This window comes from Puma concolor, chromosome B1, assembly GCF_028749965.1.
Source record: "Puma concolor isolate L17-30 chromosome B1, mPumCon1.1.hap2, whole genome shotgun sequence".
NCBI classification, from domain to species: Eukaryota; Metazoa; Chordata; class Mammalia; order Carnivora; family Felidae; genus Puma; species Puma concolor.
This window is the reverse complement of record NC_141670.1, coordinates 36109277-36241503: the sequence shown is the minus strand read 5'-3', so window position 1 is coordinate 36241503 and position 132227 is coordinate 36109277. Positions and strand designations below refer to the sequence as shown.

General features: G+C 53.0%; 9 protein-coding genes, 1 long non-coding RNA gene and 1 pseudogene across 21 annotated transcripts; 4 read left to right on the top strand and 7 right to left on the bottom strand.

Moving 5' to 3' along the window:
* The first annotated feature begins 7220 nt into the window (after positions 1-7220).
* On the top strand, positions 7221-21937 carry NPM2 (nucleophosmin/nucleoplasmin 2). 2 transcript variants are annotated; one of them, XM_025933133.2, is made up of 9 exons: positions 7221-7566; positions 7913-8002; positions 8104-8189; positions 8340-8465; positions 19414-19504; positions 20295-20479; positions 20652-20686; positions 21532-21565; positions 21647-21937. In XM_025933133.2, the coding sequence occupies exons 2-9, from the start codon at positions 7945-7947 to the stop codon at positions 21689-21691; spliced, it is 660 nt and encodes a 219-aa protein (XP_025788918.2). In that variant the 5' UTR covers positions 7221-7566; positions 7913-7944; the 3' UTR covers positions 21692-21937. The 2 variants fall into 2 exon arrangements, with proteins under 2 accessions (XP_025788918.2, XP_086559630.1); XM_086703504.1 differs by lacking the exon at positions 20652-20686 and having other exon boundaries at positions 7230-7566.
* A 4775-nt stretch (positions 21938-26712) lies between these two features.
* FGF17 (fibroblast growth factor 17) lies at positions 26713-32862 on the top strand. 3 transcript variants are annotated; one of them, XM_025933047.2, is made up of 5 exons: positions 26713-27232; positions 27407-27443; positions 30459-30636; positions 30877-30983; positions 32015-32862. In XM_025933047.2, the coding sequence occupies exons 1-5, from the start codon at positions 27198-27200 to the stop codon at positions 32306-32308; spliced, it is 651 nt and encodes a 216-aa protein (XP_025788832.2). In that variant the 5' UTR covers positions 26713-27197; the 3' UTR covers positions 32309-32862. The 3 variants fall into 3 exon arrangements, with proteins under 3 accessions (XP_025788832.2, XP_086559628.1, XP_086559627.1); XM_086703502.1 differs by lacking the exons at positions 26713-27232; positions 27407-27443 and adding an exon at positions 29674-29894 and having other exon boundaries at positions 30492-30636; XM_086703501.1 differs by lacking the exons at positions 26713-27232; positions 27407-27443 and adding an exon at positions 29674-29894.
* A 247-nt stretch (positions 32863-33109) lies between these two features.
* On the top strand, positions 33110-60425 carry DMTN (dematin actin binding protein). Its single transcript, XM_086703499.1, is given in 16 exon segments — positions 33110-33316; positions 49592-49797; positions 50089-50163; positions 50533-50688; positions 51611-51655; positions 51986-52085; positions 52446-52502; positions 52733-52885; positions 53393-53517; positions 54133-54238; positions 57954-58018; positions 58187-58235; positions 58422-58521; positions 58523-58673; positions 58947-59027; positions 59192-60425. Coding segments are annotated over 15 exon segments (1395 nt in total). The 5' UTR covers positions 33110-33316; positions 49592-49779; the 3' UTR covers positions 59306-60425.
* A 2725-nt stretch (positions 60426-63150) lies between these two features.
* On the bottom strand, positions 63151-64911 carry LOC147581576 (uncharacterized). Its single transcript, XR_015250047.1, has 2 exons — positions 64557-64911; positions 63151-64274 (listed from the first exon to the last, which is right to left on the bottom strand). It is a non-coding gene; the product is annotated as an uncharacterized LOC147581576 (long non-coding RNA).
* FHIP2B (FHF complex subunit HOOK interacting protein 2B) lies at positions 64834-82714 on the top strand. 7 transcript variants are annotated; one of them, XM_086703493.1, is made up of 17 exons: positions 64834-64993; positions 69058-69136; positions 72050-72222; positions 74975-75079; positions 75175-75297; positions 75525-75752; positions 75856-76052; positions 76342-76450; positions 76669-76745; positions 77300-77489; positions 77970-78115; positions 78233-78361; positions 78536-78626; positions 78831-79013; positions 79354-79494; positions 79711-79811; positions 80035-82714. In XM_086703493.1, exons 1-17 carry the CDS (start codon positions 64949-64951, stop codon positions 80171-80173), a joined length of 2256 nt encoding a protein of 751 aa, XP_086559619.1. In that variant the 5' UTR covers positions 64834-64948; the 3' UTR covers positions 80174-82714. The 7 variants fall into 7 exon arrangements, with proteins under 7 accessions (XP_086559619.1, XP_086559622.1, XP_086559618.1 ...); XM_086703496.1 differs by having other exon boundaries at positions 78521-78626; positions 79711-79773; XM_086703492.1 differs by having other exon boundaries at positions 78521-78626.
* Positions 82715-83188: 474 nt separating this feature from the next.
* NUDT18 (nudix hydrolase 18) lies at positions 83189-85989 on the bottom strand. Its single transcript, XM_025933118.2, has 3 exons — positions 85581-85989; positions 84508-84721; positions 83189-84244 (listed from the first exon to the last, which is right to left on the bottom strand). The coding sequence occupies exons 1-3, from the start codon at positions 85740-85742 to the stop codon at positions 83649-83651; spliced, it is 972 nt and encodes a 323-aa protein (XP_025788903.1). The 5' UTR covers positions 85743-85989; the 3' UTR covers positions 83189-83648.
* Positions 85990-90123: 4134 nt separating this feature from the next.
* HR (HR lysine demethylase and nuclear receptor corepressor) lies at positions 90124-105940 on the bottom strand. Of its 2 annotated transcripts, none has more exons than XM_086703491.1 (19): positions 105825-105940; positions 103868-104518; positions 102346-103135; positions 100514-100667; positions 100250-100434; positions 98659-98826; positions 97791-97880; positions 97499-97614; positions 96609-96690; positions 96106-96269; positions 95752-95988; positions 95374-95539; positions 95113-95182; positions 94794-94924; positions 94555-94674; positions 94340-94455; positions 92175-92339; positions 91614-91742; positions 90124-91459 (listed from the first exon to the last, which is right to left on the bottom strand). In XM_086703491.1, the coding sequence occupies exons 2-19, from the start codon at positions 104477-104479 to the stop codon at positions 91397-91399; spliced, it is 3558 nt and encodes a 1185-aa protein (XP_086559617.1). In that variant the 5' UTR covers positions 104480-104518; positions 105825-105940; the 3' UTR covers positions 90124-91396. The 2 variants fall into 2 exon arrangements, with proteins under 2 accessions (XP_086559617.1, XP_025788734.1); XM_025932949.2 differs by having other exon boundaries at positions 98659-98823.
* Positions 105941-106001: 61 nt separating this feature from the next.
* On the bottom strand, positions 106002-106106 carry HRURF (HR upstream open reading frame). The gene has a single exon (XM_086703503.1). The coding sequence runs from the start codon at positions 106104-106106 to the stop codon at positions 106002-106004; it is 105 nt and encodes a 34-aa protein (XP_086559629.1).
* Positions 106107-113556: 7450 nt separating this feature from the next.
* On the bottom strand, positions 113557-117308 carry REEP4 (receptor accessory protein 4). 2 transcript variants are annotated; one of them, XM_025932956.2, is made up of 8 exons: positions 116777-117308; positions 115926-115998; positions 115466-115542; positions 115251-115371; positions 114710-114823; positions 114169-114304; positions 113854-114008; positions 113557-113767 (listed from the first exon to the last, which is right to left on the bottom strand). In XM_025932956.2, exons 1-8 carry the CDS (start codon positions 116806-116808, stop codon positions 113702-113704), a joined length of 774 nt encoding a protein of 257 aa, XP_025788741.1. In that variant the 5' UTR covers positions 116809-117308; the 3' UTR covers positions 113557-113701. The 2 variants fall into 2 exon arrangements, with proteins under 2 accessions (XP_025788741.1, XP_086559616.1); XM_086703490.1 differs by lacking the exon at positions 116777-117308 and adding an exon at positions 116104-116763.
* Positions 117309-120569: 3261 nt separating this feature from the next.
* LOC147581574 (uncharacterized) lies at positions 120570-121934 on the bottom strand (annotated as a pseudogene).
* Positions 120570-129072, bottom strand: LGI3 (leucine rich repeat LGI family member 3). The gene is made up of 8 exons (XM_086703488.1): positions 128660-129072; positions 127680-127751; positions 126757-126828; positions 126341-126412; positions 126166-126237; positions 125234-125403; positions 124921-125085; positions 120570-122755 (listed from the first exon to the last, which is right to left on the bottom strand). The coding sequence occupies exons 1-8, from the start codon at positions 128863-128865 to the stop codon at positions 121938-121940; spliced, it is 1647 nt and encodes a 548-aa protein (XP_086559614.1). The 5' UTR covers positions 128866-129072; the 3' UTR covers positions 120570-121937.
* Positions 129073-132227: the final 3155 nt, after the last annotated feature.

Sequence of the window (132227 nt, the reverse complement as noted above, 5' to 3'; positions counted from 1 at the left end):
CAGCCACTTTGGTGTATTTCAGGAGCAGTGGGTCAACTAAATGAATCAGCTGCCAGACCGTGAGACATCAGATGATCAGAATGGAGGACGGGATCAAGCTTAGAATATTAATCCCTCTTCCTCAGAAAACCCTTAACAGTTTTCAGGGTAGCCTGACTGTTGCTACCTGTTCATTTACCAAATACTTAGCATCCACTTCAGGACAAATACCTTTTTGACGGTCAGCAACAGAAAAGGAAACTCCAAAGCAAACAACATCATGTGCAAGGCAAATTCACTTCCCACTCTTTCGCATAAGATCCCTCAAGAGTACAAACTAACTACAAAGCATAGTGAACAGTACTTACATTGTTACACAGGCATCACACACAATTATATTTTTAATTCTGTTTGATAACCATGAAGACAATTTATAATAGATCTAAGCATACAGGATTACCTATATGGGCCAAACCACCCCATTATCCGTTACAAAGGAATGAAGAGGGACAAGTGGGCAATCTCCTAACTTCCGCTACTAGATAACAAATTCAGTCCATTCAAGGTCTGGAGGACAACCAAACTCGAGACAAAAACTAACTGGAAAATAGATTTGGCCTCGAGAAGCTCACGCCACTATACAGTCTGATAAAGTAAAAGGGTGGATGAATTTAAGAACAGTATTCTCAAAGTCAAAAAACTCAGCTCTTACAGACTGATTATATTGTGCAATGAAGGTAAAGCAACCTCTAGAGGCTGAATTAATTCAACTGAAAAATCAAAAATGAAACCACTTTTTTAAGAGAGCAGATTATCGTTTCTATTTATCAGTAAGCCCAGGGCCTACCCTTTAACACCTTGCCGTGTGGGACAGGGGCCACAAAGCAAAACCAAGTTATAACTTTACCAACCAGGCTACAAACGCTGCAGTAGAACCCTTCCCTTCAACCAGGCATCTGCCTCCACATCCTATCTCGTGCATCCTACCTCCTTTTCCCCGTCTGCAGAACCCTCTCTTCTCAGTCTAAATTTCCATGCCCTTTGCCGACCTGCCGTTTTCAAGACCCCAAGTAGAACCCCACTTCCTCTCTGGAGTCGCTCCCCACTGTCCCTGTCTCCACGTCTTACGGCCTACTCAGGTTTGAGATATTCCTAGCCCCCCTTTCTCCCCTCAGCAGCTAAAATGTGCTCCTTACGAGTCGGGACCAGATGGCAGGTGAACAGTGGAGAGTAGCTGGGACTAATCTGGGTGAAGCCCCGGCAGCATGGTACGGGCGGGTTACTCTCCATCGCTGCCACAGTCAATACCGAAAGAAAACGAGTAGAAGCCGCTAACATCAACCCCTCGACCTCACGAAGAAGAAAAGTAGAGTTCACCCCGACCCCGTACCCCCGCCCCGACAAACCGCCGCGCCCCGGAAGAGCTTCCACGCGTTCCTTCCGTCCCCGTCGCGTCTGCGCACATAGGCCCTGTCTTCCGGCATCTCCTCGGCGCCGTCGCTTGCCCCGCCTCTGCTGCCCTGCGCAAGCGCAGTCGTTACTCCTAAGTGTTCTCGGCGGCTCTTGGTTGCGATTGGAGGAGGGTTTGGCAGCTGGGTGGTCCTGGGACGTTCTTGGGGAAGGCGGAGCTGGGCTACTAAGGCGCCCGGACCTCTGCCCAACCTTGTGCCTTGTAGGGGTTCGAGTTCACGAGCACCGTGGCTTCACACCTAGTATCTGCGGTAATAATCATAGAGTTACTGTTCAAGGACTTGGTTCATGGCTGGGAAGGACTCAATGAAGTGGGCAAACGGGCTAAAAAGGGTGATCGTTGGAGGCTCAGTATGCTCTGGGAGTACCAAGGAGCCCACCCCCTGCCCCCAAGTCGAGCCCTAGCAGAATAAGCCGTTTGGAAGAAGGCAGGGGGAAATATTCAGGCAGTGCAAAAAGCCGCTGCATTGTACACCTTGTACCTTTCTCGAGGGTGCAAAAATTGCACGGCTGAAAGGAAAGTGCACATGTCAATGAGGGGTTGGGCACAAGAGATTGGGATTTAGGGGCTCCTGGGTGGCTCAGTCCGTTAAGCGTCGGACTTGGGCTCAGGTCATGATCTCACGCCTCCGGGCTCTGTGCTGACAGCTCAGAGCCTGGAGCCTGTTTAGGATTCTATGACCCGGTCTTGGGGCGCCTGGGTGGCTCAGTAGGTTAAGCGTCCGACTTCAGCTCAGGTCACGATCTCACGGTCCGTGAGTTCGAGCCCCGCGTCGGGCCCTGGGCTGATGGCTCAGAGCCTGGAGCCTGCTTCCGATTCTGTGCCTCCCTCTCTCTCTGCCCCTCCCCCGTTCATGCTCTGTCTCTCTCTGTCTCAAAAATAGACAAAAAAATCCTAAAAAAAAAATTTTAGGATTCTATGACCTGGTCTCTCTCTTCCCCTCCCCCGCTCAGGTTGCCATTCATTCATTCATTCATTCTCTCTCTGTGTCTCTCAAAAAGAGAGAGAGAGAGAAAGAGGTTAGTATTTGATCCTAAAAGCCTCAAGTTTCAAGAGGCTACTTTGCAAAGCAAGCTAGTGATCATTCTTTGTTTAACCCATCAGCTAGTGGGTAATAAGGATTTGAACCAAGACAAGGACTGTGGAGGGAGAGCTAAGAAAGATTGGGGAGGTAGGGGGTGGAGGTTGGAATCAACACACTTTGTGACCAATTGGATGTGAAGAGTAAAGAATAGAGGATTCTAATAGAATTCTCAGGTTCTAGAATGGGGCAGCAACTGAGTCAAGGCAGAGGAAGCATGAGACAATGCAGGGATGAGTGCAGAGCTCTTGGTGAGCCTGAATTGAACTCTGATCCAAGGACACTTCTCTACTCTTGCACAAAACATAAGAAAACAGAAGAGGGAACACTTGCCAGTCATTTTATGAAACAAACATCTCCCTGATACCAAAACCAGACAAAGATGTTAAAAGAAAAAAAAAAAAAAAACCTTTAGAATGATATCCCTCGTAAATGCAAACATTTTTAATATAAGCAAACTTAATCCAAGAATACATGAAAAAGATAATACATCATGACCAAGTGGGATTGATCCTAGAAATACAAGGTCAGTTTAAAACGTTCAGAAAACCTGAGGCATCTGAGTTGAATGCTTGATCTCAACTCAGGTCTTTATCTCAGGGTCATGGGATCAAGCCCTGTGTCAGGTTCTGTGCTGAGCGTGGAGACTGCTTAAGATTGTTTCTCTCTCTGCCCCTCTCCCCCACTTGTGTGCTTGCTCTCTCTAAAAACAGAAAACCAAATATTTCTAAAACAATTTTTTGATTCAGAAAACCAATAAATAATTCACTGTATCAACAAAATGAAAGACAAAAAGTCGATCATCTCAGTAGATAAAGAAAAAGCACATGACAAAATTCAATACTCATGATAAAAAGTCTCAACAAACTAGGAATAAAAAGAAACATCCTTTACCTATTAAAAGACATCTACGACAACCTACCACCAACAGAATGTGATGGTGAAAGAGTGAATGTTTTCCCTAAGATTAAGAACAAGGAAAGGGCCACCCTCTCTTACTACCTCTATTTAACATTGTACCTCAGGTCTTAACCAGAGCACATAGGCACTTAATTAATTAATTAGTTAATTAATTAATAGTGCACAGTACAAAAAGGAAGAAGTGAAACACTATTCATAAATGTCATGATTTGGGGTTCAGAAAGCTACTGGAACTAATAAGTGAATTTAGTAAAATCACAGAATACAAGGTCAGTAGACGAAAACCAAATAGTATATTTCTATACACTAAAACTATTAGGGGCACCTGGGTGGCTTAGTTGGTTAAGAGTCTGACCCGTGGTTTTGGTTCAGGTCATGATCTCACAGTTTGGGAGTTTGAGCCCCAAGTCCAGTTCCACCCTGACAGCATGGAGCCTGCTTGGGATTCTCTCTCTCTCCCTCTCTCTCTGCCCCTCCCTCTCTCTCTGCCCCTCACCTGCTCATATTCCCTCTCTCTCTCTCTCCCTCTCTCAATAAATAAATAAACTTAAAAAATAAACTATTAGATGAAATTTTAAAATATATACTGCTTGTGGGGCTTCTGGTGGCTCAGTTGGTTAAGCATCCAACTTTTGATTTCGGTTCGGGTCATGATCTCAGGGTTCATGAAATTGAGCCCCAAATTGGGCTCTACACTGGCAGCTCGGAACCTGCTTGGGATTCTCTCTCTCTCTCCCTCTCTCTCTGCCCCTCCCCTGCTCTCTCTCCCTTTCTCTCTCAAAATAAATAAGACTTTAAAATGAAATAAGATATATATTATTTGCTATAGCATCCAAATACATGAAATACATAGGAATAAATTTAACAAGATATATAACAAGCATATATACACTAAAATCTGTAAAACACTGCAGAGGAAAATCTTTAAACAAATGCAGAGATCATAACATATTCATGGGTTGGATGACTCAAAACCGTGATGTCCTTTCTCCCCAAATTGAACTATGCATTCAAAGGAACCCCAATAAAAATCCCAGAAAGTTTTTTTGTAGAAAACGGCAAGCTGATTCTAAAATTTATATGAAAATCCAGGCACTTAGGTGGCTCAGTCAGTTGAGTGTCCAATGATTTCTTCAGCTCAGGTCATGATCCCAGGGTTATGGGATCAAGCCCCGCTGCAGGTTCTCTTTCTGAACCTGCGTGGGATTCTCTTTCTCTTTCTTTCTTTCTCTCTCTCTCTCCACCTCTCTCCGACTTGTGTGCTCTCTCTCTCTTCAAATTAAAAGTAAAATAAAATTTATGTGAAAATGCAAAACATCTAGAACATCCAAAACATTTTTGAAATAGAAGAACAGATTTGGAGAGCTCAACTACCTGATTTCAAGATTTGTTCTAATGTTACAGTAATCAAGACTGTAGTGTTGGCACTATGGCAGACAGATCAATAGAACAGAATAAAGTCTAGAAATAGACCAACATGTACATGGTTAAATGATTTTCAGCAAAATGTACCAAGGTATTTCAATAGAGAAAGGCTAGTCTTTTCCAAAAATAGTGCTAGATGAACTGGGTGGAGATCCACTTGAGGGGTAAAAGAAATGAACCTGACCTTTAGCTAACACCACACACAAAAATTAACTTCAAATCAATCACAAACGTAAAAGTACAAGCTCACACCACAAGACTTCTAGAAGAAAACTTAGGAGAAAACTTTTACAACCTTGGGTTAAACAAGATTCCTTCAAATACCAAAGCCATGAGCCATTGGACTTCGTCAAATTTAAATTTATCTGCTCTTCAAAAGATACCGTTTTAAAATATGAAAAGACAAGTTATAGGCAGGAGTAAAAAAATCTTTGTAATACATATACATGACACAACACAGGTATCCAATATATATATAAAATCCCTGCAACTCAGTAAGAATAATCTGAAATAGCCCAATTTAAAAATGGACAAAGTATTTAAACAGGTATTTTGCCAAAGAAGATACACGAATGATCAGTAAACACCTGAAAAGATACTCAACCTCACTTGTCATCAAACAGAAACAAATAAACACAAGAGATGTCACTATATACATCCACTAGAATGGCTAAAATTAAGAAGACTGACAATACCAAGTGTTGATGAAGATGTATGGCAACTGGAATTCTCATACATTGCTGGTAGAAATGCAAAATGACTTCAGAAAGTAGTTTTACAGTTTCACGTAGTTTAATACATGCTTACAAAATGATCCAGCAATTCCACTCCTAGGTATTTATCAAACAAAAACTAAAACATATGTCCATGCAAAGACTTGTTCATGTTATTTTTATTCATAATATATGTCTAAAACTGAAAACTACCCAAATATGCATCAACGGGTATATCAGTCAGGGACATATCACAAGGAATTGGCTTATGCGGCTCTGGGGGCTAGCAACAAGTCTGAAATCCACAGGGCAGGTCATCAGAAAAAGCAAACTGGAAGCTCTCTGGTAGGAGCTGAAGCCGCAGTCCACAGGCAGAACTTTTTCAGGGAAACCTCCCACCCACATTACTGACACTAATCTTTATATAAAGGCAGCTGATTATAGGTGTTAATCACCTCTACAAAATGCCTTCACAGCCACACCATTAGCGTTTGACTGAACAAGTAGGTATGATAGCCTAGCCAAGTTGACACATAAAACTGACCAGCACATGCGTGAGTATACAAATCATGGATAAACAATAAACAGAAACAAACTACTGATACAAACAATATGGGTAAGTAACTCTCAAAACACATTTTGTTCAACAAAAGGACTGGTGAAAAGACCCTGTAGGATTCTACTTATATGAAATTCTAGAACAGTCAATAATGATCCACAGTGTCAGAAAGCAGGTAAATGCCTAATGCCAATTAGGCATTGATGTGAGGATACTGACCGCAAAGGGAAACCAGAAAATTTGGGAGAGTGATGGATATTGTAACTGGACTGTGGTGGTGGCTACCCAGGTATATACATTTGTCAAAATTCATCAAATTATACACTTTAAATGAGTGCCTTTTAAGAAATAAATTATTTCTCAATAAAGTGGACATGTTAAAAAGGAAAAACTAAAAGCTGATTCCTGCACAGCACAAGCTCCAATCAAGGTTCCAGAGAGATATATCCAGTTCCTCTAGCACTATTTTTGGAAAAGACTAACCTTTCCTTATTGAATTACCTTGGCACTTTTGTTGAAAAGCACTGAACTTTAAGCACTGAACTTTATGTGTAGGTGAGAAGTTTCCAGAATGGAAAGGAAGGATAAAAATGCAATCTGATCAACTATACTTCATTTTTAAAAAGGGGTTGGGGGAGGAAGGAAAGAAAAGGAATTCAAAGAGAGAGATCCCTGGTTATTTCTGACTCCCAGAGATGATGCATGTGCAGAGTAGGCCAAAGGGGGATGTGGCCGGCTGAAAGGCAGCGTCCTCTCCACCACCCCCAACCACAGTACCCTGTGAGCTGCTGTTTGTTAGATGACTGGCCCTGCTAAAGTCACTCACTGGGCCCTATGGTGTATTCCTCACCAGCTGCCACAGCTGGTGACCTCTGGTGTCCTAACTCATCCTCACCCCCTTCCTGTCCGTGGGACAAATTATCCTTCTGGAAACAGGGCTCTTCTTCTCTGGGGCCCAAAACCCTGGGGGACGGGCCCTCCTGGCCTTGGAAAAGGCCCACACCGAGAGGGTATGAAAAAAGGAAGGCGTTGAGCAGGAAAAAGCCTTAATGCTGCTTCCCACTGGGTGGCAACGCAAGTCCAAGCTAGGCGATCTCACCCAGTAGGCCTCGGTGAATCCCCAGGGGCCATGAAGGTGGTGCTCACAGGGCGGTCCTCGACCAGCAGCAGCAACTTCACCTGGAAACCCGTTAGAATGCAAATTACCTCGGCCCCACCCAGCCCTCCACGACCGGAAACTGTGGCGCTGGCACTTAGCTCGGTGCTTTAACGAGCCCTCCAGGTGCGCCGGGCACGAAGAGCAACGAATGGAGGAGCGGATTGGGGAAAGAAGGGCCTCTCCTTTAAGACGGAGCGGACGCCCCCCGCCCCCCCTTCCCGGGCCTCCTAACAGCCTGCAGCGGCCGGCGGCTCTCAGGTGCGGCTGCGAGGAGGCCGGAGTGAGGGAGCCCGAGACGCCCAGCGCGCAGGGCCGGTGAGGCGGAGGCGGGCTGGCGAGCGGGTCCGGCGCCAGGGGAAGTACAGCCGGGACCGCGACGGCGCCGACGGGGCCCCCGGGCGCAGCGGGCCGGCGCCCAGCACCTTTCCAGCCCGGGCAACCTCAGCGTCGCCCCCACTCCCACCCCACCCCGCACCGCTGGCCCCGGGCTGCGGGGTTGGACGGCTGCGCCCGCCAGGGGCTCGGAATCCGGGGCGGCCGGCCGGGATGCGGGCGGGAGCGGGGAACCGGGCCTCGCCTCACGGCGGGCGCCCCTTCCTCACAGCCGCCGGGACCCCGGCGCCCGCGCCCAGAGTCATGAACCGCAGCAGCACGAGCAGCGCGGCCGAGAAGGCGCCCACACCCATGCTCTGGGGTGAGTGAGGGTCCGGCGGGTGGAGGGTGGGGAGGGAGGCGGAGGAGAAACGGGGAGCCTCCCTGAGCCGGCCCGGCCCCCTCGCTGCCCTTCTTCCGCAGGCTGTGAGCTAAACCAGGAGAAGCGGACCTGGACCGTCAAACCCCAGAAGGAAGGAAAGCAGTACTGTAAGCTGTTGCTCAGTACGGTGGGTGTCCCGGCCCCCAGGAGGGGATGGTAGGATGGACTCGGGAGGGACGTGGCCAGCTGCGGGGGAGCAGGTGGGGCTCTCTGGTCTCTGCAGGTGGAACAGGGGTTCCCTCCGGTGTTGAGGTGGCCTGTCTTCAAACGCTCTCAGATTTGCTTGGGGGAGAAAGCCAAAGAAGAGATGAACCTCGTGGAAATCCTGCCCCCAGCCAGCCAGGAAGACAAGAAGGCCAAGCCCATCACCATCGCCTCTCTTCAGGCCTCGGTGCTCCCCATGGTGAGCCTCCCTACCCCATCCCCCCCCCGCCCCCGCAGGCTTCGGGAGGCTGCCTGCCCCGGGCACTCACCGCCTGAGCGGGTGTGGACGGACAAAGGTGGGATACAGTCGTTCTGCAGGAATGCAGTCCCGCCAGGGGGCCGTATAGCCAATGACTTTGAGCCTTGGACTTAGGCAGGGAGCCCCGTTTCCATCCCAGCTCACTTTTTCCCAGCTTGGGCAAGTTAACCTCTCTACAAAATCACGTTTTTAAACTTTTTGATGCTGGTGACAGGACACTGTTGATGACTTCCACATTGATTGTGTATCCAGAAGTTCTCTTATCTCTAGTAATTTATCTTGAGTTCTCTATGCAAATCATCATTGTTAATGGCAGTTTTTGTATCTTTTTTTTTTTTTTTAATTATACTACATGGTCTAGGACCTCCAGTGTACTATTGAGGAAGATTGTAATGGTAGATGTCCTTGTTCCTTTCTTAATACATGTATGTATATTTTTAAAGGAGTGCTTCTAACGTTTCTCCATTAAGTGTGGCACATCTGATAAGACGATAACTTCCTTTTTCAAGTTAAGGAGTCCCCATCTAGTCCTGCTCTGCGTTTCAAAATTGAGATTTCTTCTTTTTAATCAAAAATGGTTATCAAGTGCTTTTTTAGATTTAGATGATCATAGGTTCTTTCTTCTTTAACCTGTTAAGGTGGTGAGTTATATTAATAGAATACTCTTCAGCCAACTTTGCATTCCTAAGATAAACACTAATAGATCATACTGTGAATTTCTAGATTTGCTTTGCTATTATATTTTTTAAAAATTTAAATCTTACATACTCGTGAGGTTGGCCTATCTTATTTGGGTGTCAAGGCACACTAGCCTCATGAACTGGGGGATGGAGTGTTCTCTCCTTCTATATGGTGGAACAGTGAATGTAAGACCGGTATCATCTGTCCCTGAAGATCTGGGAGTCCCATCTGTAAAACTGCCCCAAAACTCCCCCCCACTACCCCCATCTATGAGCTCTCCCTAGATCTCCTTCATTCCCAGGGTTTTATTTTTAAAGACCATCTATACAAATCAAAACTTTGATATTTATTTCTATAGACCCAATCCCTCTCTTGTGCTCCAGATCCTGTGTCCAACTCAGTGTATTTAATAGATATCTAAGAGATAACCCAAACTTAACAAATCCAAATCCAGATTCTTGATTTTTGTCTATAATCTCTTCTCCCACCCCCAAACCTGAGCCTCTCCCAGAATATAATTGCTCTCCCAGTTATTCAAGACAAAAACTTCTTTCTCTAACACCATATATCACCAGCAAATCCTGTTGCCTCTGCCTTCACAATGTACCCCCATCTGACCACCTGTCACCACCCCCTGCCATGTCCTGGCCCAGGTGCTCAGTTTTATTGCAGAGTCTCCTAACTGGTCCACCAACCCCCACCCTTGGTTCCTTATAGTCTATTCCAGGGTTCCACAACCTACAGGATTAAATCCAGCCTACTGCATGTTTTTGTAAATGAAGTATTATTGAAACACAGCCACGCTCCTTCATTTTGTATATTATCCATACCTGTTTTCCCTTGGTAACAGCAGAACTGAGTAGTCTCCACAGAGACCATAAGGTTCACAAGCCTAAAATACTGGAAATCTACAGAAAAAAATTCCCCAATCTCTATTCTATGTATGCACCAGGTGCCAGAAGGATCCTTTTAAACAAAAGTCAGACCATGTCGCTTCTCTGTTAGAACACTTATGTCAGTGGCTTCCCATTTCACTTAGAATGAAATCCAAGATCCTTTATGTTCTGGCCCTTAGAAACCTCTCTTAAACTCACCCTTTGCTACTCTCCCCTCCCTAATCCTGCTCAAACTACACTGGCTTTCTTGATTGTACCTTGAAAATTTCAAACATACCCCCTTCCTGGGATTCTTGCATTTACTGTTCTCCATGCTAGGAATTCACTTGCCCCTCACTTCAGCCTTTGTTCACATGTCACCTCATTCAAGAAGTCTTTCCCAGAGCACCTGGGTGGCTCAGTTGGTTGGGCTCTCAATCATGGCTAAGGTCTTGATCTCACAGTCGTGAGTTTGGTCCCTGTGTCTGACATGAATCCTGCTTTAAAAAAAAGTCTTCCCCGACCACAAACCGCATCCCCTCTTCCTACCCTTCCGTAACCACTTTTTCTCCCATGGAACCCATCACTGGCTTCAGTTTTCATCTGTGCCTGTCTTTCTCCCCAACAAGGATACAAGCTCCAAGACAGCAAAGACTTTGCCTTTTCATTTACTGCCTTAGCCATAATGCCTATATACCATATGTTATGGTATGTTGTAGAAACTGGTATATTGTAGACACTCAACATGTAATGAGTGAGTAAGGAAGTGAACAAACTATGTGCAACTGGTTTGATTTTAAACTATTGTCATTTAAGTTTTAGGTCTAGATGTTTCCATTTCTTTGAGTCAGTTTTTATATCTGCTTTATTGAGATATAATTTATATACAATAAGATCCACCAGTGTTAAGTATACCACTTGATGCATTTGATAAGTGTATATAATTTTGTAACTACCACTGCAATCAAAGTAGAGAAAATTTCCTTCACCCCCCAAAATTTCCTCATCCCTCTTTGCAGCCAGCCCTTTCCACCTATCACTGCCTCTGGCAACCATTGATCTACTTTCACTACTCTGTTGCCTTGTCTAGAATTTCATTTAAAGGGAATCATGCAATACATAGTGTCTGGTACCTGGCTTTTTTCACTTAGCATAATGCTTTGAGATTTATCTGTTGTTGGTGAAACAGTAATGTGCTCCCTTTTTATGTCTGAGTAACTTTCTATTTTACAAGTACATATATATGTCAAGATTTATTTATTCATTCACTTGTTAGCAGACATTTGGATAGTTTCTAGTTTTTTGTTTTTTTGTTTTTTTTTTTTTTTTCATTTTTGAGAAAGAGTCTAAGCAGGGGAGGGGCAGAGAGACAGAGGGGGACAGAGGATCCCAAGCAGGCTCCGCTCTGACAGCAGTGAGCCCAAGGCAGGGCTCAAACTCACAAATTGTGAGATCATGACCTGAGCCAAAATCAGACGCTCAACCAACTGAGCCCCCCAGGTGCCCTGGGTAGTTTCTGGTTTTATACTATGAATAAAGCTGCTATGAAGTTTGAGTGTATTTGTATGCACATGTTTTCATTTCTCTTGTGTAAATACCTAGGAGTAAAACTGCAGAATCATTAGTAAGCATATATTAAACTTTATTTCCCCCCTCCCATCCTCTTGCATATGTTAAACCTTACACACCACTGCCAAACTATTTTCTGGATTACTACACCATTTTGCATTCCTACCAGTTGTTCCACATCCTCCCCAACACTTTGCATTGTCAGTGTTAATTGTAGCCATTCATAAATTTAGGCCATATGTATAGTGGCATCTCATTGTGGTTATTATTTATATTTCTTTGATGACTAGTGATATTGACCATCTTGTTGTCTGGTCATTTGATATCTTCTTTTGTAAAATGCCTGTTTAGATGTTTTCCCCATTTTTAAATCAAGTTATTGAGTTGTAGAAGTTCTTTATATATTTTGGATACAAGTCTTTTATCAAAAATATTTATTTCAAATATTTTCTGCTAGTACATGACTTGCCTTTTCATTCATAATGATTTCTTCAAAGAGCACAAGTTTTTAATTTTTATGAAGTCCAATTTGGTATTTTCTCCTCTTACGGTTCTTTTTTTGGGGGGGCGGGTGTCCTGAGAAATCATTGCCTAAACTAAGGTCGCAAATGTCTTTTTCTATGCTTTCTTCTAGAAGTGCTATTGTTTAAGCTCTTACATTTGTCTGTATTCCTCCATTCCAAGATAATTTTTTTGTATGGTATAAAATAAGCGTAGAGAAACATTTTTTTCCCAAGCTGATACCCATTGCTCTAGCACTATTTTCTTTTTTTTTTTTTTTTTTTAAGACTGTCCTTTCACTATACAATTATGCTGGCATTTTGCTATAAATCAGTTGCCTGTGTATGTATGCATGTATTCCTGTATTTTGTTTCATTGATTTGTATTTGTATCTTTACTCTCATGACAGACTGATTTGATTATTATAGTTTTATAGTTAGTCTTAAAATTAGTGTGTCTTCCAACTTTGTTTTTCTTTTCCAAAATTGTGTTGGCAATTCTAGGTCCTGAACATTTCCACATAGATTTCAAAATAGGCTTTCTTTGAAAATCAGTCTGTTGGGTTGTGACTGAGATTGTAGTGAATCTATAGACTATTTTGGGGGGAATTGGCATCTTAACAATTTTTAGTCATTAATAATTGAGCATATGTTTCTCTGTTTAAGTCTGTCACTTTTTACTCTAATGTATGTCTTTAACTTTAACTTTTCCTACTAATATTTTGTAGTTTTCGGGGAACTGGTTGTGTACATACTTTGTAAGATCTACCCCAACATACTGCTATATTTGATTTTAGGTGCTATTGAAAATGGTATTAAAGTATTTAATGAAAGATAATTCACATGCCATAAGCTTCATCTATTACGTGTACAATCAGATGGTTTTTAGTAAATTAAGAGTTGTATGCCCATCACAGCCTAAGTGTAGAACATTCTCATCACCCCCAAAAGTAATTCCATACCTACTAGCAGTCACTCCCCATTTCCCACACTCACCTGCAGCACTAGGCAGCTGTTCATCTATTTTCTGCCTATTTTAGCCATTCTAGACAGTTCGTATAAATGGAATCACAAAATGTGTGGTCTTTTGTGACTACTCCTTTCACAGCATAATGTGTGGTGTGTTTTTTTTTTAATGTTTATTTTTGAGAGAGAGAGAGAGAGTGGCAGAGCGTGAGCAGAGGAGGGGCAAAGAGAGAGGGAGACACAGAATTCAAAGCAGGCTCCAGGCTCTGAGCTATCAGCCAGAGCCCCATGCAAGGCTCAAACTTGTGAACCGCGAGATTATGACCTGAGCCACCCAGTCTTAGCCACCCAGGTAGCCCCACATAGCATTATGTTTTTAAGGTTCATCCATGTTGTAGCATATAGCACTACTTTCTTTTTATTGCCAAGTAATATCCATCATATGGATATATATGAAATCATCCATTCAGCAGCTGATGGACACCTGTTTTATGTCTACCTTTTGGCTATTATGAAGGCTGTTATGAACATTCATGTACAAACTTTTGTATGAATATATGTTTTCATTGCTCTTGAGCATATCTCTGGGAGTGCAATTGCTAGGTCATTGTGGTAGCTTTATGTATGTAACATTTTGAGGAACTGCCAGATTATTTTCCAATGTAGTCACACCATTTTACAATCCCACCAACAGAATATGAGGATTCCACTTTCCCCACATCCTTGCAATACTTACTATTGTCTATAATTTTGATTAGTCATTTTAGTGGGTGTGAACTGATAGTTCAATGTGGTTTTGGTTTGCTTTACCTAATGGCTAATGATGTTGCATCTCTCTTCATGTGTTTATTGGTCATTTGTATATCTTTTTTGCAGAATTGTCTATTCAGGTCTTTCTTCATTCTTTTTTTAAATTGCATTTGAGTTTGACATTTTAATATTGGTCTTTTTACTTTAAATTGTATGAGCGCTTTATATACTCTGCATACAAGCCCCTTATCAGATGATTTGCAAATATTTTCTCCCATTTTCTGAGTTGTCTTCTCAATTTCTTGATGATATCATTTGCAGCACAAAAGTTTTGAATTTTGATGTAGTCTAATTTATATGTTTTATCTTGTTTCTTGTGCTTCTAGTATCAAATCTAAGAACTTGTCACCTAATCCAAGGTCATGAAAATTTGCTCAATGTTTTCTTCTAGGGGTTTTATAGTTTTAACTCTTCTAGTTAATTAAGTCCATGATCTATTTGGAGTTCATTTTTGTGTATAGTATAACGTATGCAAATGTATTTTTAAATTTCATTTTATCATTGTTCAGTAGTAGTATATAGTTACATAATTGTGTTGGGTTTTTTTTGCTATTATTTGACCTTGCGAAACTTGCATAGAAATCCTAGCAGCTTTTTGTTGATTCCTTATGGATTTATTCATGTCATCTGTGAATAAAGTCAGTTCAAATCTTGCATTCTTTTTTCTTGTCTTCCTTCACTGACTAGGACCTCAAATATAATGTCAAATAAAAGTGGTGACAGCATGTCTGTCCTTGCCTTTTTCTCTTCTACCAGTGTTCAGCCTTCTACCATTAAGACACATGAAGGATTTTCGTACAGATGTCCTATATGAGGATGAGGATATTCCCTTCTGGTTCTAATTTATTGAGATGCTGTTGAGTTTTGTCCAAGAATTCTTTTCTGCATCTATTGAGGGGTTTTTTTTGGCCTCCTTTATTAAGTGGCAAATTACATTTATTGATTTGTTTTCAAATTTTATTTTTATTAACTTTTAGTTTTTTTATTTTAGGTAGGCTCCACACTTAAAGTGGGGCTGACACTCATGACCCTGAGATTAAGAATGTCATGCTCTACCAACTGAGCCAGCTAGGCACCCCATCAAATTTTAAACCCATTGTACATTCTTGGGGTAAGCCCCATTTGATCATGATATATTATCCTTTTATATATTAGTGGATTCCATTTGCTAATATTTTATTAAGGATATTTGTTTTGGGGCACCTGGCTGGCTCAGTCAGGGGAGCGTGTGGCTCTTAATCTCAGGGTTGTAAATTTGAGCTCCACACTGGGTGTAGAGATTACTTAAAAATAATATATTTTTAAAAAATATTTGTGTCTATATTTATGAACAACATTGGACTGTACTTTTCTTGTCATGTTTTTATCTGGTTTTAGTATTAGGGTCATGCTGGCCTCATAAAATGAGAAGGAAAGTATTCTCTCCTTTTCTGTTTTCTGAAACAGTTTGTGTAACTTTGGTATTTTTTTCTTAAATGTTTTGATAGAATTCATGTGAAGCAATCTGGTTAACTGCAAGTTAAATTTCTTTAATAGATTTAGGACAGTTTGGGTTGTTTTTCTTAAGAGAGCTTTGTTTATGTCTTTCAAGGAGTTTTTCCATTTTGTCCACATTGTCAAATTCATTGGCATAGGGTTGTCCATAATATTTCCTTTCTTCCTCTCCTGTAAAATCTGTAGTAAACTCTGCTGTCTTATTCCTGATATTGATAATTTGTGTCTTCTTCCCCTTTTCTTTGTGCAGTCTGGTTAGAGGTTTAATATTTTTATCCATCTTTTTCAAGAACCAGCTTTTGGTCTCAACTTTTCTCTATTGTTTACCCACTTTTGTATTTTATTGACCTCTGTTCTTTATTTCCTTTCTTCTGTCTGTGTGGGTTTTAATTTGCTCTTTTTCTAGTTTTGTAAGGCAGAATCTTACATTATTGATTTAATTTTTTTTCTCACTTCTCTGTATACCTCTTAAGGTGTCTTCACACAAGCACCACCCACCAAATTCTGCTTGCAACTCACTGGTGCAGAAATTAGTATTGTGGTCACTGCCAACTGCACAGGAAACTGGGGAATACGGTCTATGGTGGGTACAATATTAGGGTGCTGATATTATGGGAAAAGGGAAGAATGGATATTGGATAAGCAATGAGAAGCCTCTGCCACATCTGGTAAATATGTCTCCATATCTTCAACATTTGTATGTGCTCACATTTTAGGCATGTATCTTATAAGCAGTAAGTAGCTAAACTTTGTTTTAATCTATCTGGCCAATAATATCTGTTTATGTTTACTGTGATGCTATCATACTTGGATTTATTTGTAATATATACTTTGTGCTTCTATGTTCATTGTTTTTTTTTTCATTTTTTCCTCTATTTCCTTTTTCCTTTTTCCTCTTTTATTACATTAAGGTTTCTTTCCCCCCTTTCCTTTCTACTGGTTTGGAACTGTAGAGTCTCACTCTACTTTTTAGCGTAGTTATCCTTAATTTTTTAACAATCATGCATGACCAGTTTAAAATTAATGCTATATTTCTCTCTCCCAGACAATCCACGGAACTTTCCTGAGCACCCTTTTCTTAACCGACCTGTTGTTATCATGTAGTGTTTTAGCTTCAACTTGTTTTAAACCCACTCAATACTAGTCATTACTAGTACTATTTTATTTTACAATAATGCTGACTTGGATTTGTCTTAGTTGACCAAGTTGCTTGCTCACCACTGCTGCTCATATCCACTTCTTCCTTCTCAATTCGATTGTCAGCTTTTTGAGACCTCATTTAATAGGTCTGGGAGGAGCGAACTTACTTCGGCTCTGCCTGGAAATGTCTTTATTTTACCCTCATTCCTTCATGGTAGTTTGGTTCTGTATAATTCTACACAGAGAGGTACTTTCCCTCAAAACGTTGAAGACGCCATTCTAGTCTTCTGGTTTCTGACGTTGCTGTTGAAACCCTCAGTCTGTCTGCCTATTGTTCCTTTTCTGGACATCTGTCTTTCCTCTCTGGTTTATTTTAAGATAGCCTCTTTGTTTTTGGTATATACCATTTCACTATGGGATGTTCAGATGTACATTTACTTTTATTTATCTATTCAGGACCTAGGTTTCCTGGACATGAGGATCTGTGTCTTTGGTTGTTTCTAGAAGCTCTTGGTTATCACTTTGCACATTGTGTTGTTTCTAGTCCCTTACTGTGATTAGATGCATCTTAGATCTCATTCTGTCCTCTGTATCTCTCAGCCTCTCTTTCATATTTCGTTCCTCTTGTCTCTGTGCTATGTACCGGGTCGTTTCTTCACAGCATGGTTCCAGTTTACTGATACTTGCTTTAGCTGGTGTATTCTTTTTAACCATTTGTTCAGTCTAGAAGCTGCATTTGGTTCTTGTTATTTCTCATAATACCTTGTTGTTATGCTTCTGATTCCTACTTCTATGTTTATTTGACTTTCATCAACCTAATGTCATAACTGCTAGACTGTTGTTCTTTTCTCTCTGGCTCTTGGCTGCATCGGTCTACAGTCGTCTCGTTTCCTTCCACTCACTCTAGCAGGACCGTGCCTTGGACATTTTGTCACTTTACACGGTGAGGTGTCTTCGTGGTTCCACTGTTTTCTCCAAGAGAATTCTGTGTGAGGAAAATTGACAGCACCCCAAGGGATTGGTTTTGTGCTTGTGCCTGCTGTTGGCCCCAGGAGTCACCAGCCTGGGATCTTATACGGGTCTGTTGGCTTCGCAGTGCCCACCAAGTGAATTCAAGCTTGGTGTGAGTGGCAGGTACAGCCATGGGTTTTTAAGTTCTCACAGGAGACTTCTTTTATCCCACATGCATTTCCTTATTCCCTTCCTTCAGTGGAGAGGAGTTCCTGGTGGGTGGGTTTAGGATTCTTCCGTCCCCCGTCCTCGCCCCTGACCCTGGAGCTTCTTCTTGAGGTGCACCCGTGGAGGACCCCAGCCCCATTCAGTGGGCCCAGTGACCGCACGCCTCTCTGGAGCCCAGGCCTGTCTCCTGTCCATGAGCACATGTTAAAACCCAAGGCCGAGGCTGTTTTCGGGCACATTTTCCCTTCAGCAGCTACAGCACCGGTGCTTGTGCGTGCTGCCCTCCTTTCTGGTGCACGGGGCCTCTTCCTTCTGTCCTGTTCAACCAAACAGTGAAAACATCGGAATACATTTTATCCAGCATTTCTAGGCATTGGTGGCTACAGAGTTTCAGTTTTTGCTTGTCTCCTTCCTGTCTGAGCCAGAAACTCTAAATTAATATCCCTAAGCCTCAGTTCCCTCCTCTGTAAAGGAACGGCCCCTCCGTTGTGGGCTTGTTGTGAGGGGTTAAAAGAGGAAAGCAGGTGAAATGCTTAGCATAGGGCCTGGCACACGGTAGGAAGTCAATAAATCTGAGTATCATCACTGATACAATAGAAAATGTGGAAAGTTTGGAAGAGTATCAAGAAAAGAAACACCGTACTGTCCACTGAAAATTAGGGTTCACACTTAATAGAATTCTAACTTTATTCATATGTATATCCACACGTGTAAGACAAAAGTAGTACTGTACATACAACTTTGCATCTGCTCTTCTCATTTGATTAGTGTCTTATTCGGGTTGGGCCACCATAACAGAGTACCAGAGAGTGAAGGACTTAATGTGCATCTATCTTGTCATAGTTGTAGAGGCTGAAAGTCTGAGACCAGGGTGCCAGTGTGGTCAGATTTGGGTAGGATCATCTTCCTAGCTTGCAGATGGCTGCCTGTTCTCTGTGTCCTCACACAGCAGAGAGACAGAGACAGAGAGAAATCTCTGGTCTCCTTTATAAGGGCACCAGTCCCATCATGAGGGCCCAGCTCTCATGACCTCATCTAACCCTAATTACCTCCCAAAGGCCTCATCTCCAGATACTATCACATTGGAGGTTAGGGCTTCACATAAGAATTCGGCAGGGGCACATGGATGGCTCAGTTAAGCATGTGACTTTCGGCTCAGGTCATGATCTCACGGCTTATGGGTTTGAGCCCCACCATTGAGCTCTGTGCTGACAACTCAAAGCCTGGAGCCTGCTTCAGAATCTGTGTTTCCATCTCTCTTCCCCATACATTTTCCCTCTCTCTCTCTCTCTCTCTCTCTCTCTCTCTCTCTCTCTCTCTCTCTCTCAAAAATAAACATTAAAAAATGTTAAAAAAAAAAAAGAATGTGGGGGACACAATTTAATCTGTAGCCATCAGACTTCTCTAACAGCTGCCCCACAGCTTAGAAGCCTGTCTGTGATCTTTAACAAGAATGGGATTATCAGATTCACAGTCTTCCGTTTGAATCCACCTCAACAGGAAGGGCCAAGGGCTTGATAACACAATGAGGTCCAGAGAACCTGTGAAGTGTGTGTAGTTGGGGTTTGGGGAATAAATTCTGAACGTTTCTATTAGACACCATCCCCCAGACAGGTGCCAGGCCTGAGTGAGCCCATCTTTTCTTCTCCTGCCCCTACATCCCTCCTTCTGCAGGTCATGATGGGATTGGAGCTTTCTCCTCCAGTCACTTTCCAGCTCCGGGCTGGCTCTGGACCCGTGTTCCTCAGTGGCCAGGAATGTTATGGTAAGTTGGAGCTTGGACCTGAGGCGGGTCTGACTATAGTGCCTAGCACAGGGCCAAGGGAATAGGTATTCAAACGCTGGATGGATTCTTGAATTACTAGAGAAAATCTCCAAAGGCAACGTGATGGCCGGTAGCCTGGAATGGAAGTTCTCCTTTACCTCCCCGCCATGTCCTCTGTGGGCTGCAGTCCTCTTGCCTGTACCATGAGGGTAGGTGTAGACTTGGTTTCATCTTCAAAGAGCCACTGTGAGGAATAAATGGGATACTCAGGGAGAAGCAGTTTGCATGATAGCTAGTACCAGCCCTCATGTAAAATGTTAGGTGCTATGAGGTATGTAGCTGGAGGAGCGATATAGGCTCTATCAAATCACTGTGCTATTGACTCTTCTCATATCCTTCTCAGCCCAGTTGTGCCTCTGTATCAGGGTACAGTTACTCAAAAACCCTGGCAGGCTCCACTTCCCTTAGGATGAGGTCTAAATTCCTTAGCTGCTGTTTCCATTTCCTCCCTTCCCTTGTGCTCTCTGCCCACCCTCACCCTCCTCTGAATCCTTCCCAGCCAGAGCCACAGCTTACCACCTCACCTGCCCTCCTCTACCACCCCAGCTTTCTGGGGTCCCGGACCCCTCACTCCATCTGAGCTTCTACTTTGTCAGGCCAGAAAGGGTCTCTAGGAAGTGGCAGGTGTTGGCTTCCCCAGGGCAGCTCTGAGAGCAAGACCGATCATGGAACAGGAGCTAGGCCGAGACCTGGAGCTCAGCATCCCTGCTCCCTTTCCATACCCTCACAGACACTTCAGACCTGTCCTGGGAGGAGGAGGAGGAGGACCTGGAGGAGGAGGAAGAGGAGGAAGATGACAGCGATGATGATGATGATGACGATGATGATGTTGATGTAGATGTGTCCCTAGAGGAGGAGACCCCTCTTAAACAAGTCAAGAGGCTAGCATCCCAGAAGCAGACAGGTGTTGCCAAGGTGAGGGAAGGGACACCCCCCCCACACACAGGCTCCTCAGAAACCTGGGCCAGGCCTCCCGAGTTGAGTGTGAGTGTACAGAGGCCTGGGGTCCTGCCAGGTGCCCAGCAGGAGTCTGCTGGCCCTGGACCCTGCCCTAACTGTCCCCATGCTGCTTGTGTTTGCTTCCCAGAAAAAAAAGGTGGAAAAAGAAGAGGAGGCAGTGAGGTAACTCTTTCCATCTGTTAACATGGCCAAAATCTTACAGCTGAAGCCTATAGGGTTAGAAAGGGTCTGGCGTGTGTGCATGTTTGTGACCACACAGATGTGCTGTCTCTGATGGCCGGCACAGCCTTTTTTGGAAGGCATCAAAGTATTCTTATCTTCTGACCTAATTCCACTCATGGTAACCCCTTCCCAAGGACCCCATCCAAAATACAGGTAAAATCATATGCACTAAGAAACTGATCCCTGCATTATTCAAGTAATAGTGAAAAATGGAAGCATTCTAAGTGTCTACCAATATAGTAGATTAAGCTGGGTCACATTTTCCCAGGAGAATGTGACATAATGCCTATGAAGAATATAGCATCCTGGAAAGTGTTTGCAGAATTTAAAAAGAACAGGGTCTTAAATCATTTTCATGTTATTTCACATGTTTTTAGAAGAAAAAGCAAAAAGTCCTGCAAGGAAACACATCAAAATGTTAATTCCGGTGGGAGGTAAAGAAACAAGTGATTTCTATTTGCTATATTTTGTGCAATGTAGTTAAATATTACTTTTATAATGTAAGAGACCTATTTGTGATAAATAAAAGAAAGCAGGTGGAAGTCTAACAAGAAAACACCTCTTGTTAAAATAAGAGAGAGTCAGAATGGTCCCAGCAGGTGACGGGTGGAGAGGTGAATTCTGCAGCCTCCCAGCTCTCCATATCACAGCCCCTGGCTTTCCTGGAAGTGGCCAGGGCCCTGCATTGCAGTGTAGGCATTAGGAGGTTCTGGGCTACTGGTGTCCTGCTGAGCTCTCTCTTTCTCACCCTCATCCCTTCTCCTGGCCTCCCCACCCTATTCCAGACCCAGCCTTAAAGACAAGAGCCCTGTGAAAAAGGTAAGTACCAGGAGAAGGGGCTGGTCCTCCTGGGGGCAGAGGGAGGGAGTGGGACTCTGGTGCCCTCCCTTCTCTCCATAGGCCAAACCCACACTCAAACCTAAAAAGCCAGGATCCAAGAAATGAGGAGCCAGGAGTGGCCTGGCTGCAGTGATGGAGAGAGAGCCAGCTAGAACACCATACAGAGTGGCCTTCCTGCGGGTGTGCTGCAACCCCATGTTCCCCCCACCCAGCCTCTCTCCCTCTGAGTCTGAATGTGACGGAGCTGTTGGGGGCAACACAAGGGGCCCACACTCCAACTATCAAGTTTCGGCAGGACCTGGAGGGAAGAACCCTGACCTCAGAGCCCCAATAAAGTTTGCTTTGCCGGGACCTTGTTTCTGCCATCTGTTCCAGAGGGCCTGTCCTTATTGCTGGCTGCAGTGAGCCCGTGTGCCCAGCAGAGGGAGGCCATGTGCCAGCACACCCCTACCTGGTGGCTGACCCGCCACCTGGACTGAGGCTGAGGCACCCAGCCAGCCAGCTGGGCTCTGTTCTGTTCTTTCATCTCCCTCTCATGTCCTCAAACTCCCACCCATTCCAACCCCCCCAGCTTTGGGACAAAAAGCCAAGGGTCTCAACCCCCTGCACAGCTTCAACTTTGTGCCCTTGTCCTGAGGGAGGGAGCTCCAGACATTGTGGGTCTTCCTGTGTCCACACTCCCTTCTGGCTGGTTTTCCAGGTAGAGAGTCAGAAGGCTAGAGCTGCCTGCCCCCCACTGGGAAGGACCTTAGTCCCTGTCAGACTAGCCTGGGGATCTTCTCTCCTGGCCCTAATCACGTGTTCATTATCAAATGCACAGACCAGGACATCTATTGGAACCTCGGAAGTTCAATGCTAATGCTGCTCTCCCAGGCTTGCCTCTCCTGTTCAGGGTGAGCTCCTGTTCATTTGTGTGAAGATCTGTGTCAAGCAGGAGCCCAGAGGCCTGGACCTTCAAGGAAGCCCTCCCAGACAGGGCAGATGAGGCAGGCTTTGCAGAAGCTATTGAGGGTCTCTTACAGGAGGTGGACAGGTAAACACTTTTAACTCTCATGCGAGGGTTCACCCAGGGCAATTCTCGGAGCCATGGGAACAGGGCTCAACAAATTGTTAGGGTAAGGCAATAGGGGATTGGCAAGGGGACGAATGACCCATTGGGTGGCTCTGGGCTCCTGCCCTCTCCCAGGCCTGCACAGCCACTTTGGAGCCTGGCTCACCCATTGTGACACACAGATAGCCTCCCACTGGGGGTTATAGTTACAGGGCCTCCACTGGGCTTCTCCCTGGCCCTCCTCTACACCCCCACTGGCCAAACCTAAAGTGGGCCAATGGGGAAATGGCCCTGTCCTCTCTCCAGGATCCCTAGGCATGGGTCCCAGAAGGTTGGAGGTCTTTGAATGCCTGCACGGGAAGGTCAGCAACCAGGCTTGCATGTTCCTGTTCAGCTTCAGTTTCTTTTAATGCCAGAAGAGACTGAGGACGGTAGCTTAGCATTCTTGCTGCTTGCTTTCTACATCCCAGGAGACAGATGTGGGCACCGTCCCACCCTCGAGCAAATGAGAATGAGCCACTGACCTCAGGTCACCCAGAGAGCGACAAGGCACATGGGTTCACATCAGGCTCCAGGTGGGCAGCGACCATTTACCATGGCCTCATGCCACAGTGACACAGGGTAAACAAGACAAATTCTTCACCTTCAAGCCACCTACAGTCTAGTGGAAACACAAAAGCCAACAGCAAAATTTCAGTTACTGTCAAGTGCTTTGGAGGAAGTGAGACAGCACTTCTCCAGCCTGGAATTAGCCTATTAGGAGATCAGAGAAAGTCCCTCAAAGGAGAAGACTGACAAGAAGAGGGTGGCAGGCTCCATGAGTAGCTGGCAGAAGGACACTCCCAGGAGCAGGAACCGAGCAAAGCAATGGGCCTCAGGCAGAGCAAGCAGAAAGAGAGAGGATTAGCAGGATTTTGGTAATAACATGCTGGAAGCTAGGTGCTGAGCGCCTTCTGGGACTCACTCCATAAAGCCCCATTTCTCAGACCTGGAAAACGAGGCACAGAGAGGTGAAACAACTTGCCCCCAAGGCCACAGAGCTAGTGGAGGAGGCAGGGTTCACCACCAGGTTGTCTGGACCCACGGCTCTTATCTTGAACCACTCTGAAATGACTGAGAGAGACGGACAGCACAGCAGCCAGAGTCCTACAAAGTCTCATAAACTGAAAATAATAGTTAAGAATAAGGTCCACGGTGTAACCCGCACCTTGGGAGGGGCAGCCCCCAGCCAGTTATAGCAAAGCACAGATGCACACAGATACTTCTTCCCTTCATCTCACCCAGGCAAGTGCCCCAGCAGCCTAGCTCAGCCATAGCTCTGTACATAAGGGCACGCAACAGCTAAGCCGTTCCTGACTTGATGTCCAAATGCTGGCAGGCAATGGGGATCAAACAGCAAGGATGGTAGGTGCTCCAAATTTTAAGAGTCCATTTGCCTTTTGCCCTGCCCCAGCCCCAGCCCCAGCCCTTCTGCTTTCCAACAGGAAAATGGTGGGCTGGGGTTTGTAGCAGGTGGTGACAAGTGGCAGGTCCGCAGGTGGGCTCAGTGTCTGCACCAGCTGGGCTGTTAGAAGGAGCAGGCGTGAGACGCCTCAGTTGGGGGGTGTTGAACTTGGCACTAGGGGGTGGGGATTAACCAACCAGCCCAGGCTACTTCTCACTTCCTTTATCACCTCCTGCCACCTCCCCCTATAAATGTTAATGAAGCCTGCTATTCTCCCTCCCTCTCCTCTAGTCAAGGGAGTCAAAGTTTAGGTCAACCGAGTCTGGACCATATAAGAAGGTCTATGCCCCTCGTTTCCATTCTTGTGGCACTTGATACTTTTCATGGAGTGTCCATCTCAGTTGATACTCATGGTGGCAATTTTGACAGCAGTGATAATAGCCATTTCCTTTTTACAAATTAGGAAGCTGAGACCAGAAAAGTGAAGGGACTTGCCATAGGTCGTAGAGGCCAGGGAACGGGGATAAAATCCATGGAACACTCTTCATGCTGCCTCCCCTCTTGGAGCCCAGCACTGGCCTTCCATGGGGATAAAAGCACAAGCTGAGTCAGAAAGGCAGGCCTGCAGGTGCACAATGGGAAGGGACAAGGAGCAGATGTCACACCATGAAACAGGCTATCCAGCCATGCCCCAGAGGCCCCTGGCACCAGCCCCTGGCTGAGCCCCAAGGCCAAGCTTGACTGCTGGCATCTGTTACCATGGAGACCCAGGCCTGGCTGGGGGGCTGGCCACTGACAACAGGCCCCTCCCCCACTGATAGGAACCAGGCACTCAGGCTCAGAGGCCTGGAGTCCAGACCTCACTAGATGGGGCTCCCGCATCTGCCTCCTTATTTCATTCCACCCCCCAGCTCACCCATCCACCCCAGAACCTCAAGCCTGAGCTATCTCCTTCATGCATCTGCTCTTACCTGTCATCCCAGGACTGAAAGTGGGAGGAGGTAGCCTTTAGTACCCCACCTGGGAGCTAGTTGTTGGTGGAGATGTGGGTGAGGTCAAAGGCCCACCAAGAATAGAGCCAGAGCCAGCACCAGTTCCAGAAGTAGATTTGGGGATTTCCGCAGAAGAGGCAGAGTTCAAATCAAGACCCCAAACAGAACAAATATGGAAGATGGAAACGATCAGGAGCATCAGCCTGAGCAAAGCAGAGCTGTGGGACGGTCTAGGGCATGCTCGGACAACGACGAGCACTGGATTGGGAGTCTGGGCACCTGGCACCTTGTCTGAGTTGTGCCACTGACTAACTAGCTGTGAGACCCTCGCTGGGCCTCATCAGTGAGTGAGGAGGCTGGACCAGATGAAGAATCTCTAAGACCCCTTCCAGTTTTGACATCCCTTCTATTTGATTCCAAGCCTGGACTCTGCCAGTTACAGGGAGCTACCCCTGCACTCTCCAGACCAGCTCAGGTTCAGCAGGGCCTTGAGTCCCAGAGGCCTGAGGGGTGGGGGGTGGGGCTAGGAGCCCAAAAGCTGGAGGTGGCCAGGAGGTAGCCTTGGGGCTTGTCTGGGGGAGGGGGGAGGGGTGGCAGACAACTTTGTGGATTGATCTAGCTCTGGAAGGTGAGGAGACTTGGAGGTGAGAGTTTCGCCCTCCTGCTCATCTCTTTAGGTAAATACCTCCACATCCAGCATTTCCCTTTCTCTTTCCATCCTGGAGGCACTGAGACCTGCAGGGAGCCCAGAGCTGAGGGAGCTCCACTCCCTACACAGAAGACTTCCCTCAGAGATCCCTCTAAGCACATGCCCCCTTCCACAGCCACCATCACCCACCTTCTGTAGGGAAGGAACCATTAGAGTCCCTGGTCACCTAGCTTCTGGGACCTTAGGTACTGCAGCCCGGAGGGCATGGACACAGTGGCAAGGCTCCAGACACGATCCATGTGGACCTTAGGAACCTAGTTCTGCCATTCACTGGCTGGGCCATTCTGAGCTAACTACCCCCCATGCCCCCCCCAACCCCTGCCCCATGTGCTTTAGTGTCCTCTGCACAGGGGTCCTAGAATGGGGTCCTACCTGCACAGTACAGAGCAGGGTGGGACCAGAGGCCATGTGAAGAGGTTGGTGGGCACAGGGAGGGAGGAGGCCCTAGGGATGGCTGCTGCCCCAGAGAGGAGGGTGAGTGAGGCCCAGAACATATGACACACTTGACGTCTGCTAAGCCCAGTTATCTCCTTTGGTCTGCCGGCATCCTGAGGCACTACTGCCCCCATCTCTCAGGCAAAACTGCCGAGGCCCAGAGGAAAGTAGCTTGTGCCAGTGCACCAGCTCCTCTGAGTCTGTCTCTTCCCGGATGTCAGGCCAGCTCTCAAGATTCCATCGCGTCCTCCTCCCACAGCTGCACCTTCCTGCCCCTCCCTGACCCCCAACCTGCAGCACCCACTATTTGCTGCCGTTGGGACAGCCCTAACACCTCCATCCCAGTGGCCAGACAGCAGAGAGGGGGAGCAAGGGGTGACAGAGGCAGGGGAAGCAACCGCTCCTAGCCAAGCCCACCGCCTGCCCCCTGGAGGGAGGCTCCTCCTTTTAAGGCTGCTTCTGGGAATTTCCACCCCCGGAGCCAGACTCAGCAACCCCTGGCCCGGAATGATACCTGCGCTCACCCTTGGGGAGGTGGGGCACCAAACCTGAGGGCAGGAGGAGCTGACCCTGGGAGAGGAGGAGGGACCCTCTAGTCCAGGTCTGAGGGTCACGAAAAACGTGGGAGACTACAGGGGCCAGCCTCCTTATCAAGAAGGCTCCACAGCTCCATCCTCTGTGCTCGGGTAGCCCAGCAAGAGGCTGGCAGACCCCGCCAGCCAGCGGCTGCTTTGCTGTCTCACTGGCCAGGAAGGTGGACACCTCACACCTCAGTCTCCCAATTACGCCCTCCTCCCCCATTCCTTCTCCCCTCCCTTCTCTCTCCTCCTCCTCCTCCCCTTTCTCTCCTCCTCTCCCCCCTGAAAACCTGTGGCTTGAAGAGACCTTGGCTTCTCTGGGACTCTACCCCTGGGGACTGCCCATATCTGCTCCTGAGTTTGGGGGCAGGAGGGCAACCGCCCCAAGAAATCTCTCCGGCGATGGGAGCCACCCGCCTGCTGCCCAACCTCACTCTGTAAGTGCACTGCCTCTCTGAACTGAAGTTTTGTTGCCATTTGCAGCCTGGGGCAGACCTAATCTTACCGGGAATCCCACACGGAGGGGCAGGGAGGGGCGGGGGGGCTCTGCCTTCTCACCCTGGGTTGGCTACTGGCACCCACACCAAGGTCTGCCTTGTCTTCTCACACAGGTGCTTGCAGCTACTGATTCTCTGCTGTCAAACTCAGGTAGGCGGGCGCCCCCCACTAGCTTTTCTCCATCTCTCCCACCCCACCCAACTCGGGGCGGGGGGGGGGGGGGGGTAGCTTCCTTTCGGTGGACAGAGGCAGGTTCTGGCCTCTCCCTGGATCCAGAAGGTTTTTGAGGGTGGGGGCTGGTGTCAGCCTCTGGAGGTGTATAGAAGGGGCTATGGCAGATTTGGGGATTGACTAAGGTCTTTATCTGTCTTCCCTCCATGACCCTCTCTACATGTCCTGAGGTCTCTGCTTTTCTCTCCATCCGGCTCCCCTCAAGTGTTCCCCTCAAGGCTAAATGCATGGGGCAACCCAGTCTTGAGGGATGGAGTCTGGAGTGGTAGGAAGAGGGCTGAGGTGATGGCTCAGGTGAGGCTTGTACTTGGAGGTACCTGAAAAGACAGGTTTTCATGCAAAACCAGTTGTGTATTCCACTTACTACCCCACTCTCACCACCATAGATGTCCTGGGGAATCACTGTCCTGGGGGATAGCCCCAGTCAGGGCGGGGTGACTCCTTACCTACAGGGCAATGAGGTCAAGCCCCAAGGGGTTTGTTTGGGACAAGATTCAGGGTTTGCATCTCCACACTCCCCCCACCCCATGTTAGCCCCCCCATGCACACCCCCACCCCAAGCCTCAGCCCCCTGTGCGAGGCTCGGTCCCTTTTTGTGATCCTCCATAAAAGTGCAGCTATTAAAATGCACTGGTCCAGAACCGCTCTGGGGAGAGATCGCTTGGCTTTCCCAGGCCAGAGGCCCGCTTCTCTTCATATCCAGTGGGGACTTTTTTTGAAGGTAAATGCCTTTTCTCTGGGAGAGGGAAAGGGGCTGCCTTTGAAGCAGTGGGGGGGTGGGAGAGAGAGAGAGACAACTCCCCCCCTTTTCCTTCCCCCTTTTGCTCTAGCCCCCGTTCCAGGCCTTTTGCTTCACACATCCAGGGAGAGCAAGAAGAAAGCCCCCAGCCTGGCCGGGAGGGGGCTGGGGGTGGGCCCAACCTGTTCTGGAAGGGGAATTAGCACAATGGTGAGGCTGGCCGGGGCGTTTATGGCCTGGCTGAGGCCCCATTCAGGACTCAGGGAAGGTGGCAAAGCTGTCCTTTCCCCCTTGAAGTGCCCCCTCGCCCCCCTTGGAGGGGGGGCCGGCAGGCCGGACCATAGCCATGCTTGAGGGGCCGTCTGACAAGCAGCTGTCTGCAGCAGTGGAAGGGGAGGTCCCCCTGCAGCGGGAACATGAAAGGGACAGGCCAGGTCCCGCGGGGAGAGCGACTTGTGGGTTGTGGGCTGTGGGGGGGGCGTGGGGCTGCTTTTGTGAAGGGCCTGAAGGGGGACAAGGAGAGGAGGGGGCTTCAGGGGGGCCTCTCTGCTCCTGACCTGGAACAGACAGCCAGAAGGAGGCTGCCCGCCAAGAGGGGCGGAGGGCCTGAACCTGGGCCAGGAGATGGGGGCTGGGGATAGGCTGGACCCCACCGAGGGTCCTGGCCCAGCCAGACCCCACCCCCTGGCAGGAAGGCAGGCCCTCACCCCAAATGCTGGCCTCAGGTTTTTCTGGGGTGGGGTGCAGGGTGCACTTGGCTGCTTTGAGTTTCCAGACCCTGCTCTCATAGGCAATGGGGGGGGGGGGGTGCTCCTGGTGGCACTCCTGGCCTGTGGCCTAGCTGGAGTCGGAAATGAGCAGTGACACACATGAAGGGTTAACCCTGAGCAGGTTACAGGGTCAGCCTGTAGCTGCTCCCTCACCGCCCCCTTCCTCAAAGCTGATCCTTCCTGCTCCTCCCTCTACCAGAGAGTGGCCCCTAACAGATGCTGATCTGGGTCGAGATCTGTCTAGGTGGTTTCTACGGGGCCTGGAATAAAGGTGGCCTTAGGGATCTGGGGTACAGAAAGTCTGTTCCAGCACAGGCCAGTAGGATATGGGTGGGGAGAGAAACATTTTAGCCTAGGGTTGAGGCTGTCACCAGCAGCTGAGAAATGTCATCTGGTTTGCACCTTCCTGGAGACAGAGGACAGGAAGGGGTCTGTTTTTCTCCCACTCAGTGTTGCAGATAGGTGAGACAGGCCAGAAGAAGGTAATCGTCCTGGCTTTGCAACATGCATGGGTAGAACCTGGTTAGCGGGCAGGCAACAGTATTGCCCCCACTGGCCACGAGCCTCTGTTACATTGTGACACAGGCAGGCGGCTCACAGGAGAGCCTGGGCCACCACTGATAGCTCCTCTCGCTGCTGCAGCCTCCATCTCCCTCGCTAAGGAGGCACCTCACCCCTAGTGGCGGGAGGAACACTGACCAAAAGGGCATGGGGTTCTCTGAGGGTCCTGAGCACCCAGAGGCAAAGGCAGGGGAGATGGGCAGGAGCTCAGGATTCCACAGTTAGCGCTGAAAAGAAATGCTTACAGGGGCATTACAGGAGCCTAAACAAAAGGTCTTAGAGCCTCCATAATGCTCTCTGGTAAGCCTAACAGACCAGCTTCTGTATGCGCATGTATGTATATGCCTGTGCATGTGTGTGTGTGCCTGGGGGTAGGATCCTTCAAGGCCAGTGGGGAGGATGAAGGAAAAATCTGGTTATCCTGGCTAATGGAGCCAAGACCCTGGCATTCTGGAGAAGGGACAAGCTCCAGTCCTAGAGGCAGGACAGCACTTCTGTCTCTAATCAGCTGGGTCACCCAGGGCACCTCTTTGACATTGGAATTGGGTACCATCACTGTGAAGGTTCTGTCTAGCAACCAGAGTCATGATTCCAGATCTGCACTGCATCACCAAGGGTCCCCCAAGCCTGTGCGGCCACCAGTTCTCTGCTCCAGGGCAGATGGGGAGCCAAGAGGTCATGACTGGCTCACCCGCTGGCCTGGAAAGACCATGGCCATATGCACCCTTCACCCTGCACCTCTGCTTCCCAGGACAAATGGCCTGGCCCCCTCACACTCACCTCCACACCCTTCTCCCTTGGATGGACCAGTGGTGGTGTCACCCAAAGCAAATTGACACTATTTTTCCCTTGGTAACCGCAAAGGGGGAGAATCACCCGTCTCCTAATTTTAACCAGTACGTGAGGGACCAGGGTGCCATGACTGACCAGCTGAGCAGGCGGCAGATCCGTGAGTACCAGCTCTACAGCCGGACCAGTGGCAAGCACGTGCAGGTCACCGGGCGTCGCATCTCTGCCACCGCGGAGGACGGCAACAAGTTTGGTGAGACCCAGCCCTCACCAGAGGCCACTCACACTGCTGGCCGGCCTAACCTGGTCCGTCCCCAGATCCTGTGCCAGGGCAGGGGCCACAGTGGGAGAACAGGGAGAAGCCTCTTGGAGTAGGGCCTCTCGGTGCCCCCCCACCCAAGTGCGGAAGTCAGGCTGGTTGGGGGGCCCCCTGCCATACCTGAGCCGGCAACCCCAATGGACGGAGGTCTTTCTCCCCCTCCCCCCATCATAGCCAAACTCATAGTGGAGACAGACACGTTTGGAAGCCGTGTGCGCATCAAGGGTGCTGAGAGCGAGAAATACATCTGTATGAACAAGAGGGGCAAGCTCATCGGAAAGGTGAGAACTGGAAGGAGGGGGAGTGGATGAAGGAATCAATGTTACTGCGTGCCCCACAGCACCCCCTACTCCCCTCTACTAGGCCCAAGCCATGACTGACTACGCACACACCCCAACACTAGGCCACTCTGGTTTCTCCATTTAAATGAGTCCCTGTGGGGTCAAGAAGCCCTCTGAGGACACTTACTGACCCATAAGGATCTTCAGCTCTGATTTATGAGGTATTTCCCCAACATCAAGGAGTCAGAATTTTAGCACTTACATGATATTGCAGTCCCTATGTTGAGGCTTAAGCGCTGATCAGGGTTGAGAGTTGACATTCATACAAGGCCACTAGTTTCCCCAAGGTCAGTGGGGTCCACAGGATCCAACTAGCAAGATGCACACTAACTGCCTGCTAGCGTAACCACCCTGCAGGGGCAGTTCCAGCACTGTTGGGTAGGAGAAGTCCACTTCCCTTAACATTTGTCAATCCTGGCTTCCAGTTCTGGCTGTTCTCACCAACTATTTGCTTACCTTGGTTAAGCCTCAGGCTTCTTGTCTATAAAAATGGGCATAGTGTCAAGGTTATCTATTGGGTCAAATGGGTGGTGGGGTGGCTCCTGACATAGTCTGGTATTCTGTAAACATTTGCCCCTTGTTTTCATCAAAGACTCCTTTTCCTCCACCCAGCAGCACCATTGGCCCAGACTGAGGAGTGTGCTCGTGTACAGAGTGCCCACTGGGTATGCGCTGAACTGCATAATAATCTTGATCTTTATGCCACATCTTGGGAAACAGGCTCTGCATGGCTAAATACCTTGCTCAAGGTGTACAACTTCCAAATGACCAGGCTGTATTTAAGTTCAGACCTGACTCCAAGCAAAACTTGCTCCTTTCTCCCACTTCTGCCTCTCACCAGGCAGAAATCCTTGGGCACACAGCTCCTGTCATTCCTTCCTCAGTCCCACAAAATAGGCCCCAAAGGCAAGTAAGGCAGAAAGTTGGGTGGACAAACTCGCCTCCTCTTGTTCCTTCCCTCCTCCCCGCAGCCCAGTGGGAAGAGCAAAGACTGCGTGTTCACAGAGATCGTGCTGGAGAACAACTACACGGCCTTCCAGAATGCCCGGCACGAGGGCTGGTTCATGGCCTTCACCAGGCAGGGTCGGCCCCGCCAGGCTTCCCGCAGCCGCCAGAACCAGCGAGAGGCTCACTTCATCAAGCGCCTCTACCAGGGCCAGTTGCCCTTCCCCAACCACGCTGAGAGGCAGAAGCAGTTCGAGTTTGTGGGCTCAGCCCCCACCCGCCGGACCAAGCGTACTCGGAGGCCACAGCCCCTGACGTAGTCAGGGACACTGGGGGCAGCTGCCCCTCACCAGCCTTCCCATCCCCTTCCCTTCCTAATCCCAAGACTGGGCTGGGGTGGAGGGAGGGGAGTCAGAGCCCCCAAGGAGGAAGGACCCTGAGGAACTACAAGCGTCAGAGCCTCAAGCCAGAAAGGGGACAGGACTGCCACATAGCAGGGCTGGGGCGTCAGGGCAGCTGCCCCAGACCCAACAATGGAATAGGCCCCCGGGGGGGAGGGGGGATGGCAGACCCCCAGGAGAGGAACTGTAGTGTTACCCTGGACTCAGGCTCCCTGAAACAGGCGAAAAGGGCAGCAGGTTCAAAGCCTTGCAGACACTGTCTGGAGCTGGCTCTCTTTAAATTCTCCCCAAATCTTCTTCAGTCTGCCCCCAGCCTCCAGTTTCCTCCTGGCCAGACTGTAGGAAAGGACTTTTGTGTTTATTTCAGGAAAAAAGAAAAAAAAAGAGGGTTGGCCATTCTTCACATTCCACTACCCAGGCCTGCACCCCCATCCCCGACTTCGAGCCCCAGAATAAAACCATTTTCCTGCAAACGGGTTATCTAAAGGCGGGGTGGAGGGATCCACTACCAAACGGCATTGGTAACAAAGTCTCTCGGAGAGGCGCCCGGGGAAGCCGTGGAAGCCAACTGCCCCGGCCCGGGCGTGGCCCAGCAGGTGGAGGGGCAGCGCGCGCGTGGGGGGCGGCGGGCAGTGCCGCCTGGAGGGAAAGTGGGGTGTGGGTGGCCCAGGAAGGCCCCGCACCTCCGCCCCACGCGAGGCCGGGACCGGCGGGCGCGCCCCTCCCTCCGCGCAGGCTCCGGTTTCCTGGCTGGCACTGCGCGTCCCGTGCTACCTGTTGGGGCGAACCAAACCCAACCCTAGGGCCGGCGAGCGGCCGGGGCCGGGGCAGAGGCCCGAGCGCCCGCGGAGGAGCGGGTAGGCGCGGCGCCCGGGCGGCCCGCGGACTCTGCAGCCTCTTCGCCGGTAGCCAGATTGCTTTTTTCCGGTGAGGAGGGGGGATGGGGGAGGAGGGCTCAGCCGAGCGGAAGGGGGAGAGAGGGCGAGAATGCGTCCCCTTGTTCCCCAGGCCCCTGCGGGGGGCGGAGGCGGGGGCCACACCTGAGGGGAAGATGCAATTAGAGGCGGCGGGCTGGGCCGCGCGGCCCCGGGGGGAGGGGTGGCCGCGGCGGGAGGGAGGGGGGAGGGCGCTCCCACCCCCAGCCGGAGCTTCTCGGGTGGGCTTTCCCAGACGCCTCCAGGTGTGCTTTAGGGGAGTGGAACTAAGAGCCATAAAACCCGCCTCTTTCCTCCTTTTCGTCGGCGTGTAATCTTGTTGAGGGGGAGGCCCTTCCAGCACGTCTCCCCGCGCAAGCCACCTCTTCCGTTGATGGACCCCCCCCCCAGCCTCAGTTTCTCCTTCCTCTTCTTTCTGGGAAATTGTTGGAGGGAAATATTACGGAGAGAGAGGGAAAAGGATGAGAGACATCCCTTCTCCCCACTTCTCCCAAAAATGGCCCAAAAATAAGGACCGAATGGGCAATTATGGAGGAGCCTGGTTTAGTCATAATGGGAGGTGAGTGAAGCAGCCGTCCAAGGCGGTGGGGGCCAGGGGTCCCCCCCGCCTCTCCTTTGGTGAGGACTAGAGAGAGGTCTGACGCCCCCAGCTCTGGGCAATTTAGAAGGCAACAGCCAAGAGGGAGGTCTCTCAGGCCCCAGGACAGACATTCTCCCTCCAGCTTGTCATAATTGCTTTGCACCAGGTTGCTTTTTTCTCTCCCCCCTTCTAATCACAAAGAGCCTTAATCCTGGTGAAGACTGCGGGAGACGTGTTGGGGGTCGTTTTCTGGGAGGGGGGCGGTGTAGGGAGGGTGGTCCGGAGCCACAGCTGATAACTGGCGAGTTCAATGGGATTTTAAACACAGAGGCAACGCCCAGCAATTACCTGAGGACAAAGGGTTGGGGCCCCCAGGTGTGGAGGTCTGGACTTGGGGGGCAGGGGCAGGGGGCTGAGAAGGAGGTGTGTTGGGGAGGGGGAGCTCTTACAATCCCTCTGATTTCCGCAGGAATTTGAGACATTCTTTAAAACTCTAGACTGCCTCCCCCCAGCCCGGCTCTCAGACCCACCCCACCCTCCCTGGCTCGGGTTAGAGACAGCTTCAAAGGTGGACTGGGCCCTTTGTCTTGCCTCTGCTTTCTTCTCTGCCTTTCTCCGGCCCCTCCCTCCCTCTCTTTGACCTCCCCAGCACAGACGGCCTCTGGGGGCCGGCTCCAGAAAGCCCTCACTGTTTCCTTTCTTGCTTTTTGAGGTGAGACCTGGTAGGGAGGGCCTGAGACAGGGAGGAGTGAGGGAGGAAGGCAGCTCTGGAGGCCTGTGCCATCCCTGAGTGCCTTGCCCTGCCCCAAGCACCAAGCCTGGCAAGTCTTGGGTCTCTGGCTTGGCTCTCTGAACCTTCTCCCCACACCTTTTAGTGCCTCTGCCAAGTCCAGGCTCCATACCTAGGGGGCCTTGTCATATCTAGTGAAATCTATTCCAGCTGATTCCATCTGGTCTGGGGGTGAGTTCAAAGATACTAAAAGGAAGAAGCCAAAGGAATAGATCTGATAATGGGGTCTCAAGGGATTTAACATGTGGAAAGGGGGGTAGGGGGAGAAGACTTCCCAGAGGACCACAGACTACCCCTGGCTGCTTCTGTGTGCCGGAAGGTTCTAAGCAAGTGTGTGGGTGGGGGTGGGCAGTGTGGGGGAAGACTTAGGGCAAGATGAGCACATCCATCTCGGGGAGGATGTGACAAAGTGGAGGGAGCAGGCGGCAGGTGCCTCAGATCCTGTGTTGGTTAGGATTACCAAGACCTCCAGCTAAGAATAGCCTGCATATTGATCTCCCCTCCTCTGTGCTGTCCTCCAACAGCCAGATGGAGCAGAGGGGGACATCCACTTACTTTCTAGTCCTCACAAGCAGGCTACTATTTAAATAACTCTGTTGAGCCCTGTCCCTCATACTTTCAGTGGCCAGTGACCTCCTTGGCTTCAGACCTGGCTGTCCTCAGCCTCATATCCCTGGACTCTTTGAAGGACCTCCCCCCCCTCCCCCCCCACACACACCTTTTTGAAGCTCTTTCCTCCTTCTTCATTCTCTCACTGGGACCCTACTCTTCCTGGCTCCTCTTTAGAGAAACATTCCCTAAGATTTCTGCCTTTCTCTTCTCTCCTTGTTCTTCCTGCTGAGTCTCTTCTAACAATGCAACATGTCAGCTGTCACCACCTTGCACACCATTGCTTTCTCTCCCACACTTGGGAACTGCACCACTGCCAGGCCTCGCTGGGGTCTGTCTCAGTTACTACAGCAGCTTTCAAAGTCATGTCTCTGCCTCCTGACACCCCCACCTCCTCCAGGACATCACACAGTTTGTTCCCTGGCCCTACCCAACCCTAAACCACAGCTCTGCCAGTGTTACCTGATCACTAGCAGACTCCTTAGCATGGTTTTCAAAACTCCTGTACAATCCTGCTCAGCCTCCCTTCCCAGCCCTGTCCATACAAGTCCCCTCTGGGGAGTTCCAGGAGCTCTGGTTTAATAGCCAACCAGCACCCTGTGCCTGGCTCTGTTCCTGAGGTTCCCACTGCCCAGCACACCTTTCTCCAGAATGCTTGCACGCTGCTGTCTCCTCTGCTCCATAGACTTTCCTCCCCTCTGGGGCTAGTGGCAGTCTCTGGTGACACAAGTGTCTCTGGCTGCTGACTTGCCCTTCCCTTATGGCCTATATCACAGTTTTCTGGAACTGTAATTATTTGTGCTTGTGTAATGGTTGTGCTACAAAGCAAGTGTCTCAGATGTAGAAGTAGTAGGTCTTTGCCTCCCTCATAGTACCCAGTGCAGTATGTTACACAGAATAAGTATTTGTTGAGGGAATTAAATCGACTAAAGGTCCAGAAAGAAGTCATTGGCTCTGAGCCCTGCAGTCCCTCAAGATGGAGGCAGAATGAGAACCAGAATCCTGCCTCCACCCTCCATCCTTAGGTGGACTTGGGTGGGGAGGGGTCCTAAGCAGTTATCCAAATACTTATTTATCCCCTACAATGTACAAGCACTGTGCTAGCCCTTCAACTGACCAAAAAGATGGACAAGATATTATGTCATCCCCGGTCAAGATCTCAAGACACTTGAAATATAGGTGGGGGGATAAACCCACTTTTGGAAATTTTGGAACTTTTGGAAATCTCTCTTATACCTAAGATAGCAAAGTGGCATTTGGTACATCCCAAAAGAGGGGAAAAGGAAACAGGAGCTATTGGAAATAAGGACACTAATGTGCACAGAACTCTGGAGATGTGCTTACATGTAACCCCTTATTCAGGGGGTATTCCCATATAATGTGTGCACAAGCTTAGACTCAGAGATATTAACTCATCTACAGTTGCAGCTAGTGAGCATTACAGTCTAGGTTCTTGCCGGTCTGCATCATCTGAGTGGGATGTTCTCTGCTTGTGGCCAAGCAGGGAGAGTTCTCCAGGGTGGGAGAGTACGTGGGGCTGGGACACTGGGAAAGGCTGGAGTTTGCATGATCTTTAAGAATGAGCAGGATTTCAGTTAGCAGAGAAGATATGTAAGGGAAAAATTTAAGAGGGAAAACAGCATGAGAAAAAAGGTTTTGAGGGGCTCCTGGGGTGGCTTAGTCGGTTAAGTGGTTAAGCGTTGGACTCTTGATTTTAGCTCAAGTCATGATCGCACGGTTCGGTTCCAGAATTTGGGCCCTGAGTCAGGCTCTGCACTGGTGGCCCAAAGTCTGCTTGGAATTCTCTTTCTCTCCCTCTCTCTCTGCCCCTCCCCTCTCAAAATAAATAAATGAATAAACATTAAAAAGAAAAGAAAAAAGGTTTTGAGATAGGAAAATGTGAGGAGTGTTCAGGGGAAGGTGAGCAGTCCCTGGGTTTGGATAAAATTGCAAAGTTTGCCTGGAGAAGTGGCAGGAAATGATTGGGTTACATGATGGAGAGTTTTGTGTGGCAGAGGCTTTGAGAAGGAGAGTGACCATGCAATTGTGGGGTTGGAGGTTGGGAGAGAGACTGGTCTGGTGGCAGCATGCTGTGAACTAAGGCTCTGGGGTCCCTGAGACAGAGTGTCCAGTGCATAGAGGTGGGGTGTGTGTGTGACTTCTAAACTCTTTGGAGAAAGTGTCATTTCCAGGCCCTCGTCTTTCCCTTTATTCCTTTGGCCCAGTTCTTCATCACCTTGCCCTTCTCCTTAGGTGCCCAGGTGCCCTCATCAGCCTTTCCAGGAGTTAATGTTTAGATAGCACAGGGGGAGAGTCCCTGGTGCTCCCAGCCCCAGCAGGCTGGTGCATGGGGCGGGGCAAGGGGCAATGGAGTGAGACAGAGAGAGTACAGAGAAGCCTGTTGCACAGGCCTTGGTGAGGGGGCTGGTGGCAGGGCCGAAGTCCAGCCGGGACATCTGGCACCAGTGATCTTGCTGCAGAAAGGAGCCAAGAACTAGTTGGGGCCTGGGACTGCCTGCCTGAGAGGGGCAGGAGCCCCAGCCCTTGTTGTGGACGAAAGGGGCCATCCTCAAGGCCTCAAGGCACTCCTGAACTTAAAGGTATGCTAGTCCCCTTAGTAGCTGGGTATGGCCAAGTGGTACCCAGGAAGCCTACCCTGGGGCCTGGACAGTAGGCACTGGTGTTCAGTGTTGCCTGGCTCTAGGGGAAAGATTTTGCCTCCCCTCTTATCCCAGCCTGAAGGGGAGAGAGGCAAGCACTGGGAGGGGGGATGGTCTACTGGTCTTGAGGAGTCTAGGGCCTTCCCAGGAGGAAGCCACTGGTGACAGAGCAAGTCTCACTGTAGGACAATAGAGGAAGTGGAGGTGCAGCAGAGGCAGGCAACAGAAGGGTCTCCTGGCCTGGCTGTGCCCTCCCTGTGAGCACCAACACACACACACACACACACACACACACACACACACACACACACACACACACACACACACACCAGGATCCCTCTCAGTAAGGAATGACCTTGACAGCTACCATGCCTCAGGTCGACAGAGGGAGCCCTAACTCTGCAGTCCCCTTGGTTCCAGGGCTGGCTGGTGGCAGACTGTTCCTGCCCAAGGTGGCTCTCCCACCCTGTGGAAGGACATTCCTGTAGAGTCGGGGGCAGTGAGAATGGGCCTTGCAGGATTGGAAGACTCTGATTCTCCTCTTGGTCAAGGGGAATGAGAGGAGGAGATGCTCAGAGATAGCCGAGGTCAGATGCGGGGCAGACTTCTGGGCCTGAAGCCCTGTGTCCACCCCAGCCTTCCTGCTGGAAGCCACCCTCTGACCCTTTAAGATAGGTCATCCCTCCCTGTTCCTATCACTGTTCCCCAGCTGCACACCAAGCTTTCTGGAATGGAGGATGCTGCCCAGTGCTGCCTCCCTTTGCAAGTTCGGCCTGCTGTATGGCCCTGAATTAGAGCTGTCCTGAGGCCATACTGGGAGCCAACCCCAGAGCCTTATGGAAATGGGGAGGGGAGACTCAGTGGGAGCCCTGGCCCCTGCAGCTACCCCACCCCCACCTCAGCACCGAGGCAGACCTCAGGCCGCCTCCCTCCATCACTGAAGAGGCAGTAGGAGTCACAGCCGCCTCCTCCCCCCTCCCTGCTGCCGCCGCGGCTGAGCCGGCAGGTTGTCTTGGCAACGGGAGGCGGAGAGGAGATGCGCCGAGGGATGGAGGTGTATGTCACCGAGGAAGCTGCCGTGCTCCTGCCCCACGCCCCAGGCCCCTGAAGGTACCGGAGAGCCCTCCCTTCCCCCTCCCCTTGCCCTTTCCCCTGGATTCCCCCACTCTATCCGAGAAGGGCCTTGTTTCACAGACGAGAATGCTCCCTTCCTCCCAGGCCATAGAGACTCCTACCCATTTCTCATGAGCTACCTCATTCCAGGCCCCTGTCCACAGCTGTCCTTCCCCGCACCAGCTCATTCCAGCCCTACCTCTGGTCACTCTTGCACTGGAAGACAAATCTCCTGGGGTGGCGTTGTCTGGTGGGGGGCAAGTGGGAGCAGGACAGGAACCGTGGTAGTGGGAAAAATCAGGGGTCCTAAAGGGCTGAGGTGGAAAAGCACCTGGTGCTTGGTCTCCTGGAGGGTTGGCAGCAGGGCCAGGGCACTAAGGGTGGGCTTGAAGGGAGGGAAGCAGAGAGGCTGTCTGAGGCTGGCAGTTTACCCAGAAAGGCCTGATTCCCCCTCCTCCGAGGCTGTAGCCCCTCCTGCCACATCAAAGGTACACCTCCTCCTGCATCATGTCCTGACCTTTTTTTTCATGGTTAGATGTTTCTTTTCTCACCCCCAGGCTTTCTCATTCCTTTCCACAGGGCCCTCTCCCTAGCCACTCCCCAGCAGCTGAATTCCTTCTACCCTTCCTCAGTCACTCAGCTGCCTGCCTTCTTCATTTTCTCCATTCTTTCTGGAGCCCATCCTTTGAAATTCATTCTTCTCTATCTTTCACTAACCCAGACATCCCTCCCTTACTGTCCCTACCTGTTCCCTCCTGTCCTCTTTTCCTTGAGCAAGAGGTCTGGAGCACACTCTCACCTGTCCCCCTCAAGACCCTCCCCCTGTGATTTTCCATTCAGATACCCCAGAGCCCCCTCCCCAGATTCTAGATTTCCCGAAGGACAGCTCATACCATCAGCTGACCGGCTGTGGGCAGTGGTTACCAGGGCAACAGCAAGGGCTGCCTAGGTAGGCAAGTCTGCTGTGAGGTGGAGAGACTGCTGGGGCCACGGCCAGGGCCAGCCGGCTGAGTTCCCTCCCCTGCCCCCCAGGGGTCAAAGATGAACCATGCTCTGCTCTGTGCCCACAGAGAACCAACAGGCCAATGACAGGGTCCTGGACTTGTGAAGGTTTTCCCAGACAGGGAGGGCACATCCTGTAGTTCTGTGCTGGGACCTGGGCATCACCTGGCCGGAAATTCCCTTTTGATGAAGCTGCCCCAGTGAGAGATGGAGTCCTTCTCACAGTTGCCAGGGGATTCTGGTAATCTAAGGGCCAACCCAGTCTCTTGTGCTGAGGACCTGGTTTTTCAGATCTTCCCATTTGTCCCTCACCAGGAGGGGGTTAAGCCTTCCTTGAGTGACCAATTCCGGCATCTTTGCCCTCTCCCTACCACTGAGAATCTATGCCCTTTAGCACCCCAGGGAGGCAGGACCCCAGAGGCCTCCGTTGCTGCTCTTAGGCAAGGAGTAGGAGATACAGGTGCTGGGAGAAAAAGGTGTTGTCATCTCTCAGTTATCAGTAGAGCCCCCTCTGCCCCCACCCCAACTCAAATTCTGTTTATGAGGAGGCTTGAGGGGCTGTGTGTGTGTGTGTGTGTGTGTGTGTGTGTGTGAAAGTGTGTGAGCATGGAATGTTGCAGGGTTGGGGGTGTGGGAAAGGGAAAAAGGCCAACAGCTCGCGAGTCTGCTTCCGATTCTGCTTCGTCATGATGCCGGGTTAATGCTCCTCTTGTTTGAAACGGATTGAACTGCAGCTTTGAGCTAGGTGGAAGCGCAGACACATACAAACACACACCCTCAGGCCGGCCACACGCTATCAGCTGGAGGTGGGGAGGGTGCTGAGGGGGAGCCAGAGGCCCGCCCGCCAGACCGCCAGACGCAGGCTCCAGGCGCAAGCCTGTGGAGAAGCAGGGTGGGGACGAGGGGGTGGGGGCTCAGAGGGTAGGTCCCCTCCTGTGCCAGCTCCCCCCACCCGCCCACCTACCCCAAGCCGGGTTTTTCCTGCTATTTGTGCTCTGGGAAAGCACGGCTGGGTTCCTGGAAGAGACGCCTATTACCTTGGCTCTGGAGAAAAAGCGACAGCGCTGGGATCTGGGCCTGTGCCTGCCCAGCCCAGTCTTGGGGCCTCAGAGCATCTGGGCGACACTGTCTGGGAAGAGGTAGGTGGCAGGGTCTCCCATCTCTCTTCACCTCTCTGGGCACTTTGGGCCACAACCCCTGCCTGGGAGTGAGGCTCTGGGTGGTGGCACGGATCCCCTTAGGAGGGGTCGGCTATGGCCGCTGTTCAGGGGGAGAAACCCTGGGACTAGCTGGGTTTGATTTCATCAAGCCTGATTTGAGGAAGAGGGCTGAGGGTTCATGCTGTCACCCCAGTGCCCCCTTCACCTAGCTGTGCTGGGCAGAAGTGCAAGTGATGGAATTGGGGGGGCACTGGGGTGGGCAGGGGAGCTGTTCTTTCTTTGCTGAATAACGGGGAGTGGAAGGGGTTGCCCCCCTCACTCCCAATGTGCTGCAGGTTTTGAGGGGGAAGCACTACACACAGACACCTGAATGCTGTTGGTGAGGGTTGTGTTCCTTGGGAGGAGGTACCTGGTGAGCCCCTTTCTAGCCCTTGGCTGGCCAGGCTGGGGTGAGAACCAAATGCAGAATGATGTTGGGTGGTAGGGCGTGGCTGCAGGCCTGACCCCTGCTCACTCCTGGCCACTGCTGAAGTGCTTGAAGAGGCTGGGGGCTGAGCAGACATTCAGGCCTGTGAGGATCCAGAGGCAACCCCTTGCCAGCCTAGCAGGCCAAGCCCCCTCCCTGGGCAGATGCACCTAGTGTTTCCCTCCCAGGGGACTGTGTTGCCAGGGTTTGAGAGTCAGGGGAGCAGGGGCAGGTGTAGGAGAAGGAAGGCAGTCATGCTTTGGGAATGGGGAGCAGGGAAGCCACCAGGGAGTGGGTAAATGGGGGGCATACATGTGCACAGCTCAGGGAGGGGGTGTCAGCACGTGATGCGAGTGGTTGTGAGCATGGAGAACGGGTGCCAAGAGAGGATCAGTGGGTGGGTGGGAGTGGGTGTCAGTAGCACTGTGTGTCACTGTGTGTGGGCCTTGCTGGGAGAGTGGGGGCATGATCTTGCAAGCAGGGTGCATGGGTTCTGCAACTGTGTTTCAGTGTGGGCTCTTGCCTGTGTGGGCAAAGTGCTATGTCCACATGTGTCTTGCCTCAGTGCTGCTGGCCTCTCCTTATGTTCAACACCTGAGTCAGGCAGTTCACCTGGGAATGCAGGTCTATAGGAATTCCTCTTTTGGGGCTCGCGCGCGCGCGCACGTGTGTGTGTGTGTGTGTGTGTGTGTGTGTAAACATCAGAGTAAGGATACTCTCAGAATTCAGAAAGCTGAACTTGGGACTCAAGATCCTTGCATCTCCCTGCAGCTCTATCAATCTACTTTGTACCAGTGGCACCACAATGTACCAACAGAACCAGCTATAAGTAGAGACCAGAGCAAAAGCATGCTGAGGACCAAGTAAGCCTGAGGAGTTGGGGGGACACAGAAACAGGGGCCTCTTCAGAAGGAAGGTATAGAGAAAGGGTACATCAACACAAGAGAAGTCTAGGAGAAACTGAATGAAAAGATGCATATTTGTATGAAGTGGGGGGAGTGGAAGGGGCTGCCTGGGCCCAGTCCTGCTGTCATCAGGACCAAAGATGGGGCAGGGCCTTGAGCAGGTGGGTTCTCAGGCTGGGGCCCAGATTTTGGGCCCACCTGCCCTGCCTGATGCTTCAGCAGAGTATGAGAGGGTGATATATATATAGTGTTGGTATTAGAGGAACACCAACCCTAGTCCTAGCATATTGAGCAGGCCTTAAAAAATGGGGATGAGGAGAGAAGGGAAGAAGGGCAGGCACAGGCCTGATGGATGCTCCATGAACTGCTGGCCCAGAGCTGGGAGCCCTCTCCTGGCCTTCCTGCACGTCCTTTTGGAGCAAGCATGGGTGCCCCCTGCGCATGCGTGCACACAACCACCCACACCCACCCACCCACACGTACACCCTCAGGCCTCCCTGGCTACTGCTGGTCTGCTCCTGCCCACTCTTCCCCTCTCCACCCCAGGATGGGATGCTGTTTTGGGAACCAGTGACCTAGCTGGATCCTTCCTTTATTTCTGGCACTGAATTGTTGCCACAGTAACTGTGGGGGTGGGGCTGGGAGCAGGACAGTGTGAAAGGGAAACAGAGCCAAGGGAGGAAAGATGAAGAAAGAGAAGAAAAAGGGAATGGAAAGCAGAGAGTGGAGAAGGAGCAGGGAAGGGGCAAGGCAGGCAGTCACACTGTGAGTGAAACTGGAGAAAAGGGAGAGGGGCAAAGTTCCTGCCCACACTGACCCCAGCCCACTTGGACAGCTCATTTGCCTCATTTCACAACTCACTTACTCTCTGCACTACCTGCGCCCAGGCTGGCTTGACCCTGCCCAGGGGCACAAAGCCCCAGTCCCCCAGTCTCCCTGTTCCTTGTCCACAAGTCAGGCCAGCGGGCAGGAATCTGGGTGGCTCCACCATGTAGGGTTAGCACTATATAAGGTTAGCCCCAAGACCCAAGTTCAGATTGAAGTAGGATCTTCAGAGACCCACTGAGAAGACTGTCCATTGGCTTTAGCCTGAGACAGGCCTGGGTAGCAATTCCAGCTTGCCTTCTATTTGTGTGGCTTTGGCAAGTCAGCCTCTCAGCCACAGTTTCCTCATCTCTAAGTGGGGAAGGCTTGTGTGGAGGGTAAAGAGGATGTTATGAAAGTCCACGGCACAGCAACTGGCACAGAGCCAGCGGGGGTTGGCTTAGGATATGAGCAGAGGCTAGACTGGAGGTCCCCAGCTGTGGTTCTGCCCGCTGAGCCTTCATTTCTACAAGTCCAGGGAGGCACAGCCAGGCTAGTCCTATTTGCAGGAGGAGCCGGCTGGGATGGGTGCAGAGGTCTTATCACCCCCAGCCCAAAGCTGAGAGGTTCTAGTTGCCATGGAGATGCGCAGGTGGGCAATGTGAGGTGGGGCTGGGCTGGTGGCTTAGATAAGGCAGTGCTGCGGGGCTGGGGGAGGGTGGGGTGGAGAAGGAGGGATGAGGAGCCCCAGTGTGTGATGGGAGTGAGCATCTGGGAAGTCCTCTCCACCACCTGGGCTTGCCTGCCTCCACCGCCTTTTTTTCTTTCCCTGTCCTTCCATCCTGCCCTCCCTTCCTGCTGCAGCCTGCCCTTTTGGTCTGGTTCATAGGAGGTTTCTGGGACTGAGGAGGTGCATGTGCATGTGCATGTGCAGACACAAGGGGTGTGTACGGTCGGGGAGAGAGGGTCAGGACTGGAGGAGGGGAGAGTGGGTGTTGACTTGGGAGGAAATTAGCTTTGGGGGAGGGGGCCTCTTGTGGGTGGAGTAAGCAATTGCCTGCATAATGTGATTTGAGAGAAGCCAAGAAATCCCTCCTTTCCTCCCTCTCACCCTCTCCCTCACTCTCTCTCTCCTGAGAGAGAGAGAGAGAGAGAGAGAGAGAGAAACTCCATCCCAAAGCATTTTTCCTTAAAATTTCACCAGAAAGAACTTCACTTCTTTTTTTTTTATTTTAAAAAAAAAATTTTTTTTCAACGTTTATTTATTTTTGAGACAGAGAGAGACAGAGCATGAACGGGGGAGGGGCAGAGAGAGAGGGAGACACAGAATCGGAAGCAGGCTCCAGGCTCTGAGCCATCAGCCCAGAGCCTGACGCGGGGCTCGAACTCACAGACCGTGAGATCGTGACCTGGCTGAAGTCGGACGCTTAACCGACTGCGCCACCCAGGCGCCCCACAACATCACTTCTTAAGGCTAGCCCTAAATTAAAATGTAGTGCCCTGGAAGAGTAAGAGATCAGTTTGTCAGCGTGTTTCCTAACACACTGGGCACTGCCAAGCAGGCTCAAAGGAATGTGGCTCAGAGTAAGGGAGAGGAGACTCTGAGGCTAAGGGGATGAGACCCAGCACAGGGGACTGCCACAGGGTTGTGGACAGCTCTGGAAAGGCCCGGGCAACAGAGCAGACACATCATTATTTTGAATCCTGTTTCTGAGTGGCTATGCCTGAAGGCCAGTGTTTGTGCACATGTGAGTGTGGGTTCAGGGCGATTGTGCACTGCAGTGACATGGCTGGTCTGGTACCCTTCCCCTCACTTCTTGCCTGAGCAGTTACCACTCTGATACACAGTCATTGCCTCATCCTGTACCTCCCTGCCACACATGCACACACACACACACACACACACACACACACACACACACACACACACACACTGGTGCTCGAGGGGAAGGTGCCAGGGCCACCACCAGGCTCAGCCTGAGGCTCAGAACACATGGAAACTCTCAGTTCTCCCTGGCAGCTCAGCCATCCACACTCCCCACCAGACCTTTTCTACTGCCTTTAGCTTCTGCTCACCAACCTGTCAGATCTGCGTATGGCCTTATCTGTCACTTTTCCTGGGAAAATAATGGCCTCCCAATGGGACTGGCCCAGGCTACATGCTTCTGTGTTGTGGATACCCAACTTTCCCTTTCCTCTCCTTCCAGGGAAGCCTAGAGTTTTCTTTCCAAAGCCAGCCCTCCACTTGGGCCTGAACCACATGCCTCTCCCCTGCTGGGATCCCTCTTCCCTCTTCAATGCCTACAAGCCTGTTCAGGTCTTCCCTTTCTTTAAACACCTTCAGCCAATCGGCCTCCTCCAGAGCCACTCTCCAACCCTCTCCCACCCTCTGTCACACTCTTCTTGCCTGTGTGCTATCTAGGCCAGCCCTGACAAGGGAGCCTCACTACTCCTCTGGAAATGCTCTCACAGGCCACCAAACCAGAGAGCCTTCACTCCCTGCAACACTTCCCGCCTTCTCTGGGCCAGGGACTCTTGGCTCCATGACCTTCTTTTCTCAGCCCCACTTGCCTACCATTTTTCTCCATATTTATTGCACTCTTACTGTGCACTAGATACACTCCGTGCCCCCAAGGAGCTGGCCATTCCGTTTCACCTCTCCCTTTCATGCCATCTGTGACTATTCTGGTCCCCTTGGTATTTCCCAGGATGCTGGTTTTAAACTTCTTTTCTCCTTTGACAACCTCATGTGCAAAGTACCGTCTGTAGTCAGATGGCTTCCAAATCTCTATTTCCAGCCTGCCCCTCCCTCAACCTCCTGTTCCTCCTGGATGTTCCCATGGGCTCATCGACTGCACCCACCTCAACCTCAAAAAGTGAACTCCATGCTTCCCCTTCTGTCTCTGAGGGCAGCCACCTCCCCATCCCCCAGGGGTTCTCCAGATCAAGTCTGTTTTGCACATTGTGCCTCTAGGATCTCTCCCTTTTGCCTCCTTTCCATCATGGGCCTCATACCCAAGTCAAGGCCCTCACAAGCCCCTGCCTGACTGCTGCCGTAGCTTCCAGGCTGGTCTTTGTCCACACTGCCCCTTCCTGTCCAGTTCGTCTTCCAGGCTGAAGCCACATTCAAAGCACTGCTTGGGACTGTCACTTCTTTGTTTGAAAAAAGTTTCTAAGCATTCTATGGCTCCTCTTGCCCACAAAATACAGTCTGAATCCCCTAGTCTGGGTTGGAGGCCTCCATAATCTGACCCCTGACCTCCTGCATCAAACATATTTCAACCTTATGAGCTCTATAATTTAGCCATATGTGCTGTTCCCAGCCAGACCCAGTGCTGCTCCCCATATCTCTACTTTTGCTCATGCTGCTTTATCTCTCAAGAATCCATTTCTTCGGTTTTTACATGAACTCAAACTGGGCATTCAAGGCCTACCTCGAATACCTCCTCTAAGGGATCTTTTTTATCATTCCTTTCTCAACACCCCAGCAGGAGTGATCCCTCCTCCTGTGACTTCTCATGGCTCCTTATATTATCTTATCTAGCACGTGTAATTTTCTGCTTTGCGCGCAAGTTATCTACATACATGCCTCATTTCTGGAGGGGCAGCTCGGCTCCCCTGACTCATCTTTCTGTTCTCCATAAGGCTTATCACTGAGTGTTGTCTGTGGTTACTGAAGAATTAGGTACTCAGGAAGTATTTGATGAATGGATAAAGCAATATATGCCTGGGTAGGTGGGTGGATGGATGGATGGATGGATGGATGGATGGATGGATGGAAGGATGGGTAGATACATGGATGAATGAGTGTTTGGCTCTAAGGCTAAACCAAGTATATAGTTAGTTTGACAATGGCTGCTAACACAGTAAAGATCAGAGAGGAGTGAAAAAGAACTAACAGCTCTTGAATATGTATTAGAGTTTACTCTGATCCTCAGACACCTAGTTAAAAGCATTACAAAGTGAGAGCTAAGAAGGCAAGAGAAGGATAAAGCTCTGGAATGGAGTCTTTCCATGGGAACCAAATACCTAGTGTGACTCTGATGGCCAGAGTCCTGTCTTAGACAAGCCTTGACTCTAGAATTTGAAAAAGAGTTGAGAAATGTGGCAGATTTTAGTCTATCCCCACAATGCACCTGACACGGCACTAGGCAGGCACTTTGAATCATGCCAATGCTGAAGAACAGTCATTTTCAGCTCACAACTCTGGACAACTTTTTAACCTGAGCCTCAGTTTTCTCATCTGTAAAATGGGTCTACCTTTGTTGTTGAGGGGGGATGAAACAAAATCATTCTTTTAAAGTCCTTGTCAGAGGCACCTGGCTGGCTCAGTTGGTGGAGCATGCGACTCGACTCTTGATCTCAGGGTTGTAGGTTCCAGCCGCACACTGGGCATAGAGATTACTTAAAAATAAAATCTTTAAAAAAAAGTGCTTATCAAAGTACCTAACATGACCATTCAAAAAATGGTATCTATTGTTATTGTTTTGTCCTCCAGAAGTTAGCACTCATTCTGGTTAGTGAAAAAACATTTTCTGGCATTAGGCAACATATAATCAAGGGCAAAGTTATGCAGGTTTCTTTTTCAGTCCCACTGGAATTCTGAGAAGCGTTATAAGAAGGCCTAGAATAGTAGAGGAGGCCTCCCAGAGGAGCAGAGCTTAGGATGGCCCCTGAAGGACTAGTGGGTTCTGGGAGACATGGAAGGGGACAGAGAATAGTGGAAAGGGCATGCGCAAAAGCAGGGACATGGGAGTGAGGGCTGCTTTTGCAGCAAGCAGGTGGTTTTGGTGGGGGAAAGAGGGTGAGCAGAAGAATGGCCTGATACAAAGTAACAGGTGATAAGATTGGGAGCACCAATGACCTCAGTCTTTCATTACCCCCTGTGGTAAAGAACAGCTACAGAAAAGACACAAAAGTTCATTAGCCCTTGGGGAAATAGAAATAATAATAGTTAATACTCCACATAGTAGAATTTATAATGTTTTAAGCATTTCACATTTTATAACTTATCTAATACGCAGAGCCACCCCATGACATAGATACTATGACTGTCTTCCATTTTACAGATGAGAAATGTAAGTACAGAGAGAGTAAGTAACTTGCCCAAGGTCACACAGCTGCTGAGTAGCAGAGTCTACTCACTCCCAGGTACTCTGGTCCAGAGTTCATGCTGCCTCTTCCCTGTACCTTCTGTAGCCATCAACTCTGCACTCAAAGGCCCATGGCCACCATGGCTGGAAAGTCAGCCAGGCATTCACTGAGTGGTTATTATGTGTCTAGTACAGGCAGTGGGGGGATGGGAAGATTGCTAAGGGAATCAGGGATGAAGGGGAATACATGGACTGTGGCCCCAGAGAACTCATAATCTACTGCAGCAGACAAGACCCAACTCCCCAGGAACAAAGAGGCAGCAGTGCCAGCTGGGATGCCTTCCTGCTGAAGCTAGGGGCCCTGCCTTGTAGAGAAGTAGCAATTCAGAGGACAGCCTCAGCACAGGCATTCTGAGAAGGCTGTGCAGAGCTGGGATGTGGCCTCGACCCCGAAGGGGACTCTATCAAATGCCTGCAAGTGAGACTGCCTGCTGGACAGGGACAGGGACACCGAATGTGGTCTCCCTCCACACTCCCCTCCCTTTTTCCAGGAGGCCTCCCCCAGCCCATGACAGGGGCACTTCATGCCAAGTCAGTTTCACTGCATCTCCACCCAGTCTGTTCACCTGATAGGTTCAGTAGGTCCCTCTGTGTTAAACCTGCCTGGGATTTGAGACACAGGGGGCACAATGGACAATGGATTGAGTAGGGAGAAGGACAGGCGCCAGCACAGAGCCAGGGAGAGAGGCCACGGCCTTGGCCGAGAGGAGTGAGAACCAGGGCTTGAAACCGGACTGCAGCCCCAGGGCAGGGCAGGTGTGACAGAGCCGGAATGTGAGGCTGCACCGGAACGGGTGACCCCTGCAGTCATTTCCTTTCCGGCCAGAGAACAATGGCTCAAAAACAAGTGCAGTCCCTCCGCTTTTCCCGCTTTGCCGTCCACACGCGCGCTCGCTTGCTTACCCGGGGCTGAGCGAATGGAAAGCCTGAACCCTGAAGGGCGCTGGCTCCCTTCCGCCCTGCTCTCCGGAGCTCCCAGAGATCCGGGGCCCCACCGCCCTCCCTGGCACGTTCTTCCCTCCCAGGCCCGGCACTCGGTCCCCAGCCGGGAGAGTCACTGAGGGATGAGGACGCCACAGCCCGGTGGAACGCACTTTCTGCTCTCGTGGCCCGGAGCGCGCAGCGCCCAGGAGCCGGGCAGAGCCTGACGCCCTGTCGTCAACCCTCGCGCACGGGGCTCTGCGGGTGACCGGACAGGCCAGCTTCCTGCTGCATGGAACGGCTGCAGAAGGTGCGCGGGAGGTGCCCCCCCCCCCCCCCCCCCCCCGCCCCCACGTCCCGGCAGTGCGCGGCCTGGGCACCGGGTGGGGCCAGGCTTCCCCGCCGAGGGTCAGGTCGGGAGTCGACGGTGCCACCTGCTGGTTGCCTGCAGAACCGCACCTCGGGGCCCCAGAGGCCTAAGGAAGCCCTCCCCTGCCCCAGCCCCACCCTCCTTCCCTCCCTCCGCCCGGAGGAGAGCCAGCCCTCACCCGGCCCTGGCACGCACGCTCATTCCCACCCGCCCGCCTTTCACTCTCCCCAGCAACCACTTACCTCCCCTGGGAGCGTCAGCTCCTCCCGAGGCTCCAGTGTTCCTGGCTCTCCCTCCAGCATCGTGGTGAGTACTTCTCGGCCACCAGCACCCCCAACCTGGGACAGGGATGGGGTGGGGACACTGCTGGGCCACTTCACCCAGAGCCTCCCTGACGATGGTCCTGCCAGAGCTGATGGGCAGAGAGAACCCAGAAATCCAGAGAAGGTTCTCCACATCCCCCTTCTCTGGTCTGGTCCTGCCTCATTGTACCCAAAATGCTAGGCAAAGGATTATCATTTTGTAAGGTAACTCTCTAAACTCTTAAAATTAAAATAATAGAATTATTAACTTTGAAGAGCTGACATCTCAGATGGCTGCCCATTTTCTTCCTAAGGCCAGTATTCTAGGTGAGGCTTTTGGCACATCTGTTCCATTCACACCATTTCCCTTCAGGCCAAGATGGACAATCAGGTGCTGGGCTACAAGGACTTGGCTGCCATCCCCAAGGACAAGGCCATCCTGGACATCGAGCGGCCTGACCTCATGATCTACGAGCCCCACTTTACCTATTCTCTCCTGGAACATGTGGAGCTTCCCAGAAGCCGGGAGGTGAGGGGTGGGAGGCTCCTCTTGGACAGGACTTGGGGGAAAGGGCTCCCCCAGCCACACCGGGTAGGAGGTGGAATCCCTCTGACGCTTTCCTGGTGGCCAGACTCCAAAACAAGAAAAGGAACTGTGGGCAGAAATCAACCAATGGTCAACCCAGTGTTTGTGGAGAGCAGGCAGAGACAGGCCGGAGGCTGGAGGATAAGCTCCATGCAGAGAGTTCGGAGGCCATGTTTGAATGGCAGCCTCACAGAGCCGGTGGTGGGGGCGGTGGGGGGGGGTTATGGAGGAAAAGGGTGTGAGTGGACAGAAAAAGCAAATTTGCCAAAAGCCCTCAGGAGCACTGGACGAGAAGGCTGGAATTCCTAGCTGAGTGACCTGCGTGAAAGTATGGTTTCAGTTTCCCCTCCTGTAAATCGAGGCAATACATCTGCCCTCCCACCTCACCAGCTATTTAAGTGTGAGAGAGAACTTGTGGCAGCTACTTTGTAAGCCGTGTTCCAGAAAGGGGTAGTGTCATAGCTGAACTGTGGGCTGGGGGCAGGCTGGGGGCTACCCTGCTGGGAGCCCAGACTCCATCCTGGCTGCTTGTGGGTCTTGTCCCTTCCCCTGGGCGCTAGGCTCGGAGGACAGGGTCAGAGCCACCTTCAATTGGCCCTCAGAGCACAAGCACACTGCTCCAAGATCCATGGCTTCTTCGTACGTCCAGAGAAAGAGAGGGCTCTGCCCAGGAGAGCACTAGGATGAAGAAGGATGGAGGGCCAGTTCTTGGAACTGGCAAGGACTGAGAGAGAAGAGGTGGCTCAGAAATTGGCCGGGCAAGGGTGCAGAGTTGGGCGGGGGATGAAGTGGCCCTTCCGGGGCTCTAGGGATGAGGATTTACCCCTACCCTTGTGGCTCTGACCAGCCTCCTCTCCATCCGCAGCGCTCACTGTCACCCAAATCCACATCCCCCCCACCATCCCCAGAGGTGAGTCTGCCCCACACCTGACACTTGCCCGGCTCCCCTCCCCCACACATATGCAGAGCCCATGGGATGACCTCATCCTGTTGCTGACCAGCTCTGTGTCCATCTGTCTGTCTGACCCAGGACCTCATTTAACCCTTTCTCCCTGGGTCAGACATCATCAGTAGGTCGAGTCCTTGGATACCCTTCCTCTGCCCTGGGGTTGGGGGCTTGTGGGCTGTCAGGGTGGGGGGGACAGAGATGGTGGAGTCAGGTGAAGCAGTGTCTCTCTGGGTTGGAGAGGGTAGGGTGGGAGACCTGGGAGCTTCAGTGAACCACACTTCTGTTCTGCAGGTGTGGGCAGAGAGCCGGTCCCCTGGAACCATCTCTCAGGTTTCAGCCCCAAGAGCCACTGGGACCCCACGGACCAGCCTACCCCATTTCCACCATCCTGGTAGGCTTTACTGTCATTGTGGCTGCACCCTTTCCCTGGGACCTCTTTTTCCTGCAGGAACCCAAGCTTTTTACTGTCTGTCCCCCACTCTCTGGGGTATATGCTCACTATGGAATTGGCTGGAACCCCTGATGGCAGGACCACAGGCGGATGGTGCCTTCCCTCCCACCCAACTAGAAAAGTGGGAAAAGTCCCAATCCCCTGAGGGACAGCTCTAGGAACTCCAGTTCTGTCTTGGCTCTTGGCAGGAGCCCATGAATTTCCTGCCTTCTTCCATTCCATTTGTGCCTCCTCATTGGCCTGGTCTCGCCCACCATCAGCATATCCTCCTTCTCATCTGCTCTTGCTCCCTGTCCACAGAGACAACCCGCCCAGATTCCAACATCTACAAGAAGCCACCTATCTACAAGCAGAGAGGTGAGGGTTCCCCTCACTGACCTGGGCCGCTTTGCGCCACCGGCTAGGGGACCGTGGGAGAATAGCTGTTCATAACAGCATATAACCTCTGCTCTGTATTCTTTGCTGTGTGTTGTGTTTACACCCATGGTCTCACAGGTGTGAAAGAGGACAGGAGAGGGAGTTAGGGGCTGGGCTAGGCCGAGGTGGCCTGGCAGGGGGTATGGGCTGACCCTGACCTTCATCTGCAGAGTCCATGGGAGGGAGCCCTCAGAGCAAGCACCTCATCGAGGACCTCATCATCGAGTCCTCCAAGTTCCCTGCAGCCCAGCCGCCTGACCCCAACCAGCCAGCCAAGATTGAAACCGACTATTGGCCATGCCCCCCGTCGCTGGCCGTCGTGGGTAGGACACTGTGTTGGAGAGGGGAAAGGGAGGCCTGGGATACTGCCTCCCGAGAGATGCTGTTGAAGCTCCATGAACCCACCCTCTCCCCATGCCCACCCCACGTCCTTCATGGCCCTCTCAGCTCATCGCCCTTCCCTGTGTTACAATGGCTCTTGGTGTGTGTGGCCCTGCTTGTTAGTCTTTCATTCACTTTCCTTTCATTTGGCCACTCAGACATTTACCAGAAGTCTGCCTCCCAAGCTCTGTGACAGGAGCTCTGGGAAAGAGAAAGAGGAGCAAGACAAGGGTTTAGTCCCCTGTAAATTTAAGTCATGTGCGTGTGCATTGCCTACTCAGCTTTACCACAAGGCTAGAAAACGTTACCTTTATTTTATTTTTTTACAAAATAATTTGTAGTGTTCTCTTCGAGGTGCAGCCCAGTTGCCACGCACAAAGCCAGCACCTGACAAATGCTTGTTGAGCGAATGGCTGATTGACGAGCCTGCTTTTGCCTGTGTTCCCCAGAGACAGAATGGAGGAAGCGGAAGGCATCGAGGAGGGGCGCAGAGGAAGAGGAAGAGGAGGAAGATGACGATTCTGGGGAAGAGATGAAGGCTCTCAGGGAGCGTCAGAGAGAGGAACTCAGTAAGGTAGCATCTCACTACCCCCCAGACACCCTGCCTATATCTTCTTGGGGACAAAAGTTCTGGTTCACTAGCTGTTCTGTTCTGAATGGTGTCATGCCTGAAGAACATCCTTGTAGGAACACGAGGAACCCCCCTTCTTCCCAGGACTTCAGCTTGCTGCTACTGAATGGACACCAGGACCTCGTGCTGCTTTTGGGAAACACTAGTTAATTTAGGGTCAAAAGGAAAGAAAAGGTGCCCCCTCACAGTGCTAGGCTTCAGTAGACTAAGTTCACGGGAAGAGGAGCAAGGAGAGAGCAGGCCACTGGTCTCCAGAGCAGGAGAAAGGGTGTTGGGGGTCCTGGAAAGGTCACTGACAGTGGCACGGACTTGTGCTCTGGGATGCAGAAGCCACTAGGATACAGTTATACTGAGCTGCGCTGATTCCTTGCTCTCCAGGGTGGCCAAACCCAGTGTGGCAGTGCATCAGACAGTGACAGGCCCCACAGGCTCCAGGGCACCACCGAGCCACTCGGAAACCAGTCCCCAGTCCTGCCTGCAGATACCCAGCTCTGAACCTTTTGGAGATGAGAAATGCGGGTAGAAGTCTTGGACCCATCTTCCTTTCTCCTTCTCCAGGTTACTTCCAACTTGGGAAAGATGATCTTGAAAGAAGAGATGGAAAAGTCATTGCCTATCCGGAGGAAAACTCGCTCTCTGCCTGACCGGACACCCTTTCATACCTGTGAGTGCCATGGGGTGGGGGGGCTCCGAATCACCTGGCCAGACCTTGAGGCCAGAATCGGAGTCTGAGTTTATCATATGCCCAGCTCTGTGCTCCTGCGGTGTAAGGGACAAAAGATCGTGTCACTGGCTCAAGGCACTCGTGTTCTCCTTAGGGCAAGAATACCAGTCATGGAATAAGACTAAAGCAGAATTAGCAAATTTTGTTTAACTTATCAAACACTTACTGTGTGTTCAACATATGCTAGACATTGGGGATTATAAAGAGTCGAAAATATATCCTGTCCTTCAGTAGCTCCCGGTCCATGGGGAAGCTGACATGAGAATTACGGTCAGTGCAGTTTGGGGCGGTGTTATGGTGACATGAGAGGCACACAGTGAGTGCTTCGAGAGGATGGTGACTGGGCCTGGGGCTGGAGGGTCGGGGAGGAGGGTAACTAGGTCTTGAAGCAAAAGAGTGAGTGGGGGAGAAGGGCATTGTGGACACAGGACAGTGTGCGAGCAAAGGCAAGGAACAGGAAACATCCTGGCCACCTTACAGGGCCTGCAGGAGCCTGCAGTTACAGAGCCCAGAGTGTGCCTTGGGGTGGCAGGGATTAGCCAGAGAGACGGGGGGGGGGGGGGTGTCCTGGGCTTTGGGTACTAAGCCCTCTAAATCACTGGAGTTTAGCCTTGACTTCCCTAGAGCAGGGCGGCTGCAGCAGAGGGAGGGAGAGCAGAAAGCCCAAGCTGCAGCAATGAGGCCTCTAAAAGCCTAGCCTCAGGAGCCACCCAGCATCACTCCTCTGCATCCTATTGGTCAGAGCAGCTCATGGGGCAGCCTAGACTCAAGGGAGGGGAGAGGCATTCCACTGCCTGATGAAGGCAGTGGTACAGAGGCTCACGGGCTGGAAGAAAATGTGCAAGCCATCTTTGGAGACACTCTACACATTTCCCAATAGTCTGGATAAGGACTAAAACTGTACATAGGTTCAGAGGAGAGGCGTTGGGTTTGAGAAATATATAGGAGGTGGAATCAACTGGACCAAGTGGTTGACTGGCTGTGGGAAAGGAGAGCCGAGTCAGGGTCTTGGCTTGGGTGCTAGGTGGGGACATACCTGGAACTGATGTGATAAGGGAGGAAGGGGTTGGATGAAAGATGAAGGGACTGGTTTAGAACATGTTGGGCTTGAAGTACATGTAGGTGAAAGCTGGGTCTTACTGAGTTGGAAGCTTGAAGGGCAAGTTGAGTCTTCAGCTTGTATGTAGTGGTAAGAGCCCCAGCAATGTCCAGCTGGAGGTCCCAGGAGGAGGCCCAGCCTCCGGATGTGGGAGGTGAGCCTTAAAAGGCCCCTTTCTCTGAGGGCTGGGGACTCGGGTCTGGGAGCAGGCCACATGGGAAGTTGAGGTTGTCTGCTGAGCGGAAAGAGGGTGAGGCTGGGTGAGGTTGGAAAGGTTAGGACCAGACGCTGCAGGGGAGGGGAACCGTTGCCAGTCTTTCAGACTGTAGTGATGATCATCCACGCAGTGTGGGCCTTATCTCTGTGGTTTGCAGGCAAGAGTTGCTGGCTGATCCAGGGTTAGAGTTTCATAAGGTAGGTGTCGAGGGATGAGGAGCTGGGTGAACTGCTGAGTGGTGGTGAAAGTGGTTATATACCCCACCATGGGTCGAAGGTCCCAGGGGAAGCAGGGAGCAGGGGGATCAAGACACTGGAGGTCCCCATGAGACTGATGGACATTTGTGTTGGGAATGAGGATGCAAGGAAGCCGCAAACAAGAAAGGTGCTGTGGCTGCAAAGTGGGATTCCCAGGCTTCAAATGTGCAGCAGTTGGGGACAAGACCTAGGGGGTGGCCATTTGGAAGGGCTGCCTGATGGGGCTGAGGTGAAGGCCACAGAGGGGGTGGGATTCAAGGAGCCGTAAGGGTCATATGTGCTTGGACATCCACAGGGTCACTGAAGGTCCCCAGGATGATATTTCAGTAGGATTGGGAAGAGTTACAGTAAGGCCTTTTTAGAGAATGTAGAATAGTGAAGGCTGGAAGAAAGAAGCAGATAGAGATGTCCCAAACGTTGGATTCAATCTTCATGTTCTACCAGAATTTGCTATTCAGTCAAAATTAGCTCTTTAACTTCCATTTTGGCCTTGCAGAGTTGAATGGCCAAATATCTACCACACCATCATGTTTGGCATCCCTGAACTCCTATGTGACCAGTGATCACATGACTGCTTGACTGCTTACATTACTGTCATAGCTAATCAGCCTCAACAGTTTCAGAATTGTGAACAGGCATGTCATTCTGACTTGATGGTAGTGTTGAAATGGTCACTTTCAAACGTAAGTGAGCATTCTAAAAATAATTCCAAGTGAAAATCTTCTGATATGCTTTGTAGGTTGAAATTCTATCATTCATTTGAAATATAAATGTATACTTATCACAGAAATGAAATGCTTCAATAGTGAATGATCATTGTAGAAACAGATAATTTCCTATACAAAAGTAAGAAGTATTTAAAAAAATTTTTTTAACGGTTCTTTATTTTTGAGAGGCAGAGACACAGAGCGTGAGCAGGGGAGGGGCATAGAGAGAGACAGAGAGAGGGAGACAGAGTCCAAAGCAGGCTCCAGCCTCTGAGGTGTCAGCATAGAGCCTGATGGAGGCTTGAATTCACAAACTGTGAGGTCATGACCTGAGTCGAAGTCGGATGCTCAACCCACTGAGCCATCTAGGCGCCCCTTAAAAGAATGTTTTAAGAAGACAATTCCTTATAATTTTGAATCTGTCAAGGCTGAACCTTCAAACAAATTGTTTATCAGGGCACATGTCTGGCTCAGTCAGAGCAGCATGTGACTCTTAATATTGGGGTCGTGAGTTCAAGCCCCACATTGGGTGTAAAGATTACTTACATAAATAAATATACACTTTAAAAAAATGTTAATCAAAATGATTGCCATAGATTGCCAATGATTTCTAGCATTTGGACATGAAAGAGTTTTGAGATCTGGGCAAACTAAGAATCTTAGGTACAAAGTTCTCTTTAGGAAAACCTGTTACTGAAAACCAACAATATGTAGAGATAGAACGCCTAGTGATCCTATGAAATGTGTAAGTTCAAAGTGATATCTGATCTTGCACACGTGAAGTCCCTCTCTAGATATTTTTAAGTGATCTCTACACCCAGCATGGGGCTCGAACTCATGACCCTGAGGTCGAGAGTCGCATGCTCCACCCACTGAGGCGGCCAGGCGCCGCACAAACATGGTGTATACGGACTTCTGTGCTCGTATACTGCTGCCACAGTCTAGCAGCTGATGGCGCTGAGGAAATGATCGTTTCTGTATGATAACGTCATACATCTGAAATGTGATTACTAGCGTTGCTAATTGTAAATTATGATTCCGTCCGTCATTTTGACTAAATTTCAGATATATTTCTGTAGTCCAGAGTTTCATCTTATGACGGTGAGCCTCATCATCTGACTGTCACTGGCCAACTATCAGTTTTAACACTTGGGCATTTTGTCCAGATGTGTGTTTGTTTAGAGAGACAGCCCAGAGCTGCCAGCACAGTGCTGCTTGCTGAAGGTAATGGGCAAGAGCCAAAAGCCAACAGGGGCTCCCCGGGCCCCCCAGGTCTGCCCTTCACGGCCCTGCCTCTGGCAGGGGAGGCCAGGGAGGCAGCCCTCTCAGGAATGGCTGTCCAAAGGCACCGACCAGGCCTCTTGCTCTCTTCCAGCCCTGCATGCAGGAACATCAAAGTCATCTTCTCTCCCCGCCTATGGCAGGACCACTCTGAGCCGGGTAAGGTCCCAGACCAGAGATCAGCGCCTGCCAGGGAAGAGTGTGTCTTTGGGCACCTCTGAGGGACTGAGCTACTTGGGCATCCTGAGGGCACAGGAGACCCTTAAAGTGAGGGGGAACAGTGTGGAATCCTCTAGCTTCCTTCTGATCCCTTCATGTCCTTTCTAGCTACAGTCCACAGACTTCAGCCCCTCTGGGAGTGAGACTGGAAGCCCAGGTGAGAGGCAGGGCCATCCAATACCAGGCGAGCAGGGAAAGAAAGGGGCCTCAGCAGGCCCCAGGGCAGCCCTGCGTCTGTGATGTGGGCTGGGCTGTGGCTGGAGGTTGGGGAGGCTGAGCTGGCAGGCTTGGAGGCCTGCTGACCTTTCAGCTACCTCCAGACAATGACTCTTCTCTCCCACAGGCCTGCAGGTGAGTGCCTCCTGGAGGGGAACACATGGAGCAGCAGAAGCCATGGATGAGTGACAGGCAGCATTGGGGGAGGGGGGTGTGGGGCCACAGAGGCCTGGTAAGGACTCGAGAAGCCCAGGGTAAGGCTGGGGAGGTCTCCCTGCCCCACTCTGGCTCACTGCGGCTTTGGTCTCCCCAGAACGGAGAGGGCCAGAGGGGGAGGATGGACCGGGGGAACTCCCTGCCCTGTGTGCTGGAGCAGAAGGTGAGGGGCAGGGGCAGAGTCAGGGGTGGTGGGCCGGGGACAGAACCATCTACAGTGGGGGTGGGCCAGCCAGCCGGGGGGAGAAGCCAGGGAAGTGAATGCACTAAGGGGTCGATGATGGGAGGGGCAGCAGGGAAGTTGGGGGACATGGCTGGCAAAAATGGCATGAGCCCTGAGGGCCCCTACAGGCTGATAAGGGGCCCAGGGAATTGAAGGGTTACACTGACAGGAAACTCTATGAGCCTAAGACTGCCCCTTCCCCTCCCTGCCCAGATCTATCCCTACGAAATGCTGGTGGTGACCAATAAGGGGAGAACCAAACTGCCTCCAGGTGTGGATCGGATGAGGCTTGAGGTATGCGGAGGAAATGTGTGGGGTGGGCTTAGGTGCCACTGATGGGGTGCCTTCCCCTGCCTGATGGGGAGAACCGGGGGCCTCTTTGAGTGCTCCCTTAGTCATTTGGCCAGCCCCACCCTGCACCCCTGTTCCTAAGCTGCCCCTGCGTGTCCCCTCTACAGAGGCATCTGTCTGCGGAGGACTTCTCAAGAGTATTTTCCATGTCTCCTGAAGAGTTTAGCAAGCTGGCCCTGTGGAAGAGGAATGAACTCAAGAAAAAGGCCTCTCTCTTCTGACCACCCCTCCCACTCCTTGACTGACCCTGTCCCCTGCTGCTTCAGGGCTCTGGAGCTGGGTCACTAGACCCCAAAGCATCATCCCTTGGGGGAGCAGGGAGGTGGGGTGGAGGTAGGGTTGGCTCCATTCCCCAGGTGAGGAGGAACCAAGACCTCTGCAGTGCTGGGGTTGTAGGACATGAACTTGCTTCCCCATAATGAGCTAGGGGGGGCCTCCTTCCCTCATCCCTGGTCCTCACTGCACAGGGCAAACCCAGTCTGGACTCCAGCACACACAGAGTTAATGTTTGCACCCTCTCCCCACCCCAACCCCACATGAAGGTCCCCACAAGAGAGTGAGGAGAAACGAGGCAGCATTAGTGGTCAGGCATGTTGGCTGTCTTGACCAAATGGGTGGGTAGGACCCTCGGACCTGCTAGGAGGCAGGTGAGGGTGGGAAGCAGCCAGGCAGGCAGGGAGAGCCCCAGGATGCTGTGTGCACCCAAGCACGCCTCCTCACCTCACCTTGGACAGCTTCCCCTACACCTGGGCCTCTGGCTTCTCTGACTCTTAGCAGGAGCAGGCTTGAACTCAGCCTCTAACAAGGAGGCCACCCTGCCCTCCAGCTCACCTTGTCCTCTCCTTGTGACCCCTAAGCTTCAGAGCCTCTTGCTCCAGCCCTGTGGCTTCCCCAGAAGCCTTGGCTTAGAGTGGAGATGTTGCAGAACCTCAGCCCGCCGTCAGCCTGCAGGCAAAGTCCGCTAGACTTCTAGCACCCAGGTCCCGGGCAGAACCCAGGCCTTCAGGCTCCTTGGATGGGATCAAGAGGCCAGGCTGAGTGTCCTGGCTAGCAGGTCCCGTCCATTCCCACGCATCCCCCACCACGCTGTCTAAAGAATGTAATTTATTGGGGCGCCCCCCCAGCTGCTTTCTCTCCTAACTCTCTGCCCTACTTTAATCACACTCCCAGCTTTTCTTCTCTACAGAAACATATGTGTATATAATTATATATATATTTTTGCCTGGGGCTGGGTTTGGTACCTGCCCAGACTCTGGCATCCCTTTCCACTGTGTGTGTGTGTGATAATGCTGTGGGAGGGGGACTCTGCTTGGAATTAAAAGGTTGCACTGGGCCCCCAAATCTATTTGTTCTTTCTGAGTCACCAGATCTGGGAAGGAGGGAGAGGTGACACCAGGATGAGGAAATCCATGGGAGTGAGGGTTCAAATGGGGAGCACGTAGGGTCGGAAGAGGTGGGGACAGCACACACACTGCCCTCAAAAGCAGGAGCTAGCATAGCAGGGTCCCATCTGCCTCCTGTTCTGGGCTGTGTGATGGTGGTGTGGAGGAAGGGCAGAAAGTCACACTGTGGAGCCTGATATAGGAGCCAGCTGGGAGGAAAGCTTGTCTGTCCTCTGCTGAGGCCCTATATACTCACCTTGGCAGTCAAGCTCATCAACACCTGACGTGAATGCACCCTCTGGGGCCTAAGATACTCACTGTTCAATGGGGAGGCCAAACACACAGAGAAGTTCAATGGTGTAGGAGTAGGCGGGGAAAACCAATCAGTGGAGAAATGCTGGGTGAGATCTAGCGGAAGGCTGGTTAAGTGGAGGCTGAGGGAGGAGGTGGGTCACATGGTCTTGGTTGACCTAGCAAGGCCTCCGTTGGGGGGGGGGGGGGGTAGACAGGGAACCAGAGTGTGGAGGTGGGTGGAGGGGGTGAAGGTTGGAAGATCAGAAGAACTTCAGGTGTGGGTGCTTGAAGGGAGGGGCTGGGCTCACCTGGCCAGAACAGAACCCAGATGTGGGTGCATAAAGAGGCGTGCAGTCAGAAGGACTAGGTGAGCTGGAGTGTGAACCTAAGAGCTGGAACCTGATTCCAGTCTGCTACCCCTGAGACGAGTTTCTATCCCCTTTGGCTGAAACAAAAGCAAAGGGGATAAGAATCCCTCCAATGCAGACAATTATTTTAAGCTGTAGAAGCTCTGATACGTCTACAACATGGTTTTATCCTTTCAACAACCTGCGAGGTAACAGCATAGATCATTTTAATCCTTTTAGGCAATGAGAAAATTGTAGAAGAGTTCAGCCGAAGCCTGAAGGTACATGTAAGTGAATGAGTGGAGAATGGAGACAGACATCCAAGTTTCATCACTGTTAACCCAGGACTCTCCCCAACGTAGTTCCCTCTCAAGGGGTAGCAAGGAGGGCCGACTAGGAGGCGTAGAGAGAATAGTCTCCAACGCCAGTACCCAGTTTTAGGTGTTCAACCAATGTTTGGAGGGCTTACCCTGTTCCAGCATTAGAGATTCAGCGGTGACAAGGCCAGCATCCTCAGGGCCACGGAACTCCCAGGGTGTTGAGCACCAAGGGATGCTGAGGCAGTGTTTGATCACAGTTCACTGGGAAATGCTTTTGGTGGGGCAGACTGCATGCTAACACCTAAAGGATTTTAAGTTCCTGAGATTTGGAGACCTGAAGTGGAGGTGGGTCCCTAAAACAAAACCTTAGAAGAATCTCTCAGTGCCTCTTCCTGCAACACACACACACACATGCACATGCACATGAACAGGCACATGCACATGAACAGATACAAAATCTTCATGATTACTTAGCAGTTTGCAAAATTTTTTCAAAAAGTGTATCTTGGGGGCACCTGGGTGGCTTAGTCAGTTAAGCCTCTGGCTTTGGCTCAGGTCATGGTATCACGGTTCGTGGGTTTGAGCTCTGCATCATGCTCTGCTGTCAGTGCAGAGCCTGCTTCGGATCCTCTTTTCCCCTCTCTCTCTGCACCTCCCCTGCTCACACTCTCTCAAAATTAAATAAAAACATTAAAAAAGTAAAAGTTACATCTTATTATTAGTAATTGGAATACATTTATAAATTGAATTTTATAGTTAATTATAAAAATGAGTGAGAACAAAGAAGCTCTGATGAATAAAAATTTTTGAGATTTGTATATGACAGTTGCCCTTTTTTGTTGCATTTGGCTGCATAGTATCAGGAAAATCCTGATTCATACAGATAAGTAGTTACAAAATTGTGGTGGTTTAAAAATGCACACAAATCCATTCTCATTCCTCCCATCGAGTGGCAGTGTCCATGCCCCCTCTTCTTGAATCAGGGCTTAAGTGACTTGCACATTTAAAACTATTCACCCTCCAATAGCCTTCCACCCTCATTTAAACTGACAGGAGGAAAGGCTTTATTCAAAGGTCTTCTCCCCAGTGAGCTAATCTGTCAGACTTTAACTACAGTTGACCCTTGAACAGCATGCAGGTTAGGGGTGCTGACTCCTCCGTGCAGTCGAAGATCCACATACAACTTCTTACTGCCCCCAAATCTAACTGCTAATAGCCTGTTGACCAGAAGGCTTACTAACATAAAACAGTTAATGAACACATGTTTTGTATGTTATATGCACTATATACTGTATCCTTAGAGTAAAGTAAGCTAGAGAAAAGAAAATATTAAGAAAATCACAAGGGAGAGGAGTACTTGGCTGTCTTGGTCAAAAGAGCATGCAACTCTTGATCTTGGGATTGTGAGTTTTAGCCCCACATTGGGTGCAGAGATTACAAACACATACACACACACACACACACACACACACACACACACACACACACACCAAAAAAATAAGGGCACCTGGGTGGTTCAGTCAGTTAAGTGTCCGACTTCGGCTTAGGTCATGATCTCACGGTTCCTGAGTTGGAGCCCCACATTGGGTTCTGTGCTGACAGCTCAGAGCCTGGAGCCTGCTTTGGATACTGTGTCTCCCTCTCTCTCTCTTCCTTTCCCCCACGTGTGCTCTCTCTCTCTCAAAAATAATAAACATTAAAACAAAAAACAAAAACACATAAAAAACCTTTTAAAATTTTTTTAAAAAGAAAAAATCTTAAGGATGAGAAATTACAGATAGAGTGTTGCACTGTATCTAAAAAAATGCATGTATAAGCAGACCTGTACGGTTCAAACCCATGTTATTCAAGGGTCAACTGTACATCAGTGGGCTCCAACACTTTTGGCATATAACACATGTTTCCGCTAACATTTATTAGAAGTTCTAAGACAAAATTTTTAAAGTGAAGCCAAATGAAAGGTTATGAATTCCTGATGCACTTTCACTATATCCCAGAGTTTCTTGGGGAAAGCTGATTTAATCCATTCAGCTGCTTCCCTTACCTATGAGGAAGCTGGCCCAGAAAAACACAGTGCAGGACTGGACTCAGGTCTCCACCTCTCCAGGTGGCCTCTCTGTACACAACAGGCTTGTTTCTTCCCTTTGTTCTTACACATTCTGGCCTGAAAGCTTCCTCTTCTTTCCCATAGGGCTCCTCACAGGGGCCCATTTGCAGATGGACTATTTTAAAAGGTCTCTTTTTCCCAAGCAGTTGTCAGAGAACTGAGATCCAAATGCCAGCTCTGGATGGGCTGGGCAGAACCCTGCCCCCCCCCCCCCCCCCCCCCTCGTGACTTAGCCTGGACTCCAGGCTCCACTCCAGGGTACACAGCCATCTCTGGACAGGTCGTTGTCTCCTGGGCCTCAGCCTGACTGGTAAATGGAGCCCAAAAGGCAGGGCTAGTGCGGTGAAGCCCCAAGACCCCCTCCCCCCAGCTCTAGGTCCTACAGCTTTGTGATAGAGGCTACCCCTCACCCTCTCATCAGATGTCAGTGGTCAGCAGAAATACATTTTGAACAGATATCAGCCCTCTTCTCAGAAAGATCCTTCCATTTCTGAGGGTTGGAGGTGGAGGTGGTAGGGAAAATGGGCTTTAAACTGTCAAGAGTTGCTGCTCCAGACGTTCCAGGAAACCCTGCTCTTGTTGAGGGTTCTGCCTGTGTAATTCTTGGGCTCACCTTTCCCTGGTAGGGGGCGCCTCAACATGGGAGACCCATCTTCTGTTTCTTTCCTTGGTGCTGCTAGAAGGGCAACCGGGCCAGTTGTCGCTTCCTCTGCAGAACCTCTGCACCAGTGGTGTATACACTTAAAGGAACAAGCAACAAGGGAAATTAATTTTAATAATCTAGTCCGTTTAACCCAATATATCTAATATATTACGATTTCAACAGGTAATCAACATCAAACATCATCAGAGAGCTATTTTACATTTTCTTTGTGTACTAAGTCTTCAGAATCCGAGGTGTACTTGACCTTCGGCACATCTCAATCAGGCCTAGCGCGTTTGTTTCAGGGCTCCACAGCCTCATGCGGCCAGTGGCTACTGTGTTGGGCAGAGGGCGGGGGTAGGGGCATCTAGAGACTTACAGGATCCACAGACGTTCTCAAGCCTGTCTTCCTCGGGAGGAAGAAACCTCCCGGTCCCACTCGCCCTTCTCGCTGCCATCTGGCTCCCCAGGGAGCCCTGGCAGCACTTGAAGGCGCCCCTCCGCTGCGACGCCGGGCTTCAGCGTCCCCCCTGGCTCTCCACGGGCGAAATACGTCGGCGCCGGGCCGGGCCGGGCCAGGCCGGGCCGGGGCTGGGGCGGTGGGCAGCGGTTGCCCCGGCGGGCCGAGGCGGGGCGGGCCAGGCAGGGCCCCGCCTCCTCGCCGCGCCTCCCGGGCCGCGCTCCGCCTGTGAGCTCCGCCGCCGCTGCCGCTGCCGCCGCCGCCGCCCGCCGCCGCCCGGGAGCCGAGCCGAGCCGGGCCGGGCCGCCAACATGCTGAGCCGGCTCGGAGCGCTGCTGCAGGAGGCCGTGGGGGCGGTGAGGCGGGGGAGGCCGGGGCGCGCGGGGCCTAGGCCGGAAGGGCGGGCGCGGGACCGGGGGAGGATCCGGCGGGCGGGCGGGCGGAGGAAGCGGGCCCGCCTCGGGGAAGGGACCCCCACCCAGGCCGCGGCGCCCTTTCCCCGGCCTCCTCTCTCCCCCGTCGCCCCCCCACCCCCCGAACAGCACTCCTGCTTCGCGTGGCTTCTTTCCCGATCGCACCGACTTCCAGCCCCTCTCCGTATCGCCCCAGCCCCTAACCCTTCTCCCCAAATGGCTTCCTGTCTCTTTTTCCTGCTCCCCGTTCCCAGTTCGCTCCCAGTTCCCCAACTCTTCTGTGCCAGAGGGCTCCCTTGTCACCCAAGAGTTTCTTCCCCAAAGTCCCCTCCCCAGGCTGTTCGCCCTCCTCCTCGGCCCACGCTCCTCCCTTCCTGGTCACCTGGGCTTGAAAAATAGACGTCCCTTGCCCTCCTTCTGAGCCTCCAGACAACCCCAGGACCTTAGTCAGGCGCGTGTCTCTCAGCCTCCACTTGAGAAGTCCCGCCCCAGATGGCCCAAGCCCTGACCGTGTATACACAACCCAGAGGTGGGTGGGTGCCTGGCCCAGGAAACAGCAGGGCCCAGGGGCTGTATACAGAATGTTATCTCCCACCACACTAGCCGCACCACACCAGCGGAGCCAGGTTGACCTTGAGTCAGGAGAGGCCAGCCTGGTGGGGCCTTGGGGCAGCCATGTGAGGAAGAGTTTGTGTTTTTGCCATTTTCTGTTGGGAGTTGAAGGCTGGTCACAGGCGGGTTCACTTCATTCAGTGAGATAAAAGTGCAGTGTGGATAGGGTAGGCCAGAGGCCTTCTGTTTAAAGCAACCCTGCCAAGAATCTGTCTGTAGAGTTAACAGTTCTTTTGTCTCAAAGTAGAAGTCCTCCTCTAATTGATCGGTTTAGTATATTGTATCAGAGTTGCTCTGGAGAAACAGACTTGTGTTTCACCTCCTTTTTCCTCAACGCACCCCCCCGAAACAGAGCTTATTGTACATGGGAACAGGCTCAGCCTTAATGAGATTTGTGAAGAAAGTGAAAAGCTTCTCCTCCTGCCTCTCCTCCTGTCCCCAGCCCTGCCCTTCCTGATGTCCAGGTGCTTCCAGGGCAGCCCCCCTTGGGAGGGGTTCTAAAATGATCTCTTCTTCCGCTCCTCCTTGTCTCCTATCAAGACACATCATCTTAGAAAGTGATGTGACAAACTACTTCATACCTGTCAGGGAAAGCTCCATGGGCAGCGTGGGTAGGTGGGCCAGAGAGAGCCTTAGTTTTGAGAAGTGAATTTCTAATGCTTCCAATGAGGGAATTTCTGCATCAGTGGCTGGAGGGGGTACTGGTGGTCAAGGGAGATATTTTTAGGCAAGTGATCTTCTGCTCCTGAGTATACAATATATAGACAATTCTGGAGAAGTTTGGCTGACCCAGTATAGCTGTCAGGAGAGATAGGAGCCCCTCTTTTGCTCTCTACCCCCCAGATCAGGGCATAGCCCTTCCCCTGGCTGGGTCACCAGGTTAGGACCCCAGCAAGTTGCTTGACTCCTTGTTATAAGGAGGGAGAGTGCTCCTTCCTGCCCTCTTCTGACAAAACAGAATGGCAATCCTTATGGTTCTTTTAAAAAACATCTTTGGGGCGCCTGGGTGGCGCAGTCGGTTAAGCGTCCGACTTCAGCCAGGTCACGATCTCGCGGTCCATGAGTTCGAGCCCCGCGTCAGGCTCTGGGCTGATGGCTCGGAGCCTGGAGCCTGTTTCCGATTCTGTGTCTCCCTCTCTCTCTGCCCCTCCCCCGTTCATGCTCTGTCTCTCTCTGTCCCAAAAATAAATAAAAAACGTTGAAAAAAAAATTAAAAAAAAAATAAAAATAAAAAACATCTTTGTTATCATTAACGAAGATAGTAAAGATCATCATGTGGTATAGTTCCTTTGGAGTTATGATAACTAATAGTAGATTCCCTTGCTTTCTTCCAACAGTCTGTTTTGTGACAGTCCGTTACAGTTTGCTAACAGTCTGTGTTCTCTGGGTTCTCCTCTTACCCAATTGTTCTTTTCTAATGTAAGTCCAGCTCAAGGTTTTAGGAGACTATCAATGAATTTTGAGACTAGATGAGAGCCCATCACAGAAAAGTGAGATAATTATAGTGCTGGTCAAGGAGCAGGGGGCTTTCCAAGAGACAAGAAACTATGGAAAGGAGGTGTTAAGGAGTTTGCTGAGCTATTTAGTACATATGAATGAGTAGTCACTATGTGCAGAGCCCTTTAGGAGCAGGCAGAGGTAGAAAACACAGAACCCGAGCCCTCAGGGAGCTCACAGTCTGGTAGAAGAGGTGAGCACTAATCCAGCAATAATAGTATCACACAGGACGTGGTAAGATGCAGTCAATTCATGTGGAAAGTGTGTTTGGAATGACTTACTGGAGGTGCCACTCCAGTAAGAGTCATGCCCCCCACAGCTAACTTTGAAAGAAGACAAGGTTGTCTGGGAGTGTTTCAGGGCCTCTGATTCAGTGTTACTGCTTCTTTCTCCTGTCATAATGGCCTTCCAACCATTCTTCCTGCCTTCATCGCCTACACAAAACTGCCAGATGACCCTGCCTGGAACACTGCTCAGAAGATGTCGTTGACTGCCCCCCACTGCCTGCAAAAAACAATCCTGACTTGGTGGCTTGATGTACAGGGACACATACACTCATCAACCCATCCTTGTCCCAGACACTCTGTGCAGAGTTCCTTCTGCAGGAAATGTCTTTCCTTCATCTCGAACTGTTGAACTCGGACCCTGTTCTTCAAGTTTTAGTTCAAGGGTAACCTCAGTAAAGCCTTCTCTGTTCTAGTGCTCTTTTCCCAGAGATCATGTTCCATCTCTCCTGTGTCCTCATGCAACTTCCTGTAGCTGAGTTATTCAGGGTGGTTTTATATTCTCTTCTCCCTGGCACTGGGTCTTCAACATCCTTATATTGCTTATAGTGTCTAGCATAGCGTCTTGTACACAGTGGGCACTCAAAAGATACTGAATAAATAAGGAGTAGACTGTCAGTTCTATGATGTAGTAAAGTGTGAGGTTAGAGAAAGATGTGTCCAAGAACTCTGGCAAGGCCTTTCTGGAGCTGGTGGCCCTTAGCCAGACCTCACTGGTGACTGTTAGGATCTAGGCAAGCGTAGGGGGATGCAGGGCTTCCGGGGTAAAGGAGTGGCCTGAGCAGAGATGGAGAGGTAGAAATGAGCATCTGTGGTAAGGGATTATTTGTGCATTTTTCTCCTGTAGTCATTTACTCCGCAAGAAAAGGGAACAAATGCTCTTTTTTGGAGTTTTCAGAGAAAGTAGTTATCAGTTCAAAGCTACTCTCAGTGTAGAGATGGAGAGATCACTTCTGGAAAAGGGAGAGGTTTGGGGCTTGCTCACAATGGGAATAGAATTCCCTGGGGCTTCAGGCCGTGCACCCCTAACTCCTCCAGCAGTTCTCAGCCTTGAATAAAAGATGCAAGCATGTTGTAAGTAAGGCGCTTTATTAATATTATGCTAACATTACCCATCTGGTTGAACGAAGCCTTTCAGTGGCCTTAAACACAGATTTTTGCAGACTCTCAGATTGAGAGGGACCTAAAAGCTTTGTCTCTGCCATGTTTTCCACGTGTATCATTTTTATTTTGTTATTTTGGGGACGCTTCACTGTTTTCCTCTATGTCTTTCTATTGTAGTGTAACTGTCTTGAGAGGATCTGTTTCTGTGTCTGTTTCCCCCACCAACATTCTTAGCTCTTCCAGGACAGGGACTGTGGAATCATGACATGTAGCAGGAGTACAGCATTTCCAGGACAGAGGGGGTCCAGGAGAGGTGCCAAGAGATTGTCCTGGGGAAAATGTGTTATTGTTCCCTTTGAGAACCTGGATCACAGTGCTTCCTCCAGGGCCTAGCACTGACCCAACACTTGGTAAATGGTGGAACATCTGTTCTGATGGGTGATGGTGGCAGCGGAGCCCGTGATCACCCGTGGTGGCTACTTAGGCTGTGTGTCTCTGCTCTCTCCACAGCGGGAGCCCAGCATTGACCTGCTGGAGGCCTTCGTGGAGCACTGGAAGGGCATCACGCACTACTACATTGAAAGCACAGGTGGGGCCTGCTTCCCCTTGGACGGGGGACTCCTGCAGGGAGTGGGGAGGAAGGTGTAGGCAGGGTCACCACGCAAGGCAGAGATGCAGGTGTCCTGGATAAGGTGACAACTGCTGCCGAGGAGTTCAGACTGGGGGCTGGCCCCACCCTGACCTTTTGGGAGAGGAGCCGAGTGAAGTAGGAGTGGGGACTAGGAAGTTGGGCATCTCACTGGCCTGACACTGCAAGGCAGAGGTTGAGCCCCACTTGCCCCTAGCTTCCAGCTCTGCAGACGTCCAGGCCTGTAGTCCCCAGGTACCTGTTCCTCTTTTCCCTGAGCTGACTTAGAGGGCATTTCCCTTATAGAAATCTAGGGTAGGAGGAGAACTGAAGTCCAGGCATGTAACGTGCCTGTGTCCTTCTCCCCTAGCTGAGAGCCAGAGCCTCAGGTAATCTGGGCCCATCAGGATGGCTTTCTGAGGGGCGGAATCTGATTGGCTGCTCTGTAGTCAATATGTTGGTATTGGCAGATACACACTGGTGGCCAGGTAACCCTGTCCTGCATCCCTGGCTTTCTACCTCCTGGTTCAGACTAGGGTTTGATTCCAGTCTACATCTTTCCTAAAGACTTTATTTCCAGCCTGAGCCAGCCCAAGAAATTAAAAAGCAGTCTTTGGACACTCTGAGGGACCCCTAAAGGTCCTTTTAAATCACGTTTCTGAATCTTGGTACTGTTGACATTGGACTTAATCATTCTTTGTTGTGGGGGGCGAGCTTTTGGGGGTGCGTGTTTAGCAGCAGCTCTGGCCTCTACCCACTGGACACCAGTAGCACCTCCTACCCATTGTGATAACCATAAATGTCTCCAAAAATTGCCAAATGTTCCTGGGGGCAAAATTGCCCCCAGTTGAGAACAATTGCTTTAAACTGAAGATCTTTGGGGGCACCTGGGTGGCTTAGTCGGTTGAGTGTCTGACTCGTGATTTCGGATCATGTCATGATCTCATGGTTCCTGAGATTGAGCCCCACATTGGGCTCTGTGCTGACAGCGCAGAGCCTGCTTGGGATTCTCTCTTCCTCCCCCTCCCCCCCCCCACTCACTCTCACTCTCTCTCTTGCTCTCTCTCCCTCTCTTTCTCTCTGCCCCTCCCCTGCTCTCTCTCTCAAAAAAATAAACATGAAAAAAAAAAAGAATCAGAGGAGCATCTGTGTGGCTCAGTCATTTGCACATCTGACTTCGGCTCAGGTCGTGATCTTGCAGTTTGTGGGTTCAAGCCCCACATCAGGCTTGCTGCTGTCAGCCTGTCAGCACAGAGCCAGCATCAGATCCTCTGTCCCCGTCTCTGCCCCTCCCCTGCTTACGCTCTCCCCCAAAATAAATAAATATTTTTAAAAGGAATCAGAAATGTCATTAGATATTAAAAAAATTAAACTGAAGACCCTTTTTTATTGAGATATAATTGATGTAACATATCATATAACTCAGATATACAACATACTGATTCAATGTATGGATATGTTGTGAAATTATCATCACAATAAGTCTAGTTAATATCCATCACCCTGTATAGTTACCAATTTTTTTTTCTTGTGATGAGAACTTTTAAGATCTACTCTTAGCAGTTTTCAAATTTACAGTACATTAACTATAGTCACCATGCTGTACTTAACATTCCCAGGACTTACTTATTTTTTAACTGGAAGTCTGTACCTTTTATTTATTTTTTTTTTATTTTTTTTTTTAACGTTTTATTTATTTTTGAGACAGAGAGAGACAGAGCATGAACGGGGGAGGGGCAGAGAGACGGGGAGACACAGAATGGAAGCAGGCTCCAGGCTCTGAGCCATCAGCCCAGAGCCTGACGCGGGGCTCGAACTCACGGACCGCGAGATCGTGACCTGAGCTGAAGTCGGACGCTCAACTGACTGAGCCACCAGGTGCCTCAAGTCTGTACCTTTTAGACTGAACATCTCTTGACAGAGAGCCCCAATCTATCAGGACAGTGGGAAAAGATCCAGAACTGACTCAGGTCCACCTGAGGTTTCATCTGACCCCATCCATTCATTTCCTGAACAGTACCTAGACCAGAGGTGCAGATGTGGGGGAGGTGAGCCAAGTTACTCAAAAGCCAATGCTTTTGAGAAAAGCTAGGGGGTGCTCCAAGGCCAGTCCCAAAGCATCAAAACTAGTTTTACAAGAACACTCCGTCTGAGACTCTGACTACAAAAGCCCCAGCTTCTCCACCAAGACCTTCGCACAGTGAAACTGCTTTGCCTCCGAACCTGTGGTTGTGCATGGACTTTTTTCTGCCTTGTAAAAAATGGAGTACTGTCTCCTGTGAGTGTAAAGAGGACAGGAGGTTACCTCTCAGGAAGCTGCTAGAAGACAGCTTCTACATTATGTGACAGAGACCCCTAAGCCCATGGCTTGTCACTTTGGCCCAGAGCTGGCCTGCAGCCTGGGTAGTGTACCCTTCTGTATGTCCCAGAGTTTGGAGAAAAAATGATGCCACTTTTTTGTAATTTTTTTAATGTTTATTTTATTTATTTTGAGAGAGAGAGAGAGAATGAGCAAGTGAGCAGGGGAGGGGCAGAGAGAGGATCCCAAGCAGGCTCCACACTGTCAGCGCAGAGCCCGACGTGGGGCTTGAACCTATGAACTGTGAGATCATGACCTGAGCCAAAACCAAAGTCAGACCCTTAAGCAACTGAGCCACCCAGGTGTCCCTAAAAGATCTTTTGTCTTGTTAAATATAGAGGCACCAAGTGCTAACTTCCATTTCCTTTGGTCTTTGAAGCAAACTGTTAACCTGGCCTTACTCCAGGTTTACCCTCCGCCCCCCCCCAGTGTTTCTGGGGGACTGTGGGCTTGACCCCCTCAACACAGAGTGCCCCTCTTCCCCCCCCCACCTTTGTTTCCTGAATCTCTATTAGATGAAAACACCCCCGCCAAGAAAACAGATATTCCCTGGCGGCTGAGGCAGATGTTGGACATCCTGGTCTACGAGGAGAGGCAGCAGACAGCAGCTGGCGAGGCAGGGCCCTGTCTGGAATACCTGCTGCAGCACAAAATCCTGGAGACACTGTGCACGCTGGGCAAGGCTGAGGTGGGCAGGACCCTGGGGTGCCCCTGGAACCTTCCACCCAAACTGGAGCCCCTGTGTTCTAGGCTCTTCCACCTGTCCTCCCGTCACCTAGGTTGAGGAAATGCTCCCATTACTGTCAGCATTCATTCAGTGAAGATGTACTAAGAACCAGCCATGTGCCAGGCAGGGTCCTAGGTGCTGGGGACACAGCAGTGATTAAAACAGACAAAAATTCTAGTCAGAGAGTGGTGGATAATAAGAGGAGCCTGCATGCAGTATATTCAACAATGACAAAGTCATGGAGAAAAATAAAGCGGGACGGGGAATTGGCAGTGCAGGGGAGGCCAGTTTCATACAGGCGGACTTCGTTTTATTGCACTGCACTTGACTGTGCTTCACAACTACTGCATGTTTTACAAGTTGAAGGATTATGGCAGTGCTGCGTTGAGAAAGTCTATTGGCGCCATTTTTCCAACAGCATTTGTTCATTTCGTGTCTCTGTGTCACATTTTGGTAATTCTTATAATATTTGAAACTTCGTTATTATATCTGTTATGGCGATCTGGGATCAGTGATCTTTGATGTTGGTATTATAATTGGGGGCACCACAGACAGTGCCCATGTAAGACTGCTCCACCTACCAGCCACTCCCCATCTCTCTCCCTTCCCTTGGGGCTCCCTATTCCCTGAAACACAACAATGTTGAAATTCGGCCAATTAATAACCCTATAATGGCCTCTGCGTATTCAAGTGAAAGTAAGAGTTGCATGTTTCTAAATCAAAAGTTAGAAATGATTAAGCTTAGTGAAGAAGGCACGTTGAAAGCTGAGATAGACCAAAAGCTGGGCCTCTCGCACCGAGCAGTTAGCCAGGTTGTGAATGGGAAGGAAAAGTTCTTGAAGGAAATTAAAAGTGCTTTCCGGTGAACACACGAATGATAAGAAAGCGAAGCAGCCCTGTTGCTGTTACTGAGAAAATGTGGGTGGTCTGCATAGAAGATCAAAGCAGCCACAACATTCTGTTAATCCAAAGCCTAATCCAGCACGCCCTGACTCTCTTCAATTCTGTGAAGGCTGAGAAGGTGAGGAAGCTGCAGGAGAAAAGTCTGAGGCTGGCAGAGGTTGGTTGATGAGGTCTGAGGACAGAAGCTGTCTCCGTGACATCAAGGTGCAAGGCGAAGCAGCAGGAGCTGATGTGGAAGCTGCCGCAGGTTCTCCAGAAGATCCGGCTCAGATAATTCATGAGGACGGCGACACTGAACAACAGGTTTACAACGTAGTGAAGCAGCCTCTGTTGGAAGAAGATGCCACCTAGAACTTTCACAGCTACAGAAGCAAAGTCAATGCCTGGCTTCAAAGCTTCAAAGGACAGGCAGCTGGTGACTTCAAGTGAAGCCAGTGCTCATTTACTATTCTGGAAGGCCGAGGGCCCATAAGGATGATGCTAAATCCATCCACTCTGCCTGTGCTCTGTACATGGAACAACAAAGCCTGAATGACTACACTTCTGCTCACTGAGTGTTTTAAGTCCACTGCTCGCTGACAGTGCACGGGTCACCCATGAGCGCTGATGGAGATGGACGACGAGGTGAACGTGGTCTTTGTGCTTGCTCACACAGCATCCATTCTGCAGCCCATGGGTCAAGGAGTCATTTCAACTTTCAAGTCTTATTATTTAAGAAATGCATGTTGTAAGGCTATGGCTGCCGCAGACAGGGATTCCTCTGATGGATCTGGGCAAAGTAAATTGAAACCTTCTGGGAAGGAGTCACCATTCTAGGTGCCATTAAGATCATTCGTGACTCACGGGAAGAGGTCAAAATAGCAACATGAACAGAAGTTTGGAAGAATTCGATCGCAGCCCCCATGGAGGACCGTGAGGGCTTCTGGACTGTGGTGGCGGAGGTGTCTGTGAGTGTGTGTCGGGGGGAACGGTGAGAGAGCCGGGACTGGAAGAGGAGCCTGGATATAGCACTGAATTGCCACCGTCTCGTGAGCAGACTTGAACGGATGAGGAGTTACTCCTTCTGGATGAGCAAAGACTATGGTTTCTTGAGGTGGGAGCTACTCCTGGTGGAGATGCTGTGAAGATGCTTGAAATGACAACAGAGGGGTCAGAACATGACATAAACTCAATCGATAGAGCAGCGGCAGGGTTTGAGAGGCTTGACTCCAATTTTGAAAGAAGTTTTGTTGTGAGTAAAGTGCTATGAAACAGCATCGCGGGCTGCAGGGAAATCGGAAGACTCGATCAACACGGCAAATTTCATTGTATTATTTTCAGGAATTGCCGCAGCCACCCCGACCTTCAGCAACCACCGCCCTGATCAGTCGGCAGCCACCGACATAGGGACAAGACCCTCCACCGGCAAAAAGATTATGACTCGCTGGAAGTGTGGATTATGGTTAGCATTTTTTAGCAATAAAGTATTTTTAAGTTAAGATCATGTACATTGCTTTTTAGATATAAGACAATTTCACACTTGATAGACTATAGTATAGTGTAGACACAGCTTTTATGTTCACCAGGAAACCAAAAAATTAATTTGACTTGCTTTATCGTGATATTCACCTATTGCAGTACTCACTTGATTGTAGTGCTCTGGAAGCAAACCTGTAGTATCTCCAGGAAGTGAAGGAAGGAGGCTTGCAGAAAAGGCGCCCTCTGAGCAGTGACAGAAGGGAGGATTGTGCTATGGCCCATGGGGGAGGAGCACTCCAGGTGATGGTCATGGCTTCATCTGCTGATGGGCACTCTGTTCCTTGACCCCCAGTACCCCCCAGGCATGCGACAGCAGGTGTTCCAGTTCTTCAGCAAGGTTCTGGCCCAGGTGCAGCACCCCCTCCTGCATTACCTCAACGTCCACAGGCCTGTGCAGGTGAGGGACCAAGAAACTAAGGGGTGTCTGAGGGTCAAGCCCTTCTCCTCCCTGCTACCCCATTCCCTTCTGTTTCTATCTTGCCTCCCTTCTAGAAGCTTCTCCGACTTGGTGGGACAGTTCCTGGATCCCAAACAGAAAAGGAGGAGGTGCAGTTCACCACCGTTCTCTGCTCCAAGATCCAACAGGATCCAGCCCTGCTCACCTACATCCTGGAAGTGAGCACCTCTGTGGGGAACAGAAGCGGGCGGGCCCAGACCCCAGGGCAGACCCCTGTGGCCCTTCTGAGGAAGTAGAGGATGGAGCAGGTACTCAGGCACCTAGGCGGCTTCCTCTCTAGCTCCACGCCGAGGCCCTGCCAGCCAGTGTGCAGCCTGTATTCCCAAGGGGGCATCATGGGGAATGGTCTGTACCATGAGCTGGCCTCATGCAACCTTCTTTGCAGGGTAAAAAGATTGTCAGTAGGAAGAAGTCATCCAAAGAACCCATCACCCTGCCTAGAGAGGCAGCCAGCATCCAAGACAAGGACCACCCCCACAGCAAGTCTCCTGACCTGAGTCCCTGTAAGGCCCAGGCCTTGACCGCCCAGCTGCCTGCTGAGACGGAGGAGCCAGATGGAGGAGTTGGGGAAAGCAACCTGATCACCTCTCTGATCGGGTTGTGCAAGAGCAAGGTGCTAGCTGCACACAGAGTGGGCAGGGGTGGGGAGGGTGAACTGCTGGGAGGGGATCTGGGGGCTCAGATGTATGTCCCTGAAGTTGTACCCCTACCCCTAGAAAGGTCGGGTGGCTCTGAAGGCCCAGGAGAACCTGCTGCTCCTGGTAAGTGTGGCTTCACAAGCAGCTGCCACCTACCTGGTGCACAGCAGCCCTTGCTGCCCTGCCATCGTCGAACACCTCTGCCAGCTGTACCAGTCCATGCCCACCTTCCTGGACCCCGCAGACATTGCCGCTTTAGAGGGCATCAGCTGGAGGTAGGCACTTGGCCAGGGAAAGCAGGGCTACATCTTCAGTGGCTAGCAGCCCTCCCTGTCCTCTGGTAGCCACTCCTCTGATTTCCCAGGAGGGATGGGGACCCCTGCTGGCCACCCTCTTCCTGAGGGTATAGCCCAACCCAGCCCATCCCAGCTTTCCCTTGAGGAAAACACCACTTTTGCTTCTGTACCTGATCTCCCAGCAACAGTGGTTGCAGGGAGAAGGGGCCCAGATTCCAGAAGGTACCTGAGGCAGGCCTCCCAGCTCCTTTCTTGCTTCCCCCTTCAGGTTGCCCAGTGCCCCGTCTGATGAGGCTTCCTTCCCTGGCAAGGAGGCCTTGGCTGCCTTTTTGGGCTGGTTTGATTACTGCGACCATCTCATCACAGAGGCACACGTGGTGAGCAGGGGTGGACATCAACAGGGCTCTCTGTGGGGGTGCCCCGCGGTTCACCCCACTCTCTTCACTGCATCCACCTTGAGGAACAAGTAGGTCTCTCAGGAACTAGGGCCCCAGGTCTGCCTGTTATGTTAGACACTGTGCAAGGACACAGTTATTTCTCAGTGGAAAGCACTCGTGGGGTAAAATGTGTTTAATACATGCTCTTTGGCACCCAGGTGGTTGCAGACGCCTTGGCAAAGGCTGTAGCTGAGAAATTATTCATGGAGATTCTGCAGCCCCACCTCCTGCATGTGTAAGTTTATGTCCAGTCCCCTTGGGCATGGCCATGGTCTGGATCCAGCTGCCCCTCCCCACCAAACCTTTTCCTGTCCCTAAGGCCAGGGACCTCCTTGGCCAGAGTCACATGGGTCTGTGGGCTCCATGGTTAATGTTTGCCAGGTTTGGCCCCCTGACACACGTGGCTCAGAGCCACATGGGCTGACAAAGTCCTCCCGCTCCTGGACTCTAGGACCTCAGGAGGGCTAGGGAGCGAGAAATATAAGCCAAGATGTAAGGAAACCAGGAAGGGGTTCTGTCAGCACCACATTCATTCTCTCCTAGCTGCCTCTTTGGTCTTACGTCCCCTGTCTGGCTTTCAGACCCCAGGCCTGGCTCAGTGCTCTTTCCCTGTAGTTTTTTTTTTTTCAAGTTTATTTATTTATTTCTTTTGAAAGAGAGGGAGTACGAGCGAGCAGGAGAGGGACGGGGGGGGGGGAGAGAGAATCCCAAGCAGGCTCTGCACTGACAGTTGTCCAGTTGTCCAGACGCTAACTGACTAAGCCACCAGGTGCCCCTGTCTCCCTGTAGTTCTGAGCAGAGTGTGCTGACCTCCACCGCCTTGCTCACGGCCATGCTGCGCCAGCTCCGCTCCCCTGCGCTGCTGCGAGAGGCTGTGGCTTTCCTCCTGGGTGCAGACCCGCAGCCCGCAGCCCCCGAAGATGGCCCCCGCACTCTGTGCGCTCACCTCATCGGGCACTGCGATCACCTCTCTGATGAGGTGAGGTGGGGCAGGAGGGGGCTTATCCTACTGCCTCCCATCAACCCAAGGGATTTCCTGCATGCTTCTTCCCACTGTCGTTAGCTTACCTTGAGGCATTGGAACTCCTACCTGCGCCCCCAACAGTGACATGGTCATGGCGGCCAGACTGCTTTTGTCACATAGTTTTCTGTGATCGCATACTTGCCATGTGACTTGATATTTTCCAGACGTATTTCATATTCATTTGGCTTGTTTGAGGCTTACATCCACTCTGAGCTAGGTGAGGCCGATATTCCATTTTGCAAACATGGAAACTGAGACACAGAAAAGCCAGTTGGCTTACCCGATAGCACACATCAAATTAGTAACAGAACCAGCACCAGGCAGACTCCTGGCTCCTAGACCAGCACCCACCCACTCCCCCCAAACCCTGCTGTCTGATCTTTCTTATCCGAGTGAGCAATTCCTAGGTACGCCTGCTGACCCTTTCTTACCCAGATCAGCATCACCACGCTGCGGCTGTTTGAGGAGCTGCTCCAGAAGCCACACGAGCAGGTCCTCCGCAGCCTGGTCCTCTGCAACCTCGAGGGCCGCCATTATGTGGCCCGAGGCTCACCTGAGCCCGAGAGCTACGAGGACACCCTGTAAGTGAAACCTTGTTCCTCTGGGAAGCCTCAGGCTGCCCAGGACCCATTACGGCCCTCAGTACCCCCACACTTATTCATTTATTCCTTGGTACCACTCGTCTGCCCTGGCCACAGAGATCTGGAGGAAGACCCCTACTTCACGGACGGCTTCCTCAACTCCAGCTTTCAACCCTCTGCAAAGCCTCCCCCAGCCCCTGCCACCAACTCAGATGGCAAAACAGCAGTGACCGAGATCGTCAACAGGTAGGGAGCTGGTCAGGAAATCTAAGTCACTTGAGGTTTGTTTGTTCTATCTTTGGCCATAGCCCCGATGGGGGGCAGCCCAGGAGGGAGTGTTCCCTCAGGGCTGGAGAGGGGGAAGGGAAAGACAGAGCAGCCCAGCCGGAGCCCCTCCACACCTAGGGTCCTGTCTCTCAGTTTCCTCTGCCTGGTTCCCGAGGAAGCCAAGACCTCAGCTTTCCTAGAGGAGACTGGATATGACACGTACGTCCACGATGCTTATGGACTGGTAAGTGTTGAAGCTTCTGCCAACATCCACTTCTCATCCCTCAAAGCCGTGGTATTGATAAATTCCACCTTCTCCCTCTGTGATCTCTCTCTCTTCCCTGCTCCGGCCAAGAACCTCGAGTGTATCCTTCCCACATGGCTTCCTCTGCCTGTGGGTGCCTCCTGACCACTGGGCTCACCTCCTCAACTCTCACTTCTGTTTCAGTTCCAGGAGTGCAGCTCCCGAGTCTCCCCTTGGGGCTGGCCCCTCGGTCCCACACCCCTGGACCCCCATGAGCCTGAACGGCCTTTCTTTGAGGGTCACTTCCTCCGAATGCTGTTTGACCGCATGTCCCGGATTTTGGAACAGGTAGTCAACAGGACTGGGCCCTGGCTACAAGGTTACAAGGTGAGGGCCCACAGGAAAACTCGAGGCAGTTTGCCTCTGGAGTCCTTCAGGAGAGTGGCCTGGCCCTGGGGGTCGAGCCCTCTTTGGTTCTTCAGCTCCACACTCTCCTTCCCCCAACCCCTCCCCTCTCCATTCTCCAGGCAGGAAGCCCCATCTTGCCTCTGCTCCACACGCCCTAACATGTTCTGGCCCTCAGCCCCAGGGAATCCATGACACACACACATCACGTGAGACTCCCACCCCCGCACACGTTCACACTGGCCAGGCGCCTGGCTGGGGGAGTGCAAAAATGCTCACCGCCCCCTGCCAACCCTCAGCTTGTCCACTGTGTTCCCTACAGCCATACAGCCTGAACCTGCAAGTGACCTCAGTCCTGTCCCGGCTTGCCCTCTTCCCCCACCCCCTTATCCATGAGTATCTCCTGGATCCCTACATCAACCTGGCCCCTGGGTGCAGGAGTCTGTTCTCTGTGCTTGTCAGGGTAAGGATGCCGGAGCCAAAGGGCGTGTGTCGCTGGTGGTGCAGGAAGGGAGGGCAATGGGACGGGGGTGGGGGGGCTACAGGAGTGGGAACCCTGGCCAGCGCCAGGGGAAGGCACAGGCACACGGCCCCTCCCCTGCCACGGTACTGCAGAGCCAGGGGACCCTGCATGAGTGTCACCACTGCCCCCCTCAGTCCTGTCTCATTCCTGCTCTAGGTGATCGGGGACTTGATGCAGAGAATTCAGAGAGTACCTCAGTTCCCAGGCAAACTGCTCCTGGTACGCAAGCAGCTGATGGGTCAGGTCCCCGGGGAGCAGTAAGTAACCGAGGGAAGCGGTGCCCAAGGATGGACCCTGGGGTGGGAGGGCAGAGTGATCAAGGGAAGTGGGAGGAGCACAGGCCAGGGGGCAAAGAGTTGCCGAACTCCCATCTTCCCTCAGAGGTGTCTGCCATTGGGATGTACCTCATGGACACTGGGTTGTCATCCTGGGTACGCTCCTGCTGCCTCCCAGCTATGACCCCCATGCTGTCTCCCTCAGGCTGGACCACCAGACTCTCCTCCAGGGCGTGGTGGTTCTTGAGGAATTCTGCAAGGAGCTGGCTGCCATCGCTTTTGTCAAGTTCCCCCCGCACAGTCCTCACCTGCACCTGTCCCCGCCCCAGGAAGGGCACGTCTGAGCCAAGAGCAGGACCAGATGGGGGACTCCTGTCCTCACCTCTGCCCAAGAGCTGCCTCCCACCTGGCATGGCTGCCACCTCCCGCCTCCCAGGGTGGGAGCTTGGTTCCACCTCTACATCCCAGGTGCCTCTGCCTCTGAGGAGGCCTGGGCTTCCACTCCCAGGTTAACTCAAGAAGACCGTGGCCTGTCGGTCATACCAGACTGGGTTCAGGGAGTGGGTCTCCAAGGTACCAGAGGCCAAGGAGCAAAAGAGATGGCCTCCCAGACAGCATGGTGTCCTTGGGGCTTTCTCAGGAGAGCTGGGTAATTGCCAGCTGAGCACCCAGACCCAAACCCTCATGTGTTCCGTGCGTGTCACCTGTCTCTACGGACGATTTGTGGCCAGGGCCAAAACCTGTGGCTCAATTCCAGGGGCACAGGGGGAGTGAGTGATGGCTCTCAGGCTGGTCAGAACTGTAGGCCAGAGAGATGGGGGCGTGGGAGCCCTGTCTCTGTCTTGCTAGGTACCACAGATGCTGCTGAGACTTGACATTTTTTCTCCTGCCTTCTTGACTTAACCTGTGGTGAAAGGGCAGTGGATGGCAGAGAAGCCCATTCTCCCTTCCCGGCCCTTTTGGAGGCTGTTGCAAAATTCCCAACCACCTCATGGCAAATGCCCAAAGCATGCTCCGCGCCCAGGCGGGGGCAGCTGCTAATGAGAGCCTTGGTGCAACTGCAGCCAGGGCAGGAGAGGGCTTGGGAAGTGGGGGGCTGGGTGCCAGGCCCTGGCTCCAGCTGGTTTCTCTCTGGCGCCTCTGAACCCGTCTCGGCAGGTCCTCAACACCTGGGCAGAGGGGATCAGAGACCCGGGGAGGCCAGGCCTGGCCCTCCACATCTCACCCAGCCCACAGAGTTCTTGACGGAATACTCTTCCAGGGGAGCAAGGGAGCCAAGGGGAGAGATGAGGCCAGGATGCCCACCTGACCCCAAGCCCCCAAGGCCTAGCGGGGAGGTGCTGGGGCACAGGCAGCCAGTTGTAGTGTTGTTCTCCCTGCATGCCCTTCACAGCTGGGGCTGCCACCCCACCCGGCCCGAATCTGTCTCAACCTGCAGGAACACACAGGCGGCGCCAGGCATTACCTCACAGCAGGACTGCAGTGGCTGGCTTCGCTCCTGGGCAAGGAGGAGCAGGCCAGAGCCCCTTTCGCTTCCTTTTCCTGCCTATGCCGCTTCTAGAAGCCGGCCGCAGGTTGCCAGGAGGTGACATGAAAGAGGAGGAACTCAGTGACCTCTCCCTCTCCTGCATTCCTCCAAGCTGGGGAGGACTTAACTGCCGCTCTGAAGGACACCGTACATGTGCGTGCATGCGTGTGTGCGCACGTGGGTGTTGGCGTGGGACGGGAGCAGAGCTCATGGGGCAAATTGGGTCTGAACTCTTCAAGTCAGAAAACATTTGAGCATCCGGGAGTCACAGATCCTCCCCTCCTCCATCCCCCTCAGCATTCGCACTGCGTCCCCCCAGACAACACAGCAATCAATGGTTTGGTTGCGTGGGCACAGCTGCCCCGATCTCCACTGTTCGTGTCCTCCTGCGCAGGCCTCCACTGCTCATTCAGGCCCATCTTCCTCCCTGAGAATGACAAATTCCTTTTCCAGCACTAGAGCGGAGGGGGGCAGTGTGCTGGGGGGCGGGTGGTAAATAGAGACAGGCTCTGGCAGCGCAAATCTGATGTTCCTCTGCGCCTGCCAGGAACCAGGCTCTCTCTTGGCCAAGCCACACTATTTCTGCCCAGCTTACCTACAGCCGAGAGCCAGCTAGCCTTGGAGACTCCGGGAAAGAATGGGCCATCTGAAGCATCTGTATGCAAGTCTCATTTTGAGGTTTGTATGTTGGGAATTGTATGAATGCTTTAGAGGACTTCATATTTTAAAAACTTGGTCCCTAAATGTATGCGTGTGGGGGTGCGCTCAGGAGGGGTAGCTGAGAGAACTCCAGGAGAGAGCAAGTTGGAAACTTGGAGAGGGCTGCTGAGTGGCTCTCACCTCAGTGCATGTCAGAATCACTTGATTTGCTTTTTACAATACCAGTGAAAGCTGTCTCTGGGGGGCGGCCCAGCATTGTTACTAAAGCTCTCCAGGTGATTCTAATGGGCACCCAGGGTTGAAAACTACTATAGGCTAAAGTGGGAGCAAAGTTTGCCCTTCGACATGGATATAGACTGGTGGGTCCCTCAGACCCTGAGAGAAGTGAACCAGAGTGAAAGGGTTTGGTTCCATCATGTGGGAGATGTTTGTCCTCAGAGGGGACAAAAGGATTCCTACCACAGCCTAATGCTAGAAAAGATGGCAGGGGGAGGGGATGGGAAGGGGGCCTTGGAGGTTATCCTGGGTCTTCAGTGTCAGAATGGAGTTACCTCAGAAGGGAAGCCTCATCAAGTGTTTCCTTGCTCAGAACCAGAAATCTGTATTACATCCATTGAGTAGCACACGATATATTTTCTTTGTTCACTTCCTGTGGGTTTTTTCCTTAAATTTTAGTAAAGTTCTTTTAAAAAAAAAATTTTTTTTTTTTTTTAAATCAAGATTCTTCTGAACTGAAGGGAAATGAATAAAAGGTTTTGGTCTGGCTTGGTCTGGAGTTGAATGGCAGAGGCAGGAGCCTAGAGGTAGGCAGAGTGATGCAGGGAGGGGACAGGGAAGCCCAAAGAGATGAAACTGCTGAGAGGCAGGGCCAGCTTTCACAACTCCTTGCCCCCCTTGGAGTTTCTGGTGTTCTCACAGCTCAAACCTTGGAGGGGATGTGGACACCTCGCACCATGGCAGACAAGAGAAAGAGAATCCCACTGGGCCACAGACGCTACAGTGGGTGGCAGGAAGTCGGCCTGCCCCAGTCCTACAAGTGGGGGACACGGGCCTGCTGTCTGGGAAGACGTGGGGGGCGGTGGTGGGACAAGGGGAGGAGCTTCTTTTTTGATGTGCTCCCCTCTTCCTGTTCACTCCCTCTCCACAGAGACATTTAGGCAGGAAAGCAAAGTAAGTACCACGTATTTACTCAGCAAGGGGCCCACTCCCTTGGAATGACCTCCCTCAGCACCCAGTCCATGTTCTCAGCGCCTGAGAATCAGATGTAGGCCTTTCCTGAGGCAAGCATGGAAAATGACAAGTAGGTTCATGATGACGAGTAGCCATCTCACGTTCAGAAGGTTCTCACATCCATCCCCTTAGGGAGGAGGGCCCTCATCGGTACCCATGGGGCAATTAGGTCCTTGAGCTCTGGAATCCTTGTTGGGTTAAAGGCACTGTCCTTTCAGTGCGATGTAGGGACCAGCTCCATGGAGAAGGAAATTCCCCTGACAACCAGGGGACCAGACAACCTGCCTGCTCCCAACACCACCAGATCCCTGACTGCCAACCTCCTGCTTCCCCCAGAGGAAAGCAAAGCCACGGTGGGGGGAGCACCGTCACCCAGCTCCTTGCACAGAGATGGCACCTTCCTATCTGTTGACTGGGACGACAGAGGATTCCCGAAGCCTCTGTAAGAGTTGGCTTTGTAGGTCTTCCTCCATCACCTTCCACCAAAAAAAGTTCTCACCCCGAACCTTTGGGGGCTCCCTCTGCATACCTGGGTTCCGAAAAGCCACAGTCACCAGCACATTCAAGCAGATGCCATCTGCATGGTCTTTGCCCAGGTGCTGCAGTCCAAGCAACCCCTTGGTCTCTACTGCCAAGTGGTGAAGGGTCAGACACTCCTGTAGCAGCCGCAGGATGGCCATCTTGATGCCACCCCTCTGCTCCATGGGAGTGAAGCCACAGGCAGTGATGGGCAAGTGAGGCATCCCCACTGTGCCCACCAGCACCCACACTGTCTGGACGCTGGTAAAGGTGGCCACAAGCCGCTGGCAGACCAGACTGCAGGGAAGCTCCTGGGGCAGAATAAGAGGGTGCCTGGCTTGCTGGCGGTACTGGGCAGCTAACTCCACCAGGTGCAGAATGTCCTGGGCTCGCAGCGGAGTGGGCAGGGAGGTCCGAGGGTACCAGCCAGCCTGCAGGGACTCTGCATCTGCCTCCTTGGGAGTCTTGAGAATTCCACCTGCAGGGATGTCGAGGATGGGGTGGAGGAAAGGGTCTCTGTTGAGAGAAATGCTGGGCCTGGCGGAGTAAATGGCCACCCAGGCATTTTAGCCCTGACCCAGGGTCATGGGGCTGTGGGGGCTGGGGGTCAAATCTTCAGGCTGGAATCTGGAGATGCCAGGCTTGTACCAGACAGAATAAGGGGCTCATCTCACCAGAGGACAAGTTGGGGGAAAGGTGTCAACTGCCCCCTGCCAAACACTGCCACCAGGTGGGCCATACCTGTGGCTTGAGCGAGGAACACAAAGCGGATCCAGGAGGGGCCCCGCTCCTCCAAAGACAGCAACGTCAGAGGCTCACAGTGCAGCCCAGCCTCTTCCTTCACCTCCCGCTGCAGTGCCTCAACGATGGTCTCCCCAGGCTCCATTCTCCCCGCGGGTAGGTACCAGGACCCACGGCACTCTTTCTTGGCCTCCTGGATCAGTAGCACCTCATCCTGAGGGGAGAGAGAGGATCCTCACCCCCACCACAGCTGGGCTGGGAACCTTCCCTTGCCCTGGGGTTAGATCCTAGCTCAGAGTCACCCAACACCCCCTTACTGGTGGATACCTCAAATTGTTGACTGGTCCTTGTGTGCTTGGGGGCTGCAGCTGTCTCGCTGTGCAATGTATCCCTCTTTGCTTTCAGACTTCCATTTCAGAAAGGGGCTAAGATTCCTGGGAGCTGTTTCAGGGGCTGGGGATTAGGCCCCACAGTGAGGCTTGCCATGTATCCTGCGCTGACTCCTGTCTGTAGATGCATTGTAGACATCCCCCCTCCCCTCATGGAGGGGCCTCACACTGGGGCCTAGGCTTTGAAACACACTCCCAGGCCCCACCCCATAAACTCCTACCTACAGCCCTGGCCCCTTCTAGCTGTTGTTGCAGCAACTTGTACAGGGATCAGCACAAAAGAACATCACACGGTGGGGCAGAAAGTCTGAGTATAAGTGCAGGTTGTGCCATTACTGTCCATGGGACCCAGAGGTCTCTGAAGCACTGGACAGATCTGAGCCCACTCCGAGGCGGGCACTATGCTAGATTCTGGGGAAAGAAGGCAGCCCTCCTCTCAAGACAGTGAGGCCTAGCGAGAGGAAATAAACAGGCTCCTGGGCCTCAGATCCCTCTTCTGAGGGTACAGTCTCGGGGCTGGGCCGCACAAAACTCAGATGTAAGTGTGAGTGTCAGTGCTTTGCAAAACTGGGAAGCACCACGCACTAAGAAGCGGTGGCTCTTGTCGGTAGGTCCTCTGTCCCCACCGGGGCTGGCTGCGTGCTCCAGAGGGCCTGGCGCTGGGCCCGGCGGGCGGACGCTCACCTGCTCGTTGAGGAACACGGCCAGCACCACGTAGCAGACGTTCTTCCGCAGCCGCACCGGCGCCGGCGGCTCCTCGGCCGGTTCCGAGTCACAGCTGTGCACACTCAGCCCCTGGCCCCCCAACACCGCCGCCAGCGCCCCGGCCAGACCCTCCGAGGCCATCGGGTCCCCTGGGAGGCAGCGGACGGGCCCCCGCAGGTGGGTCGCACCGGGTGGGGTGGGACGCGGTTGAGATCCCAGTCAGTCGCCCTCGCCCCCTCCCCCTGCCGACTCGGACCAGGCGCGCTCGAGAACGCGGAAGCGCCCGGCGAGCCCTGTCCGCTGATAGGCTACGCGTCACCGCGGGCTGCCCGGATTGGCTGGCTCGCGTCAGAGACTGAGGGGGCGGGGCCAGTCCGTAAGGGGTCTAGGAGCCAGGTCTGAGTGGTGCGCGCAGCGCCCTGACCTCTGCCTCTCAGTTACCTCCCGCCCCCCCCCCCGCCCCGCCCCGCCCCGGCCTCTCTCCGGCATTTCTAGCTGCCAGCTTCGCTAATTCCTCCAGCAAGCACTTGTCTGGGCGAGTTCGGACGGTGACGTCATCGTGCCTGCAGGCTGCAGAGGAGCGCCACAGTGGCCAGCGACGATGACGTCACAGCAAGCCGATGACATCACTGAGGCCCGGCGCTGTGGCTTGGACCTATACTGTGCAGCTGTGGTTATACACCTACCATGGTATTGCCCAAATTGATCACTTCCCAAATAACCTTCTTTCTTCACTAAAAATGTACCTCATGTCACTGTCACAGGAGGAAGAGTAGCTCCTGCCTTGGAGGAGATTCTGACCTTAGGAAGGTGGACATAAACATATAATAAAAAGTCATCTGAGGGTTATAAGCCAAGTGCTAAATGATTGGCTTGGTCAAGAGGTGTGACAGGTGCTCAGAGGAAGGAGGAAGCAGGGCTGAGATGGTCAAGGTGTGGCTGGAGATGGGAGGAGGGGACTGGGGATAGAAAGAAGGTCTGGAATCAGCCAGTCCAGCCTTCATCGATGTCCTGGCGGCCTGCCCACTGCATTTCCCACACAGTTTTAGGGCCCTCTCCACTGCAGACTGAAAGCCCTGTGGAGGGTAGGGACCAGGTCCTGCTCCTTCATCTTTGTCCCCCCCCCCCCCCGCCCCCCCCACACACCCAGCTCACACAGCCTGGTGGCCTGGCACAATGAGAGCAGGGTGTGGGTTGTTTTGGCGAGTTCTTACTTCTCTCCCAGACTGACCTTTCCTCCTCAGAGCTTCCCTTAACCTACTCTCAGGACAGTAGGACAGGGCCAACTGGAGTGAAACTGTGAAGCCAGCCAACTTTGGGCTTCTTGTCCTCAGTTGGGTCTCCCCTTTCCCTGCCTGCTGGCTTTGTGCACTTTCCTTTTGGGAGCTTGGTGGAGCAAAGCATTGGACTTGGAAGCAGATGTCTGGCCACTGCTCACTGGCTGGCTATGTGCCCCTGGATAAATTGTGGGCCTCAGTTTCCTCATCTGAACAGTAGATTCATAGTAGCTCTTCTTTCACAGAGTTGTTGGGAAGGTGAGATGTCATGGGAGGAGCTCTATAGACTGTCCAGTGTGGGTCACCATGACCAGGCAGCATCAGGGTGGGTCCTCCTGGCCACAGCTCTTGTTGCTGCCACACAAAGGCCCACTGTCATGAAATATGCCTACCCTCAGGAATTCCAGTCACACCAGATTGGCCTCGTTAGGCCTTTCTCTCCCAGGGAACTGACTGCAGGTTCCCTGGAGACAGGGCCCTGCATGTGAAGGTGGGATGTCCCTGCCAGGCCCACAGTCTTTTGAAGTACTTGGCAAACACTGCTGCCCCCAGCCCTATCCAAGACCTCTCCACTCCCAAACAACGGAACTCACGGGACTGAGTCAGGCCCCTAGGACTGAAAAGCAACTTGTCAACGTATTTGCTGTGTGTGTGTGTGTGTGTGTGTGTGTGTGTGTGTGTGTCTGAAGGTCAGTTTTCACATCTGTGAAGTGGGGACTGCATTGGTCCCAGACTCCTTTCTGCCTCCCAGGGATGATTTGAGAGAGAATGAGGTCATGTCTGGCAGGGCTATGAGAGCCTCAGAGGCAGCCTAAGATAAACACCAGGCCGCCTGGAAGAGCAGCCTGCAAGAAACCACGGCTCCATTATCACTGGGAAAAACACTCCTCCCCTGTTAAGTGGACCTAATCACCCCTGTGGTGAGGAACACACGAGGCAACAGGAAAGCCCCTTGTAAACTGAGAAGGGCTGCGCAGGCAGAGGGCTCTCCAGGCACTGTACCCAGCCCTTCTGGGAGTGCAGAGGGGGACAACAAAGTAGACTTTCTCAAGGCATTGGGTGGAAGACAGAACACACCAGACTAAGCAGAGGCCCTAAGACTGACAAGAAAAGCTGAGGGAGGAAGGGGGGCTGAGGGAGAAGCCTCCAGAACCAGAAATAAAGAAAGTTCTTTGTTAAAGTTTGCTCTGTATCCTCCATTTCCAGAGAGAGCAGAACACTGGTGGGGGGTGGGGGGGGTGGGGGGGGCTGCCCAGCATGATGGACAAGTGTGGCCAAACTGGTAGATCACAGAGTACAGGACTCCCAGCATCCATGGGAGCAAAGCCTGAGGCAGTCATTTCAGAGCACGTGGACACACATGCGCGTGTGAGCACATGTACAGAAAGGCAGTGTAGGCAATCTTGGAAACAGGGCCAGGGATGGGCAGGCAGGGTGGGGCAAGGGTGTCTGTGATTCTGGAGGCCTTTACAGAGCAACAAATGCCGTCCCTCTGCAAAGTAGGAGTGTGAGGAGGGCAGCAGCCCAAGGTATACAGGGAGGGGGAGGTTTGGCTCAGCCTGTGCTCTGCCACTAGCTGGCTGAATGACCTTGGGAGAGCCACATCTCCCCTCTAGGCCTTCTGTATCATGCAGGCATAGGTGGATCCTGAAACAGAAAAAGGACATTAGTGGAAAACTGGTGAAATCCCAAAATTCTGTTGCTTAGTTAATAGTGTTGTATCAATAGGGGCGCCTGGGTGGCTCAGTCGGTTGAGCGTTTTTCAGCTCAGGTCATGATCTCAGGGTTTGTGGGTTCAAACCCCGTGTTGGGCTCTGTGCTGACAGCTCAGAGCCTGGAGCCTGCTTTGGACTCTGTATCTTCTCTGCCCCATCCCTACTCACACTCTGTCTCCCTCTGTCTCTCAAAAATAAATAAATATTTTTTAAAATGTTTAGTGTGTCAATAATGATTTCTTCGTTTTGATCACTGTGCCATGTTTGTGTAAGATGTTAACATGGGACAAAGCTGGATGCAGGGTAATCAGGAAATTCCTGTGCTATCTTTGTGACTTGAGTGTAAATCTAAAATCATTTCAAAATAAAAACTCTGAAAAGGTACTTTATAAGAAAAAAGAAAAAGGCAGCACTGCTTATCTACATGCTGATGTCACTTCCGGCGCTGAGGGTTGTGCTTCTGTGTTATCTGGGCGAGTGAGAGGGGCTGGAGTAGACAGTGGACAGCAGGGATGCTGGGAGAAGCAGAGACCCCAAGGGCAGTGCTGGACTGGGGTGAGCCAGCTGAGCCTCCATGAGGAACAGTGCCACCAAGTGCCCCCAGACGTCTCAGGGTCAGTACCCACCTGGACTGGCTTCATGCCCAGGGCCAGTCCTAGAACATTTGGTCCACCTGCTGTTTGCAAGAGTCAGATCCAATATGCACTCGAGGGTGCTGTGACCTGCCATGAGATGGAGGCAGCAGAGAGGTGTGCAGAAAAGAGAGGCCTGGTGACTGGGCTATCTCTGTCTTCCTGCAGGAAGGACCCCATGTTTGGGGTTCTAGGGTGACATTAGGACATAGCTATATAAGGTGAAGTGTAAGTAGGGATGGTCGTGCAGTGCCACTTGGAACATGATCAACTGTAAAGTGTGTGTGTTGGAAGGAGGACAGAACAGCAAGCTCATCTGCAAAGTCCATTAAGGGCCGAAACTAATGTAAACGAGGCTCAAGTCCGGAAGCTTGGTTCAAATCCCAATCCTGCCACTAAAATTGCTGCGTGACCTTGGGTGACTTAACCCCAGCCTGCCTCTTTCCTCTCTGTAAAATATAAATAAATAATATCTACCTCAAAACCATGATAAGGGATTAAATGAGATCAATTAAATGAAAACAGTGGCAAAGTGTAGGACTGCTTCCATTTTTTCTTCTCTCTCTATCCCATGATAGAATGAAAATAACCTTGCTTTGCAAACAATGAAGAAACCTAATTTTTTAGGTGCAGGATGGTTATGTAAACCACAGCAAAGCCACATAAGGGAATATAAGCAGCTATTTAAAATGAAGGTTGCATAGCAACACAGAAAATGACCACAACACAGTGTTGAAAGGAAAAATCAAGTACAAAACGCATCAGTTCAATCATGTATGAAACCCTTAGAGAAAATACAAGGAAATACACCAATAATGCTAACAGTGGTTGGGTCGGGGTGAGTGGAGATGAGCTTACAAGTGACTTTTTCCTATTTTCTAAATGTTCTGAAAGTATATTAAATTTATAATAAAAAATTTTATTTCATAAAAAACAAAAAAACCCACTCCCCGAACCACCGCAGGAACAATTAGGTATAACAAGAGCTGGAGTATGCTGGCGCTAAGATGTACAAGGGCAGCGGAGCGGGCTGAGCCACCCCGGAGGGCCCTGGGGGCGGGGAGGGGCCCATCAACTGTCTCTCGGGCAGCAAGCCAGTCCCCGGGTAGCGGGCCTGGGGCCAGCCGCGGGCACTGAGGGCAGACGGCTAGGCAAGGGCTCTCCTGGGCCGCACTCCCAGTGCTCCAGGTCAGGGCAGACAGGAGAGCTGGGGTAGCCTGAAGTTTGCCCGCGGGTTGGGGCTCTAGATCTCTGCAGCCAGTGTGCACAGGAAAGCTGCCATGCTGCTGCACCCCAGGGTGCCTTGCCCACCGTCTGCTGTCAGGAGCATCCTCAGGGGCAGACCCCTGGAATGTTCCATCTGCTCCTCAGTGGGAAAAGGATCCAGGCCCCAGGAAGAAGAGTAGGCAGGGGTGTTTGAGGTCCCTGTCATCACCCCCACCCCTGCCCCACTCCACTTCCTTATCTCCCCACCCCTCCCCAGTCCATGTGGCCTGCAGGAGCAGGGCCAACCACTCCAGCAGCATTCACAGAACAACAGACTTTAATGGAAATCATGAAGGAGGGAGGTGAGAAGAGGGAGCAGGAACAGGGCATCACCCATATCATTCCCTCCAGCCAAGCCTGGGCAATGTTCTGATGCCACCCTCTCCCCACACCTCACTGTTCTCTGGCGAGAGGGCAGGATTTCAGTGGCCCCTTGTCCAGCATGCCTGCAGTGTGAAGGGCCACCCGGGAGCCCAGTGAAGATGCAGGTGGTGTAAGCAGAGCACGGGCACAGGTGGGACAGCAGGGGATGAGGCAGCAGAAGAAGGTGTTGCTTAAGCCAGAATGATTCCCGAGGTGCCCCAGGGAAGGGCTGTTTGCCTCCTGGGTTCAGGGGGCAAGGGTTGAAGGGAGTCATTCACCCCCAGTGTGGGCCTGGTACCATGGCAAGAGATGCAGGGACAGCAGGTGCCAGCCTGCGAAGGGCAGGTGTGAGCTTCAACGGCACTGTGGTTGCTGGCTGTAGGGCCTAGGTTGGAGCGGGGAACAGGGTGCCCTGTCTGTGCCCAGAGTGGTGCTTGAGGGATTGACCAAAAGTCCCCAATTATCCCAGCATCATTATCTGCTGAAGCTGTGCCTGGACTGAGTATTTGCCCCCCAACCTACCCCAGACACTGGGGATACCCCTATTTAGCCTCCTGTAATGTTCCCACAGCCACCTTCACTGCTTGGAACACAGCCCAGTCCATCTAGGAGAAAAAGAGAGGACAAGGTGTTTACAGTCACATTCCTGGGCTCTTCCCACTGAGGATGCCCTTCCTAGGCCCCGGCTGGCTGCTTGCTTGGCACAGAGTAGATCTGCTATGCCACCCCAACTGCCCTCCTGGCCAGTGTCACACTCACCTGGGCATAAAGCAGGCGGTGATCAGGGGGCAGGCTGGGTCCCTGGTGGCAGAGCTGAGCAGAGAGGGCAGAGGTCTCCGGGGACAGGAAGTGCTGAGTGACACTCACTGTGCTTACTAGGCCCTGTACCTGTGCCAGACAGGAGGTAGGCAGAGGGTCAGTGGAGACTCGGGCTCACACATCCTCCCCTTGCCCCTCTTGTCCCTGAGGTCTACTTCCCATAATGACCCCCACCCAGCTCTCAGAGAGCAGAAGCCCTGGATCCAGCACCAGGCACCTCAAAGGGCAAGGCCAAAACCAAGCCCAGGGGATGCCAGAGGTGGCACAGGCAGGGTGGGGAACCGAGGACAAGAAGCTCAGTTGGGCTAGATGACTTCAAGACCACTCAGCTTCTCCTCTTCCTTACAACAGGGCATGACTTCCTGCCCTGCCTAGCTCTCAGGGCATCGGGAGGGGCAAAGACAGAGCAGGCCGGGGAACACTGTATCACTGTGGTGTCTGCTCTTGGCGCTTCGCATAGTGTGAGCTCTCTGCAGAGCCCCTGGCTTGCTGGGGAAGCACCTGGTGGGGAGCCCCCGCAGGCACCAGCACAGCCTCTCCAGGGGCCTGCAGCAGGGTCCAGCAGCTCACGCCCCATTCCTCCCGTAGGCGCCGCCGCAGGCCTGCGTCCAGGTAGCAGCTGCCCGGGGTGCCAGGCTCCAGGTTGCCTGCTCCAGCCGGGCACACCTCAAAGAAGAGAAGGCAGAATGAGGAAGGTAGGGAAACAAGGACAGGGCTGCCGGATGGGGCACAGACTTCCCAAAGGTCAGGGCGCAAAGGCCAAGAGCTGAAGGGGTCAAGTCTTGCGGGGCAAGGAGGGGAGGTCATAGGAGTGGGAGAAGGGGCTGGGTGGTGAGAAGCTAGGGCTGCTCAGGTTGGCAGAACAGAGATGTGGCTGGAAACAGCTTAGAGGAAAGGTTTAAGGCTCTGAGGCTGGGAGTCTAAACCCCCACCTTTCGTGGGGCTAGATGCCTTCAGTAGCCTCTGTGTCCCTGGTCCTGGGCCCCTTTCTCTAAAACCCAGAAACACATCCTGCATAATCCCAACTCATAAACTGTCTACATGAGGAGATCTTGACTTGGAGTCCTGTGAACGTCCTGAATTGTGTGCTAAGTTGTAGGTGACTAGATGGCTGTATATCCTTGAGATGAGATGATCTAAAGCATTTATCAGATTCTTCTAAGATCCTAGATGCAACAAAGGCCACACAGAAGTTCTGATGCCCAGTGGAAGTACAGCCTTGCCTGCTGGGCTGAGGCCTCTGGAGCAGGCATGGCTATGGGGAGGGGTGGCCTTCATCAGCCCAACCAGAGTGGGGAACTCCTTGGGCACACAGGGATTCACAGGGGACAGAGAAGTAGACGCCCAGGGAATAGCCGTAGGGGTAAATGCCAGCATCGTGCCCCAACTGGCTGCTGGACAAATCCACCCCTTCAGTAGGACCTCAGCAATTGTCCCTGGACTTAGGACTCAGGCTTCCAAGACTGGGCCATGGGGAAAAGGGAGGCTGGTGTGTTAGGCTGGACCCTAGGTAGCCCCAGGCAGGTGCCCAGGCTCTTTTGCCCTCTGAGTGCATCCTGGAGTTCGATCAGTGTTTCCCAGGCCACCCAGTGAGAATATGCCCCTCAAACCTTCTCCATGAATCATCAGGTTTGGCCATATGAGACTGCCTAGAGGAACCACACCCAGACTAGATGAGGCTGTCTATGTATGAAGGTGTGCTTCTGTCTGCTCCCTCTGTGTGTTCTAGCATCTGTGTGTACATCTACAGATCTGTGTGTGTTTATCGATGTGTCTACAGATACACATGCCTGTGGGCAGGAGGGTGGTGGTGGACAGCAAGTTTAACACCTGCATGTCTGTGTATATGTATGTGTGTGCCTTAGCAGGGGTGACACTTGGTGGACGTCTTTTTCCCAGGACAATCAGAGTTCAGCTGGCCTTTGGAACTGCTGTGCCTGTCCTAACCTTAACACTAGCCTTCCACTGCCTTCCACCCCCTGGAGCTTCCTGCCCCCTGCTCATCTTCTCCTTCCCTGCTCCTCATCCTGTCCAGTCTGTCCCTCTACCTACCATGCTGTCTCCCTCAGCCTTCAAGTGCTAGCACCCCAAAGAGCACCTCCTCATAAGGTGTAGACAATGGACAGGGGAGAAGCAGGAGGACATCTCAGATGGGCTTCCCTTTGCCCTCTGCCAGGCCCCCCCCCCTCCACCCCCAGCCTATGCAGGGGATGCTGCCTGCCCCCAGGAGGAGCAGTGTAGTGACCTGAGGTGGGAATAGCCATAAGCTCAGGTCTCCACTCTACCACTTAGCCTCAGTTTCCTCATCTGCAAAATGGGAAAGCAGCAGTGCCTGCCACACAGGGTGGTTATGACGATTAACCGAGATAATGTACCCAAGGCTCTTACACAGTGCCTAGCCTGTGACGGCTCCTGCTTTCATTTCATCATGAGGTCCCTCCTCAGCCCCTGCTCTCTCTGCGTGCCCCAGCACACAACTCATAAGGTCCCAGTCTGCCTTCTCTGTACCTGTCTGTGGGAGTCAAGGCTGTCCAGCTCACCTAAGGGGCAGGGAGAGTGAGCACATGGGACACACACAACAGGGAGGGCTTCCTGGGCTGGGAACCCCGACTCCCAGGGAGCATGAGGGCAGCGCAGGGGAAGAGGGCTCCCAGCTCCTTCCTCACCATCTGGAGAAAGCGGCGGATGCGTTGGGCATCCTGTGCCCGGAACACGTGCCACACGGTGCTGACCTGGCTGCCTGGAGACCAGAGCCCCTCCCCGTCCAGGCCTGAGAGGAAGTCTGTGGAAGAAAAACAGCTCAGGAGGGCCCAGGGTAAGCAGAAACAGCACGCTGAAATCTGCAGATTGTCCCCACTCCTGCTTCTGGCCCAGGACCCACCTTTCTGTGCCCGGTGCCAGGTAGGCAGTGGGGCCTCAGCACGTACCAGGACACTGACCAGGTCAGCCACCTCCACACAGAGGTTCTTGGTTCCCAGGTGCCCACGGTGTGGGCTCACACCTGATGGAGGCAGAAAAGGGACAGCTGGGCACGGGCTCCAGGACTTTGGCACAGACACACATGGGCCCAGAGGTAACAGGAATGGGCTCAGGGGCTGGGCAGGGTGGAGTAGCACTCACCATACGCTGCCCACAGCTGGGGCTCCAGTGGACGCAGGGCAGGACCAGGTGGGAGGTAGGAAGCCAGGTTGAGTTTCCCATGGTGGGCACAGTACTCTGGGAGTGGCAGGCTGGCAGCCAGGTTCTCCATCCTGAAGAGGGCAGGGTCATACCCAGCAGGCTCAACCCAGGCACCCAGATCCCCTCAAAGCCCACCACTAGTGGGGTCACTCCCAGAGGCAAGCAGGGAACACTGAGGTGGGGGTGAAGAAGGAGAAGTGACAGCAAGGGGCTGGGCAGAGCCTCGGCAGGTGGGGCCAGCCCTTGGTACTATACACACCTGCTGGTGTCCTCGTCCCCCAGAGCTCTGTGCAGCAGGAGGACGGAGCCCTCATCTGACTTTGGGCGAACTAGAGGAGGAGACATGCCATTTGCCGGGGGAGGAACCTCCTTGTCCAGAGGACCCCGGCCCCCTGGCAGCAAGACAGTCTAGTTTCTGCCCTGGGCTCTGCTTCCAGCTGCCCCCCAGGGTCACCATGGGACTTCGCTGCCCCCTGGCTCAGTCTCCCAACTCCCCATACCCCACATCAGGGACACTTACTTTCAGGCCTGGAGAATCCCTCCCAGAACGTTGCACTGTGGAGGCTTGTGGGCTGGGGAGGTCCAAGGGGGGTCAGTGCCTGCACTTGGCCTCCAAGTGCTCCAAGAGCTTCCGTCTCCCACAGGTTGCCTTGCAGTGTCCTCTGAATCCCTGACACCAACACGGGCTGTAGTGAGGAAAGGAAGAGGGACGCAGGGAGAATGGACAGGCACCCAACTTGGCCAGGCCAGAGCATGTTGTGAGGGACACCAGACCAGTGTGGGGACCAGCCCCGCTGCTCCTTCTGTGTGATGGACCAGGTCTGCCTGATGGCGACCCTGAGGCCCTGAGGGTGACCAAGGCCATGAGAATGGGGAGCTGGGAGGTGAGGAGCCTCACCTGGCCCTGCCTCCAGTGCTCCTGGAAGAGGTGGAAGCCTCGCTGAGGTCTGGGCTCCTGCAGCCACAGCAAAGCTCCGGGAGGAGGCAGCCGTGGCCGCACTGGCGAGAGGGGTAGGCCCAGGCCTTTGCGCAGGCCTGGCCCAGCCCGCAGCCCCGGCCCCAGGGCTTTCTCCTGGATCTTCCTTTCTACCACCTGTGCGATGATGCTGTCCAGGATGTTGGTGATGCGGTCGTCCTGTGTGAAGGGAGGGATGGAGGAGCAGAACAGCTCAGGACCTGCCTTACCCCACAGGGAGGGCCAGCCCAGCCTCTGTCCCCGGGCCCCCAGGCCTCCCTCTGTGCCCTCGCTCACGCTGGGCAGGGCAGGAGTGACTGGGGCAAAGGCCATGTGTATCCTCTCGTGCCCCAGGCAGAGTTTGACAGCAGTGGAAGCCAGCAGTTCACAGAGAGAGGGACAAGGCAGGGGCCCTCGGCTGGCACGGTCTTCTGCTGGGGTCTCCGTGGAGTCGGGGGTCTCTGGCAGGGAGGAAAATGGTGAGAGGCTTCCCCTTCCCTTCGAGGCTCCACAGCCCATAGGGTCTGCCCTCATCTCTTGGCCAAGTCTGTCTCCCGCTGCCTCTCCAAAGGAGGGGCTCACAGTGGGGTTCTGACTGGACAGGGGTGGGGAGACTTGTCCTAGATTGTATTTAGATTTATTTCATCTGGAATGACTTGAGAAGAGTGAGGAAGATTATTGGGGGCAGGGCGGGGGGGAGGGGTGCGCTGGCTAAAGCAATTCCCATCTGTCCTGGGGATGCCAGCCCTGGCCCAGCCTCCCCATGCACAATGTGAGCGAGGGCCAGGGGGGCTGCTCACCTTCCTTGATGTCCTTGGTCCTGTCAGTATCCCCGTTGCAAGAAGATTGTGGAATTGGGGGAGTTTTCTCTGTCGGCTCCTTCTGTTAAACCCATCCACCAATCCCCCCCAATCCAACCAGAGATTTAAAAATGGCAAACACAGCTCAGTCCAACCCAACCCACAAGTATTAACAACAGACTCTTATAAATCCTAAAACTGTGTTTACAAGGAGCAAAATATTATGTGATATAACATTAGGTGGGAAACAGTTGCTTACGGAATGCCACACACAGTCTGATCTAAGATACACAAAAACAGACTGAATAAATATACAGGCAAGTGCCTGGAAAGAAATATGTCACAATGATAATGGCGGCATTATAGGGCTACTGTTGTTTTCTTCCTATTACTTGCTTGTAGTTTTCACCATGGGTATGTAACACTGTCAGGCACACGAAATGCATTCAATAAGCCATTTCTTGAATGAATGATTTTTATAATAAAAGCATGAACTTTATAAAAAGTTTGTAAAATGCATACTGAGTGCCTGCTATGTGTTAAGTGCAAGGCACACAGGGAAGGTGGGTCCAAACTCCACCTTCAGGAGTCCATGCCGGCTGAGTAGAGAGACAGGACCCGCCAGCAAACGCTAAGCTGTAACGCACACAAGGTGGATAGGAGCTCTGGGCAGGAGCGAGGGAGGTGGGACAGGTGCTAGAGCTCAATCCATGGATCCCAATCCCCAGAGGAAGGTGAGAAGTAGCTTGATTTTACCCAGCTTCCATATCCTTCAGTCCCATCAAAAGATACCGGCCAAACCCTGCCAAGGTCAGTAACTTCCAAACACACTGCCCAATCCTGGGGCCAACCAGCTAGTGCTGGCACCTGTCCCATGCCCTGCTTCTTACCTGCTGGCCCCCATCCCCAGCGGCCCACACCCGGGCATCAGCTTGGCAGGGGCAGTGCCCCCGGATGTCAAACTTGACCCAAACCTGGTGCATGGCGGTGCTCAATTCTGCCAGAGCTGTGAGTGGGGAAGGGAGATAGAGTTTGGTGGTGAGTGTGGACAGGAGGCTGTCCCTGTGCTGCTTGGCCTCACCGAGCAAGAGGGCATGGGATTAGGCTGAGGCACATCCACACAGAAAGCTGCTCTCCCCAGGACCCGCCCTCTGCACACCCCATTTCTCCAAGATGGCTTACCTTGGCTGGAGATGAACTGGGTGAGCATCAGGGAACTGGCACTATGCCCAGCCTCTTGAGGACACTCCTCTGTGGACTGCTCCTGAGAGCCTGTGGGTAGGAAGAGAGAAGGTGCAGGTCAGGAAACCAAAGTAACCACAGCTTAAAGACAGGGAAGAAGGACAAGGGCATGATATCTAAATCAAGGGGCTTGACAATCCATAAAACATGGGCTTTCTAGGAAACTTGGGTTCAAGAGTGACATAGGATCCTTTGCTTGCAGAATGCAGAGCCTTTAAAATGATGATATGCATTGCCAGACTCCAAGATGATCACATAGAATACGGTGTTCTGAAACATTTCTGACCCTGCACCTCCTTTTGGCTATCTCTATTGGAACACTGGGAAATTTTAAGTGTGACTCAGGTGACTGAGTGGAGCCAAGGGAGAAAAAGCTGAGAACCATGAAAAGAGTAAGACTTGGGATTAGAAGACGTGAGTCTGCATCCTGGACCTAACACTTACTAGCTGTGTGACCTTGAACAAGTCACTTAACCTCTCTGAGTTTTTCTTATCTGGAAAATTGAGGCAATAATACCCACCTCACAATGTTGTAAGGTTTAAAAAGATGCAAGCTGAGCAAAGTGGGAGGCATAGAGTAGGCACTCGACTTCTCTTAAGGGTGGGCAAGGACACAGGCGTGGCCCTCTGATCTGGGGAGAGGGAAAAGTCTGCTCTAAGGGGCATTGAGCCATGGTGGCTGAGGCTGGGGCTGGGGAGGGAGGCTTTCTTGGGGACAGGCAGCCAAGAAATGGCCACACACCTTAGAGCAGCCCTTGGAGGCCCCCGTCTCTGCCCTCCCACCCTCAGCCCCCAGCTCCTTTCCTACCTGCTTTGTCCCTGGCCCTCCTAGCACCTGCCATGCGACCACAGGCCACACACAGCCGGTGGCTGCAGTGGGGGCATTTCCAGTGGGTGTTGAAGAGTCCACGATGGCAGCTGCTGCAGCAGAGTGGAATGCTTGGGTTGTCCTCTGTCCTGGTTGGCCCCTGGCCTGCTTACCACGGGAGAGAACAGGGTCAGAGGAGGCTCAAGCCATAGGTCCCTTTTGAGGACCTCCAGGCAGGGATGGAGAAGAGCAGGAGCAGCTTCCACTGTGGGGCCACCCTGGAAGGGAGACAGGCCCCTTGCAGACACCCCCACCTACTCGACAGCCTCTGTAAAGAAACTCCCCACAGCACGTCTCCAGAAAACCCTCCCAGGGAGAGTGCAGGCCTCACCTCCCCAATTCCTGCCCCAAGGATTTCCCCATCAGTCCTGAATTACCAATCCACACCATTTCCAACACATTCCTTCACCCACCTCCCTCCCTCCGGAGGTGGCGTTCCTGCAGGAGACTCTGTACACCAGAAGAGGAAACCTTAGGCGGCCACTCCTTCCCTCGCCTGGGGTTTCTGACTAAGCCCTCCGCAGTAGGTGGAAGGACGCCAGTGAGCACACGCTCATTTACTCATGCAACAGACACCTTGTCCTGTGTGGGGCTGAGCGCTGGGGACTCAGAGCTGGTCAGGGCTCAGAGATGCCCTCCTAGCGCTCACATTCCAAGAGGGGAGATGGGCCCATAGACGGGGCAATGACCACGGCACCACGGGGTGAGCGCTGGAGTAGGAGAAAGGGATAGAAAGACGAGGGTAGGATGGTGGGGGCAGCTTCACAAAATGCGCCCCTAGAGTGATGAGTAAGTGTTCATTCATCACGGAGAAAGGGAGGAGAAGGCCATTCCAGACAGAAGGAACAGAAAGTGCCAAGGCCTGAGGGGCTGGGCAAGCCGGGGTGAGCCGAGGAGGACAGGCTGCTGGCTGATGTGGAGTGCTGGGAATCCAGGCTGAGGGAGTGGCAGGCTAGATGGGCTGAGGAAAGGGGGAGGGAGCTGAACTTTCTGGGATAGGAGGGAGCCGGCTTGTGACCTTGCTGCAGGTGTGTGCACACATTTTCAAATGCACATGCAGTGTTGTGAGAGGGAGCAGGAGGGAGAGCCTGAAGCCAGGGGGACCCACGGAATGTCTGGCTCTCCACTGGTGTCTTCACATCAGCCCAGACCCTACTAGCTTTCTTAGGGCCCATTAGCCTCGAAACGCGGGGAGGGCCCTCACCTTCCAGAGTTCGTACATATACCTGGCTCTCAGTCTTGTTCCCCCAACAAACCCAGAAGCTCTTAGGCAGCTGGACTGGACCGGGTTTCACACCCTCCCAACATCCCTCACCCAGGCCAGAAACTTCAGAACTCATGTTAACTAGAAGCCTAAGCCAAGAATAAGGGCAAAGCAGTGCAGGAGCTCTCCTTGAGCCGTTATCAGGACAGACAGTGTTAAGGGGAGGAAGGGGCCCACACTCTGCAGACCTCCTGCTCCTTGTAAAAGCACAGTGACCGCAGGATCCAGCCCTCTCGGGCTCCTGGCTGCCCCACGGGTCCTGCTCACCTTCCCGCTGCGCCCAGGCCAGGGCTTCACGCTCCCTCCGCAGCAGACGGCATAGTCGATCCCCCAAACCACTTAGCAGATGCTTGGCAAGGCCCTTGCTGATCTGGGCCTCAGGGCCAGACCCTCCTCCCTCAGAGCTGACTGCTAAGTCTTCCTCCTGATGCTGTTCCCCTTCCGGAGGCAATCTGAAGACAGGGCACAGGAAGGTAAGGAGGGAGCCCCCACTGGGAAGATGCTGGGGGCACACCGGGGCAACAGGCTCACCTCAGCACTTGCCGGGAGTGGCAGGCCGGCCCTCCCACCTCTCCAGCTGCATGGGTACAGCTTTGGCACTGAGCCACGCATGCCAGAGGAGCCGAACAAGGTGTATCCTGAAGCCCTGGGTCCTGGAGGCTGCTGGCCCTACCATCTTGGGGTCCTGAGGAGACAATGAAGCTGGTCAGGGACTTGCTGGGCTTATGTGAACCCTGGGCTGTGCCTTAGCACTCAGCCCACCCACATACAGAGCCAGCCTAGCCCCTAGGCCCTAGTCTACTAAGCCTGATTTGGAGCTAGTGAAAGTGAACCAGGCAGCCAGAAACTTCACAAAAAAAGGCTGGGCAGGGAGTCTGAGAATGACACGGGCAGATGGCTGAGAGGAGGGGTCTACTGTGCTGGGCCCAAGGCTGGAGCAGGTGGGATGATTATCCTGCCCCAAGTTCAAGATCCAGTCAGTGTAGACTTTGTTATATCTTTTTTTTTTTTTTTTTTTTTTTTTTTTTTTAAAGTAAGCTCTGCCTTTAAAGTAAGCCTCAGTGTGGGGCTTGAACTCACAACCCTGAGATCAAGAGCCACGTGCTTTACCGACTGAGCCAGCCAGGCGTCCCTCAGTCAGTGTAGACTTTTGGATTGCTGCGCCGTGGGCTTAGCAATACCTCTGGCGTCGTGTCAGCCTGAGGAGACAATCCCGGCATGGGACGGAGGGCGCCGGAAGGTGAGAAGGCCTGAGGGTTTCAACATAGGCCACAGGTGCAGTAACCCAAGAAGGGAGAGGGGGCCAACTGCTTCCCAACCCAGGCAGAGGCCTGCAAGAGTGTGGACAGACCCACGCCAGGTGCAGGGGTGCTTAGGCAAGGCCATTGAGAGTTGGGATCCAGGTCCGGCGGTCCTGGAGGCCAAGACTGAGGTGATGGGCCATCAGTGCCGGCTCCCTCCATGAAGAGCACAGCATGACAGAGGGGTTCAGGATGTGCCCAAAGTCCTAATGCTGGCAGAGTCCAAATTGAGTTTCCATGATCCCATTGCCCAAGGGAGTAGTTGTTTATTCCTGGGGCAGGACAAGGGGTCCTTCAGGAGGGATAATCTGCCAGACAGGGTTAAGTGGCACAAGTAAGCACAAAGGCAAATGTTTAGCAGGGCGCCTGGGTGGCTCAGTCGGTTAAGCCTCCAACTTAAGCTCAGGCCATGATCTTGCGGCTCGTGAGTTCGAGCCTTGCATTGGGCTCTGTGCTGACAGCTCAGGGCCTGAAGCCTGCTTTGGATTCTGTGTCTCCCTCTCTCTCTGCCCTTCCCTGGTTCACACTCTGTCTCTCTCTCTTTTCAAAATAAACATTAAAAAAATAATTAAAAAAAAAATGAAGACGAATGTTTACTGAGTCCTTACTCAATAAAGTGCCAGGAATTCTTCAAAGCCCTTTATGTGAATGATATCATTTCATCTTTGCAGCAGTCTTTATGAGGTAGATGCCGTCTTTATCCCCACTTTATAGATGAACAAACTGAGGCCCAGAGAGGTGCAGTAACTAGCCCAAGGTCACATAGCACCAGTCAGCAAAGTCAGGACCCAGGCACTCTGACTCCAGAGCCCATGCTCTGAACCATGTTGTTATATTGCCACCAACACATCATAGCTTGGGAGTAGGCAGATGGGAAGAAGAAGCCACTTTCTAGAAGGCTCTGGCCTGTAGATGCTAATGAACTCCGAGGGAACTATCACATTTCGGTGGGAAACCAGACAACTTGTGCGATCCACTCATAAACACCTCTAATGACCCCACTTCCCCACAAAGCCCCAGTCCCAGCTGCCCCCTCCCAAGCAGGGCCCCGTGCACACTTACCTCTGTGGTCATCATGCTGTTCTGCCTCCACTTTGTTCCCAAAGGATGAGTTGAGGATCTCCTGCCAATCTCTGGCCCCCTGCCCCGCACTGCCTGGGAAAGGGTTGGGTGGGCGCTTGGCAGCTGGGCTGCCACCTGCCCCCTGGACCTCAGGGCTGCTTGCCCTCTTGAGGGCCTGCAGGTGGGCAGATGGGTTCTCCTCAGCGCCAGGGCAGCCACCTGGACACCTGAACTGCTCTGAGTGTCGTGTGAGCCATGTCTTCTTCAGCTTGGTATGATGGCTGGGTGGGCAGGCCCTGGGACCAGAGGTCTTGTTTGCTTCCTCGTTGGATTCGCTGGGCCCAATGGTGCCCCCCTCCAGGCGCTCCTGGCACTTCCCACAAGGGCCAAGATCTCTATCTCTAGCAGGTGGGTGAGATGAACAACAGCCCACCTGCGTGGTAGGAGGCCCAGGAGAGGGGCACCTCAGCGTGGCTGATGGCCCCAGCTGGCACCCAAGGCTCCCACCCCCTGGTACAGCCCAGACGTTGCCAAGAGTATGAACCAGGCCTGGGGGACAAGTGGGCCAGGGGTTCCGGGGAACAGCATCTGGATGTCCCAGGAGAAATGGGCAAAGATTCTGATGCCTGCTGACTCCTGCCTCTCCGTCTCTCTGATGGAATGAAGGACGTTCCACTTCCCCAGTTCTCTGGAGACGCCCACCAGGGGCTAAGCCCAGCAACCCAGGTTCCACAGTTGCCAATGGCTCCTTTGCCAGCCTGAGAACACTTGGATCCTTGTGGTAAAAGCCCTAAAGAGAGGAGAAGGGATGGAGCTAGTGCTGACTTTGATCCCCAGTGCTTCAAAGGACGAGCAGAACCGACAACCAGCAGGTGTGCGCCTGTGTGGCCTCAAGGGTTGTGAAAACACTGAAGAACTCAAGCCTGGTTTATAGGCACTGCTCCCTAAGTGCCTCCCCACTGCCCTGGCCACCCCAGATCCTTCCCCCAGGATTTCTCAGACCTCCGCACAAATCCAGCAACTAAAAGGTTAGTGCTTGCCACCCCCAAAGGGCCTCCAGAATCTATTGAGATTGTTTGATGACCAGTACCATACTGGTCTTAAAATATTTTAAATCTTATTCCTAGGCATGTGGGTGGGTTGCCTGGGGCAGGGGGAGGTGCCGTAGACACAGGCCATGGGGCACCCTCATGTCCCACTCCCAGACAGACAGCCTCGTCTGCCCCACAACCCCAGGATGAGACCACACATTCTGAGATCCCAGTTCCCAGGGATTTGTTCTGGGTGGACAATGGATGAGTCAATCCTGAAATGGCCCAAAGGCAAGGAAGGCTTTGTGAGATGGAATTGCTCAGAAGAAGAATTGCTTGGGGTTGACTCTGAGCTGACTACTTGGGTGCTGTCTTATCTTGTCATCAGAATGGAAGAGCAGAGTTGTGTGGCCCTGGCAGGGCTGCTCAGGGATCACTGAGCTACCTCGTGTGGTCTGAGCCTCAGGTACCTTCTCTGCTCCATCACTCACCTTGCTGCCTAAGCCAAAGGCAGAGGGCACTTTGGGCTGTCCCCCTGAGTACACCCAGGGGTGTGGGGCCAGGGGCCAGTCACATGGACGCTCTGGGGGCAGGCTGGACACTAGGTAGGGTGGCAAGCAGGTGGGCATCCAGAAGGGAGCTTGCTCCAGGATCTTGGTCTCCAGCAGGAAGGGGCAGTGCAAGGGCCGGAAGGCCACAGGGTCACTCTTGGGATGGCCACCATTATGCTCAGGAATCAGGGGGCCATAGCGGGGCGGGCACGCGGAGCCACAGAGTGCCAGTGGGTGGTTTAGCATTGCCTCCTTCCAGCGCAGACCCTCTTTGCTGCCCAGCCAGCTGGCCTTCCTCTCCCCATTGCGGGGGTCTTCTCCCTCCACCAGTGGGAGCGTGTCCTTGGGGCTCTGGGGAAAGCCAGGGGGACGCCAAGAGTCTGGGGTGCTTAGGACACCCCTCCAGAAGGGGGCAGACTCTCCCAGGCACAGTGCCCCACGACGCAGGCCATCTCGAGGCAGGGTATCCGACTCCTGTCCCACAATGCCATTCTCAGGGGTTATCTTCTCCCAGGCTGGGGCGTCCTTCAGGAAGCTGGGCGTACTCTCCATTACTCTCCTGCCCTCATGGGGCTTTCCAAGAGGGGATCCCTGGAGCATAACCAACAAAGCATGAGTTTCTCAGGCACATGCCCCAAGCACCCTACCACCTGCTACAGAGCAGGCACCGCCCTGGCAGCACCAAGGCAGCTCAAACCAGTAAGGCAAGTGCCAACCCACAGCTAGACTCCACACTGCCTGCCCACATGCGACTCGAAGGACCTGCCTGGGTGGGATGCTCAAGTGTGGGGAGGTCACCCCTTTGCCCAAATACCTGGGACTTGACAACCCACCTGGGCCAGAGCCCCTCAGCAAAGACTGCCATTTCTAGGATAACATGTCCTTGCATTGCTGAGCCTGGACCCTGGTCACAAGCCATTGGGAAGGGCAAGGGGGAAGAACCCAAAAGATGAGCTCGGTGGGAGGTGCTGCACAAGGGGACAAGAAGGCTAGATCCTGGCCCTGACTCAGCACCTGCTGCATGACCTTGGGCAAGTCATATCACTCCTCTGGATGTCAGTGTGCCCTTGTGCAAAATAGGGCTTGGAAATTGGGAGTCTCAGAGGCTTCTTCCCACATTGCAGTCTGTGGATCTGGGGGTACTGCTTGCCTACCCACCCCTCAGCCCTACTCAAGCTTATAGGGGTGGGAAGTGAAGGCAGGGCAGGCCAGAGTCACTGGGGAGAGCTGCCAGGCAGGGCTGCTGGCTGGTATCTTTCCCTACACTTGGGCAGCCCCTAGTGTGTCTCTTCCCAGCTCTGTACAGTTTCTTGGCTTCTGAAGCAGAGTCCCCGGGCAACTGCTGGGGGCTGGGATCTTCACCACTGCCCCCAAGGGAAGGAGTGAGCCAGCACTGAAGAGGGGGATTAAGAGGACTCAGCTGGGATGGGTCAAGCCGCTCCAGTCCAGCAGGCAGTGCCAGGGCCGCTGGCGGCCGCTGGTAACTGCAGCCTGGCAGGGGGAGGGAAGGAGGCGGGGAAAGCGGGCTGGGCCCCAGAGAGAGGCAAAGGAGGGAAAATTGAACGTGCATGCAAAGGACCAGGATGACAGGTGGCACCAGAGCCGCAGCGCTCTCCCAGCACGGCCCCCTCTGCCGGCTGGATGAAGCCCCAGGAGAAAGGTGAGGGAGCCCAGAGAGCCTTGGCATGAGGTCGCTCGGGTTTTCTGGGGCCACCATTCCGTCGCAGTCCAGCCCTGTCTGGCATCCTAACTTTTAGATCTGTGGCCCAGCCCGGAGAAGCACACTGGAAAAGCACAGGGAACTCACTCGCTGCGTGCAGCCCAAGCTTGCCTCAGAAATGCCCCGCTACGAGTATCCCCTGAAGGTCCGCCCCTGGCGCCCCCTCTCGGCCCTTACCTGGGCTTCGCAGGCCGGGCGCGGCGCGGGCGGCGGCGGCGGTCGTCGTGGCCGGCGCCGGGCGCCCGCTCCCCATGGGCCGGCTCCGGGGCCTCCCGGCCGGCGAGCGAGGACGCGTTCTCCCGCTCTCTGCTCAGCGCGCTCGCGTTCTCTTTCCCCCGGGGCGGCGGGGGCGCTCTAGGGCCGCAGGTTAGAGGGGTCGGATTCCGGGATTTGCAGGATGCGGCACACGGCGCGGATTGGCCGCACCAGCTTCTGGGCCGAGGCCGTGGGTTGCGCCATGGGACGCCGAGACTCCGTGCTGCGCCGCGGGGAGGGCCGGGCCGGGGCTAGGGAGCGGGTGCCCCCGGAGGGAGAGTGGGAGCCGGGCCGGGGGGAACGTGCGCCCCGGGTCGGAAACGGCCGAGTCGGGGGAAAGGCCGAAGGGCCGGGGGAGGGGGTCGTGCCTGGAAGGGGGGCCCGATCCCGGGTCCCAGGAGAGAGGCACCAGAGAGGGCGCAGCACGGCGCAGCGCGGCTAATGGAGGGAGAGCGCGGCGGACAGCGCAGCAAGACCTCTCATCGCCATCGCCAGACGCGCAACTGAGAGTGGGGAAGCTGCTCCGCCGGTTTCCTCCTCCAGCACCCTGCGGGAAACAGGAGCCCGTGATTCGGCGGCCCCGCCTGGGCCTGCCCCCTCCCGGGCCCTGGGGGCTTCCGCCAACGCCCCGGCGATGCCACCGGCTGCGCACGGGGAGAATGAGCCCTTTGTTCCCCCCTCCCCCCCGCGGCACCCGGGCGCCTGCCGAGAGAGGCTCCCCCGGGGCAGGGTGCCAGCTTCCCAGCCGCCCCACCCTCCCGTGGGCCCGGCCCCGGAGCCTGGCAGGCGGGCAGCACCCCCACTATAGGTGCCAAGCCCGGGAACTGGAGCAAAGGGCGGGAGGGGCCGGACCAAGCCATGGTGGGGCGGGGTGCCCCCCGGGGTGCTAGGGCGGGGCGGCTGGGAGGGGGCAGTGCCAGAGCTGGCAGGGGCAGTCGGGTTCTCACGGGTCAGTGATGGGCTCCTGACCCACGCCAGCCGACCCTGTGCCTGCTGGACCACTTGCTTGTGGTCCTTCAGCTCTGGCACATGGGTACACCCCCCGTGGCCCAGGTCTGCCCTACCTCATCCTCACCTGGCCAAGCTGCTCTTCACCATTCTTGACTAAAGCCCCCTTCCAAGTCCCAGTAGCAGGCCCCGTGTCCTGCCTTAGCAGTTCCGGGAGACCTAGGCTCTGGTCTGTCCCTGCTCTATGGGCCTAGGTTTCACCAAGTGTCCAGAGAGGAGGTGGGACCACATGAGCCCCAACACCTGCTCCAGCCTGGTGTTCTGGGGGTCTGCCCTATCCCAGTTCCTAGTGCTTCCAGGCCCAGCACTGGAGAGCAGCCCATGGGAGTGGCTCCTGGGAGGGAGCAGAGAGGAGGAGAGGAAATGGGAAAGCAGGGCACCCTCCACCCGAGGAAGCATCCCGGCTCCTCTGCGGGGGTGGTTCCAGAGCACAGACACAAACAGACAGATTCAAACACACACAGACAGATTCAGACACACATAGAAACCCACACGCCCAACGGGCGCTTCCCTTCCCCTCAGGCCCCCCCCCACCTCTCACCCCACAGCTCCCCTGCCACCCTATGGAAGCCGTCCTTGGCCTGCCTTCACCCGGCCTAGGACAGAGGCAGCACCACCCCACCCACCCCCATCCCAAACAAGGGATGAGCTCTCAGATGCCTCTAGCCTGGTTCGAAGTCACACTAACATCCCTGGAGAGGGGAGCCATGAAGAGCTGGGAGCAAGCCTTCCTCCCAAGAGACAAAGGCAGGAATCCTTTTCCCAGATGGGGAGAAGAGGAGGGGGCCTAAGAAGAGGAGTCCTGAAGGGGCACTGGGCAGGACTTGGGTCATGTTGGCATAGATTCACTCAGCCCCTCCACCTCCCCCCAGAGGCCGCTTCTGTGGCAGGGCAGGCTGGTAGGGGTTGTTTACATGACTAAGTTATTAACACTCCCTTCCTCCCCCAGCTCCCCTGAGGGGTGGCCTGGACCTGAGTGTGCCCAGGAATATGATCATGGAGGGTCTAATGCAGACTGCAATGCCAAGATCCCAAGCCCCAGACCCTCCCCCAGGCTGGCTCCACGGTGCAGATGGGGGGCTGGGGTGTGCCTGTGGTCCCCCATCTGTGTCCTCTGGCAGCCAAAGCTGGTTGGAGAGTCTAGGGGGGAGAAGTCTGGGCCCTTCAGCTTAGGGCCTAGAAGAGGCTGGGAAGGGCAGGGTGGGACTCTGGGTTGTCCTGGGTGCTGAGGGCCTGTCACTGTCATTCCAAAGGAGATGGGGACTGTCCCAGGGGAGTATGACAGACAACTCCCCCCACCTCACCCCCAGTTGCCTTGTCTGCCTTGTTAGGTCACAGTCTCTGGACTAGAACAGGACTCTCAGAATAGGTTCCTGAAATGCCGAGGGGGTTATAGGGAGGTGCGGGGAGAAGGCCCTTTCCACCCTCACCCAGCTCCCCATCTTGCTTCACAGCCCATGCCACCGGCCCACAGAGCCCTTATAGCTGGCTATTCTGTGCCTGAGGACGGAGAAGATCTAAGGAGACACACAAAAGACACAAACACAGAAGGAAAGCCACACACGCGGGGACACAATGCTGAATTTGTGGACAAAGGCAAGCTGACCAGCACCCCCAGATGCGTACTGGCCCACCCCAGGCTCACATAGAGCCCTCAAGAGCACACACACACACATACACACACACACTCTGATACACACATTCATGCTGACAAGCACAGCAGCACTCACGAGCCAGCTGCCCTCACGCTGTCCCCAGAGCCCCTTACCTGGGCAAGCACAGTGCCCCTCGGGTGGAACAGCCCCCTGCCCAGGGGAGGGCAGCAGGCGGGGGCGGGGGAAGGAGCCCCGGAGAGTCAGGCCAAGCTGCCACTAATCCGGGCGGGGAGGGGGGGGGCACCCACGTCAGAGCGGGGACTGCCGGGTGGAGGGCATCTGAGGACATCCCCTCCCACACACGCGGCCGTCTGGGCACCTAGCCCTACTTCCCCAGCCCCTCCATCCTTCAGACAGCTGAGGCTGGCCTCCCCCCACTCTGCCCCCCACCCTTGTGGCAAAGCCTGGACCGGGGGGGGGGGGGGGGCATGGGGGAGGGGGAATACCGGGGAGAATTCCCCCAGGACCTGGGGTGAGGGGGAGAGAGGAAGGGAAGTGTGGAAATGCTTTTGGAGCCAGGAGGAAGCTCTATAGTAGATGCCCCCTCCCCTCATGCCCACCCACCCACATCCCTGACCTAATTCCTCTTCTCAGCCCACACCTCCCCAGTGCCCCATCCTCCCTCCCCCACCCTCCCCTCCCGGCATCTAACCACCCTAGTAGAGAAAGCTACCTCATTCTGCCCCAGGCTCAAGACCTTCTGCCTAGCAACCAGGCTCTGGCCCCCAGGGTTTCCTGAGCAGCAGGCATCATCCTCCTGCCGGCGTTTCTGCCCCCTACCCAGCCATTATCCCTGATGTTTATCAGGGACATGGGGCGAGAGCCTGGGTGCTCTTGTCAACCCCCTTATGGGTGGGGCAGTGCCAGCCCAGACTCCCCAACTCAGCTTGGGCCAGGGCCGTGTTGAAACAAGAGGTTAACTATCTGCAGCCCAAGAGTGGCGGTAAGACTACAGCAGGGGGCCAAGTGCACCTGGAGGCCAGAGGCAGGAAGGGGGACCAGTACATGAAAGGGCCACAGGCTGAGAGGGGCTGAAGAGGCAGGGAGAGGGGGGAGCCGTCTAAGGTCCAAAAGAAGGTGGGGCAGTGCAGAGGCAGGAAAGAGGAGGCCAGGAACTCACGCACCTGGCAACTGGGAGGCAATGGAGGAGACCCTCGAGCAGGCAAGGTGGACTGAGAAGCCAGAGAGTAAGCCCTGGGCACAAACCGAGTGGGACTAGTACCGGGGCCAAGCAGAGGTATATTCTTGCAAGGGGGCTGGCCTAGGTTGTCTCATCTCCCTACTGGGTGCCCAGCATGGAGCCCAGCACATCTGTGCCCTAAGTCAATTGCAGCAGAAGTCCAGCCTTGATCCTACCTGGGCATACTAGTGGATAATAGGTTGAGGGCTATGGGCAGGCCAGAGTTAGGGGGCCCTAGGGCCAGGCCCCCCATGCAGAGGGAAGCAGTGTCGAAGAAGGCAGACGTCTCAGTGATTGTCAGAGGGACAGGGCAGGCTCTGAGGGAAGCCCAGCCCACACCCAAGGCTCTAGTCTCAGGATCACGTGTATGCTTGGCCAGAAATGCCCCAGAACTTGGAATTCTCCTTACTACCCCTTCCCCTCTGGCCTCAGGATGTCTTGGAACCCGTATAACTGCAGCAGCAGCGATTTGGCAAATGTGTGTGTTGTAGAGACCCTGGCATTTTCAAGGTTCTGTGATGGGCACAAAGAGGTTCAGTGCACAAAGATGAAAGCACAGGCCATCCCTGCCCTCAAGGAGCTTATACTCACCTAGTGCCTTTGTTCTTTTACCAGCAAACATTCACTGGGGCCTCTTACATGTCAGGCCCTGTGCTGGGCACTGTGGGGTGACTGTTGGAGTCGGCATATTAACAAATGAGTATGAGGTGCTCTTAGTCCCACCCTGGGGAAGTGGGGGGAAGCTTCACGGAGGAAGTGATGCTGGAGCTCACAAGTCAGAGAATAAGTGGGCCTTCACTGAGCCACACACATACGACGACATTTCACTTTGGCTAAACCACCACTTATTCCAGGCTGGATACAAAAGTGAATAAGTTGCAAGTCTGTTCTTTATGAAGCCACAATGAATTGGGGGAGAAAATAGGATGTGCTCAAGGCAAAAACAGAGAGGTTCGTGTAAGAATAGCTATGGTGTGGTCTGGATGACCAATCAACTCTAAGGAGGCAGGGGGGCGTGCTCACAGAGGGCTTCCTGGGATAGGTGGTGTCTGAGTGAGGTTCACAGGACACATAGGAGGAGGACAGAGAGTTGAGTAGAGGCGGAAGATCATGTCAGGGGGAACGGCATGGAGGTATGAGGCAGTCCGGTTGGATGAGGTGGGGATTACAAAGCAAATCAGGTTTAAGGGAGGCCAGCTGGGGACTGGCACACCCACGCAGCCCACTGTGAGCCCAAGATTGGTGAGCCAGCCAGAGATCAGGAGCTTTAGTAGCTTGAAGAGGAGTTGGCAAGTCAGGGAAGGCTTCTGGGAGAAAGCAGGTCTCAAAGGAAGGCTATGGGGGGCCAGGAAAGAAAGACTGTTCAGAGGGCAGGAGAGTCATACAGCTGGAGCAAAGGCCTGGAGGCTGATGTGGATGCACAGATGAACTTGAGCGCTCTGGAGTCAGAAAAGGCAGGAGCTGCAGAGCAGCCAGGCTAGCAAAGAGGCTGGCGGGGAGGGGGGTGGAGGTGGAGATCTTGGGCCTGAGAAAGTGTCACCATTTCAGCCTAGGGGCCCAAAAGACCCTGCTCCCCACTCAAAGCGCATTCTAGGAATGAGGGCAGGTGAAGCTCCAGCTCCCATGAAAGCTCCCTCAACACCCTTTAACTTCAGGCCTTCCCCTTCCTCTGAGTTTTTGTGTCATTTGCCCGTTCATCACACATTCCTGTTTGCTTCCCCCAGTTCGGGAGTGTGGATCCTGCCATTCCACGTCTACCGCAGCAACTTCTGGGCAAGCTTGCCTCAGGAAACAGGGACACCACCCACAGGCAGCCACGACTGGGGACAAGTTGCTTCACTTCTCCAAGTCTCTGTTTTTTCATCTGTGAAATGGGTCTAACCCCTCCCTTCAGGCTCGTCAGGAGGATTCAAGGAGATCATCCCTATAAAATGCCCAGCACAAGGACAGGCACACAACTACACACACAACTACACACACAACTGCATGTTTGCTACACACTTATCTCCTTCTTGCCTCATTTACTTTAGTCCTGCACAGTGGTTAAGTGCACTGACTCTGGAGCCAGACTGCCTGGTTCAAAGCCTAATTCTGCCACTTATTAGCTGTGTAACCTCAGGCAAATCACTTGCCCTCTCAGTGCCTTGTTTTCCTATTTGTAAAATGGATGTCATAATAATAGTACCTACCTCAGGAGATTGTCATGAAGATCAAGTGAATGTGTTAGGGGCTTAGAGCAGCACCTGCTGGGGAGTCACATTCTAGGTGCTAGCCATTCCTAGACTGCATTCTGAGTATTTGGAAACACGCCTGGTACCTGATAGATGCTCAACAGACTTTCTGAATGAAGAAATGAAGAAATGAGGCAACACCATGATGCAAGGGAATGCCTACATAGGAAGTCATTGAACACCAATACGTGAGGAGCTAAACCACCCCGACCGATTAAGTGCCTTCCCCAAATAAAACCCGGATAATCCCCACACCAAGAGTTAATCCACACTCCTCAGGTCACTCCGGGTTACCACACCATTTCCCTTCTTCCCACCCGCCTCTTTGCTTAATCAAAAGTGGGAAGGAAGAACAGGCATGGGGTGGGCAAGGGGAGCAGCCCTGGGACACTGCATTGAGACCAGCACCCAGGAGCAGGAGCAGGAGAGGGCAAAGCCAGCACTGACTGCCCCAGGGATTAGAGGAGGGGATGGAGTAGAGCGAGCTCTGGCAAAAAGCCTGGGTCTCAGGACAGGGGAGACTCCGTGAAGGGGGCAGACAGGACCAATGACCACAAACAACAGGAAGGAACAGCAGAAAGAGCCATTGGAGGCCAGGCCAGCATTCTGCATCGTCTCTCCAGCCAGCTAGCCAGCCAGCCAGCCAGCGGCCAGGCCCCTGTAGGGCAGGGCTCTGGCCATCCTCCCAACCCCGCCCTCCTTGACCTGGAAGCTAGGGGCAGCCCAGACCTTGGCAACTGCTGCCCTCTCACGGCCACTCCAAAGAGGTGCAATGCTCTCTGCATTATCCTGGGTGTTTACAGGAACTCAATGTCCCCAGAGCTGCCTAGAGACCACCTCAGGCCCATGGAGGAAGTTGGCCTCCCCAGGCCTTGTCTGTTTACAGCTCCAGCTAGTCCCCATGGGATTATTGTGCTGCCCAAGTTCCCTCCACACCTCTGTTCCCACTGGCTTCTACTTCCCATCAAGATCTAACCCCATCTCCTGATTGCAGTCTTCTTAGACTCTGACCCCTCTTAGGGCTGTTCACCTACTCCCTCTGTCCCCCATCTATGTTCTCAGAGGTCTCCAAGAATTTCCTGTGACAGTACTTGACCCATTACAACTATATGTCAATGGCTACCTCCCCCATTAGACTGGGCCCCTCTGGCAGTCTGTCTGTCCCTTGAGCCCCCATCCTAGGCCTGACTGGCCTGTAGAAGGCTGTTTAATAATATGTGCTATGAGGACCATGAGTACAAACCAGGACAAACAGACCACTTTTATGTATTTATTTACCAAAATTTGCATAAACCTGACCTCATTCACCAACATAAAACGTACAACCAGGACACACACACACACACACACACACACACACACACACACACGCCTTGGAGGAAACTGTCAAGTACTTTGAAGGACAGGAAGGAATGAACACAGCTGGGTGGACTTTTGGTTTCATTTGCAGAGGTTTGAGAAGGGCGCTGGTCCCACACACTGGGAAGGTAGAAGGATGAGAAAAACAATAAATAGAATCCTGGGCCCAGCCTGCTTTGGTACATTACAGGTATAGTCCTGTGCATGGCCTGGGCAGCACCCAGCCCTTAGCCAGCAGCAGGAGCCGAGGGGGCAGAGCCTGAGCAGCTGGTGCAGGTAGGTCAGACATGCAGCCAGAGGTCCCCTCCAAACAGTACCCGGTGCTCCACAAGGCAAGAGGTAAGACTGAGCCAGGCTCTGAAGACCCTAGCTGTTCATGTCTGAGGAAATGGTCTTTTTCCTTGTCCGAACCTTCAGTGAGCGCGAGGTGCCCTGCGGGGAGAGGGCAGGCACAACCTGAGAGGTGTAGGCTAAGTACCTGGACAGCCCACCTCCCTTGCGCCTTCCTTGCCACTGACCTCCCGCATGGGTGGCTTCCTCTTGACCACACGCAGGCTCTGGCTGCGGCTCAGAGGCTTCTCTCGGGGCCGGGCAGGTGGCTGGGAGACTGCCTCTGTATCTGACCAACACTCATCCTCAGTGTCGCTGTCCTGCAGGCCCCCTGCCCTATACCCTGTATAGAGGAGAGGGAGGCCAGGGAGGCAAAGCTGGGCATTTCCATAGTCTGAAGGCCCAGGGCCAAGACAGACCTTCTTCTAACCCTTAGGGAAGCCACAGTTTGCATGGAAGAGGCATTCCTTCCGGAACAGCTCTGGATCTCTCTGTCCACTTACCGATGGGCGGCCTGCGGCGAGGTACCTGGTCCTCCAGGTAGAGGGGATCCTGGTAGGCAGGGGCAGAGGCATCAGGGATGGAGCGCAGGTCCTGCATGGAGAAGCTCCGCAGCCTTCCGGCCAGTGCACCCTGACTCTGCAAGTGATGGGGAACCACTGTATCACCTGGAGGAATGGGGCAGGGGATCCTAGTAGGAAGGGGTCTGAGTCAGGGCAGCTACTCAGGAAAATCAAGGGCTGACTGGTGGGTAATCACTGGGGCATAGGCCTCAGAACTAAAAGCAACCCAGTGACCTTCTAGCCCTGTGCCTTTGTGGCACCAACAGGAAACAGGCCCAGAGAGCAGGAGCAATCACTCAGTCATTGTCCCAGCCAAGGAAGTCAACTTCCCGCTCCACGCTCCTGCCAACACCCCACTGTCACCTCTCATCCTGTTCCCTGGCATGGTCAGCTGCTCTCTCTCAGCTCCCTGATAGAGAGCTGGACTTGCCCAAAAGGCACGAGGCTGGGAGGACTGCTGAAGGGCTGGGGCCCAAGGTACCTTGGTGGCAGCCTGTACAGCAGCCGAAGCAGCAATGTTGAGGCCCCGTTTCCCAAAGCTGAGCATCGTCTCATAGCTGCGCTCCTTGGCCTGCACGATGCAGGTGTCAATCTCCTGTAGGGGTCGGGAAGGGGAGAGAGCTCAGGTGGACACCTGAAGACTGAAGTCACTCCTCCTCTGCAGCCCCAGAGAAGCCAGTGCGTGCCATGCCTCCCTGCCCACCCCTGCCTACAGTGCACTAGCAACCACACCAAGAGCAGACGTTCCCATGCTTCAGTGAATGACCACGCTCAGCCTCCTCCCACCATCCCCAACACAACTTCCAGCTGGTGTTTCACACCTTCAAATGCTCATTCACCTGTGCCCCCATTTGATTATCACAGAAGAGGAAGAAGGCTAGGTTCTATCAAGGTCCCACACCTGAAGGGCAGCAGGAGTCAGATTAGAACCCAGGTTTCACCCAGCGTCCTGAACCCCGAGTCCAAGGCTCTTTCCTTCACACCCACCCCTATGTTTCCCTCCCTGGCTCCCCCCGAGGTACCTTCTCATGACGGGATAAGGATGGGTGGACAAACTTTCGGTAAAGCAGGCTGGCCCCTTTGGTGTAAGGCGAGAGCAGCCATAGCACAAAGGCCATCTTGATCTCATAGTAGAAAGGGAACCTGTCAGAGCACAGCGGGAGTAAGGTCAGCCAGGGAGCTGGGCCAAGAGTGGGCCATCATCTCCCCACAGCCCACAGACCCCCTGCATGCATACCAGGAAATAAAGATGTCTGTGAAGGTTTCCACTGCCATGAACAGTGCAAAGACTATCCAGTACATCATCCACCGCACCTGGGGGTGGGGGTGGGGGTGTCAGAGGCCAACAGCTGAGCCTGCAGAGCCAACTCCCCTGTCCCAGGCTGACCCAGAGATTCCAGAGAGCCTGTCCTACTGCATTCTCCTGGCACCTGGCTGGCCCTAGAGAGGTGTCTCTGAGAAACTGCCACTCATTCCTGTACCCACCCCCAAGAAGCTTCACCCACAAGATTCTGCACAGGCACCCCCATAGCCTGCCCTCCAACCACACCCACTCTACACGCACCTGCTTATGCTCCTGGAGGAAGGGGAGGCCAGGTCAGACCGTCCCCACCTTGCCAAGGCCTACCATACCCCCCAAGGTTGACTGTCATCCCATCCAACCTGAACCAAGCTCTCCTGCCCACAGCCACACTCACATATTCACGTATGTTTTTGGTCTTCACAGCCTTGTAGGAAGCATAAGCTGGATACAGCATCCCAAACACCAGCCTAGAAAACAGAGGGGGAGTATGAGGGGCATCATGCCGTCCCCCCCCCCCCCCACACACACCAGGTGGCCACTTCCCTGAAAGATGTGAAGTAGCAAGGGCCTACCCTGTTCTTCTTGCTTGGCTTGCACAACCTGTGCCTGAGTCAGTGCCCTGGAGGCCACCTCCCCACCCTGCTGTTTACAAACAGTCCAAGCCTGCCCAAGCCTGCACCAGTGGCCTATGGGTGCATTATTGAGCGGGAGCACACACGGCAGGTAGGTGGGAAGCAGGCTTCTGAGCTGGTGAGAGGGCCAGGCTGTCCCCTCCCATGGACACGCAATCAGGGCCACCAGACCTGGCACTGCCAGGCTGCAGACAGGGATCTTGGAGCCAGGTGCTGGAGTACTGAAAGGTAGGACAGAGTGGGGAGGCTGAGGCCAGGGTGGTGAGTCATGTGACTGCTCAGACAGGAAGCAGGCACCTGAAATCTCCGCCCACAACGTGCCACAACACCTTGTTTGCCAAGGGGCTGCAGGCTGGTGTGAGGTCCTCTGTCCCACACTCCTGTCTGCAGTGTATGTGACTGCGGGGGGCGGGGGAGAGGGCGGTCGCCATGAGCCAAGAAGGCTTTGGGGGTAGAGTACAAGCACGGGTGCCCGATGCCACGCGGTAGGCCCGAAGGTCCGTTAACCCTTGCGGGCACTAAAAGCCCCTTTCCCACCAGATGTTCCCATCTTCCACCTCAAGGGCGGCCTGGCACCTGGAGGTAGAGGGGGTATGAAAGCGGCCATACTCACACTACCAGGCGACAGATCATCCAGGACACCATCCCGCAGCCTCAGGACGAAGGGAGAACCCCTACAAGATGCCTAGAGGGACGCTCACGCAGGGCTGGGATGGGGTAATCAGCGGAAGGGCGAGAACCAGAGGGGCGCTCCGGCTGCCCCTTGGCAGAGGCGGAGCCGGCCGCCCCCTAAATCTGCAGTGCGGGGAGCCTGAAGAATGGGGAGACCCGTGGGCTGAGGCGAGGAGGCCGGGGCTCGGAGAAACCGACTAGGGAGCCGGTAAGGGCGGGCGCGCTCTGCCGCCTCGCCGCGCTGCCGGGCAGTTACGGCTCCCACCCGCACTTCCTGCTGCGGAGAACCAGCTGTTCGACTCTCCCCGCGGCGCTGCTGCGTCCCAGACAGCGGGTTGCGGTCAAGGCCTTCGTTCGTTCGGGTCCCCGAGGTCTCAGAGCGCTGGGCCACCGGCTCCGGCCTCGGGGCGGAGTTTGCAACTCACTTGAAAGTTGCACGGAACTGGGTTCTGCCCAACCCCAGGTCTCCGGCGCTCGGCGCAGGCGCAGTGCGGCCCCGGAGAGGGCGGGACGAGGTCAGGGAGGCCAGGGGCCTGCCCCTTAAAGGGGCGATGCACCTCCTACTTGTGGATGGGGTCCATAGGTTGAGTAGCAGCCCTGATTGCAAAGATTAGAGGGTGGGAAACAGCGACAAAAAGGTGGGGAGGAGGAAAAGAAGGAAATTTGGATTCCAGAGTTTTCTCAGAAAACCGGCTTCCTCCTTTTGCCTTGTCTTTCCTTTCTGTAAAATGAGAAAGGGCATGGGATGGATGCAGGACCCCGCTTCCAGGTTCACGCACACTTGGAAGGAGGCTAGGCCTGGACAAATCCAGGTCTTGCACCACTGGGCCAGGAGATGCGTGAGTGCCTCAAAGACGCTGAGTTGACCTAGAGCGAAAGCGGGAGGAAGTAGGGAGAGGGGATCTGAGGGGCTCAACATCCCCATGAGATTCACCCTGAAGAGTGGGCTTCAGGAGTTGACGTCTCTCAGAGTTACCTCTCCAGAGCCCACATATCTGGGTGGGCTGACCATGATGATTTGAGAGATTCTCCGCAGAGCCCTGAGCACCCACACTCCCCATGCCTTCTTCACCAGAAATTTGAAATTCCACCTATTCCTGGGAGTCAAGAACACAAATATCCCTAAGAGCTTAATCATATCAACAATTGCCACTTTGTAGCAAGTTTTTGTATGCAGGGTCTTGACCTTTACAAAGATCCCTTTTTTACCATTTAGGAAATACATTCCCTCTGGGATGAAAAGTAACTTCACCTGGTGGTATTTATTGCTGGATGATAATGCTTGGCTTATCAAGTCTTCTGAGCTCCAGCCTGGAAGGGGACAGGGAACTCAGAAGCTCCTCTGGGGGGAGGTGCATATGGGGAAGAAGGTGGGAGTTCAAAAGAGAAGGCAAAAGTTGTTGCCTCTAGAACTTTGTATATAGGATTGCACTCCTTGTTCCTCTTTTGCGTAGCACTCCATTCCTCCCTCGGGCAATGGGGACCTTGCCTCCCCCACCTAGACCCTGTGCCACCTCCCCTCTGCTTCATAGGGCTGGTGTGAAGGAGACAGCAGAGTTCCCCAGAGCCATGGAGGTGGGCAACTTTGGCAGTTATTACTTTTTATTAGAGCTATAGTTAACACCCACCACCTATGGAAAGGATGGAACAGGTAATGACTGGGACCAGGGAAAGGAGGCTTCCTGGGAATAAATAAACTCGTGGTAATTATATTCTTTTAATTACTATCATCAATTTTATTGGTGTTGCTGGGTGTGAGAGCTAGCAGTGAAACTGACCCACAGGAGAAACTCCCCTGAGGCCTGCTCTTCCCATCTAACCACCCCCTCACCCTGGGCCTTGCTCCCACCCTATGTTGGAAGAACAAGAGACACCACAGGCTAGGATCCCACCATCTATCTCTAGGCACAGACATTGTGATCGAGGTGAAAGTTGAGGTTCATCAAGGAGACACATCCTTGTGTCCTTGGAGCAGAAGGATGTGACTGACTTAATAGGGGGCCAGCTCAGAAGGAACAAGGAGGTTGCGGAAGGGGGAGGGGACATCCATTCCTCTGGAGGAAAGGGTACTAGGCTGACTGTGTGCATGTGTGCCTTGGGTCCTTTGGTACCTGCTACAGAACCACCTCCTTCCCAGCTGCCTTCCAGAGTCACCTGCCCTGACCTCAGCATCTACCCCTACTTGCTGGCAAAGACCTCCCCTGTACCTATTTGAAGGCTACCCAGCCGGGAAGGTCTCTCACATGGAGACTCCTGGTCCTGATGACTGTGCTTAGGAAATCTAAGGGACATCAGAGGTTTGCTCCTGAGAGCAGGACTCAGCATGGAGGGGCGTGTGGCTGGCAGCTGAGGGGTATCATTCTTCTTGGCTTTGGCAGAGTGAGTGGACTCTGCCTCTCACGGCCTTTGGTCATGAGATGTTGACACAGTCACCCAGCTACACTGGGTTGCTGAGCAACTCTCTGGACACACAGTTGAACCCCCAGGGCAGGTGACCAGGCAGGCATATAGCAGAAAGCTGGGCATTTGGGGAGAGAAGTGTCTCCCACCCCTAGAAGGAGTCCTGGGGGGAAGTGACAGAATGATGTTTATCTTCCTACTGGGCAACAGAGTGCCAACGTGTCTGAGAGACTCAACCCACTTTCCCTGGCAACTTCTCCCTGGCACAATATGAGGGTCCATTGCCCATTTGAAAAAGCAGAACAGGAATTCCCAGGACAGTATGGCTGTGGGGCCTGAGGGGCACCTGCTAAGCCAAGAACACATGAATGTGGTTTGAAGAGGTGGAAACCCAGACATGTCACCTATGAGACTCCACTTTGAGGACTGGTCAGGGGCAGGCTTGGCTGGGCATCTGAGGCTACAGGTGAGACATAAGGCACAGGGGCTCTGAGACTGATGGCTAAGGAACCCTCAGCCACAGACGGCAGTTCTCCCCAAAGATCAACCTTCTCTCCCACCAAACACTCTTCTCTGAGCCACCTCTGTATCTCATATGGTCCTAAAGACCAATACAAATCATAATTCTGTGACAGACACACTATTCCAAGGGTCTTTCATATATTAATGTATTGTATATTTAATGCATTTACATTTCACACTAACCCTGTCAGGTATGTATCTCGATTATCCACCTTTCATAGATGAGAAAACTGAGATATAAATAGGCTAAGTAACAGGGTTGAGGCCACCACTGCTAGTAAGTGGCAGAATCAAGAACTGACAGTGTACATTTTATTATCTACAGAGGGAGAAACCAAAGGCCAGGGAAATCAGTCAACTTGCTTGAAATCTCACACATAGGGCAGGGCTGGCAGCAATGGGGGAAGGGGAGAGGAGAGGAGAGGGACTGCTGAGCTTGTCTTTGGCTATGTTGGTTGGAGTTGACCTCACAGAGGGACAGACTCCAATCTCAGTGGGCCCCGAGACTGTGATCTCCAGGAAGAAACAGCTGGGTCATGAGTCAGCCACAGGTGGTAGAGACTAGTCACACTTTCTCTGCACCTGACTATCATCACCATGAACTCCTGACTCCAGGACCAGCTGACCTTGGGGTGCCCACTCGCTCCTCCAAGGAAAGAGAACATGGAAGAAGGGAGTCTGAACACTAATGCTGCCCCCACCCCCCCCCCTCCCCACGCCTCCGTGAACAGCAGGGACAGAGAGCACAGCCCTGGCTCTGTTCTCAGTGAAACAGCTACCACCAAAGCCACTGGACACCTGAGAGCCAGCAATGGGGTAGGAAATTTTTATTTGCAGCAGTGAGTCGTAACACTGCTCCCAAGTGCCCCTGGGCATCTTGCCACCAGTACGCCCTCACACAGCCTGGGCACAGGGACGTTTCCCCACCCTGTGCCTTCTCCACTGGCCTCCAGCTCAGAACTACCTATTCCCAGCATACAGCAGAGGGCAGCAGAAGCTTGACTCCCAGGTGCTACTCCCACAGGACCCTCACCCCCTCCACCACTCAGCTTGCTTTAGAAGGCAATGCACCTGGGGCCTGTCTCTGTGGACTAGAGAGGTCCCAAGATCCCCCAAGATGCTCTCTAGCCCTGCTCTACTCTTGGCACCCACCCAGTTGGCTCATGTTTGCAGAGTCCCTGGCTCGGCCAGCTCTTGGACCCACCTAAAGGAGCCTACACAGCTCAAGGTCCAATCCCAAAGGTGGGGCTGAACGACAGGGTGGTCTGAGGCTTCGGCAGCTATAGTAAAGAAAAGCTGGAAGTCTTTTATCTGGGTGGTCTCCTGTCCACAGGTGAGCGGCATTCAGGATCAGAGCAGGAAACTCCAGTAAGAACAGAGAGCCCTAAGAAGAAGTCAGGGTCTGCTGTTGTTATTGCTTTGGGCAGAGGGGCTTTGCCCCCAGAAGATCAAGCTGGTGTCCAGAGGCTGGCACCACCATTCCCATCCTTATCAGCTACAGGGTGGGCACACCAGGGATGAGCAGAGGAGGGTGGGTACTGTGTGTCTTCTCCAAGAAGAGAGGCAAGGTGATGAAAGAGAGCCTCTTTAGGCAGCACTGAACCTGCATGTGTGCACACAGAAATGGGAGTGTCAGCAGGTGTGTGTGCGTGTGTCCACGTGTGCATGCAGAAGTACAGCATGGGTGAGTGAGCCCAGCAGTGTGAAGGATGTGGCTGTGGGCTGCAGGGCAAAGCACAAGTAGGTAAACAGACACCTGGAGCACCAACAGGAGAAACTGCGGAGTAGGAAGAATAAGCTGAAAAACAAGAGAGGGGGTGGCCCTGCCCTTCCTTCCCGTACTCCTTCCCTGGGGCCGGAGCACAGGGAAAGCAGCAGACCAAGGGGGGGCCTTCAGGTAGGGTGTGGGGCCGACAAGTGTCCACATATGAGAGGGCACAGGGTTGCTGGGTTGCCTGGTGCGTATACAAGTCTTCATGCTGATTACAACTATGACAAGTGGCTCTCCTGGGCCAGTCCACAGTGTGGCCCATGTTCATGGGGGGTGCGGAGGGTGTATGTGAGGGCATGTACACAGGTTGGCTACATGTGTCTTCACATGGGCACACATGCTGCTCACACAGAGACTTCTGTTCAGCCTCGAGTGGCTGCCTGAGGAACACAGAGGCCTCGGCACCCCTCTAGGCACTGAGATCCACCACTATGTGTCGGTACACGAGCGTCTGTCCCTTGAAGCTAGGGGCCAGGAGCAGCTGAGCATCCCCAGCAGGCATGTAGCAGAAGGCCCGAGGGGCCTGCACAGCCAGCTCCTGGAACCGCACAAACTTTTGGCGCCCCTCATCCCATTGGTAGATCTGCGTGAAGGAGAAGTCGCTGCCCAGCGCCAGGTAGCGGCGGCCACCCACGAGGAAGGGCTGCATGGCCAGCGAGCCCCTGGAGGGCAGGGCCTGCACTTCAGAGAAGCGGGTGCCCTCCCAGCGCAGGATCTTGGAGTCACCGATGTAGCGGCTGAGACACAGGTAGCTGTCGCGCCCAGCACGGAAGTGTTTCACAGCCTGGGCATCAGGCACCTGGGTCACCTCACCCTGGGCCACAAACTGCTTCTGGGTGCGGCTCCACTGATAGATGACAGGTGCCTGGGAGCTACTAGACACAATCAACCGTGGCTTGCCCTCGCCATCTACAAACTCCAGGTCAGTGTCACGGTGCCAGGCATGCAGGGCCTGGTGGGAGTAGAAGCCATTCTGGTGCCAGCGGTAGAGGCTGGTGGCACCCGCCTTGGAGCTGTCGGCCACGGCAAAGTACCAGTCGCCGTCAATGCGGAAAGCTTCCAGGTCGTTGGGCTTGCGCACACGCTGTGGGTCGATATCCTGCAGCTTGGTGAAGCGTGTGGTGTTGGGGTCCCAGTGGTAAATGTAAGATCCACCGAACAGCTGGGCCACAACCACGTACAGCTGGCTGTCTACCACCATTGGCTTGCAGTGCACTGCAGAGGGGGCTGCCAGGGTGGAGGGAAGCAGGGTGAAGGCAGTGTCAGGCAGCCGCGGGCCCCCAGCCCACGCCATGCCCTCGGCAAAGGGGGTCAGTTCCCTCCAGCCCTGGGCCAGAACTAAGGCTCTCCCCTAGAGCATCCCTCCCCCTGATGCCCACCCACTTTTCACAGCTAATAATCTGTCTCAGCATCATGCTCCCTCCGCCCTTGCTCCCAGAGTTTAAATATAAGCTGACACTAAGCACAAAATAGGTATCCCTAGCTATTGACCCGTTGTTTATCCATAATGTCATTATTGAACTTTTATTGTGTGAAGTCACTGTGCTAAGTGTGAACACAGTTCCTCAATTAATCACTCCGAAGTGGAATCTATTATTTTGCCCAGAAGCAGGCTCAGAGTCTAAGTGACTTGCCCAAAGCTACCTGACTGGCCAGATGCCAGGCAGGGGAAGGAGGAAGAGTCTGTGCCTGTCCACAGCCTGGTGATAGAGCCAAGGTATACAAAATGACAGCTTGATGTTTGGATAGTTGTGTATGAAAATGCATTCTCCTAAGAACTCCTACTTTTGAAAGGGCCTTAATGTATGAGGACGTCCACACAAATGTATTTGTCAACAACCAGACAGATCTGACCCCTTCTCAGGCACCCAAAGCACATGGGGCCACACTCTTTACCTATCTTAGTGTCCCCAGTCATCTCCTCTCCACCTCTCCCCTCTCCTTCCCCCCCCTTCTCCTTTCCTCTCCTCTCTTCCTTCCCAGTGCTGTTTCACCCATCCTCCTCCTCCCCTCCTCTCTCCCCAAGAAAGCTCATGCTGAGCCCCAGGCTCTGGCAGTCACCCCCAAATCCCTTCCACAGCCTTGGTGCACCTGTGTAGATACTGATGATTCCCCCAGCACCCGAGCTGCAGCTCAGACCCTCCCTGCCCACACACCCAAAAGCACCTCAAACTCCAGCTGGCCATTACTGAGCAGATATGTGCCCCCAAACCTGGTCCTCTTCTCCCTCTGTGTTCTCAGCTTCAGTTTGTGGCTTCACCCAGTCCCCCCAACCAGAAACCTAGAGCCATCCCCAACACCTCCCTGTCTTTCAGTCACCCACAACTAATGAGTCCTGAGTCCTGTCAATCCTCCCTTCTGCTTTCTAATATAGTTTGTGTAGGATTGCTGTTATTTTTTTTTCCATAAATGTGTTATAGAATTTATCAGGGAGACCATCTGGCCCTGGAGTCTCCTTTTGGGGGAAGTTTTTGTTTTGTTTTGCTTTTGTTTTAATAAGGACTTTAAGTTCTTTTAGAGATACAGGGCAATTTAAATTTTCTGTTTCATCTTGTGTCAGTTCGCTCCTCCTTTCTAAATCTATCTCTCCACCCCACTACTATTGCCCCAGTCCAGGTTCCAGCAGATCCCCCTAATAGTGTGCCCACATGACTTGGCCCATGCCAAGCCACTCTTCATGCCGCATACAGAGAGAGTGTTCTAAAATACAGGTTGGATTGGTTCACACACTCTGCTCAAAACCTGTCCATGACCTGGTCCTCATGTCTTTTGGGTTTCATCTGCCTCTCTCCACTTTGAACCATATGGTGCGGTCAAATGAGCTGCTTATGGTTTACACATGTGCACATTCATACACTAAGCTGTTGCACTCCTTCTTGAATTTGCTCATGTCGTTCTCTCTGCCAGAATATACTTTCCACATTTTTTCTCTGAGCTAGGTATCCCCTCAGCCTTCTAGATTCAGCTCAAATTCAGTGGATCCCAAACTGAGCTCACTAGCCACTCCCATCTCCTCTTTGGTTTACAGGCCCCACCCAGTTACTTAAGCCAGGCTCTTAGGCATCACCTCTGACTTGTCCTTCACCCTCACCTTCAAGACTCAGCTCAGGTGTCTGCTCCACTAGGAAGCCTTCCTTGATTGTCCAGGGTACACCTCTCCTTTGCGGTCCCAGAGCATCATGTACATATCTCCCCCCTCACACCCATCTATTACATGAATGTTATCTGTGTACATGTTGGCCTCTCCCCCAAAGACTGGAAAGTTATTATGGGCAGAGACCATGTCTCATCTATCTCTCTACCTATAGGAACCCACTGGAGAGGAACAATTAAGACCATCCCCACCCCAACCCCTTAAAGTGGGGCCAGCACAGCCAGACTGGGGCAGGTACCTGGTATTCTATCATAATCTCGAAGCTGCCGTTCAACATAGTCCCACTTGAGGACGGTGCAAGCGCTGGCACCTGGCTGGGCCAGAGCCAAATAGAGGTCACTGGAGTAAAGGAAGGGCTCAGCTGATACTGCTGGGAAGGGCAGGGTCTGGTACAGCACAAAATCTGCAGGGTCAAGAAGTGAGGGGTGGGGTGAAGAAGGGTAAGAGCTTGTTGGGTGATTAGGTTGCTGGATTGCAAGGCCAATGTTGGGGGTGGTTCTGGCAGTGCCTGTGGGGCTGCCCTGGGGAGGTCTGCTGGGGGCATCTCCTACCTGTGGTGATGCAGTCGAACTCCCGCAGCGGCAAATCCTGCACCTTGTGCTCTTGGAAGCGGGGCGGGCTGGCGCAATAGATGGGAGCCACCGTGGTGTTGGTGTGCACCAGCCACTCCACCAGCCACTTCACTTTGCAGTCACAGTTGAGTGAGTTGCCCCGCAAGTCCCTGGATCATGAGGGTGACGGAGGGAATATAGAGAGGAACAGGATCCCAGCTGTTCTGCCCACCCAGGCTCTCTAGGTTTTTAGAAGTAGGTATAATCAAGGCCACTGCTGGTTGCTCACATGGCATCTTTGCACAGATTAGAGAAAGGTTCCCCTGGGGGTAGGTACACCCCTGTGGAGACATGCTTGGCCAGTGGAGTGGGAGCTGAGTTTTAGTCCCTACTTGCCTCCTAGGTCAGGGGCCTTTTGCAGTGTAGAACCTGCACAACTATGTTACATCTCAGTTCCTCCAGACCTTCCACAATCCTGGGTTGGTTTTCTTCTTGTGTAAGTACTGATTGATTGTGGCTATGCTCTAGGACTTCAGTGAAGGTTCAAATCAAACATAGATTTAAAAAGCACGTGTTTGGGGGCACCTGGATGGCTCAGTGGGTTAAGCACCTGACTCTTGGTTTCGGCTCAGGTCGTGGTCTCATGGTTCATGGGATTGAGACCCGCTGACATCATGGAGCCTGCTTAGGATTCTCTCTCTCCCTCGCTCTCTGCCCCTCCCCCCCTCAAAATAAATAAATAAACTTAAAAAAAAAACATATACACATAGTGTCTCGTGTGTATCAACACAGCCTTCCGGGAGGCATCTCCAAACCCAAGCCCTCCCAGCCTCTCAAGACCTTATGATCTTCCCAATTCTGGTTCCCACACCGCTCCCTCCAGGGATGCGCCCCTCTGTGGCATTGTTAAAAGAATTAGGGCTCAGCCTTACAAGTCACTCAGGATGTCCAAGGGCCGAAAGATGTCTCTAGGCAGTGTCTGCAGATTATTGTTGGCCAGCGATCTGCAAGAGAGACCCTGAGTCACCTGAAGATTGTGGCTAAGGCCATAGGCCACAGGAGATGAAGGGCTTTGGTCTGGTGTGCTTATGTACATGATGTACTCACAGGTGTGTCAAAGACTTGAGTCCTCTGAAGGTAAACTTGGATAGTGCCCAGATGTCATTGTTCTCAATGAAGCTGAGAAAATGAGAACTTGTCTTAGATGCCACTCAGCATCCCAGACCCCCAACCAGCTATTTCCCTCTGCTCCATCTAGATTTCTGCCCATGGTCCTAAGCCAGGCTTCCATTCTGATTCTGGAGACATTAAGCCTGTGGTGACAGGGCATCCAGGCAGGATGGTTTAGGCAGAGGGATGGATGAAATGACCCTCTGCTCGGGTCCTGCGGTCAGAGGATCCAAGGGCTCTCCACTCCCCCCATCTTCCCCTAGCCTTCCTCATTTACCCTCCCCTCTCAGCCCACCCAGGTCCCAGCTCCCTCCTCCCTTCTAGTTCCCATTTCCCAGTTCCTTGCCACACACAGGTACTGCAGGTGCGACAGTCCTGTGAAGGCATTGTCTCCAATCAGAGTAAACTTGTTGGAGTTGAGCAACCTGGAGAGACAGAGGGAGAATTAGAGCTTCCAAGCCTGTGCCCGCTGTGCCAGCCCCCAGCCTGTTGCCTCACCCTGGGGATTCCTCACAGACTGGCTGCCCTGCCACTCCACCTTGGGACCCCAGCCCCAGCCGGGAGCCCCAGAGAAGCCCAGCAGCAAGACTAGCCAGGAACCCGTTCTGGTCCCAGAATCTTCTTCAAGGGTAGAAACAGCCAGGGGCAGATCTCTCCGGTCAAGCTGGGTCCTTCCCCACTGCATCATTCCTGTCTCCATCACCACTCTCTGCCTCCTACCCTCACCCCAGCTCACTCTGTCCCTTTCAGACTGGTGGTGAGTTTGAGGATAACCCACAGTGAAAAGGAGTTGGGGTAACTCACAAGCACCCTTTCCTGCAACTGACTCTCCAAACAGAAACATTCCCTATTATAATTCCACACCCTCTCCTCCCTCCCTTTCAACCCCCAACTCTTCCTTCAAATCCTGGTGTCAGTGGTCTCTATGATGACCCTTCTCCCTGCAGTGTCCATCCTACGGCACCAGCCCAAGTTACTGACCCCAGTTCTTTTGGGTCTCCAGAGGAGGCAAGTCCATTCCTAATTGGGCCCTAAATATCCACTCTTGGCTTTTGCATGCAACCCCCAACTTCCTTCTCCCCACTGCGGCTCCCTTCACCCTTCCTGAGTCTATGCTGCTGCACCTTTTGTGGCTATCCCATCCAGTAAAAGTAAGGGACACCTGTATGTTAATCTCCAATGGCTATCTTCATTTGCTCTCCTCCCCCCAGTCCAGGGTCTGCCCCCTTCCACTGCCCCACCCCCTACCCGCCCTTCCTCAAGGCCCTGTCCATACAGGAACTGCAGCAGTGGCAGGTGGGAAAACGCTCCATCCTGGATCTCCGAGAAGGCAGCATTCACCAGCGTCCTGCAGGGGACACCTGAGTCAGTACTGTGGGGACTTTGCAGGGACTGGGGGGGTGGGGGTGGGAGGGGCGGGGTTCACAAGGTGAACAGGGCAATTGTTCTGTGCACACTTGCCCTGGAAACCACTCATTTCACCAGCCTGGGCCACCCACCTAGGGCTGTCTTTCTCTTCTCCTCATAAACTCATTGCCTTCCGTCTCACTATCCTCCCCTACTGCCTCCCTCAGCACCAGTGGCCCCAGGCTCAGCTTCCCCTTCAGCCAAAAGAAGGTTCCATCACCCACACCCTCAAGATCATCCAAACACCCACAGTGTGCTGGGTGCTGTGGAGGGATGGGGCACTGGGATGGCGGTGGGGATTAGCACCCTGCTTTCAAGGACCACACAGCTCATCTAGTCCCTGAGGCCACTTAACTGCAAGTGACAGGCTGGCTGGCCCAGTGCCAGAGTGGATGGGAGACCAGCGGCAGGCGTCTGTCCCCAGACAGGGCACTGTGTGGGTATATCCCACTTCTATCCCTTCCCCTGATTCCACCCTCCCTCCCCCCACAAAAAGCCTTTCTGCCCTTGGTGTGACATCACAGGCAGGAGCCCACATGCTCTTGTAAACAACCCCTCCCCCCATGTTCAGAGCCCTGCACACAGTAGGTCTCATTGATGCTGCCGGTGGTGATGATTCATTCTTGGCCATAAACTCCTGTTTTCCCCAGCCATGGCTGCTGAGCCTGCATGACTACAGAACTCCCTACCTGGAGGATGCCTTGAATCTCCAGTCCTGAGGACCCCTGGAGTCTTCCTGCTCCCCACGCTTTGTAGACAGGGGAGCAAGGGTTTTCCCATCCACTCCCAGAGAGGCTCTTGCCTTCCTCCCTCTCTCTGCTCCCCCACCTCAGAAGCCAGGGCACTCACAGAGAGATGACCTCGGAGGGCAGGTTCCTGGGCACTGCCTTAGAGTCCACGCAGAAGGCGGTGTCCCTGGTGCAGGAGCAGCTAGGCGGGCAGGGGGGCGTCTTGGGGGGCCTCTTGGCACTGACTTGCAGCATCAGGCAGAAGCCGAGCATGGACAGCGCCAGCAGCCGGAGCCCGGAGCCCCGCCTGGCCCGCAGCCCCGCCATGCTGACTGCAAGCAAGCTCTCCCTCGGGTCACCGGCCGCAGCCCCGGCCCCGCGGCTCTCCGCCACCCAGCGCGAGCTGGCACCTCCCGGCCACTGCCGCCAGCAGCCGCTGCCGCAGCTAGGGGCCCGGCTGCCCGCTGCGGAGAGCCGAGTCCTCCAGCCCTCGGCCGCGGGCTCCGTCCCCTCCCCTGCTCGTTCTCGCGAGCCGGCTGGGAGAGCTGCGCGGGCCCGGAGCCGAGCGAGGGCTGACCGACGGGGGCGGGCGCGGACTGCGGCGGGGGCGCGCGCAGGGCCGAGGGGGGCGGGGAGCGGGGCGGCGGGGGGACGGCGGGGGGAGTCCCAGGCTGGGAGTAGCCAAAGAAAGAAGTGGTTGGGGCTCTGGCCGCTGTATACACTACCAGCGGACTCTGGGGCCATCTGCTTGCGTTTCTGGCACCCAGAGGGTCTGTCGTGAGCGCAGGTGTGCGAGGTATACATGTGCATCCTATGATGGCATGACTGTGCACGCGTACACACCTGCCTCTGCACGGGAACGGGCACAGTCTCCCTGCTGCGGGCATTTCTGCGTTGTGGGTCCACGTGCTCTGTGTGCCTGTATATCTGTCCTGGCCCTTAGGGGACACATCCTCTAAACAAGAGTTCATGGGTGTGTCATAAGCGCCATGTATGTGCATCTGTGTTCTTTTGTTTCCAAGAGCCAGTGAACAGAATGTGCCTGTGTGTCTCTGTGGGAAAAGGGAAATGTTTGTCACTGAGTTGGACTGGGAGCGTGTGGAATTCTGGAACATATCTCACTACCCAACCACAGACTGTTGAAGCTGGGAAGAGCTTTGGGTGTTTTCCAGTCCATCTCTTTGTCACAAATGAGGAAACTGAGGCCCAAACTTGGAGGAAAGCAGCCAAGCTTTCCACAGTAGATGTCACATCCACTGTGTGGTGTGCCCTCTAGGCATGTAATCCTTCTAACCTTTTGAGGATGATAGTAAGCCCCCTTTTACAGATAAGAGGAGTGAGGCTGATAGTACCTGAACAAGGCGACAGAACCAGGATTTCAACCCACAGTGCCCAATGCCAAAGTTCACAGTCATACTTCTACACCAGGAGTCTTCAAAGTGTGGTCCAGGGAGTCCAGGGGGCCTTGAGAACCTTCCAGGGAGTCGCTGAGGTCAAAACAATTGTCCTAATAATGTTAGAACATAATTTTACCTTTTCACTTTCATGCTTTCACAAAAATATCCTGGAATTTTCCAAAGGCTACACAATATATCTTCTATTAAGCCAGAAATTAGGGGTGCCTGGGTGGCTCAGTCGATTGAGCATCCAACTTCAGCTCAGGTCATTATCTCACATCTCATGAGTTTGAGTCCCATGTTGGGCTCTGTGCTGACAGCTCAGAGCCTGGCATCTGCTTCAGATTCTGTGTTTCCCTCTCTCTCTGCCCCGCCCCTGCTTGTTCTCCATCTCACTCTCGTTCAAAAATAATAAACACTAAAAAAATTTTTTTAAGCCAGAAATTAAAGAGATTTACAGAGGGGCGCCTGGGTGGCTCAGTCGGTTAAGTGTCTGACTTCAGCTCAGGTCATGATCTCGCGGTCTGTGGGTTCGAGCCCCGTGTCGGCTCTGTGCTGACAGCTCAGAGCCTGGAGCTTGTTTCAGATTCTGTGTCTCCCTCTTTCTCTGACCCTCCCCTGTTCATGCTCTCTCTCTCTCTCTGTCTCAAAAATAAATAAACATTAAAAAAAATAAAGAGATTTACAGAAATGCAAGGCAACAACATTCTTGCTTCTAATTTCTTTTGCTTTGTAAAATAAATTTATTTAAAAATTATGTTATTTATGTTAAAACATAGAATGAGTTTATCGCAATTTTCATTAATTAATTAACATTTAAAAATAACCTAAACAAAAGCTCTTTGGGGCCCTCAGTATTTTTTAAGAATTTTAAGGGGTCCAGGGCATCTGGGTGGCTCAGTTGGTTAAGTGTCTGACTTTTGATTGCAACTCAGGTCATGATCTGCATAGGGCTCTGCACTGTCAGGATCTTGCTTAGGATTCTGTCTCCCTCTCTCTCTGCCCCTCCCCAGCTCACACACATGCTTTCACTCTCTCTCTCTCTTTCTCTCTCTCAAAAACCAAATAAACTTTAAAAAAAAGAAGAAGAAGAAGGATGTTCTCGAAATGTTTGAGAACCATTGCTCTATACCTCCCTGGGGGTCCTCATGGGGACTGACTGTACCAAAAGTTCACAGGTACAGGACAAGGGGAGACTTGGTCAGGTTGGCTGGGCTCTCAGTCTGGTATTCTTTCCACATCAAGCCAGGAAACTGAGATCAAGATCACTGGGTTTAAGATGTGTCCCCAGCTGTCCCCAGCCTCTGCCAGTGGGGGCCTCTCTGGTAGGAGCTTATGTCCATATTCTCTCAACCAGGGATGTCCCTTCCCTTTGATGCTCACTTGCCAATGCCCATCCAGCTGCCCGTGCTGCCCTCCCATGCCAGCTTGTGGGAATACAAGCAATGGGGGTGGGGAACGTGGTTGGGGCAGCTGGGCAACCGTCCCCACTGGTCCCTGGCACGGCTCTGCCCAGCACACAAAGGGCAGAGTGAATCTTGTCCTAACCCCTGCAGCTGAAGAGCTGGAAGGAAGAAAAGAGGAGGCACACATAAAAGGAGTGGCTACCATAGGGCTTACATCACCCAAGGTTCTCCCAGAGGGATTTAACCTGGAGACAGACAAAAAGAGGGAGTCTGGGTCCTACTGCCAGCTAATGAGAAGAGATGTCTTGGGGGGGGGGGGGTCAGCGAAGTAGATGATGATAATCATGATGATCAGCTTGATGATGTCATTGGATCCTCACAAGAGCTTGGAGAGAGAGACAGAATGGGCAGACTGGTCCCATTTCACAGTTGTCCACACTAAAGCCTAGAAAGGCAGAATGACTCCTTTAGGGTCCCAGAGCTGTCAGTGAAGCATTGCAATGTCCACATACTGAAGGAACAACCTATCGACTGTTGGCCAAGAGCCACTTGGTGTTTGGCTATACCACTGAATATAATTCCATGTTGGCTGTGTGCATGCTCCTTGCCCTGCAACAGGTACACAGAATCCTCGGGGGAGCATGGTCTCAGGGCCAGTCCCAGGGAACATAGGGCAACAATAAGCACCCACATAGCTGAGGAGCACAGCAGTGGATGCTAAGTGGCAGGTTAAAGAGCAGCAGGAGACTGGGAGATTTTGGAGGAGGGATGGGGCACTGCCTGGAGTGGTGTGGTCACAGAGCAGGTGCGATTGGCTCTTGTCTGGCCTTTTAGGGTAGGTGGCTCTCAGAGAGGTGGAGAGGCATCAAGGGTGGGATTTCCAGGG

Excerpts from the sequence above, each read along its gene's own strand:
- FHIP2B (XM_086703492.1), top strand. The coding sequence starts at position 64,949 with ATGCTGAGCCGGCTCGGAGCGCTGCTGCAGGAGGCCGTGGGGGCG. Across the intron at positions 77,490-77,969 it reads GCGATCACCTCTCTGATGAG|ATCAGCATCACCACGCTGCG; the intron begins GTGAGGTGGGGC and ends TTTCTTACCCAG. Across the intron at positions 78,627-78,830 it reads TCCACGATGCTTATGGACTG|TTCCAGGAGTGCAGCTCCCG; the intron begins GTAAGTGTTGAA and ends CTTCTGTTTCAG.
- NUDT18 (XM_025933118.2), bottom strand. The coding sequence starts at position 85,742 with ATGGCCTCGGAGGGTCTGGCCGGGGCGCTGGCGGCGGTGTTGGGGGGC. Across the intron at positions 84,722-85,580 it reads CCGTGTTCCTCAACGAGCAG|GATGAGGTGCTACTGATCCA; the intron begins GTGAGCGTCCGC and ends CTCTCCCCTCAG. Across the intron at positions 84,245-84,507 it reads GTTCCTCGCTCAAGCCACAG|GTGGAATTCTCAAGACTCCC; the intron begins GTATGGCCCACC and ends ACATCCCTGCAG.
- NPM2 (XM_025933133.2), top strand. The coding sequence starts at position 7,945 with ATGAACCGCAGCAGCACGAGCAGCGCGGCCGAGAAGGCGCCCACACCC. Across the intron at positions 8,190-8,339 it reads GTAAGCTGTTGCTCAGTACG|ATTTGCTTGGGGGAGAAAGC; the intron begins GTGGGTGTCCCG and ends AAACGCTCTCAG. Across the intron at positions 20,687-21,531 it reads AAAGAAGAGGAGGCAGTGAG|ACCCAGCCTTAAAGACAAGA; the intron begins GTAACTCTTTCC and ends ACCCTATTCCAG.
- FGF17 (XM_025933047.2), top strand. The coding sequence starts at position 27,198 with ATGGGAGCCACCCGCCTGCTGCCCAACCTCACTCT. Across the intron at positions 27,444-30,458 it reads TTCTCTGCTGTCAAACTCAG|GGGGAGAATCACCCGTCTCC; the intron begins GTAGGCGGGCGC and ends GTAACCGCAAAG. Across the intron at positions 30,984-32,014 it reads GGGGCAAGCTCATCGGAAAG|CCCAGTGGGAAGAGCAAAGA; the intron begins GTGAGAACTGGA and ends TCCTCCCCGCAG.
- HRURF (XM_086703503.1), bottom strand. The coding sequence starts at position 106,106 with ATGGCGCAACCCACGGCCTCGGCCCAGAAGCTGGTGCGGCCAATCCGC.
- REEP4 (XM_025932956.2), bottom strand. The coding sequence starts at position 116,808 with ATGGTGTCCTGGATGATCTGTCGCCTGGTAGT. Across the intron at positions 114,824-115,250 it reads CCTTATCCCGTCATGAGAAG|GAGATTGACACCTGCATCGT; the intron begins GTACCTCGGGGG and ends CGACCCCTACAG. Across the intron at positions 114,305-114,709 it reads CTGTACAGGCTGCCACCAAG|AGTCAGGGTGCACTGGCCGG; the intron begins GTACCTTGGGCC and ends CATCACTTGCAG.
- HR (XM_086703491.1), bottom strand. The coding sequence starts at position 104,479 with ATGGAGAGTACGCCCAGCTTCCTGAAGGACGCCCCAGCCTGGGAGAAG. Across the intron at positions 98,827-100,249 it reads GGCCTGGGCGCAGCGGGAAG|CAGGCCAGGGGCCAACCAGG; the intron begins GTGAGCAGGACC and ends TCCCGTGGTAAG. Across the intron at positions 94,456-94,554 it reads CTGGCACCGGGCACAGAAAG|ACTTCCTCTCAGGCCTGGAC; the intron begins GTGGGTCCTGGG and ends TTTCTTCCACAG.
- LGI3 (XM_086703488.1), bottom strand. The coding sequence starts at position 128,865 with ATGGCGGGGCTGCGGGCCAGGCGGGGCTCCGGGCTCCGGCTGCTGGCG. Across the intron at positions 126,829-127,679 it reads CTGCCACTGCTGCAGTTCCT|GTTGCTCAACTCCAACAAGT; the intron begins GTATGGACAGGG and ends CTGTCTCTCCAG. Across the intron at positions 126,238-126,340 it reads CTCAAGTCTTTGACACACCT|ATCGCTGGCCAACAATAATC; the intron begins GTGAGTACATCA and ends TCTCTCTTGCAG.